The sequence below is a fragment of the Pteropus medius genome, unplaced genomic scaffold (assembly GCF_902729225.1).
Source record: "Pteropus medius unplaced genomic scaffold, Ma_sr-lr_union100, whole genome shotgun sequence".
Lineage (NCBI taxonomy): Eukaryota > Metazoa > Chordata > Mammalia > Chiroptera > Pteropodidae > Pteropus > Pteropus medius.
In genome coordinates, this window is record NW_024351729.1 from 19978770 (window position 1) to 20100665 (window position 121896).

A 121896-nucleotide genomic window follows, 5' to 3' on the forward strand; every position below is an offset into this window, starting at 1 on the left:
CCAGAAGGATCAGCTATTTCACCATCAAATAAAAATAAAACAAATAATCTTATCTCACTCATTTTGAATGAGATTCACCCTAGAATTTCCTTCTCATGAGGCAAAGCTTGACATGTAACTACTCACACATTTCATTTTCAAATGTAAATGAACATCTGCAGTGTGAGAGTTAATTCTTAGTCCAAAATAAATGGAATAATATGGGGGAAAATAACTCCTAATTTGAATACACTGAGTATCTTTAAAGTTACTTGTGGCACTATATCTGTCAAGTAGATCATTCATAGCCAAGTAGGGCTTCAGAGTCAATGTGGTATCAGGACCTTAAACATGTTAATGATCTGTGGCAACACGGATCATGCACTGGACTTCTAGAATTACCCTTAGAGAAATTCAAAAGTTTTCAGCACCAATCCTACCAATGTGTTACATTTTATTTTGTTCAGAGAAAGCTAGATTAGTGAAAAGAGCCTGGTCTCTGAGCGCAGGCAGACCTGAATTTGAATCCTAGCTTTTCCAGTCACTGACTTTGTAATCTTGCTCAGGGCCTGGCCCATAGTAAATAATCAACAAATCCTCATTTTTGTTTCCTCTGAAACAAGTCTGTATTGGTTTCATGTTATGGCTGTAACAAATTACCATAGGCTTAGTGGCTTAAAAAATACAAATTTTTTATCTTATAATTCTGGACATCAGAAGTTCTAAAATCAAGGTGTTAGCAAGCCTGTGTTTCACCTGGAGGCTCTAGAGGTGAATCTGTTCCCTGGCCAGGTCATTACCCAACTAGTATGGTATATTGAATATCAGATAATAAAAAGAAAAATCTCTGGTTCTCATGGCAAAATTGTCTCTGCATTTCATATGCATTTCAAATACAAATGGCCATATGATTCTTCGAGAGTGGCCCTTTTCAAACTTTTTGGTCTCAGAACCCTTTTATACTCTGAAATAATTACTGAAGACTCTGAACAACTATAGTTTATGGAATAAATATCTAGAGGTATTTGTCATGTTTAAAATTAAGACTTGAATTGCAAAAAATACACAGAGAACAATGATGTCATCACATATCATAGAGCTGCTGGAAACTGCTTGTGAGAAAATGAGAGTGAAAAAAGCAAATAACTTCTTAGTATTATTATGAAAAAAAAATTTGACCTGGGGCACCCCCTTAAAAAGGCTTAGGGGGTCCCTGGGCCACTTTTTAAAGACGACTGTCTTAGAACATATCACTTGATGAATGCCAAGATCAATGGCTTGATTTCAGAAGGAATAAGCAGATATAGTCAAAAGTTTGTCCCTGTCACAGCTGAAGAAGTACAGCATATTAAGTTCAAAAAAGATGAACCCAAATAGCTGACAAACTTATAGACATTTTCAGATTGAGTTCAATAACATTAAAGTAAATAAATACTTGAAAAATGAATACAATTTTCATGTAGTCATACCTTTCTGTCCTCTGGGGGATCTTTAGGCCAATGAATCATGGGAAAGAAGCAGCAATAGCTACAGAAATGTCAATTCCCCATCTCTTGAAGCAATTGCCATGCTTACTGTGCCAAGAACAGCATGGCGGCTAATGTTGCCTACCTCCAATAGAAAAGACCAAGCAAGTGGACCCCACCTGTGAAGACTGTGGGCTGCATCCATTCCTCTGGGTGTTAGAATTAACCAATGAGGAAACGAGAAGCTTTGAAATGCTGAATAAATTCTAAATCCTGAGCTGACCTTAAGAATCACTGTTTCAAATTGGAAGAAAATTAAGTGAATTAATTAGATTAAGTTGTCTATACAAGCCATAGCAAGGGACTCAGTGTCAGCAATTATATTGGGTTCTAACAAAATTTTTAAAACTTTATTGTTGTGAATGTGACTGTCATAGACAATGCAGGGACTATTAACTATTTTATCACATAGGTGCAAAACACTCAGAAATATTTTCCCCTGGTTGAGCAGAGTATACTGTTCATGAGGTCCCAACATTGGTTGGAGTGTTTACGTGAAACTACAGCCATCTGAACCTTGGGAACACGTGCCTCATAGTTTATAAATACCAGGATGATATCAAGACAGTACAAGTGATAGATCTTGGTGCCACACTGATATAATTATAGTCTGCAGTCCACAACAGGAGGTGTAGGTGAGGATAATGAAGTCAGCTTCATTCCAGTCTCTAATCGGATTCCCAGCCCAAGCCACACAGCAGCGAAGGGCTTGGAGGTGAGCAGAGGAACCCACAGCAGCACCAAGTGTGGTCCATACACCACTGCATATCTGAGAATTGTTTGTTATTGGCTCATGGCAAGATGAGTACAGAAATTGAGAGTAATTTAAAACTTTTAGATTTAAAACTTTTAGAAAAATTAGACAATAATTGTATGTCTGTTGAAACAAATATTGAAAAATATATTTCTATTTTGTATATCTTTATTGTCACTTTTGCATTGTTCTAATACTTCAATTTTATTGCCTTTTTAAAAGATACTGGTCTGAAACAAATTGGTGTTGGTGGGGAGGGGTCTGGTCCATCATCAAAGGTGATTTGTAAAGCTCATCAAGATGTCAAGTTCTATTGATTAAAATCTAATAAGCAATCTTTTTATGCAGAAGTACTGATTACATGTAGATGTGGTCATTTTTCAAGTTTTTCTCCAGTTTGATTAATTTCACTAAAGCACTAAAGTCCAAATTTAATGTCAAGATTTACATTTGACAACCTAAATAGTAAACTAGCAATCATTATGCTCATCAGATATATCTATTTAATATCATTTTTTTGCCTGGTTCAATGGTTTATGGGTTTCCATGAAGCAACGCTGTTTAATTAAATGCCAGCAGCACACTTGTTTTATGTGATGCTACATTCCATAGGCAATAATAAAAATGCTATCAAAAGTTAAAAGAAATGACTCTAGATGAATGAAACACTATTTAATAGAGAATATGTATCAGAAGACTTAATTTTACAAAAGCAATTTTCTCCTTTGGGTTTCTCCTATCTTTATAGTTCTGTGCAAAATTTTAACATCCAGTAGAAATCTCATAGTGTTATTACTAAAGCTCACAGTTGAAAATGCTTGTTTACCAGTGTTTATCTTGCCAAATAGATAAACATTAAGGTGCTCTGTAATGGGTTTTTGTTTCGAGTTTATCCATTGATTTGTAAAATTCAGAGTGAGCAGATCCCCTGTGTTAGGCTTTTAAATTTGCAAGCACTGGAGTTCAATCAATTCCAATTGTTGGAGTGGGACCAACATCCTTAGGTGAAAGAAAACATTACTTGATAACTCCTTTTATCTTTTTTAAGCTGAGAAAAGCAGCCATTTCATTCAGATGCCAACCTCCCAATGAGAAACACACATTTTCTGCTTTATCTCCAACATAAGGCAGAAGGAAGAAGAGAATACGGCAAGTAGAAGAATATTACATTGTGTCTGAACATCTGATAGTCATACACATCAGAAATAGGTCTCAAATTGAATGGTTTGCACCTTTTAATGAATACAGAAGTTATTGAATAGACTTAATCATTTAATCATAGAAACCAAGTCTTATATTTCTTCTCTAATATTGAAACTATTAAGAATTTTATTACCTTTTTCCTGATTATAAAGGTAATACACGTTCATTACAGGAATGTATAATAAGAAAGCAAAGAGACTATCATCCATAGTCTTAACACATGTAGAGATAAATGTTATTAATACTTGTTTTTGCTACTTTCCCCTTTTTTCCTATGGATATTCATATATTTTTTTAAATAGCTGATATCATTATGTGTATATCATATCAGTGTGTATTTTATTCTCTAAAATATAAACATTTTTCTAAAAGCAAAAAAAATGTATTTGGGTGCATAATTTCCAACAAAATATAAATTGAAATTATAATACACATGAGCATTCCCCTATTGCTGAACACATTTTTTTACAGAGGTTATTGGTTTCAGACTTGGTTAAGTTTCTGACTGGTTCTGTTGTTTATTAGCTATGTGACCTTAATCACATTACTTAATCTCTCCCTATCTCTCTCTCTCTCTCTCTCTCTCTCTCTCTCTCTCTCTCTCTCTCTCTCTCTCTCTCTCTCTCTCAACAGCAGTTTTCTATCTATAAAAGTTAGGATAATGACACAAGCTACTGTATAGGGTTGCAATAGTAAACAAGATAATGCATACAAAAGAGCTAACAACCACAGTGCCTAGCTTTTCTCAGTAAATGTTAATTATTTTGATACTGTGATGAACATCTTAAGTCATACAGCTTTGGTCCAGCCCTTTTATTTAATTTAGACATATGCCAAGAAGACTAGAAATAGGATAGAAGAGTATATTTTAAAGAGTGCTTTTCAACTTTGAGCACAACCAAGAGAAACTATTGGATAGTGACTAGACTTTGTCATAATATGTTAGATTACCGTAAGCCACCTGGTAAAACAACATTGAAAACTTAATGGATTAAAATACTGCAAGAACAAGAATGTTTTATGAATGCTTACTCTACTTGTAATTATTTATATATTCCTCAAGTGAGAGTTAAAAATGGAAAGATCACTATTTGGTTCACTCAGTGAAAAATATTAAAAAGAGATGATAGATTATACAGATGGATGGATCGATAGATGATAGATAGATAGATAGATAGATAGATAGATAGATAGATAGATAGATAAGCAAGCATATAACACTTGTATCATATCTTCCAAGGAATATAATGTTTAGCATGCAATAGTTCTGACCTGCCTAGGCTTGCTCTCTGCCTTAACCTTCTCTCTTCTCTTTTGTTCATCTCTTACCCCATGAATAACCTAATAGCTGCTGATTGATGATCTTCTACATGGATATTGACATTACTGCAAAATACTTTCATACATACAAACTCTGTTTGTTCCATAGATGTAAAAGAGGGGGGAAAAAAGGGAGAGAAAAGCCCAAGACATGTTCAAATATGCTAGGGACTGAATTGTGTCTCCTCCCCAAATTCATATGTTGAAGCTCCAACCGTCAATATGACTATATTTGGAGATAAGGTTTTTAGGAGGTAACTAAGATTATGAGGTCAAAATGGCAGGTCTAATCCAATATGATTGGTGGCATTATAAGAAAAGAAAGAGAGAAAGAGAGGAGGGAGAGAGATGTCACTCTCCATTTAGATGTACCAAGGAAAAGCCATGTGAAGACAAGCAAAAGGCTACTGTCTACAAGTCAGGAAGAGAGCCCCTTCCTAGAACCCAATCATGTTGGCACCCTCACTCGGACTCCAATCTCCAGATTTCACAAATTTATTTGTGAAAAAATAAATTTCTGATGTTTAAGCCAGCCAATGTCCTGTATTTTGTTATGGCGATCTGAACAGACTAATACAATGTGTACAATCATTTTCTTTAAATTTATGACTTTTGAAGCTTTAATAGGTATTCTTATAAGTATATGCAAGAAAGGTACCTTTTATACTGAAAGGAGTAAAACCCATTTACCCCCATAATCTCTAAAACCTATAAAACAAATAGAAATTAGTTACCCTGATATAAATTTATTATATTTATCATAAAAATATACTTGTATGAAGTAAGCACATTTTTCCCTCTACTTTATTTACATTTTAAAAAGCTCGGGCAATTGAGTTTGTAAGAACAACTGCAGCAGCCAACCTCCAAGATGGTCCTTGTGTAGCGACATCAAATAAGGCTACCCTGTGCGGCCAATAGGATACTGAGGAAAGGATGATGTGTGACTCCCAAAGCCAGGTCATTGAATACATTGCAGCTTCTGTCTTTCTCTCTCTTGGATCATTCACTCTAGTGGAAGCCAACCATCACATTGTGAAGAAACTCAAGCAGCCTGATGAAAAGAGCCATGTTGTAAGGATCTGAGGCCTCCTGCCACCACCTAGCATCTACTCACAAGCCACGTGATTGAGCCAACTTGAAGTAAGACCTCCAGCTGATATTTTGACTATAACCTCACAAGAGACTCTGAGCCAGAACTGCCTAACTAACCCGTGTTGGTTACCCCTGATTCTTGACCTATAGATATAATAAACATTTAGTGTTACAGTACTAAGTTTTGGAATAATTTATTGACATATGTGCAGTGATAAATAGATAATACAATAATTATAGGTAGTGCACTTATAGCATTATTGTTATAAGAGTACTCATTTAGTTCATATTGACCTAGTAAAATTTTACTTTATGATGTGTAAGAAAAATTTACCATAACAGCTATAAAAGTTAATTTTGGGGTCAGGTAGAGAAATTTAAAATCTAGCACTTCATGGGCACATGCAAAAAGATATTCAAGTGGTCTGTAGGTGTATAAAAGGGTACTCAACCACACGAGTCACCAGGATAACTCAAATTAAGACCACAGTGAGATACAACTACTCACCTGCCAGAGGACTATTATTAAACGAACCAACTGGAACTCTCATACATTGCTTAAGACTATACAGTCACTTTGGTAAACTATTTGGCAGTGCAGTATGTACCAAAACTGAACTTTTGCATGCTCTATGAACTAACTGTTCCATTTCCAATAACAAACCAAACAGAAAGGTATACACATGTGCACCAAAATATGTGTACAAAAGTGTTCATTGCCAACACCAGGAACAATCCACATGTCCAATTGCAGTAGAATGGGTAAACTGGGATGTACTCGTACAGCTAAATACTATACAGTAATAAGAAATAAACAAATTACAATGTACCCAACAACAAGAATCACATGTATAATATTTGGTGAAAGAAGCCAGTTATTTAAAGCAAAAACAAAAGAGTGTGGCTATGTAGTTTCGTTTACATAAAGTTCAAAAACATGCAAAACTAATATATGGTGATAAAAGTCAAGATAATGGTTAGCTTTGGAGAGTATGTAGTGACTGGGAAAAAATAGATGGTGGGGAGTTTGGGATGCTGATAATGATCTAGTCCCTGGTATGTCTGGTGGTTAAATGGGCGTGCCTTCTTAGTAGAATTCATGAAGCTGTATATCTATGATTAGGGCACTTTTTTGTATGTATGCTATTCCTAGATAAAAAGTTTACTAAATAAATATCCAACGTGGTAATGTATCAACACTAATTTTCTACTTCCATGGTTTAATTAAACAGAATATGACATGTGTCTGTCATTCTCAAGTGGCTTAGAGGAAAAAAACAAAACCATATAATTCATATATAGTCTCTGTAGCGTCGCGTGTGTGTGTGTGTGTGTGTGTGTGTGTGTGAATCAATGTGAGGCAAATACAGTTTTAAAAAGTTAACAGTTGGGGAGTCTGAGTGAAAGGTATGTGAGTGTTATTTGTGTTATTGTAATTTTTTGTGAATTTGGAATTATTTCAAGATAATAAATTTAAAAATATATTTAAAACTTATCTAACAGTTCTAGTTACATGTGTAAATGGTGAATTTCTCTAAGTCTCAGAAGGTTCTATTGTTATGTGAGGATATTAATATCTACTTTTCAAAGCTGTTATAATGATTTGAGAAAATAGTAGAAATAATAAGTAACCGTTATACTTCTTACACTAAGAAACACACCTAGAGTGAGCCAGAATTTTACTCTAGAACTTAGTCTCATCTGGCACACAAATCAATTGAACAAATAACACAGTGACTGTCATATAGCAGATGCCATTAATGGTTCCTATAATGATAATGACAATGATGCTTGTATTGGTTTGCTATAGCTGCCATGACAAAGTACCACACATTGAGAGGCTTTAAACCTCAGAAATGTGTTACCCGATAGTTCTAGAGGCTAGAAGTCCAAAATCAAGGTGTTGGAAAGGCCAGAAGAAGATCCTTCCTTGTTTTTTCTACTTCATAGTAGTCCTAGGCATTCCTTGGCTTGTGATAGCAAACCCATTCTATCTCCATCTTCATACGGCCGTCTTCCCTCCATGTGTGTCTGTCTCTTGTCTCTTATTATAAGGATGCCAGCCATACTGGATTAAGGTCTTCTTTGATTCAGTATGACCTCATTTTAACTTGATTACATCTATAAAGATTTTATTTCAAAATTAGTTCATATTCACAGGTACTGAGGGTTAGGACTTCGGTGTGTATTTTGAGGGAACATAATTTAGCCCATAACAATACTTAAGAACTTTCTGCTATGTTCTTGCCAAGCAGTACATTTAACTAGAAGTCCCTTGCTGATTACTGGAAAGAGGAGATGATACCTGTGCATGAGGAAAAGAAACCCTATCATGGCTCTTCTTCTGCTTATAGAAATGTTCCATTTTGCTCTCGGAAATGTGGTAATTTCAAAGGTTACCCAGTTCCTTCTGTATTAAAGGGTACAGAACAAAAGCAGATGGTCAAGAGTACTTGAATGAATAAGGCATAGTTTCAAAGAAACTGTGCTAAAGGGTATTGATTATTATTCACGGTAATAAATGTTAAGTTTTTCATGTGTATATTAGCAGGGGCCCTGGCAAATTGTCATATTTAGCTAAAGGTTTCTCTTCTTTTTTAAAAAGTACTTTTCTTTGTCTTTGAGAAATATGTGTATCTGCGTGTATATTAAATTTGATAATTAGAGGCTTACAAGAGAGTATATCTTTATTTAACATTGGAGGAGGGCTGGGAAAGAGGGACTGGAGAAGGAGGTTTGACTTGGAGAACCATGCCCACCTTAGACTGTCATGCTGAAACTCCCAGGGATGATGTTCTAGCTTGAATAACTCAGATATTCAGAAATGGCGTGGATTATTGATGGCTAGAGATTATGTGGGAGAGGAAGCTCAGATACATTCTTGTGAAGAGAGAAGTGGGTTTCTCAACAGAGAATTAGAGGTTCATATAGTGTAGTTATGAATAAGAGAGCAACCTCTGAGAAATGTGGAATCAAGGGCAGGAGATGGAGTTGTGTCCACAAAGGAAATCCTTTACAAAAGTTCTAGCCTTTGGGAGCTTTTTCTTGGGCAATGGGAATAATGACATGCAGCATACAGTTTAAGATTTTTCTCTATGTCACTATTCTCTTTACTCCCAAGAAAATAAGTGAGTCAGATGCATCTGTACAGCCTAGTGTGGAAAGGTATAAAATTAAGAGATGAAGTAATAAAGAGAAGCATAGCCAGTTTCTCATTTATCCTTCTGCATCCAATCATGGGAGGCCTATTGTCTAGAATATGTAAGCATTGCTAGTATCAAAATGAATAGTGATCAGTCCCAGAGCAGAACGACATGAGATGAAGGAGGACAGAAAGCCAAGAAAGGCAGCAGTCAAGAGGATTACTCAAGAGATGGCATAAGATAAACAAAATTTCTTAAATATTCTAGAGAAAAGTGATCTTGGCAGACCCATGGATAGGGAAAGGTAATATGATATTACATAATCATTGTGAAAGCATGCCTCCAAGTCCCCACTACTTCATCATTTACTATTTGTATCATATGCTCACATTTTTATAAGTTGTATTAAGAAAAATTACCAGAAATTTGGAGAAAAGATGATTCTGTTATCTTTTAATATCTCTACTCATTATGATCTTAGGTCTGTGAGGTTAGATGTTTAACTTATAAAAACTGATCAACTGCAAATGATTTCTGTCCTAAAAAAAAGCTAACCCTGAATGTTATGGTTTATTGCCATATAGGACATTAGCCAGATTTACATATTATCTAGTAATCTAAAATCAGAATTTCTTTTTATTTTTTTACTTATTATTTCTATTAGTCTCATATTCTTGTTTGCTCTGGTTTTTTTAACCTACTGGTTAAATAAAAGTTTGAACCACACTATCTATTTGTGTACAAATTATATTTATATTCTGAAATTATACATTAATACCTGCATATATTTGTAAAAAATCATATCAAAAGACATATGCTTTCAATTTTGAGCCCAGCTGGTTAGAGATAAAATGAGCAGGAGGGGAAGAACAAGAAAAGACATATCAGACATTTTAGGAAGTACATTTGTAGTTTGTAAAAGCAATAATATTATAATATTTTACATTTGACTACAGTGAATAAAGCTTCATAACTTTATTTTGGCTGGTAAGAAAATGTAGATGATAGCAATGATTTTCAGTTGGAGCATTTTCAATTTCAATTAGAAAATTTTATGTTCATTAAAAAGGGGGTTATGGATTCAAAAAGATTGCAAAACATTCCTTTAGGAAATGGTTCAGTACTGTAAAACGCATGCCTAGAAGTATGGTGCGCCACTGTTTATTATTCCCCTTATTTTTAAATGTTATAAATAAACCAAATGTTGTGCTTGTCGCAAATATACTTTAAGACTTTATCTTTGGTGTATCATAAATAATCATTTTGTAAGTTAATGTAATGTGTGACCAATTAGCTCAGCTTGTTAGTTACTATGCTAATGAGGCCAAGGCTTCAGATCTGATCCCTAAACGATGAAGCTAATCTTACAAACTCAAGCTGTATCATTAGTCACAAGAGAGATCTAATGATTAGTAAAAATCTAAATGGAGCAGTACAAATTCATCAGCCCCAAAATAACTCCAATTATACCCCCCAAATTTCACAGGTTGATAGCATTCTTTATCATTGTGCATGAGCTACAGAAACATGTCAGGCCTGGAGCTGACTATAGCCAATGATGTTTTTTAAAAAATAATGAAAGATAAGAACAATGTTGATCATAAAATGTCACAGAATGCTTTAGTTTTAATCATCCATTCACCAAAATATTAATAACTGACTTCTCTTGTATAGAAATACTGATTTTGCCCTATTAGTTATTATAAATTATAATTTTATCTGATGCTGAGCTACCCATGGCTTATATTTAACTCACTCTGACTTACTTGGCTTGTCCAGGGACTGTCGATTCCCTGTTATCAAAATAGTTTTATGGGTGTTAAAACCCCTGCAGTCCTTCTTCCTTTTCCACAGCCTTTTCATGGCTTTAAAAAAACAGACTGCCCTGGCAGTACCTAAGGACTCAGTCTTCCTTTTCCATTTGACAAAAACTGAGAGAGGGAGAGAGAGAGAGAGAGGGAGACAGAGAGAGAGAGAGAGAGAGAAATTCTTTCTTGAATAAATTCTTTCTTGAATATCATAAAATATTCTTACCTCCTTTCAGATATTTTTATTGATTGATTTCCTATACCAAATCCAACAGGATTCCATATCAAAAGCAGCAGGGTTCCCTAAAGGCTATTTGGTACTTGGTTTTTGCCAAAGTCTATTCTCTCTTAAAGAGAACTGTTTTTTTTCCAAGGACCATTTTACGTTCATTCAAATGAGAAAGGCTTCTCTCAGAGGCATCTCAGAGGTTAATTTTATTCCATTATTTTATTATGGAAGATGAAATAAGTTAATGAAATCATTTTCTCATTTATATATAAATTTTACAGTATATTAGATGGTATAAAGCTAAATAAAAAGAAAATTGTGCAAGAAAGGGATAGAAAGTATGGGAAGATATGAAGGGGATTTGCAAGGTGCTTGACTTAGGCAAGTGGTTGGATATGGATCCCATTGGCTGAGATATAAAGACTATGGGAGGTGTTCTTGGGAGATGGAAAAAACATGTTGATTCCCATTTGATTTTGATGGTCAAAACAGTTCAAATTTCTTGTCTTTGTTTATTTTCTCAAATCCTCCAGCAGTTTATGCTGCACAATTACCTTGAGGCTTTATGAGTCTCCTATGGCACACTCCCAATATAACCATCTGAGAACCTTTTTAGGATCCAACAGCCTTTCTGGAAACTATATACATACATTAAAAATAAAGTTTGTTTGTATCATAGAGCTGCATGCATGAGAGCAGACCTTAAATCCTAGAGTGACTTACCCACAGCCTTGATAACCAGAGAAGAAGAGTGAACTCAAAGTGCCCAGCCAGCAACATGCCTGTAAGTCTCTTTGTCCTCTTGGCCAATAGCAGTTTCAAATCCCCTTCCTTGTCACCCAAAACAGTTAAAAAATGACTTAAAAAGATAATTTAGGTGACACAAAGAAACTTTAACCCTTCATGAAGCAAATGGTCTTCCTTTGGAGAACTGCAAAATGGAGTGGAAGGCAAGGAGATTTTATAAGGTGAAGAATGAAGAACAAGGAAAAGACAAGTGGAAAATATCTTACTAGCTGGGGTTTCAGAGTCAACCCTGCTTGGTGGGGAGAAAGAACAAAGTAGTCCTCAAACATTATCAAAAGGTTCTTGGAAACTGTGACTTTAGACAAAATCTCAGATAATGAAACCAAGTTTACCAGAGGTTAATTGATGTAAATAAAAGTTAAGTTCCTATGGCATATTTCTGGTTCCAAAAACAGCACCAAACTTCTAAATAAAGACCCAAAATACTTCTAATACTCAACACTAAAATAAATGTGAGCCACACATACATTCTTGAAAGACTAATAAAAGCAAGTAAGATAATTTTTTTACAACACTCTTATTCTAGTTCAGGGTTGGGGTGTCAGGAGCCTCTCCTCGTAGCTCGGGGCGCAGGGTGGGACCACTTTCCCAGGATGCCTGTTCTGGGCCACTCACACCCTCTCAGACTGGGACAATGTAGATGCACTATTCACCTCACAGACACCTCTTTGGGATGTAAGAGGAAACTGGTGTCCCCGGAGAAAACACTTCTAGACAAAGGGGGAACATGCAAACTCCACACAGAGAGAGACCCTGCCGGAAATAAATTTTTTTTTCTCATCAACATTATAAATGACTGTGAAAAAAAAAACAATGTTATGGGAGGATCCCAGAGTTGGCTTGGCGTTGAAGGAATGGCTGACTGGATAGACTGCGTTTCCAGTCAAGTGGAGCCTTTACGGGGACACGAACATTACTTAAGTTTCGGTTTGCTGATGAGGCAACTCTGGCAGAAGCAGCTCCATTTAGGGCCTAGAAAGTTATTTCAACACAGTGTAACAAATTACTCCCCAAAATAGCAGCTTAACACAACAAACATGTATTACCTCACAGTTTCTGTGGATCCCAAATCCAGCAGTGGCTGACCTGGGTGCTTCTGGCTCAGGGTCTCATGAAGTTGTAGTCAGACTGTCGGCCAAGGCTGCAGCCTCTGAAGGCTGGACTGCTTCCGGAGAAGGAGACACTGCTTCAGTTCCCTGACACTTGGGCCTTTCCCAACATGGCCACTGACCTCTCTTGAGCTAGTAGTGATCCAAGACGCAGGAAAAGCAAGAGGGGCCAAGATGGAAGCTGTCCTATGACTTCTGCATAATTTATTTGTCACAGAGACCAACCCTGCTAGAGTGTGAAATGGGACCACACAAAGGTGAGAAGACCAAAAGGTGAGCATCATTATTAAGCAGAGTTTCACTATTATTTCCTTAAATAAAGATACCAGGAGAAAGGATTTTCTGCCCAGGTACGAACACCCATTTTGCATTTAATGTTGGCACTATCTTGGTCTTACTATGTGTCATTGGAAAGTTTTTCTTTTTGTCTGAAAACTACTTTCTTATTTTAATGTTCTTAGTGCCAGTCTAGTACAAGATACATAGTAGGTATTCTATAAATGTTAGTTGAATAAATAAACCTTTCAAATGACCTAATCCAAGTCCTTCATTTCAATATTAGCCCGTGGTTTCTCAGCCCTTCAAAAACCCTGGTTCCAAAGCAATCATATTTCCTTCACGTGGAAAATTATCTGGTCATCATTGGCAGGAAATACATGTAGGGCAAGAAAGAAGTGGTCCTTCATAAGGATACAGCATAAGGGTGGAGAATGCATCCACCTCCTTAGTGTTATTGAGTAATGTTGCAAAATATTTCCTCTTTTGACACTAGCCACCATTATTACCTGACCTGAAATTGGTCATTGCCTTCTTAAAAGGGAAAAATGCTTTTGAGAAGAGTAGGAGACCATAGGTTCTTCCTTAACTTTGTTAATGAATCAAGAATCTAGTGAACATCACTTTGAGATTTCAAGTGAGAACTGACCCTAAGGCAATGAGGTACAAGATAAATGCACTTTTGTATGAAAGAAGAAGAGGAAGAATTAGGAAGGCAAGACTAAGAATAAAAAACATGTCTTCAGCCATGCCACCCTGAACAAGCCCAATCCCATCTGATCTCAGAAGCTAAGCAGAATCAGGCCTGGTTAGTACTTGGATGGGAGACCATCTAGGAAGACCAGGTGCTGTAGGCATAAAAAAATATAAACAAACAAACAAACAAGCAAATAAATAAATAAATAATAAATAAGGGATTGTAAGCTGACAAGGTCCTTGCAATCTGTGAGGTCAACCAAGGGTTGTCTCGCCTAAAAATAAATAAATAAAAGTACTGATCACTGTACCATTTTCTTTAAAGGGTTATCAACACACACACACAAACATGAATATACACAAATGTATAAACTTGAATTATTTATGTAAGCTATTTCTTAAGTTTACAGCACACTTCCTTTTTTATATTTTAACTTTCTAAAATTGGAATACAACTTAAAGTTAATGTGGAGTGTTATATCTCTCCTCCTACTCAACAATAAATGACCTGATAGAAAATGAATGGTACACCCTAGAATTGAAACATTTAGTGGTTGCTCCTTTTAGGCTGAAACTCATACACCCAGGAGAGTGTCTTTGATCATTAGCTCTCTCAATATTTATTAAGCTGAGCACTGACTTTAGAGTGGAAAAACACAATTTCAACTCTACCACTTCCTACCACTGTGATCTTGAGCTTCTACAGGTCTTCACTTCTGCATCTGAAAAATGAGGGTATGAATAGAATATCCCTCATTATGTTATAATGCAAATGAGTGATAAGAGCAATTTATTCACTGGAAAGCATTGTGCAAATGTAGCTGATTGTCTTTGAAATTGATGTTGCTGCTGAGTACCCAAGAAATAACCTATGCTGCTCCCTAGTGGTAGTATGTCCTCCTGGGAACACTGTCCAGAAATAAATCATCTTTGCTTTCATTACTCTTTGAGGAGGTGTTTTTCTTTTGGTATATTTAATATTTTGTGCGGAACAACTGCATGAACTCATTGCATGAAGAAGATATAGAGAGAATAATCTAAGTAGAAAATGGTTTAAGTATTAGTCTGTGATTGAACTTCCTTGAACTTCTCTATTTCTCTGCCCTTATTAAACTTAAAAATCCTGAACGCACTCCTTTTATCTATTCCTATGCCCTTGCCCTTAACATCTTAGCAAGCATGAATTTGGGGTGGAAAAAGCGAGCACATAAATGAATTTGTGCCATGAGCACTTTGTTCATTCACATATATGTTCTATTACACATTTGTAATTGCAAATAATTCCTGAAATTCACAATTTATATCTGAATCTTGCTATATAAATAGTATTTGAAAAGTGTCAAATATAAAGCATGTCAAGGAATTCTGTGACTTACCTCAATTGACAAATGATGTAACGATTCTTGAATTCTCTCTAGATCAATCCTGTCTAGTATAATGAGAACCATATACGTAATTTTAAATTTTCTAGTATTCACATTAAAAACAGTAAAAAAAGTAAGATTAATTTCAATAATATATTTTATTAAATTCTATGTCTTAAATATTGTTATTTCAACACGTAATCTGTTAAAATTATTAGTTGTTTGTTTACTTTTGTTTTTTTTTTTGTTGTAAGTCTTCAGAATATGACATTTATTTTACATTTCAAGTGTTCAACAGTCACATGTAGCTAGTAGCTACCATATTGGACATGTGAAAATTAATAATCAGAAACATCCTTTAAAATGGAGGCAAGAAGCTAGAAGAGAGAACTCTCATGCACATGTCACTTAGTACACTATTGACTCCAAACGGAAGAGATGAACCTTAAATCTCTGACAGGAAATGATGCTACTTTACCACCTCTTCAGGAGGAAGACAAGATTCTTCCTTATTTTTTTAACAGCTCAGCCGATTGGAAGCTGCCATTACTCAGCCAATGAAAAGTCACTGTACTTCAAACTTTCAGTTTCCTCCAGTGGACTCTTCATTTACAATGGCTCCTCCCAAGTTCATAAAAGAGTGTTCCTCTCCTTTATTTCTCAGGACTCGTGAGTGATTTGTCATTTAACCACATGTCCGGAATTTGTTGTTCCCGAATAAACCTATTTTGCTGTAGACGTATCTGGCTGTCTTTTTGTTTAAAGTCAACAGCACAGGATGAAATAGTTCATTAACACTATATTAAGTGCAGATTAGTCTTGTCCTTTGATAATCAATTTCTGAAACAATTATTTATTTTTATTTTTAAAAATCTGTTAGGATGTTTTAAACTACTTGTATAGAAGACTCAAAGTCAACTGGCTTAAACAAAAAAAAGACATTGATTACTCACATAACAGGAAGTTTGAATGTGTGGTGGCTCAAGATTCGGGTAATTCAGAGCCTTCATGATGGCATCAAAACCCCAAATTCCTCTACTCTTTCTTTAATTTTGAAGTAAATTTTGTTATAGAAATAGTTAAAAGATAATTGCCACAGAATCATCTCCAACAGGAAAAAAAAAAAAAAAAAGGTGACTTCTTCATTGATTCTCTTTTTAAGAGATAAGAAGTTTCCCAGAAGTCCTCCAATAGACCTTCTGCCATGATTCATTATCCAAAAAGAATGGTCATATGTACATTCATAAGCCTATCACTGCCAAAGGAAATGAGATTATAACAAAATAACAAATCGCCCTTCTCACAACTACATGATCTTTTTAAAGGGGTGAATAGGAAAAAAATTGCAGATCTGCCATCAAGAAGTAGGGGGAAAATGAAATTTTAAATAGACAATCAAGTGTCTGCCATACATAATATTTGTAAACTAACTTTCTAAATTTTAGCTTTTAGGATTTTTTCCAATATAAAGTATCAAGGTATTTACCTATATCAAGTCAAGTTCATCAACGTATGTATTATTTTCTAAAGAAAGAATTTATATTTCTCAGAAATGCATCATTTCTGAACATAGAAATTCAGAAAGAAATATGGAAATCTCAATTTATTACATTTTCAGGTGTCATATTGCATTCTGACAAATGTAACCATGCATCCCAGTTTTATCAGGATCATGAGAGGTTATGCATTTGTCTCAAAAAGTAATTATTAAATAACAATGACTTTCAATCTCAAAGTGTCCTAGTTAAAAGGAAGAAAGGAAGACAAGAAAGAAAGAAAGAAAGAAAGAAAGAAAGAAAGAAAGAAAGAAAGAAAGAAAGAAAGAAAGAAAGAAAGGGTAATAGAAATTGTGTTAGAGGGAGCCCAAGTTTTGAATCTTGCAGACAAAACTTCAAAGTAGTTATTGTAAATATGTTCAAAGAACAAAAGTAAATCATGTTTAAAGAACTAAAAGAAAATACAATAATAATAATTCATTAAATTAAGAATACTAATAAAGAGAAATCATAAAAATAATCAAATAGAAATTCTAGAGTTGAAAAACTAAATAATGAAAATGAAATATTCACTAAATGAGCTCAACAGCAGATTCGAGATGGCAGATAAAAAATTAGTAAACTTGCAGATAGATCCATAAAGACTACACGATCTGAAGAACAGGAAGAAAAGAGAATAAAGAAAAAATGAACAGAACCTCATAAAATATGGGACACCTTTAAGTACACTGAAATATGCAGAATGGGAATACTAGAAAGAGAGGAGTGGCAGGGGACAAAAACAAATATTGGAAGAAATAATGTCTGAAACGTCCCAAATTTAATGAAAAACATTAATTTATACATCTAAGAAGCTCAATAAACTCTAAGTAGGATAAAACCAAAGATATCCACAACTAGGCATATCATAGTTAAAATGTTAAAATCTAAACACAAAGAGAAAATCTTAAAAGCAGCAAAAGAAAATGATTTATCATGTACAAGGGAATTCCAATAAGATTAAAGGCTAACTTCTCATCAAGGACAATGGAGACCAGGGGTGGTGTGATGACATATTCAAAGTGCTTAAAGAAAAAAATAAATAAAAAGCTGTCAAACAAGAATCTTACACGTAGCAAAACTACCTTCTGAAAGTAAAGGCAAAAAGAAAAGTATCCCTAGATAAACAAAGAATAAAAAATTTGTTGCTAGTAGACTTGCTTGCAAGAAATACTAAATGAAATTCTTCAGATAGAAAGGAAGTGACATCAGATTCTAATTTGAACGCACATGAAAAAAACAAAGAGTACCAGTAAAGGCAATTCTGTAGCAACTACAAAATATATGACTATATATGTCTTCTCCTTTCTTCTCAATTGATTTTTTAAAAACAATAGCATAAAATAATACCTATACAGTTTAATTTAGAGGCTTACAGCAAATAGAGATATAATATATTTAACAGCAACAGTGCAAAGAAGTAGGGAAGGAAGAAGCTATAGTGGAGCAGGAAAGTTACGTCGGATAGTGATTCACATCCACAAAAAGAAATGAAAAGTACTGGAAATGGTCAATAAAAATGTTAATATTAGAACTTTATAATTATATTTTTCTTCTATTAATTTCTTTAAAAGACACGAGATTATATAAAGAGAGAATTATAATATTGCATTGTTGAATTTGTAACAAGAGGGAATGAGACTATAGCAAATTCTCTATACCTCATTGGAATTAAGTTAATATCAAATTGAAGTAGATTCTGATAAATTAGGAGTACATTTCAATTCCTAGAGCAACCACTAAGGAAAAAAAATAACTAAAAAATATAGTTTAAAATCAATAAAGGAGTTAAAATGCTATATTAAAAATATTCATTTCATCCAAAAGAAAACAGTAAAGAAAAAACAAAACAACACATGAGATACAGAAAACAAATAGCAAAATGGCAGACATATATTCAAATATATCAATAATAACATTAAATATAAGTGGACTAAACTTGAAAGGCAGAAATTGTCAGGTCTGTTCTGATTTGGACAATAAATCAAGATCCACCAAAATAGAATATGGTTTTACTTGGTTTCAATGTCATTAGTGAGTAAAATTCATACTGAAATGCCAGTTCTAATATATTAATAGCAGTTTCTCTAGGACAATTTTAAGGAATTTTGGCCATAAATCCGATATCGATTTATAGTTATTGAGATCTCTATTTTTATATTTGGAGTCAAGTAACTGAAAGACCAGGGTATTGAATGGGTCATTGATGGGGATGTTAATGTCACAAAGATAATTGTAGAAGTTGAGGGAGAAAGACTGTGACCCTGATGCCAAAACATCTGTGAACGAGTATAGTATCTATGAATTTGAGGTGACAAGACTAGAAATAGAGAACAGTAGAGCCAGTAGATTTTTTTAAACTTCTATGGTTAACATCTGTTATTTACTAGTTATTGTATTAGGCATTCAGGTAAAGACAGACAAGTAAAACATAGTCCCTGCCCATAAATTATAATGGGGTAGACAGCTTTATGAACAAGTTAGTGCAATACAATGTTAAAGGTATTATAATTAAAGTAAGCTTCAAGATCAAAGGAGGGGAAAGATCATCTACCTGGGAGATGAAGTGTTCAGGAAAGACTTTAGAAGGAAAGATAACATAAGAACTATATTTGTTCTATCTTGGGGTTAATTCATTATGATATTTTATTTTTAGAAACATAGGATAGCAGGAAGCTAGGTACTAAAAAAGCTGTAAAAGCTAAAAAAAAAAAAACTGATGGTGATTATTTAATCAAGGGTAAAATATAATGGGGGCTGTGGTTAAGAAGTAATCTCCAGTTCTGACAAATTGGGGACACAAGTGATCTAAAATAAATGGCAGAGGAATTCAACATTTGGGTAGGGATGGTCGGAAAGACCCAGGTATTAGCAGATATTTGAAAATTTAAGCAGTTATGTCTGGGAAGAATAAGGTAGGGGGACTGACAAAGAAAAGGCAGAATCCCAATTCTAGCTGTGGACTGGCCTACTTAGCAGATGATTGGAAAAAGAAATGCAAAACATTTGGCCTTTTTGTAAATCTTGACCTAGAATAGAATGCTCATTATTTAAACTGGCACTGCACAGTACCTTGAGCTCCGTTTCCAGGTTTAACATCCATTGTTGATTCTTGTCTGAATCAATTCTTATTAATATTTTAAAATAGTGATAATTTGACTTGAATTTTAATTTTTTTAAATATTTAGGAGAGCAAAAGTGACTGCTCAAATGAAAAAGATACCTGAAAATGTAAAATGTGACAGGCATTTGTGAACATAATCCATTATAATCACTTTTCAAAAACGTCTATCTAATATATTATTGGAATTGGTATATCATGCTGAGTTGCATATTATTTAGTTATTATCAAGTTGATAAAAACTTCATTTGGACCATATAATGTATTGTTTTCTAAAGTAAATTTGGTGGTATTAACAAGTACCCCAGAGACATACGCTGGCAGAATCCTGGGCACCACAGTGAACTTCCCCACACTCCACCTTCATTTCCCACTCCCATGATTACATCTTGAATATTGTCAACATCCAAAACTGTTCCACACCTGAAAACCCACTCTCTAAAACAGTGCTCCCACCCTTCCAGCTCGCCATGACTCATAACTATTCTTCATCCTCACAGCTGACCTGCTGTAGCCTCCCTCTTCCAGCTTGGATTTCATGGTTTAGCACGTCAATCATGCTTGGAAAATACCACAGTCCCTTGCCTCTTGTTTTTTCCTCACCCTCCTAGCAAAATCTCAATCCTGGATGAACTGAATCACCTGCCTTCTTTGTGTCTGTATGAGGACTTCCAAGCTGCTGGGGGAAAATCACCAACTTTAGCAGTCTCTGTAAATCCACGATCATCAACGTCAGATGGGTTTTAGCACTGCCTGGCTGTCTTCCACCAGCCTGGCTTCTAACACCGCCACTGTGCCAAAGCCGATCTTACTGGACTTCAATGGTATGACAACATCGCTAACATAATGGTCACTTTTAGTCTTCTTATAGCCTTTCAACAATATTTAAAATAGTTAACAGATTTTTTCACTCTTTGCCCTTGGCTTTCATGATATCTTAAGCTACTTCTTCCTTAAGACTTTATCCAAAGCCTTCTTTTCACTCTGCAACCCCTTTCCCCAACTCATCTCATTCAAGAAGATGCTATTAACATTGATATGCTGATGGGACAGATTTAAGTCCTTGCCCCCCCCCCCCCATAATTACACCTAGATTAGACTTCTCTCTGTCTCATTTCCATTAACAAAATTCTAGGAAAGCTTCAGTGTAGCATGCCCCAATCAGAGCTCCCTATCTCCCTATAATCCACTGATCCTATTGATTCTATTTCCTAACGTTATTTGAGTCCATTCACTCTTCTCCACCACTATGTAACCGCTCTAATCTAAACTACTGTGAATTTCTCTTTTAATCATTTCCTACATCCTTTCCAGCTTCCTTTCAAACTATTCTCCACACAGCAAACAGAAAGTTGCTTTAACGCAAATCTGATAAGTTAATCACTTATATTACTGTGGACTCAAAAGGGTCCGCTTGTCTGCGCACACTCAAGCCAAAATAAGATATGAGCAGGTGCATTTTCAGCAAAGAAAATAGAGGATTATTGAAGGAATTGGTTCTAAATCCGAGGCACAGTGTTCTCAAAAACCTGGCTCCCCAGTGGACTCTGGTGGCTAGGTTATACAAGGGAAAAGTCATTAATTGTGGTTACTATAGGAGTTGGAGGGGCGGGGACTCTACTGTTGGTCAAGGATAGGGCAGGAAGGAATTGAACATGGCTTCAGGTCCTGATGTCAGTCACGGCATTGTTCTCGCCAGTTTCCAGAGGATGAGGTCCGCTTTCAGGAGTCTGAAGTTGAAACATAACTGTGGCCAAGGGGTTATCTTTGTTTTATTAAAGCCTTATTTTAGTGTGAGGTTTAGTTACTATATTCTGGTCATGGTTGATAAACCTGAAGCTTTATTCCTAGATATATTTGATGCTGACCTAATGTCCTAAGGGCTTAATGATTAAAAGGAGTGGACATACAGTATATGTACAGGTAGGAGAATCTGAGGAAAAGTATGAGAGGGAGCCATAGTCCTAACAGGCTAACCAAAGCTAGCTTGAATTACAGCAAAACTCATATTAAAGAAATGAAGGTCATGGGCGGTTATACTTACAACTCTTCTATTGCTTATTATTGCCCTTAGAAATAAGACTAAAATCCAGAGGACCATGTTTGAATAGACTCATTTAATACCCCAGCTATACTCCTGCCCACACTTTCTACACTGAGATATTCGAGGCTTCTCCTAGTTCTTCCACAGACTCTTCCTCTTGGCCTTTGCACGTCCTGGTTTCTCTTTCTGAACCAGTCTCTGCTTCTACCTCTTCCTCTAGAAAATACTTAAACATTTTTTATTTTGTTATTAGATTCAAATATACAGCACATTGGTTAGACATTTATATAGTTTATAAAATGATCCCTCTGATTACTCTTTCTCTCCTCTAGCTCTACATCTAGCCATTACATTAATGCTAACTGCATTCCCTATGCCATGCTCCCTATTCCCATGACCATCTATCAACTACCAATTTGTACTTCTTTAACCCTTCACCACATTCTCTCCATCCCCAAAACCCCCTCCCCTCTGGCCATCACCAGATTGTCCTCTGAGTCTGTTTTTGATTAGTTTGGTCTTTTTGTTCCTCAGATTCTGTATAGAAGTGAAATCATACAGTATTTACTTTTCTCTGTCTGACTTAAAATAATACTTTTTAAAAAATGTATCTGTTATTTTCATCAAGAATCCATCCCCACCCTACCCACACACCCCAGGTAGATTCCTCTTTCATAAGATTTTATTCTCTGTTGCATTGCCAGGCCCTCCCTTCCTTTCTCTACTGTATCAATTTCATGACATACAAATGTGGTTATTTCTTCTAATTCATTATTTAAAAAAAGACGCATTAATAATGTCTCTGGGCCCACTTCTACTACCAGCTACCATTCAAATTCTCTACTCCCTTTTTAGAGCAGTGGTTCTCAGCTGTGGGTGCATGTCCCTCCCCACTTCCTAGTAGACAGTTGGCAATGTCTGTAGACATTTCTGGTTGTCAAAACTAGGGGATAGAGGTATTACTGGTGTCTAGCAGGTGGAAGCCAAGAATGCTATAAACATCCTCCAATGCATAGGACGATCAGCCACAAAGGAGAATTATCTGGTCCAAAATGTTAGTAGTGCTGAGGTTGAGAAATCCTGTTTTAGAGTAAAACTCTTCCAAAGAATGAGCTTTATTCCACAGGTCCAATTTCTTCCCTCATTCTCTCTTGAATCTACTCTCACCAGACCTTTGTTCTCACTCCGCCACCAAATCTGTCCTTGTAAAGGTTATCTAAGATCTGATGGTCAACTCTTAGTCCTCATCATATTTGACTTATCAGTGGTATTGGCCACAGAGTTAACCGTTCCCTCTTCTTGAAATACTCCCTCCACTTAACTTCCAGCACATTCCAGTCTCTTCATCACTCCATTTTCCTCCAAAATTACAGATTGTTCCTTTTCATCACATTGACTTCAATATTGGAATGTCCTGGGACTCTTTTCTTCTCCAATTATTCTGCTTCCTTGTTGGTGTCTTCTATTGTCATGCCTTGAATATAATCTACGCATTAATGACTCCCGAATTTATATCTCCAGCCTGCAGCTCCCTGCTGTGCTCCTCCAACGACCCATTAGACATCTCCATTCAAATGTCTCAAATAGACATTTCATGTCCTAATTTAACTTCTGTTCTTCCTCCCAGGGCTACTCTACTTGCAGCTTTCCCAATGTTGGCTGATGTCAACTTCAGTTTTCCAGTCGTACAGGCCAATTAATTTCTTAGTCATCCTTGCTTCCTTTCTTCCTCTTGTATCTTGCAATAAACTATCATCAAATCTTGTTGCTGTCCCTTCAGAATATATCTGGAATTGGATTCATTCTCACAATACCCACTGATGTCATCATGCCACTATAGGGAAGGAAGAAACTTTCCCCCACTAGGTTCTTCTGGTTGGTCTAACAATCAAATAGATATGAGATGGACTAATAAGATAAAAATGACTATATTTAATTACATATATATGTATGGGAACCCCATATACATGAGAGAGTCAGAAACCCCACATACATGAGATGTTTAGAGACGGAAAGTTAAAATGAAATATGTGTGTCATTCTGAGCTAAGGATTAGGTAAGACACATTGGGGCTTCAGAGAGAAAGAAGGTCATTTGCAGGAAGATAAGAAAAGCAAAGTTTCAATAATTAGATGTTTGCCCTGCTCTACAGGTAGGTCATAAAATGTTATCTCTGGCAATAACTCTTATTTTGCACAAAGCCCCAAATTTAAATTCTTTCGGGGAGAGATAAATTTCTCATGAGCCTGTAAAGTCCTGATCACATCATCTTCAAATAATCCTTATGCCGAGGAGGCCTGTTCTGAACTCCTTTGCCATTTTCATCTTTCACTCAATATCTAGGTCCTTGATTCCCATACAACCAGAATGAGCATGTTAAAACATAAGCTAGAGGCCACTCCTGCTCAAAACTCTCCAAGGACTTCCTTTCCCACTCAGCGTAAAAGCTAAAGTCTTTACAATGGTCCCGAAAGCCCTGTGCAACCTGACTGCTGATCTCCCTTTCTCTTTCTCTGAGTCTTGCTCCCTTTATTGCAGCCGTATCCCGCTCCATGCTGTTCTTTAAACAGGACGGGTGTACTCCCTGTGCAGGGCCTTTGCACTGACTAGTCTCTCAGCCAGAAATATTCTCCTTCAAACACCCTCCAAAATTGGGAAAGGCTTTCTACCCTTTCCCAATTTTGGTCCTTTACTCAAATGTGCCTTCTCGGTATGAAGTTCTCTGACAAACCTACTTAAAATTGTAGCTCCCTTCTGCCCTGCCCTCTTCCCTGTTTTATTTTTCCCATAAGGATAAAGTATCGACTTATCTAGCACACCATAAATTTTATTCATTTCTTGTGTATATTGACTGTCTCGTCCTCTGAGAATGAAAACTCCATGAGGGCAGAGATATTTTTTTTGTCTTTTTGATCCACCTTTGTATGCCCATTGATTTCAGGTCTGCTGCATAGCGGCTCTTCAGTAAATATTTTTTTGAATGAATCTATGAATCCATAAATATCCACAAGATGACACTTGACATAATATCATTTTTTATTTTTATTTTTTACTACTCTATTAATTATACGAAGGCTAAATGGTTAAAATCTACATGCACTCTTAGGGCATTAAATGTTTGCATGAATAAATTTCCCTTTTTTGGCCTTTCGATTTAGGCTACTTGCTGAACCAAATTAAGCAAGCTTATCTTCTTTCAGGCTTCAACTACCACCTCAGTGTCGTAACTTTCCAAATTTATTTACTTTTAGCCTCCCATCCATTCCTGATTCATATTTGCATTTCCAAAAACTTATTTTCATTCAGTTATTTATACTTTGAAATTAACATTAATTTACTCAAAAGTCTCATTCTGACCTCAAAAATAGACACATACCAAAACTGTTCTTTCTCGTACTTTTTTTTTATGTTGGTTATTTGCTTTACCAGCTATTCAGATGATCGAGCTAGAAATGATGGAATCATTTCATATTTTCCTTATGTAATTGATTTGTGTGCTATCGGTTTTGCCCCTGATTCTGTCTTACATAAATCTCTCCTCTTCCATGCTTTCGTGTATCTGGTTAGGTGTTTGTGTGGGTTCATGCAAAACCCTCATAACTGGTTTCCCTCCTTCCAGTTATTCTAATTCATTCTTTGTATTATTGCCAACTTTACATTTCCAAACAGCCCCGAACCTTTGAGAAAAGCATTCAAATATCTTAATGCGTTATAAGACAGTTTAACTACTCTAGGTTACAGTAGAGAGGGATTTTGTAGATAATACTTAATATATCCATCCAATTATCCAAGCTCCTAGGAGTCACTTCATGTAGCAGACTTCATCCGCATGAGTTGGAACAAGTTGGAACAAGCTTTTGGAACAAGTTGGCCCAAAATGGAGCAGTGTTACTAATCTTTAGAGTCCAGTGGAAGATCCCAGATTTGGGTATGAGGTGGAGGCTTTTTGGAGAAAGTGAAAAGTTTACACAAGGAGCAAACATAGAGGGAAAACAGATTATAGCACACTTGAGGAACTAAAATCACTTATAAATATCTTGAATAGTTTTAGATCTATAAAGATGATTTCAAGGTCTTCAAATTTCTTTTGCGAAAGGGTATGAAGTAAGAGAAGAAATGAAAATGTAATCAGTATAGTGCATGCAGGTCCTTTGGAATGCTATCATATGTACTAAAAAAGGAAACAGTAATGTTAGTGATAGACCCTTGGAAGATGACCTCATGTCTTCGTGGGGACGTCTTCCATTTAAAATACTCTAGCTTGCTTGCTACTAGCATCTTTAAAAAGATCATACTGTAAAACCAGAGAGGTACACACTTAGCAACTACATCAAGGGAATAACCAAGAAGAAAATTATGCTTATTTATTACTCTTATTAGTCACTTTGCAGTTTATACTTTCCATGGATTAATTTGTTTTTTATAATCTGATGAAGCCTACAGAACAAATGTTATCTCCACTCTATAGACAAGGCACCTAAGATTCCCAAAGATGAAACGATGCGGCCAGGATCACAAAGCTAGCAAAAAAATTTATTTACTCTTCTTGCTATTAACATATCAAGTCTGAAATTTAGAACTATAAAGAGATTAGTTAGAATTAATCTTAGTAAACATTTTTAAGTGAATAAAGTTGTGTCTTGGTCTGGAACCTACAGTTCATTCTATTTTAGAATGTATGGCAGAATTCCAAAGGGCTTCTACAAAAATCAATTTAATCTCATGTTTTCTCTATTAAAATTTTCTAGTTATACCTAATTATGTTTCTGTACTTATATTCATCATGAGCTCCTTAAGGACAGTGATTAGATGACATTTGTCTCTGCCTTTCCATCACTGTGTTTCTGCTATTTAGGTAGAAAGTGCTCAATAAATATTAAACTGACTATTTGAAATTCACATGAAGGTAAAGTGCTGAATGCCTAAGTACTATTTATTTTCCTCTTATCACTAATTCTCAGCATTATTTTCTCCTTTTTCTGCTTCCTATTTCCTCTAAAAACCTTGTTGCCATAAGAAACGTACAAACCTGTAGGGAATTTTTATGAGAGTTTATTTGAGCCACACTGACAACATGTGCTAGATGGCAAGATCGCAAATGCTTCTGAGAATAACAGTTTTGTAGTTTCTTTTATGCATTTGAAATTAAGGAGGGAATGTAAGGAAAATTGGAGAAAGCAAGACACAGATTGGATTGCAGGATAGTTAACAATATTATGTGCTCTCTTGAGAGTTAACACCCCCTTCCAGGGCTACTACTTCTGTTATTTCAAGGGTGTGTTAACCTAGATGCACAAGAACAATGGGCTGGGCGGGCTTAAAACTTTTCACCAGTTACAGGTCTTAGGCATGGCTACCCACCATGACCTGCCCAGTTAGGAATTTATGATCATATCACTCTGTGAGCTTACTTTCCATAGAATCCCCTTTTCCATCTACATGTGGAATCAAAAATTTCAAACGAATATCAACTTCACTTTGTTTTACCTTTACTATGTGATCTGCAGAGTCAATCACTTAATCTTTAGGTCTGCATTTGATTTTTTTAAAATCTGCTAAATCAGGAGGTGATGAGTGATTGCCAAGATGCTGTCAACCTGTGAACTTTTGTTTCTCTGCTTTTCTGTAATGCTTTTAACACTTTCAGTTACATTCCAGTCTCTGGGGACAGGCTGCCTTGGACAACAAACATTTGCTCTTGAGGCCCAAGGGCGGCCACATTTTGAGGAACAGGGACAAATCAGGCCTGCAGTGTGAGATTCCAGGCGGTGTTCCTTGAAATTTAAGTTTCAGGTCTAGAAAAGGCCCCATCCCACCTTCCCTTTCAGCTTCAAGGCCCCAATTTCAGGCTTAAAATTGAGAAGGGCGGAGCGCCGGGTGGGCCAGGGCGGAGCGCGGGTGGGGCGGGGCAGGCCGGGTCATGTGACCCATCAGGTGCCCTCCGGGGCCGCTCACTCAGCTTCCGGGAGCGAGATCCTCTGGTCCCGAGCACCTCCCTCTGCACGTGGCGTGGCCGCTGCTGACCCAGCTCAGACTCGCCGCTAGCAGCCATGGCACCCGGCCAGCTCGGTGAGCCCCTCGCGCATCGTCGCAAAGCTGCGCTATCGCGCCGTGCCCCGCGGCGCCCTCCTCCCCCGCCCCTAGCGGTGGCGGCCGTGGGGCGGGAGCTCGGTGGCCCTGGCTGCGCTGCAGGCCTGGAGGCCCAGGCCCGCGGTGAGGCGGACGGCAGCTGTCAGATCCCGCCGCGGGTTTGGGCTTGGGTAGTGTTGGCAGAGGTGATGGTGGCCTTGAGATTCGTGACTTCCTTCCCTAAACCGCCCCCTGGTCCCCTCCCCTAAGGTCTTGAAGGACAAACATCTTAATGTACTGTGAGTGATGAGGGAAAATGTCTTGTGTTTCAGCTTTGTTTAGTGTCTCTGACAAAACCGGCCTTGTGGAATTTGCCAAAAACTTGACTTCCTTTGGTTTGAATCTGATAGCTTCTGGAGGGACTGCAAAAGCTCTCAGGGATGCTGGTCTGGCAGTCAGGTAAGGCACAACTTAGTTTTTAAGTTAAGTCCAATCAACGTTATATGATCATGTTAGTAATGTATTCCAGGCACTATGAGTAAAATACCTTATTTACTCCTTCCAGCAATGCCATGAGGTTGGTATACTACTTATATAGTGAGGCTCAGAGAGAGTTACTAACTTCTGCTTGAGTTTACAGACTTAAGGGGTAGTAGAGGCATCCTCATTTCAGAGTCTCCCTTGTAAACTACACCCTATGACAAATTAGGTGGGCTGTTTGTTTTGCAGGACAAACTCAATTTATGATTCTCATGATCTGTTTGGACTGACTTTAATAAACTCTTGACATCTGTAAGATTCAAGTCTCCTTCTCTTAGCATCTCTGGTAACCATACGAAGGCACAAATCTATCATTCCCTTGTCCACAAGCTATTCATTAACTGGCATAAATGATGGGAAGAAGGAATGAGCAAAAGATAAATCAGGCTGCAAAGGAGCTGGCATTCTGCTAGTGGGAGAGGGAGTAACGATTGGAAGGTAGAAAATGAAAAAGGCCACAGGACAGCCGTAATAAACTGCAGTGAGAGTTCATACACACCCCTGAAATATATTATAGAAAAGGAGTGAAGTGTTGGGTCTGTTTTCGTTGCCATTTGGAAAAGTTTGCTGCTTGCTGTCTAGATCTAGGTAGAAGCAGATTATTACCTTTTTCCTCTTGTAATCCTGCCCTGTGTGGGCAGGACGCAGCTTCCCTAAATTGGACAAGTTCATATGACAAGAATGCCTTAATATGTGTCAAAGTTTTTGCAGCATCTCTCTGGTGGGGTTCTCATAAGAGCCCTGTAAGAATCATGGAAGGCAGGGCGGCTCTGTCTGAACAGCAACGGGGTAAGAGCGCTTAGATAAACTGTTCTTCCATCGTCCCATATTGAGTCTTTTTGCGGTTGGACCCTTCAAATTAAGCAGGGTCCTCTTCTGTAGCCCCATTTCTTCCCTCACCAAGTTGTATTGTGGAACCATTTCAGACAGTTATGGGGAGAGAAAAGTATAATGAATATGTTGCATATCCATGCCCTGTTTAAATACTTAAAATTCTAGTCTTGTTTGCTCAGTACCTCTACCCACTCTTCACTTAACCCCATTAGGCCTTTTTTTAATTGTGGATATGTATATGTGTTTCTCTCCAATTAAAGAGACTATTCACACTTTTATATATAGATTCATGTAATCCTTACAGCAACTTTTTGGTGTATTATTTTTATTACCATTTAATAAATAAATTTTTATTTATTACCATTTAATAAATAAGGTAATTGAGGCACAAAGAAGTCATGTAACTTGTCCAAGATCATATAACTAACATAGCTAGTAAGAGGCGGAGCCAAGATTTTATCTGAGGAAGTTAACCTTGAGGTGTGAGATAAACTGATGAGATTTTAATTGGTGAGTATATAGCACTGAGCATACAGAGGGTTATTCCAAAGAGGGCAGGTGACATAAATTCTTAAATATAAAGGAGAAGCAAGTTTTTAATCCTCTCAAATGGTGGTTAATTCTGCCTTCTCTGTTTTAGCAGTTATCCTCTGTTAGAGAAATAGGATTTTATTCTGAATTCTGGGAAAGGGAATTTTGAATTGGAAACCATAATGTCACCAGTTTGTCGGTTTATGTCGGAATTGTGCGAGTCCTTGGTCAAACACCAGTGATTTGCAAATGGCCCTCCTTAATAGGGAGAATGTACCCAGGAAATTCTGTACCGTATTGTAGAAATTCCTGTTTTAAAATGTTTACTTTTTTGCTATGGAGACAATATGTGTTGATTGTAGATAATTTGAAAAATTTAGAAATTGTAAAGAAGGTAGTGAAAATGGCTTATAACTCACTCTCTTTACCACATACTTTATTTCATAATGTTATGAAATAGATATTTCATTAAATTATTTCTTAGTTCTATTTGGCATATACATTATTTTATAGCTCATAGAAAATAGTTTTTCTTTTTGCTTTTGTTTGTGGGCATTTTTTCATGTCATTGAATTTACTTATAAGTTCTTCCAGAGAGAGGGTTCATGTCAGCTTGGTGATATAGATCAGTAGTCAAATATTTTCTTTCATTTCTCCCTATGTCATATTTTGCAATTAATTTTCCAGCGTTTTTTCAGTAAAAGTTTTTAATGTTTACACATACACATCTATTAACCTTTTGTTTAATGCTTTGAAAATAGTTTTCTTGTATTTAATTTTGCTACTAATATGATTTTTTTCTGAAATGTTCAAATCTTTGATACATTGGGAATTAATTTTTGTGTGGGATTAACCAGTTATTCCAATACCAACACTATTTTTATTAAACAATCTTATTTCCCCACTCAGTTGATTTGCCATCTTTGTGCTTGTTTAATCATAAAACAAAATTCTTGCTTTTACTTTTGTAGAGTTTCTGAGATAAGAATTTTTTTAATGCTTTTTGTTCTGTATCGCCAAATTTTCTCAGTTGAAATTATTTTAATGATATGCATTAGTATGGCTTATGATTCGATATCTGAATTCTGAAAATCCAGGCTCTGAAAAATCTCTCAAAATGAGAACAGTAGACTTCATGTTAGAAGATGCTTCGGAATTGTATAAAATGTAAAATGACAATTCAGCAGAAAGAGTAGCAACATTCTGTTTATTTTCAGAGATGTCTCTGAGCTGACAGGATTTCCTGAAATGTTAGGGGGACGTGTGAAAACTCTGCATCCTGCAGTCCACGCTGGTAAGTGATTGATACCTTCAGTTTAAAGCTGATTTTCAGGATTATTTTAGTTGATTACTTTGTAGAATAAGCAAGGAAAAAGTCAGATCATAAGCTCAAAAATAATTATCTGTGACAGTATGTTGGCTTTGTCACATTCGCCACTACACATTATAAGTTAGAACCTGCTTAAAATCTAGTTTGCTTTATATGCGATTGATTGATTGTTTTCGTCTGGTTACTATTAGTCTTGACCTGATAATTAACTTAGAGTGATAGTTCCTGCTGAATTTAATGAAAATATTTAGAGTTATGTGTGAAAACATTTTATCATGATTCAAACTTAGAATAAAACATCACAATGTAACTTTCAAAAGAATTCTTTTTCAAAGCGCTTTACCTTGTTCATTCATCTGGGAAAACGAATTGTGTATGAACCAAAATGGTGAGAAATAAGTATATTGCTAACTTACCAGTTACAGTAAAATTTGGCAGAATAAAAGGCTGTAATGATAAGAATCAGACAAGCCATTTACTTATAAAATCGCTTAGATTGATGGAACTGGCAACAGTTATGTGAAAATTCCTTTTACGTTTCTTAAGAGGAATCGAGAATTGATAAAAAAAGATTTTTAAATATACCCACTAATCTTAATTTTTACCTATCTTTGATATTCTTAATTAGGCAACGTTAGAAGCTTTAACTTGATTAATTGGACTATGTTGGAAAGAAGTACCTTATTCTGACTTGTTTTTTGAACTAATGCTTTATCTTTGTTAAATCAGGTATCTTGGCTCGTAATATCCCAGAAGATAATGCTGACATGGCCAGACTTGATTTCAATCTTATAAGGTAGAAATTCGAAGTTGAATTTTTAATACATTAAGGATTAAAAATAAAGAGCGTGCTAAACTGAGTGCCCCTTTTTAAAGATCCAGATGAGTGTTAGGTTTAGTTTCCTGATTGTTCACTGTGATTATCTTACGTGTGACATTGTACATGTGTTAGCATTTTGGTTTTGCCAAGTTTATATCACCAAAATGGGTACTTGAACTAAAAACAAGCTTTGCTTTTTTTAGGAAGTTCTTTTCTAAATTTTAGTACATATAAGCAACTTAGTTATTTGCATAAAGATATTCATTTTTTAAAAACATATGTAACAGCTTTATTCAGACATAATTCACATACCATATAATTCCCCAATTTAAAATATATAATTCAGAGGGTTTTTTTTAGTATATTCAGAGTTGTGTGGCCATTACCACAGTTAATATTAGAATATATTCATCATCTCCCTCAAAAAACAACAAAAAAATTCCCATTAGCGTTCATTCTTCATTTTCCCTAACACCGTCTAACCCTAGGCAACTACCAGTCTATTTTCTGTCTCTATGGATTTATCTATACTAAATATTTCATATTGGTGACATATTCCTACAAAATGTCCTTTGCAACTAGCTTCATAGCACGTTTTTAAGGTTCATCCATGTTAGAGTGTATATCAGTACTTTATTTGCTTATTGCTATAAAATAATCTATTGGGTGGATATACCCCACTTTAATTATTGGTTCATAAGTTGATGGACATTTGGATTGGTTCTACTTTTTGCATGTTATGAGTAAAGCAGCCATGAACATTCACATATAAGATTTTTTTTGTAGACAAATATTTTCATTTTGGGTATATACCTAGGAATGGAATATTTGTGCACAAATATTTTCATTTTGGGTATATACCTAGGAATGGTCAGATAACTATCTTTGACCTTTTGAGGATCTGCCACACTGTTTTCCAGTGTTATATCATTTTACATTCCCTGAAGCAGTGTATGACTCTAAATGTCCTAGGTAATAGTGGTCACATTCCAAAATGATGAAGTTCTCTGTAGCCTTGTATTTTTACCTTGCTGTTAAAATTTTGAAAAGATCTTCGATGGCTTGTTAGTATAATGGGTAGCTAAGACTACCCAGGCAGCAACATAACAATATGATTTAGAGGGAGTAATGTGCACTGAGCACACCACCTGTTGACTAAAGCCACTTCCGTTCACCTATGCTCTGCAACAGTGGGAGATTCTGACTTCTCAACATAATTTTTTAAGAGTTCTAAAGTGTCAGGCTCACAGTTCTACATTTTAGATCTTTAGATCTTTTAGATTTTAGCTACTGACTAATTTTTCCTATGTAGCTGTAAACCACATAAGTTGAGTTTTTGATGACTCAATTAACTACATTCTTCTTTTAGAGTTGTTGTTTGTAATCTGTATCCCTTTGTGAAGACAGTGGCTTTTCCAGATGTAACTGTTGAAGAGGCTGTTGAGCAAATTGATATTGGTGAGTAGAAAAGCCAGTTTTGAAGACTTAATAGAGGAGAGGATTATTTAAAATTTACATTAGATTTTTGTTTTGAAATTGACTATTGAGGGAGTAGAAAATAGTTAATGCTTCCAGGTTGTATTCTGGGATGACTATAACTCATCTATATTTTTGAAGCTATTTCGTTGTATACAGATCCATCTGGCTTATTTTCCCTTATTTTTTAAGTCAAAAATTGAAGTATGTGTACATTGACTATATTTGAAAGAGGTTAAACTGATATGAAAATGCAAATTGTCTTTTGTTCTTCAAAGGTGGAGTAACCTTGCTGAGAGCAGCAGCCAAAAACCACGCTCGAGTGACAGTAGTGTGTGAACCAGAGGACTATGCAGCCGTGTCCACAGAGATGCAGAGCTCAGACAGTAAAGACACCTCCCTGGAGACTAGACGCCAGTTAGCCTTGAAGGTAGGGGCGCACTTTTACCTAGTTCAGTGTTTGCAAAACAAAACAATACTCATTCTCGCTTGATTATCTCATCTACCAAGGCCCTGCTTGGAACTGCTGTCCTTTTGTTATAAATGAGGAGACCAAATACTAGAGAGGTAATCTCTTTAAAAGATTGAAAGAGAATTGGAAAGGGAATAATTGACTCTGTTATTGAGTCTTATTTGGTGTCTTAACCTGCACACAGGCGTGTGTGTGCGGTGAGGGGGTGTCGTCCGTGTGCTACCTAAGATCACTTCGGACCCCCTTTGGGAAATGCCGCTAGTGTTTCACAAAATGTACACCTTTTGTAGGCTTTCACTCACACGGCACAGTATGATGAAGCAATTTCAGATTACTTCAGGAAACAGTATAGTAAAGGAATATCTCAGATGCCCTTGAGGTATGGAATGAACCCACATCAAACTCCTGCCCAGTTATACACACTGAAGCCCAAGCTTCCCATTACAGGTAAAGACTGAGTGTTCTATGGCATGGTTTGCTGTGTCTGGGTGTGTGTGTGTATTTTTGTCTGTCTGTCTTTCTGTCTTTGTGTTATATCTGACATGGTTCCCGTTTAGAAGATAAAGTAAGTTACAAAATACCTCTTATAGCCACCTGAAGTTTAAGATGCCAGGTGAACTTGTGAGCAAAAAATATTGAGATAATCTCGGGTTCTGGAGAGAGGTCAAGCAGAGAAACAGATTGGAATGTGTTTGTCGTATAGATAACTTTGAAGACATAGGATAGGGTGGGATGGCCTGGACTTCATGGAAGCAGGTCAAGATCGAGCCTTGGGGTAGCAAGAACCAGCCAAAGAAAAACCAGGTTGGAAGTCTTGTAGAGTTTCATCTGATTGGAATGGTGCCCAGAACAGAAAAGTGACTGTTTGATTTGGGAACGTTACCAGAGCCTTTTCCTTGGAATGATGGATCTGGAAGCCCAGTTGACATGGGCTGAAATAGGAGCGTGAGGTTAGGAAATAACAGAAATAAAGATAATTCTTTGACAAAGAAATTAGGACTTCATGCGTTTGTAAACTTACAAGAGGATTTTTCGATTTGTGTTGTGTTTTGTTCTGAAGAAGGGCTGTTGGAACGTGTCCTACTGGTAGAAGTGAGGGTGGGTGCAGGGGACAGAGGAGAGTATTGTGGGTGTCGAAGGGCGTGAAGGCCCAAGCATTGGTGGAGGGTTGGTGTTGGGTGAGAGCAAGGCCAGCATCCTTCGTAGCCTGAGAAGACAGGCGCAGAGCACTCGGGGTGGTACACGGCAGTGGAAAGACGCAGGAGCCCCTGTCTGCTCCTCTTTGGCCCCTGTCACCAGCTGAGGGAGAGGAGGAGTGAGCAGGAAGCAGTGTGGGAGGTCTGAGGAGAAATGGAAATATTCTTTTCTTTACCTTCACACTCAGCGGATCGATAAGTTCTATTATCTACTCTACCTCAAATATATTTTGAATCCCTTCTAACACTGCCCAAGCCCCTAGTCACCCTGAAAGTCTCCCAGACCACAGTGATCTTAACAGGCCTCTGCTTTTTCTTCTTTTATTCTTCCCAGCTAGTCATCTTTTAAAAATGTAAATCAGATGCTGTCACACCCTACTTAAAACCGTGTATTGGCTTTCCTTCCTATTGAAGGGCTGGTCCTGTCCTACAAACCCTGTCATCTCTGGTCTTACTCCCCCACAGTCCTTCCCAGACCCGTTTCCCCTCAGCAGCTTTTGTTTGTTGAGCAGGCAGAGCTTCCACCCCAGGGCCTTTGCGCTGGTTGCTCCTTTCATGCAGAATTCTCTCTGGTCCTGGTTTCTTGTCATTCAGATCTCACCTGAACTCTCACCACCTCAGAGAATCCTCCCTTGACCACTCAGACCAAAGGAGCGGCCCATCACACTTTTGTCGCATCGCTCTATTTTGCCGCATATGTTTTAATTGTCTTCTCCCATGAGGATGTCAGCTCCCTAGAACAGTGACCTTGTCTGTCTTTGTTCATTGCTTCTTGTTTGTTCATTGCTGTATCCCCAGGGCTTAGAATATTGCTTGTCATGTTTCCTAAGTATTTACTGAATGAATAATTAGAAACCTGACATTTTGCACGACTTTCTACTTCTAGAATTTCTTAAAACATTTATCTACAGTTAGATCTCAGGTATTTCCTCCTTATAGTTATATGTTCCCCATTTTGATTCTGAGACAAAAAAATACTTCATGTACTTTCAGTGTCCCATACTTTCCATTCTCAAAACCTTTTGCGTTTGTAGTCAGCCGGGGCAACTATTTCTTTTTTTCAGGTACTACTTTTTAGAGCAGTTTTAGATTTAAAGCAAAATTTCTCAGAAAGTGCAGAGTTCCTGGACCCAGACGTATCCCTCCTTCCATCCTTTCCCCTGTTAGCGTCTGGCGTTGGCGTGGTGCCAAGTGGTTACAACTGATGAACTGATATCGATTCATTAACTAAGGTCCATAGTTTACGTTAGGGTTTACTCTTTGTCATGTGTTCTATGGGTTCTGGCAAATGCATAATGTCATGTATCTACCTCGATAGTATCATGCAGAATAATTTCACCCCTGAAAATTCCCTGCATTGTACCCTGTAACCCCAGCAACCACTGATCTTTCTGCCGTCTCCATTGTTTTGCTGTTTCCAGAATGTCATAACATTAGAATCATACTATGTATATAGCCTTTTCATCACTCTGTCTTCTTTTATTCAGTAATGTGCATTTAAAGTTCTCCCATGGCTTTTGTTGGCTTGAGATCTCATTTCTTATCACTGAATAATATTCCACTGTATATGGATTTACCATAGATGGTTTCTCCATTCACCTATTGAATGGAAAGACAATTTTTGACAGTTAAGAATAAAGCTGCTAAAAACATTCAAGTCCAAGTTTGTGTGGACTTGTTTCCAACTCATTTGTATAAATATCTAATATTTTCTCTCATTAACTATTTATTGCCTATTTTGTTTCTTCTGTGCCTCTTCCATAAGCTCCAGGAGGACAGTGATTTTCGGGGTGGAAGGAGGGACTGTTTTATTCACTGATAATATCCCAAGTACCTGAAACAGTGCCTAACATTGCAGTAAGCTGTCAGGAAATAATTGGTAAAGTTCTTTAAAAGTATCTAGTGTCTAGATAACATAAAGGAAATGCAGTTATTGCAGTTATTTTTAATTAGTGGTCTACTATTTTTTTGTATGCGCTGAACTTACAAATGTATATTCACAAGAGATTAACTTCTAATATTGTAAATAGGCCATGGCAGAACTCTGAAGTTGGAGTCTTTCTAACTACTTTTCAAATTTGAGCTGGACCTAATGAATCTGGTGTAAAAGAAGAAAAATCCAACACATTTTCCTCCTCCTCTCCTCCCACTCACAGCTCTTGCACTGTAGTTGGTAATATTATTTCTTAAATCGACAAGGTTTATAACTTAAGTTTTATACTGTCTCTTAATTGCCATAATTGATTTATCTTATTTCTGAACTGACATGGATCCCTGATCATCATTTGTCATTCTCTCTTCCTAAATTTCTGTTGGTTTACTTCTAGATTGACTGGATTTGGTCTTCCAGTAGAGAGGGTGCAGGGGGCTGGACAGAGAGGGAGAGAATGAATGAGAAGGTTTGGTAAGACGGGCTCAGGTTCTAGAGTTCTGTTCACTTTTCTCACCAAGTTCTTAGTTGTTTCTGTAGATCTGTTTGCCTCTTTATTATACATCATTTAAAACATTTGTACATCTTCATATGTTTTTATGTTTTAAGAAATGTACGTATATCTGACTTTATTGACCCTACTTGGTAATGTGTATATATTTTTATATGTAGTTCTAAATGGAGCCCCTGGATTTATAAACTTGTGTGATGCTTTGAATGCCTGGCAGCTGGTGAAGGAACTCAAAGAAGCTTTAGGCATCCCAGCTGCTGCCTCTTTCAAGCACGTCAGCCCAGCAGGTAAAGCACTGTACTCTGGAACACTGGAACTGTTCAAAATGCACCCTTTAATTTTGAAAAGAATTGTCAAGTTCTAATGTGAATGTAGACATTCTATGAAGTCTGAAACCACTTTTGTCAAGTCTGTTAACACTTTCAATATGGTAACATGATAAGACCTGATAAAATAACACACATAACCTATTTATATATATAATTGTGTAACATTGGAAAATCAAGAAGTAGTTTTTTTGTAGTGGAAACATGAAGTTTTAGAAAATAAAGAAATGAAGTAGCTTGATGCAGTATGACTAAATATTTTTCTACATGGTTGAAGATGGAACTGAATAGACCTAAAGAAGGTATTCTTAGGACACTTTATAGATACCTTTTTACTTTTTGTATTTAAATCAACTCCACAACTTTGTTATTTATATCACCAGATCTACTGACAGACAGTCCAACACATAATTAGTTCTCAGGTGTTTATTCGATGTTAAAATGACATGAGCAGGAAAGAAATAAATGGCATGTGGTATCAAGCAGGATGGAGAGAGTGAGTAATGAGGTAAAACCGGCTTCACAGACATGCCTGGTGCTGGCAGGCCTCATACGTGTGGCTATTTTCAGAGGCCAGAGAAGACATTTCCCTCTGCTCACCCTCCCCTGCAACTGTATTTTTGGTGTTTAATTATCTGGACAAACAGATTTTTATTTAATTTGGTACAGGTGCTAGAAATTATGCTGCATAGACTAGATCTTAAGAAAAATGTTCTGATTTAGGAGTTGACAAGTGGCAACTTGAGATTTTTGGTTGCTTCATGATTTTCTGTACCAGGTGCTGCTGTTGGAATCCCACTTAGTGAAGACGAGGCCAAAGTCTGCATGGTCCATGACATGTACAGGACCCTGACACCCGTATCGACTGCATACGCAAGAGCGAGAGGTCAGAAGAATAACAGCATTTTTTGTTTTTTAATAGAAAAAGCAATGTTTTACCTAAAGTAGAATAAAATGGTAATATCTTTGTTTCATGGTAAGATTTCAAATTATCTTTTAATTTGTTTTTAATACTTTGAAATGATTTATGGGCACCATGGAATAAATTTGTTTATGAATGTGTATTGTTGGTATTTGAATGTAATAAATGGAAGCATAATTGGAATCTGGTGCATTTAATTTCAGATTAGGCTACTAAATGCATTTGTATTACTTAATATATGACTAAAATTATATGGTTATTCTGACTGTACTGAATTTGGTTAGAATTGCGTGTTTCACAAATATCTAATTTGTGAGTTTAATAACCCGTGAATGTTATTATACCATTTATGGAAAATATGGAAGATTATTGAGAAACCAGATATCGTAGTTTACCTTCTGCAACAGGGGTTAGCAAATTATGGGCAGAATTCAGCCTGCCACCTGTTTTTTGTAAATAGTGTGACAGGAGCAGGGCCACGTCCCTTTGTCGATGTGTAGTCAATGGCTGACTTCAAACTACAACCAGAGAGTTCAGTGGTTGCACCAGAGATCATGTGGCCACAAAGCTTAAAAAACATTTTACTCTCAGGTTGGTCACAAAAAGAGCTGCTCTAATAGGTAAAATTAAAGAATACTTTCTTACCACTTATTTTGGTTAAATGACTTATTAATTTGTTATTTAAATCTTATGTAAACAATAACATTAAGTTTAGAGAAATGGATTTCATATGATGACATTGGGTTTTTTTAAACACTATTTTCTAATTTGTGATAAACATCTCGTTTTAATTTTTCTTTACAGGGGCCGATAGGATGTCTTCATTTGGTGACTTTGTTGCATTATCTGATATATGCGACGTCCCTACTGCCAAAATTATCTCCAGAGAGGTTGGTGGACATTTATGTGTCCTGATCCATGCAGAACTGAGGAAAGCTTTATTTGTTCATAGAAACCATAACCTGTGATGTTTATATTTGTACTCTCTGTAAACTAGTTAAGTTTATCATTTACAATGTTTATATTTTATGTAGAATATGAATCCTTGACTGAATTGTAATTTTGAGATTTAGTGAATGTTTCAAATGGATATTTGGCTGTCATAATTTTTAATTTATATTTCCTTTAAATTTTCTAGTAGTTGTTATCTGAAAGCCAAGGTTAGTGTTTTCCAAAGAGCAGAGGATGCCATTTTGGATGGTGATATAATAATTAACTTTAAACTTTCATAGGTTTGTAATGAAAGAGACTGTTTAAAAGGAAAAATTACAAATTCCGAAAAACTAGCCTCCATCAACTGAGTACCAAACAAACATTCTAGAAAAATCAGGGTTTTGCTAATGGTGGAGAGACCAACAGAATAAAAAAAGCAGGCACATTGGAGAGAGACTAGTAGGTAGAAGTAAAGCCTGAGGGGACATGTGGCTTGACAGTGTTTAGTTGCTTTAGGGCTTCTTCCCATGACCACGACCATCTCCAACTGCAACAGAGCTGGCCTGAGTACCATCAGTTATAGCAAGGCTTTGGAGTAGACGAGCCATGTGTGATTTTTGTATCTTTAGTTATAGGATATTTAGTCTTTGATTTAGTGTGAACCACTTATGTTGCTCAAGCCAGGTCCTGGCCAAGCTGGCACCAGAACATGCTCTTCCTACTGCAAAACACCAGCCATAAACAGAATAGTAAAACATTTTTCTTCCTAAGGCATATGTATTAGAGCGAATCACTGTTAAAACTAAAATGAATAACCAAAAATTTCGAAAGGACAGCACACAACACAAGATGAAGTGAGCTGTAGAAAGTTGTATTCTAACATAGGCATATCTTTTTCAACTATAGTATAGTAAGCTGTCACTTATTATCATTGATGGGTTCTGTGACTGTAAAGAAAACAACCTATAATGAAACCAATTAATTGATATAAACAAGTTTAAGTTCCTATATCGCCGCATCAATGAAATCATGTTATTCAAGAACCTGCTGCATTAGCATATAGTGGAGGTAGAAACCGGAAAATACTGCTACATTTATTTAAAATAGATAATTGTCTCTAAATTTTTTAAGGAGGTAGTCTCTGACTTTTTAAAATAGAAAAAATATATATTTACAGGTATCTGATGGTATTGTTGCCCCAGGATATGAAGAAGAAGCTTTGAAAATTCTTTCTAAAAAGAAAAATGGGAACTACTGTGTTCTTCAGGTTAGTGAAATTCATGTTCAAAACATAATTCACTCTTTCATTTTGTGTCTCTTTCCCCCCATATTTAATCTTTCCCTTGTACTGACATTCTTCTCATTTATCCCTCTTTATTCTAGTTTCTTTATCCTTAATCCCACAAGTGTTTTTTATTACTATTTTTTGGTTTAAGATGAGGGTAGCTTCTTTACTCTTAATATTAAATTTTTAAATTTCTTGAATAATTAATATATTTATATGATTTTCTATTCAAAAGATATTAGGCCATTTGAAGAAAATTTTCCCCATCTTTCCCTATTAGAAGTAGCTAATATTTTAAATTTCATATCTTTTCTGAAATAGGCTATACATGATTAGTGAATATTTGCATTTTTCTTTCCCCCTCGCTGCCACAAATATACAATGCTTCACCATCTTGGAGGTTTGTCCCGTGTCTGTGAATCTCATCTAGACAGTCACCAGTCTAGCTGCTGCACAATCCCTGCACAAATTAAATGGAGTTACAGGCTATATGTATTGGTAATTTGGATAGATACTGCTCCTCTTAGAGGTTGTGCAACAAATTTTGTCTTAATGGAAATGCGTAAGGGTACCTGTTTTCTAACACCATTGCCAGAATTGTGTTCTTAAACTTTTTCATCTGAGTAGTAAGATTGATGAAAATGGCATCTCATTGCAGTTTTAATTTTCCATTATGTGTAAGGTGAACATCTTTTCATATTTAAGGGAATTTTTACTTCTTTTTATTGAACTGTATGCCCGTACTCTGCCTGTTTTTCTAATAGATTGTTGAGGGTTTATTTTCTTACTGATTTTTACAAGCTTTTATGCATTAGGGAAACTAGCCCATAGTCTAAGATTTTACAGTGATAAAGCAGAGTTATTTACATTGAAAGTAAAAATTGATAATGCTTTCTTTTCAGAAAGTATCCATGTCACAAAATCCATAGAATCTCAACTCCACGTAATGGAAGTTATTAAGTATCCTTCATTGTAAGATACCAATAATTGTATAGTTCATTATATATTCCATGTGAGCTTTTTAAAGGAAAAATACCACTTTAAATACACATAGTTTTTTTTAAAGCTACTCGATAGCATGTTTAACTGTTCAGTTAGCTGCCACTATATTCTTCAGTTTCTTAATTGTGTTTTTTTGTTAAGAGTGTTAAGTACTAATGGCTGTTAGCAGTTACGTGTAGCATCCTGGAGAATGTTTTCCAAACCCTGAGCTCATCATCATGACCTCTTCAGCACCTGACAGCATTGTATTCAAAGGTGTGAAAAGGCAACTTAACTTCCTCAGTAATTTATTTGAGACTTGGCTAAGTTTGCACGTGGACACATAATTACAACTATGGAACAACTTAAATTCCTCCCCCTGTCTAATGACAAGTTTCTTTTGACATCAGCTAATTGGAGGGCACATCCTAGTTTTAGAAATTTTATAATACAAAGGAAAAATGGACATTTTAGAATTCAGGAATGTACAAATTAAGCAGAATTAACATGAGGATTTGCTTGTAAGTTATAGATACTACTATTTTCTATGTCAAAGATCATCCAAAGGTTAAATGAAGAAATATACTATCAATTATAGAAAAATACCTAGGAGGAGAGCAGTCTTACGCAAATTATTCCCACGTCTTAATATCTTTTCAAAATCTGGGAGAGGAAGACATCAATAAATGACATATTCCCTTTCAGATAGCAAAGACAACAGACTACAAGTCCCATTTTCCCCCTTTTAACTTCTTTTTAACTTGTAATTCAATCGTTAGGTATTTTATGAGATTTTTAGAAAGGGAAATTAAAATTTAATTTTTGCGCCGCTGCCTGTTACCAAATATGTTTTATCCACCAACCTTTCAAAAGAATTATATAAATAGTGCTTTTAATTAATGCGACCAAAAACTGGAATCATTGGTTTTAATGTTGTATAGAAATTGTAAAACCTGTAATACCCTATAGGGTTGTAAAAATTTTTGGAGCAAAATGTTGATGCTTGGCCATTCTTTTATACCTGTACTAAAATAATCTTACATATTCTTACATTAGAAAAAAATGTGTATAGCTTTGTTTCAAAAAAATCTTTTGTATGTAACTTAAATGAAAAATTTTGAGGGATGTAGATATATCACTTTTAACTCTTTATATTTGTACTTTAGATGGACCAGTCTTACAACCCCGATGAGAATGAAGTTCGAACTCTCTTTGGTCTTCGTTTAAGCCAGAAGAGAAATACTGGTGTCGTAGACAAGTCATTATTTAGCAATGTTGTTACCAAGAATAAAGATGTAAGTTTGAAAATATGTGAACTGAATGTTAGTTATCATGTAGGTATGTTTTTAGTATTTATAAGCTTATGCATTTATTAAGGCCTATTTAAAACTGGTTGATATGCAGATATTAGTGCATCTTCGAGTCATCATCAAGTAAGCTTGAGAACTTCAAAAATGGATAAAAGACTGTATTGGGAGCTTCTGTACATATGTATATGCATAGAGAGATTTATGTTTATTTATATATAAATGAGATCATGTGTTTCATAATTATGTTCTATAACTTGCCTTAGTGAATGAACACTAAGCTGAAAGTTTGTTTCTGTATCAGTAAGTATATATCTACATCTTCATCTGAAAGGCCATATGGTAATTCATGTATAATGCACTGTGATTGATATTTAGTTTGTTTTCATTTTCAGTGTTTTTGTGTAGACAAGCTTTTACTCTTGTGCTTTTTGTCATCTTTTAGGAAGGACATATTTCTAGGACAATGTGATTTTTTTTGTATAGCTGTATTATGTCATTTAATGCACATAGCAATTTATGGAAGGGGGCAGGGTAAGCTATTATCCTCTCTATTGTAAATGTCACAAAATTGTGATATAGGAGACAGTTAAGTTTGCCCAAGGTTATGCAATAAAAGAAATGGATGATTTGGTAAATGTTTTCTGAAATCTCTTAATTGGGCCTTCAGTTTTGAAGGATATTTTAGCTGGGTCAAATGTTCACTATACTTTTTTCTCAGTATGTCAGATGAGTCACTTCATTGTTTTCTGGTCTTGTCTGCTGGTATGCCTGGTATTTTTAATTGACGGCTGAATATTGGTTATGGTTAAACTATAGAGATATTTTGGACAGTATTTTTATTTTTTTTTCACTCCAAAGAGAGTGACTTATGCTTCTGGCAGGTACATCAGGTGGAGGCAGATTGTCTTTCTCCTGGCAGGAATTGAGCTGATTCGAATTTGGGCTTCAGTCTTTGTGAGGTTTGTTTATGGTTCTTCCCAATTCTGCTGAAAGCGAAGTGTCTACTAGTACCCCTCTTCTCTGGAGTATACGGAAGTGTATTTTTGCCTCTTAGTCCTGTAAGACTCCAAAGCCACGCTCAGCTTATTCAACTCTTAGTTTATTACTCTCATCTTGGGAAATGCCTTCGGGGCAAAAAGCATAGACCGTCACACTCATTTCTCCCTTTATATTTGAGATCTTTGCCTCTTGGTACTTGGTATTTGATTAACTCTCTGTTCAGCTCTTCCATTTGTTCTTAGAAGAAGATTAGTCTCTTAACAAGTCATTCACTGTAAGAGAAGTGGAAAACGAGGAGCTGCAATCTGTTCCAGGCCTGACTCCTGAGGCTTCAAGTAGAATTGTTGAAAATAAGCTTTAAAAATCTTTATTGGGATAGTTCTATCTATGAGTAAGCATATGGTGAAGTAGACATGATCTTTGTGTGTTGATTTGTTGGATATTCTCTATTTTTAACTTTGAAAATCGATGGTGCCCCTCAGTAAAGGAACCTGTGGGCATCATATGGAGAAATATCTTTCAGCCCTTTGGATTCCACTTCTTGGCCAAGATGACGACAAACTGGGATTTCCACATGGAAACTGTTTTGCAGCAATGTTACTTTAAGCAGCTCACAGTGAAATGAGGTGCTTATTACTTCATTAACCTGGTTGCTTAATGTATCTTTATAAAAACTGACCTAGATTCCATGGTACCCATGTTGACGATTGTACCTAAGTATTAAGACCCTTACCTTTTAAAATTTTCCTTGCAGATTTATAGGTATTGATCTGATTAATGATTTAGCAATATTTGATTGGTTTCGTGCCTCTGGTTATGCCCGCTTAGATACTTTTTACATGGATTGAGGCTGTGGTTTTAATTACTCTTTTATGTAAATTCTTCTCTATTTGTTTCATATCTTTTTAATAGAAATCTGGGAATTTTAAGGATGAAAATAATGATTTTATCCTCCTTTATATTTCCCTCCCTTCTTTTAAAGTAGATTTTTAAATTAACGTTCCAGCCTCAAAATCATCAGATGGTAATGCTAAGTTTAGAATGGTTTTAGTCTTGAGAGAATAGAAGTATAAGGAGTCTATATTACGTATTAATGAACATGCCTGAATTATTTCCTTTTCTCCCATTTTTTTCAAATAATGTTCTATTTTAACTGTTTGTGACATGTTTATAAGACTAAATTTCCTCACTCCTACCCTTCCCCTTCCTTGACATGTCTCATATTCCTTCATTCTAACTCGGAATACCAGGCTATATTTGAAGGTAGACGTCGAAGAGGCTGGCATTGGTTTTTAGAACCAGCAGAATAAAGTGTATACTTGTTGACTCAAACAGCAGATATAGATAGGAAAGGATATTACATTACATTAATAGCACCTTAGAGTTACAAATTCTTAAGAAGTTCTGACAATGTTTTTTAATTAAGCTTTTAATTTTGAGATTAAAAAAGTAAAAATTGTAGATTCTTGTGCAGTTTTAAGAATTCCAATGTACCTTTTACCCCATGTCCCCTAATAGTAATATCTTACAAAACTATAGCACAATATCACAATTCTGGCATTTTCTTTGCTACAATCAAGACACAGAACGTTGCTATCACCACAACGAACCCTCTTGGTGCCCTTTTTAGCCACTCTTCCCTCCTGCCTCTGCCCCCTCCTCAACTTGGAGCAACAATCAATCTGTTCTCCCTTTCTATAATTTTTGTTTGTTATACATTCATGAACAGGTTTTTGGATGAACTTCAGTTTTTATTTCTGTTATAAATGCTCTGGAGTAATTGCTCAGTGCTGGGCGATATTGTAGTTGCATGTTTAGTTTTATAAGAAACTACCAAACTGCTTTCCAGAGTCTGTACCATTTTACATCTTATACCTGCAGTGTATGAGTGGTCCAGTTTCTCTGCATCCTTACCAGCTTTTTTGAAAGATAGGCATGTATCAGTGTCTCATCATTTTAATTAGCATTTCCTAATAGCTAATGATGGACTTTCTTTTTTATGTATTTATTTGCCATCTGTATATAACCTTTTTGGTGAAATGTCTCTTCATATCTTTTGTTCATTTTCTAATTAATTTTTTTGTTGTTGGTGAGTTTTGAGAGGTCTTTGTATATTTTAGGTACTAATTCTTTATTGATTATGTGGTTTGCAAATATTTTCTCCCAGGCTTTAGCTTAATACAGGGTCTTTTGTGGAGCAGAAAATTTTAATTTCTATGAAGTCCGATTTATCAGTTTTTCAGTTAGCTGATTTACCAACTAGCTGCTGCTTATATCCTTTGTCCACTCAGCATGCTGACATAGGTCATTGTCCTTTTTAATTTGTATTTGCTTTTTATATCAAAGATAGTGAGTTTGGGGCTAAAATATTTGTTGTTTTATTCTATTTGGACTAGTAGTTCACAATGCATTTCTGAATAGTTTCTACTTAGAACATTCTAGACAAAGCAGAAAATGATTCTAATTTGATTTTCCCTCAACAGCCTTAGTTGTGTGTGGGCATCACATTTGTTACGTCTGTGAAAATTATTCTCGGTGTTTTTTTTCTGAACATAAATGTTATCACGTCTCGATATTTTTGGTACCGTGGTAGAGAAAATACTTGTCACTTTTGGAGTGGATGTGGTATTTCCTATCTTGTGTGGTATGTAGACAGGCTTAAGCCAAAGTTGGCGCAAAATGGCATAAGTGTGAGTCTGTTGTACATCAGGCAGTGTCCCGAGTTCCACAATAAATATGTTAAATGGTAATCTTTTCAGTAAAACACAGTAGTGTTTAACATGAATAGTTAATTTCACCTCATTTGAAAGAGCTAACTATAAGTCTATTGCAGTAAATGGCGTATAACAGGGGTCCACAACCCCCGGGCCATGGACCAGTCTGTGACCTGTTAGGAACTGGGCTGCACAGCAGGAGGTGAGTGGCTGGTGAGCGAGCAAAGCTTCAGCTTCATCTGTATTTGCAGCCGCTCCCCAGCGCTAACATCACCGCCTCAGCTCCACCTCAGATCCTCAGGCATTAGACTCACATAGGAACACCAGTCCCTGGTGCCAAAAAACGTTGGGGACCACTGAAAGATGCTTAAAGTGAAATGAAGTTTAAAGAGCCCAGTGCCATTTACCATTCTGTGTTTTTTCAGTTGCCGGAATCTGCGCTCAGAGATCTCATTGTGGCCACCATTGCTGTCAAGTACACTCAGTCTAACTCAGTGTGCTATGCCAAGAACGGTCAGGTAACCAAGCCGTGAAACTCAGCTGGGGTGGAGGGGCTGTTGTTTTACAAAACGATGTTCAAAAATGTATCTTCTCCAGTAGTAGATCACTTAAAAGGGAAAATTTGCCAATTTTTTCTCTCCTGGGTTTGTCAGTATTTCCTGAGTAACTCAGTGGACTGTTAAAGCTAATGATGATTACGAAGTATCTTTGGAGCTAAGTATTAAAATTTGTCATATTGTTTCTTGCCTAGCAGCTATTTGAGTCCCACTAATCCAAAATGAGTCCCACATTTTGGATTAGTGGGACTCAAATAGCTGCTACAAAATCTGGTTTATTCACACGCACACATACCCCACCATTTCCAACGAAGGAGTAAAGAACGATGCTGCCACCCACCAGCCCATGGTTTTGCAGCTCCTAGGGTATTTTCACATAGATTTCTTAGGTTATTTTTCCAAGAATTCATAGATGAGGAGTTAACGTGATTTTTTAAAATCGGGTTTACTGAGGCATAATTTGTATACTGAAGTTCACCTTTTGTAAGAGTCATTTGACCAGTTTTCAGAAGTCACACAGTGGTATGACCACTACTGTTCTCAGGGTATTGAGCATTTCGTACTGTTTGATGTTAGCAAGATGTGTAACTTCTCTCCTAGCGCACCTGGCTGTGGATACAGGGCCAAGTTAGCGTATCGCTCAGGCATCTGACTCCAGGGTGAACCTGCTTCTGTCATAGTTTCAGTAGCATTGGGATCCCTTAAATCCCATGGTGTCTTGAACTCTTGGCATTTGTTGAATTATTTGACCCATCAGTGGGAGGGTGAGAGTAGATGTTAATTAGTGTGTGACCTGGAAGACCCTTTCAGATTCAGAATTTTCCTGACTGCCAACTGTTAAAAGATTGCTAGCCTCTAATAGAAACCTGGGAGATTGTGGCTATCGGTCACCCTTATGCTCAGGTTCTAATAAGTTCCAGTAAGACCGTGTTTCAGTACTGATGTCCAAGAGTTCTAGAAACTTCCAGAATATTAAGAGGTAAAACATATAAATAGTAGTCATAAATCTCTTAATCTTCACCTTTTAGTGACTTAAAAAGTACTTACATTGCTCTTACTTTGGCCCGGTACTTTCTTCCACAGAATTAATAGTTAGATTTTGGGAAATAAGCACAAAAGATCCCTTCAGACACATGTGTCGTTGGAAGAGGTGTTCATTTTAATGTCCACGTCCTTCAGGTCATTGGCATTGGAGCAGGACAGCAGTCTCGGATACACTGCACACGCCTTGCAGGAGATAAGGCAAACTTTTGGTGGCTTAGACATCACCCACGAGTACTCTCAATGAAGTTTAAAACCGGAGTGAAGAGAGCAGAAATCTCCAATGCCATCGATCAGTATGTTACTGGGACCATTGGCGAGGTAAAGGCCTGTCATTGGCTTGTGGATGGTGTGTTTACCCTTTTCTGTGTAACAGACGTTGCCTTCATCACTACAAAGATAAAATGCTATTTTCTTGAATTTCTTTATTGTCTAAAAACTGTTACTCTAAACTTTTTACCAGTTTCTTATTGTCTTTTGTCTCATGTAACTTTCTTCATCCAGTTCTGACACCACAAATCTTCTCTGCCTTTTTAAATTATAACCATTGGTTTAGTTTTGCATACTTGTACTTCCCCTGTTGTTTATAAGCTTTTGATGGCAGGGACTGTTTTTCACCCATCTCGAGGTATCTGTCACAGTGCCACGTGTGCCATTACACATTAGGTGACATTCAGCATTACATGCAAATTACCTATAGCAGGAATCAGTGTCTTTCTTCTCCACCCACGTTTTCTTTAAGTGCCATTGAGAACTCAGTATATTTTTGTTATATCTCATGTTCTTTAGTGTCTTCTGTTTTGAAGAGGGTATATGGGAACATTAAAATGGAAAGTGTCAGGTAGCTCTCCAAAATAATAGGGTTTAGCTCAGTTTCTGGATGTAGCCAGTGCTGAAGAAATACTGGTTGAAAAATAAGAGAAAGGTCTGATAATCAAAATCTCAGTGGTTTTTTGAAGAACGAGTCTTCTATACTAAGTTGTCCCCTCGGGGCCTCGAATCCGTGCCGTAGCATCATTGAGGAGTGAGGCTGCAGAGTGAGCCTTGTAATGTGAAGTACTTGAAGCAGCTTTTCCTTTTTACTTTAATCTTGTATTTTTCTGCTTGATATTACCCAGCAAAGCCCTGCTAATTGTTCTGGAAGAGTCATTATGCGTGTACAGGAATGAACGTATGTTGTTTAAGCCAAAAAAATCACCCAAAGCCAAAATTGGAAGCACCTTCTAAAAATCTGAATGTTATGCATCATGTTTTGGTTTGTCTATAAGACTATTCTCGAGAGTGATTTTATAAATGTACTTAGGATTTCTATCTGTTTCCAATTTCTTGCTTTGATACAGGGATATAAAGTAATAGATTTAACTTGGGCAGAGATTAAAAAACAATATATTTGTAATAAAGTAAATGGTATAGTCTTATACTTTGTAGAAAGTAAATGGTATGGTCTTTACTTGGTACACTTAGAATCACTTTTCTTCCTTAAGGAAATGTTAAAAGCATTAAAGAAAAAAGAGAGAGAGAGATTCTAAAAATAATGACTTTGACTGTAAATAAGCATCATTATTTACAATTAAGAAGTCCTAGAAAAAATGTTTAAGTGCTTGTCAGTCAGCATTCTGACTTGCATCAAGTAGCACTAAAGATGGTGTCAAACCTTTCTCTCCCTTCTTTCTTTCCCTCACTCCTAGGATGAAGATTTAGTAAAGTGGAAGGCGCTGTTTGAGGAAGTTCCTGAATTACTAACTGAGGCAGAGAAGAAGGAATGGATTGGCAAACTCAGTGAAGTTTCTGTCAGCTCCGATGCCTTCTTTCCTTTCAGGGATAACGTAGACAGAGCTAAAAGGGTAAGTGTGGGATTGGCGTGCACTTGCTGAGAATAGATCATTATATAGAAACCGCTTCAGAAATCCTGCTTCTGATTTTTGAGTTCTGTGAGTTTATATATCCAGGCTATGAAGGTGACGTATCATTGGTATTTAGAGAATTGTTTTGACTTCTCTCCATTTGGTACATGGATAACTCAGATCTTCTCATTTTGCCTTTTTGTCTGAGTGCATCAGTCCACAGTGCGATTGACTCTTCGTTTATGCTTTATAGATGAGGATTTTGATGTTTGTGCATTTTAACATAAAATTGTGTTTTGAAATCCAGTCTCTCTTTCCCTCCTCAGAGTGGCGTGGCGTATATTGCTGCTCCTTCCGGTTCTGCTGCTGATGCCATTGTGACCGAGGCTTGCGATGAACTGGGAATAATCCTCGCTCATACGAATCTTCGTCTCTTTCATCACTGACTTCATCACATTATTTTAAGGTTTGCTTATGTGTAGGTGAAAACTCATGTAGGAAATTTTGAAAATACTTCTTAAAAAATAAAATATGAAGTCTTAATCTTGGATCCGTGGTAGTTGTATTTACTGTGTCTTAAAGATACAGGCTCTCTAGCGTGGTAAACATTACACACAGATATTTGTAAGAAATACAGGGGTATCCCTACCTCCTGGAGCTCAAGTCATCCCAGAATCATTACCTGTTAGACGCATCTAAAAATCATCACATAATAAGCCAGAGGAACTGAGCAGCCGCCGAGTGAAGGCACAACTAGTATCTTACAGCCCCATTAGTTTCCTCGTGGGGGATTCTGCTCATGCAGAGTTTGTTAATCACAGTTCTAAAAAGCTTAGTTGGCTCCTTTCTAAACAGACAGCAGATTGTATCCTGGGAACTAGAAATTTAGAAGGGATTAAACAGAATAAATCTTCTGTTGACCCCATATACAGATAATGCAAGTACATACTTTCCCCTCAGTGTTAAGTGAAATGTTACCCATAATTTCAGCAAGTCCTTGATGTTCCCTCTAGAGCTACATAAAAAATGTAATTACTGTTCAGTGCTCAGAAACGGCCCCAGTATTCCACTTAATGGACTTACCACAGAAAGTAGGGCACAGTGGGAGGACAGTGCCTCCCTGCATCAGGACATAATTGTGCACTTATGTCCTTGCACGTGTGGTCCTGACCGTTCACCTCTATTATACCTGAGACCAGCTAAAATCTTTTGTCATCTTTCGCCTTAATAGCTGAGTCCCACCCTCTTCCCATGTCTTTAACTCAACCTCCTTCCTAAATTAAAATTTCCGAAGTTTGTTTTTTTTTTTAAAGGTCATCCTTTTCGTCATTAATATATTGACTAATCTTACAGTCCTTCTTTAGTATCCTTCCTCATTGAAACACAGCTGACTTACGTGGTGTGACCAATAAAATAACTAAATATGTGATCTCTGACGGTAGGTAATAAAAAGGCATTCAGTTCATTTACATTCATTTCAATTACTGATATATTTGGATTTGAAATTTGAATTGATAGCTGTGTTTTACCTCTAATAAATTAAGAACTTCTGCCCACTTTCACAACTTCTTCCCTCCCCTACCTCCAAAATTCTCATAATGATTCCTAGACTTTCAATTCTGGGTTAGGGAGATAAATTTTCTCTGAGCCTTTTTTTTTTTTTTTTTTTTGACAAGCTTTTCAAGGTCTTCTGAGTTTATCTCTCCTCCTGTAGAAACTATCCAGTGTGGTCCGCGAGGCGCAAACTTATCTTAAAAAATAATTTGTAATATATCATGCCTATGGGAAGCACCTAAAATACCTACAGCTTAGGGAATAATTTTTAAACAAACACCTATGTCAGGACCAACCAGATGAAGAAGAAGAATTTTGCCAGCAGTCTCTTCCTTTCCTCCGTGCCTGTTCTTGATTCTGGCCCCATCTTTCCCTCTTGGAAACGTGCCTTGTACCTTTGTGATAATCACTACCCATTTCGTCACTCACCAGTTGAGTGATCTGGGGTTTATTCCTTAACTTCCTGAAATTCGTTTCTCATCTACAAAGTGGGATGTATTTGCTCCTGGAGAGGTCGAATCGCCCCCGGTGAAAAGTAAATGCCGTGGAGCTAGTGTGTCAGGTGTAAGTCTCAGCTCTGCTACTAATGGGCTGATTCCCTTATTGGTTTGCCTGTTCTGGACATTTCATATTAATAATAGTCATATGATATACAGTCTTTTGTGCTTGACATCTTTCCTTAGCATAATGTTTCCAAGGTCCATGTTGTATGTGTATGAGTACTTCATTCCTTTTTATGGTCAAATAATATTCCATCGTTTATCCATTCATCAGTTGATGGACATCTGGGTTATTTCCACTTTCTGTCTGTTAGGATTAATGATGCTATGAACATTTGTATACAAATTTTTACGTGAACATCTATTTTCAGTTCTGGGTATATACCTCGGAGTGGAATCGATGGCTCCTATGGTAATTCTATGCTTAACTTTTTGAAGAACCACCAGAATTTTCCACAGCAGATGCACTATTTTACATGTCCACCAGTAATGTACATGAGTTCCAGTTTCTCCACCAAAGCAGTATGTTTTTTGAGTCAAATACTATATAACTTTTCAGCGCTTGGCTTAGCACCTACAACTAATGCTGAATTATGCATACAGATGTAAAGCCCTGTCCAGCAGTCTCCTGGCAGAGGCAATGTTTCCTTCTGGAATGAAATGGCCATTTCCAGAGCACCATGATGCAAAAAGAGAAGGCCAGGGAAGAACCCTTGGCCTTCAGTGTATGTAACATAAGGGGAGCCTGCGGAGGTGGTCGGCCTGCAGGATGGGTGATTCCAGCTCCAGGAGCACAGGATGCTGATCATCACGTCATTGGCATTCCACAGCTTCCAAACAATGCTAAGTTCAAGTCCTTGGGGGCTCCACATAAAAGCTCTTTTAGAGATAAATATGCCTCCTAAGATTGTTAAAACCCACACGTCTCTAAAGAGGAAATATAAGACATGCCTTAACATCTCCTCTCTGACTCTACTGAGGAATGTTAAAAAAGGGCTTTCGGTAGAGGCACCATATCTTTTGCACTTTTATTACTTACAGTCTTCTCTTCTTTTGTAATTTATATAGATTTTCGTTTGCATTTCAGATAGAATCTCTTAATAAGGCTATGAACTAGGACAATGTGGCAATGATAATAACTTGAATCTCAAATATGAACTCCGCATACATTTTAAAAAAACTTGCTTAGTCTGAAAAATGCGTGGCAGAGTGAGGTCATCTGCTGCTGCTTCTGCTTTATTAGTCTTTATGGTAATCTTTAAATGTTCCCACACATAAGTCCCAAGAATTATCTTTTTTTTTTTTTTTCTTAAATGGTCAAAATGTATCTCCTGAAAATGGGACTTTTTAATTGTAGCCTACCACTTTCCCTACCACGGTAATGGGAATTTACTGAATAGGAAGCAATTTCAGCACTTAAATGTGCTGAGGTGATGTTTCTTAATCATTTTAATGAGTTACATATAACTAGAAATGGAATCGAATTTTTAGTGGAAATATAATTAAATAAAAAAGTCATTTCCTATACTTGTAATTTCCACCTGATCATTTCTTTATTCACTTTCACAGGCAGTGTGGCTTATAAGCTTGTAATGATATTATATAGGCTAATTTGCATAATTCACTTAGGTCATTAGAGCTGAAAACAATATACACAACAATAAATTTCATTACAAATCATGTGCAGCAAGGCAAGGTAGAGCTTCCAAATTATGATTTTTCTTTTTCATGTTTGATGTATTTACTGGTTTTACCTGAATTTTCTTTGTCTATTTCTTACATAAATCCTGATTGGTCTTCTAATTATACCTTTTCAGTCTGGCCTGCTTATGACAGTTCTCAGAGGAAGCAGTAACATGAGTCAGTAAAAACTAAAAGATCTTTGGAAATCCTCTCTGTTCTTGTGTTTGAATGATTTTGCTGAGGAATAGTAAAAAGGAAATTCGTTTTATGTTCCTGCTCTGTGGTGCCAAAACAAAAGGTTATTTAAATTTGTTTAATTTGTTCTCATTATTTAAATGTAGTTAGTGACTCACTATTGTAATAGTTTGTAAATTTAATATATTGCTTTTGAGAATCTAGCAGACATTCTGGAAAAAAATGGTTCATTTTTATCTTTAATGTGGAGCCTCTGGTTTTTACATTTCATTGTATAAGTTGTCAAAAGTGTTTGATATCCATTTAATACAACCCAACTGGATATACTTAAACACACTTTGGAGGAAATATTTTAGGTTTGTAGCTAGCTAAGTGGTTTGAAGCACAGACAGTCTCAGCACAATGCTGCTCTTTCCTTGTGTTTTTTAAAGACCTTTAAACAAGATCGGTCTTCACGTATGAAGCTGGGAGGGACCAGCCTGCTCTCCCTTGGCCCTGCGTCTTCAGTGGGACTCCCTGTTGCACAGCGTGTGGGTTTGTGTTGAGTCACATTCTCCAGTGAGAGACGATACTCACATATGTGAAATAGTCATTTAATATCACCATGATCTGTACTTTGTGATTTTTTTTGTTCACATATACAGGGCAGCTATCTTGATAAGTACTGGCCTGATAACGCTGAAAGATTGATGATATTAAACATGTTAAAAAGATTGGTCTGTGTCCTGTTAAGGAAAACTCATCAGAGCTGTGTGTGTGTAATCTCTAAAATTGGACTAGAAAACCTCCCCCAAATGAGATACTAACTGTCAAAGTATTTTATAAGCTAAATCAAGTGTAAATTTGTTTTTTAAACAAATAAACCCTGAGGAAATCCCTTTCTGTATTTAGTCTTAATATTCATTGCCAGGTATTGAAATATTTTCCTACTGCACAATAGTATATAAAGAGTATTTTCCATGTCTTTTATGAGTTATTATTGATCTTTTACTAATTAATAATCAACTACTTCTAGTGCCGCTCTTCATTATTCTGAATGCCAGATTTAGTCCCCAATTTTTCTTGTGTCCCCCAAGTTAAACTGAAAAGGAAATGGCATTTGCAGACAGAGTAAGCAAACTTTGTTCAGCTGGGGCACTCTAAAAGTTCAGGTGACACGAATTTAGACAAGTTGGATTGAGGTTATTGTAACACAGTTTCCTTAAGACAAAATTCCTCCATGCTAAACTATTCAAGTAGTTTTAACATCTCAGTCACCTTTTTGTTTTCCTTGCAGGTAATCTCTTGGCACAGATGAAGGAAGAAAAGGAGGCGGGAGGGAGGGAAGAATTATAAAAGGAGCAACTAAAAGTCGTTTGGATTTTACTTCTGAAGAACTAGCAGGTCAAATAAATATTTGAGTCCACCTAAATTTGGTAAAGAGAAAATATAAAACTGTCCATTACCAAAGAGATGAAATGACGAGAATGAATGTTTTTAGAGTGATAAACTCAGAAATTCTTCTACTGAAATTGCCAAGAATTAGCCGTACAGATCATAAGTTTTTAACTGTAAGCTGAAGTGAAAAGAAAAAAACATGCATAAAGTTTATTATTTCCCCCCTACGTCTTAAAAAAAAAGTCATGACGTTCAAGTTGTGGAATGTAAATCTTTTATTAAACAGTTGTCTTTCCACAGTAGTAAAGCTTTGGCATGTACAGTATAAAAAATAATCACCAACCATAATTAAACCAAATTCCTCTTATCAACTGCAGACTAAGTGTCTTCGATGCATTTTTTTCCATATAAAAATACTGGGAAATATTGATAAATAATAGATAAGAGATATTTCTAGGCAATTAATAGAATCATTTGGAAAAAGTGAGTACTATGGATATTTTAAATACCACAGTAACAAGGACATGCCGTTCCTACAATATTGCGGGCCAGACAGTTAAATGGAAGCAGAAGTGTTCGGGTAACTTTCCTACTTAAAATTTTGGTAATATCATTTCAGTACATTTTGCATCTGGGTTGGTACATATGCTTCCCTACTGATCCCAAACCAAATCACAAGAATCATTTCATTTAAAATACTGAGCGGTATTGAATACTTTGGAGCATAGCAGGCAATGCACTGCCTCCTTTTATGAGAAAAGTCTCAAAACACTCCCAGGGTGATATTTGGAGAAGCTATGAGTTGAGCTGAAGCTGGAGAAGTTACTCTCCAGAGCAAAGGGCTTCAGAAAGAAACAAACACTCTAAGACGGGTCTGCTAATGTCACTTTAGTTTGGATGGGCCTTGGCAGAGATCCATGCTTGTTCTGGGTTGGAAATCTTACTCCCGGGAATCTTCTTTGTCAGCCTGCACATCTAAAGGCATGAAGCACTCAATTGGGCAGTTGACATTCTGTTAAAATGGAAGAAGAAAAATTAGCAGCAAATACTGCAAAGTGTACAGAAAAAAACCAGGCGCGGGTGGGGGGCTTCTATGACGATTACTTCTAAATAGGAGAATAGCTTTAAGAACCTAGTAGCAATATGTGGGGTATTCGAAAGTGTTCAAGAGTTTAATATATTAGAATCTAAATTACATTACAGGATACAGTATTCTTAAGTCATATAAAAGATTTTTTTAATTGGTTCATTTAAAAGAAAAGTACCCACGGAAAGAGCCCCTGCTATGTAACTAATGGCACTTAGGGGAGAAATGCTTATGGTGCAAATGCACTTACAGCGTTTGAGCTCTGATGGTATCTCTGAGAATACTGGTTGTAGGAGTGGCCAGTGGAGCCTTCGTGACCAGGTTCAGCCCCTGGTCTGCGGCAGTTGTCACAGCGCCAGCCCTGAGAGCAGAGGCATGAAGTCAGATGGGGTTTAGGTAATGAGAACATCACAATTTAGTGCTTATGTGAAAGAATTTCAGCTCTTCATTGGCAAATAAAAGTAGTTACAAAGGATATTTTGATAACGATGTCATGTCTTTACAACATGTAGAACAGCTTTCGGCTGATCATTCCTTTCTTATAGCTGCCTCAGTCTATTTCTGCTTTTCCTTTCTCCTGAAATGTCCTCTCTTCCTATTCAAACCACACCCATCTGCTAAGGTTCATTCCATCCTCAGCTTCCTTCATAAGCTTTCCATACTAGATGAGAGGTTTTCGTAGAATCTTAAAGCTTTTAAAAGGGACTTGAGATCACGTGGACAAACACCCTCATTTTACAGGTAAGGAAAATGAGACCCAGAGTGGTGACTCATTCAGAGCAGAAAAGTCGCACAGTGAACTGCTGGTGAAGTGGCCGCCACCCAGCTGGGTAACTCCTGGCCATGCTCTTTCTACTAACACCACACTGCCACTCCCTAAACTTCCATAGCCAGTAACGTGGCAGCCTTTCATCTGGCTAGAGATGGCGTGAGAGAGAAAACGGGACCAAGATGAGCCAGTGAGGCTGCCGAGATTTTTGCTAGAAACATGAGGAAACGTTCTCTTTTCACTGTTGCTCCTAAGCTGGCGGGAGATAAACCTGGAGCTGATGGAGGTCACCTTTGTCACCATCAGCAGGGAGCCTTCTGGAGAATGAAGCCAGTAAAAAGGAATAGAGCATGTGACCAGGTGAGAGACTCTGGATGCCACTGATGGGGAGGCACGGAAGCTGGCAGATCCTGGGACTTTTCAGTTATGCGAACGCTCTTTTGCCTAAAATGAGCTGGGCTTTTCTCGTTAGAACCCTAAATAATACAATCACTCACTTTCTTATAGTCAATTAAATATTTCAGACATATTTCTCCATTTAAAAGCATTTTCCCCATAATGCTTAATACAATTATGGGTAAATGCCTACTTAGAGAATCAATGAATCTTGCTTTCATATAAAAATGTAACAGTTCTCACTCCTGCCTTAAGTGTTTCATTTAGCACTTTGCTTTAGAACAGAATAGGTATCACATATGAAAGGTTTCATGTGCGTAAATAATGAGATACTGAAGTGAGAACAAAACCTACTTCCCGACAAATTCACCTTCCATCACCTTCTTCTTTATCAAGCACATTACCAGAGATGAGTGAGTTCTATGATCACAGTCTTTATAGGTGTTAATGAGAGATACAGAGGGAAAGAGAGAAAACTCCGCAGTTTCTCTGTCAGAATGGGTGGCATCTCCCTCCCCATCTAATCACCAGGGGTGGATGGAGATTAATTTCCACAGGCTGCCTTGGGTCCTCAGGTGGGGGCAGAGGCATGCCCCTGAAAACCCTTCCCAGCCACCAGATTAATTTTTCCGAAGATAATTTTCCATCACGCTCCTTTTCTTCTTGGGCCCTACAACTGGCTAATGCCAAAGGCATCAACCAGTGGGTCTTACCTTGGACTAGGGAGCATGCTCCTCTTGTATCAGAATTTGAGGGCTGTGGGGGAAGGTCTGTTTTCATGGAAAACAAAGGACTATTATGTCCTTTTGCTTTTGAGTCATTTTATTTTGAAATTTCAAATATTAGAGGAAGGTACTGCATTTTTTATTATATTGAAGTAGGACACAGATTAAATGGCTAAGAACTACTGGCTTAAATAATGGACTCTTAGGCCCTGAATAAGCGGCCCCCTACTTCTCCCCATTTAATTTCTCACCACAAGATACCAGGCAGAGGGTTGGCTCAGTGGAGCCCACACGTGCCAGTTCCTTCCCATCTCAGGGGCTATGATTACTCTGGTTTCTCTGCTTCCTCCCCTCCCGCAACCAAATTTTACCCATCCTAAAGCCCAACCAGTTTATGCTTCTCTTTTCCATGAAATGTTTCTTGCTGATTCTAGCCTACAATTCCTACCTGGGAACAGTATTACTTGTCAGACCCACTCAGAACCTTATTTAATTAGCTTGACTTTCAATGTATGCTATTTTAATGTCTCCAACTACTATATCGTTAAGAGCCAGGACCATTCTTCATTCCCTCTGTTCATCCCATATTCCTTAGCACAGTGCTAGCCTTACAGCAGGAATCTATTTTGGGATTGAGAGAGGGTATGAAGAAGTAGCAGCTTCTTATAGCTGAGGTGTTGTTCAAACTATTTAACAACAATGCCACAGAGGCACCTGTTCAGCAGATTGGAGCTGGAGGCCCAGTGCTACCCAGCATTTAACACTTTAGTTGCTGAAGAAGAGAGACGGCCTGAGAATCGTGGGTGTGGGAGGGGCTGAGGCTGCCAAAAAGGGGCAGAACCGGAAAGGATATTCAGGAGCCTTATGTTGGCAGCTATGTGCTGACAGGAAATAAGGTGACTCAACGTCTCATTAGGGACACTGCCAACACCTATATGTAACGCACACACACAAGAACCTTAACCTTAGTCATCAGTTTATCTTATCTAACTTGTGGGGTGCCTGGCACATCTGGTCTTACCCGCTGGCCTCCAAAGCATGTGCAGGAGCAGATAGCACCTAAATATTCCTTCTGCCACTGTTCTCCTACGTGGTACGTCTTCCCGTCATCGTAACACGTTGTTTCATCTACACAGAGACACAAGACAGAAGTGCATGTAAGACTGAGAACAATAATGCAGACTTGCCCTCTGTATAAAGGTGGGTTCTATTTCTCTCTTAAATCACCACGTTTATGGAAATCATTCGTAAGAAAAGTATCGCTGTATCGATCACAAGGCGGCATTTCCAAACACTAGAGCTAACAAACTGAAAAAGTTTTAATGGGAAGATGGAGACCATATTTTAAAAGTTGACTCTAAAGACCTGTAAAGCTTTCTTATAACATTTCACTGCAGTTTATGGTCAAAATACTCAGGATGGAAAAGTGCTAAAGTGCCCTGTAATAACATTAAATCGTGGCTCATTTTTGAAGCTTGTCTTCACTTTTCCAAATCAAAAGATTAACAAACCCATTGTTCACTCCTCAAGGAGACCTAAAATCTCCTCCAATCATTTCTGTGACCGAGAGTTACAGCTCAATAATGATGAGTATGGGAGTGCTTAATAAGGCACGAAAAATGATGTGTGGCAACGTACGAGGATCACACTTGAATTCTCCTTTCCCGTTTCCAAGACACGTGCAACTCATCATCTGGCCGTTTTCTCCCTGACGATCCCACTTCTCTCCAATCTTGTAGTTTACGCCATTGTCATGGCACCATTCTGTGGGGTGGGGAAAATCAGACAGAGGCTTATCGGTGTGTTCTGATTCACAAGACAGTGAACACTTGGGATGTGTCAGGATCTCAATAGCCCGGTATCTGGAAGGAGTGGTAAGGAAAGTTAAAGGTCATGATCCTGATGACAAACCATTTCTTTTGGTCGGATTTAAAAATATTATCCTTACCATTTAACATTTTCTAGGCTACTTTAAGATTCAGTTTATTCCACCATAATGATGTCACAAGAATAGTCAATGACCTTTGTCCGAATTCTCACTATTAAGGTTTAAAATTGTGGAAAACTGAACTAGGATTTGAGTATTCTTTGATGAATAGACCATAGATGAAAAATCACTTTGGATGTGCAGAGATCCTGGATACAAAGTAGTTCAATTAACCGAAAAACAAAGATCAGCGGGGTTTCTACATGTCACAACCTGCTTATAAATGGGAAGAGTAAAAGAATAAACTTGTGTGTCAGAACAAAACAAAAACAAACAAAATGATAAATCAATGGTTATTATCTCTAAGAATAAGACTGATTTTGAGGAATATCTAATACAATTATATATCTTTACAACTGCCCATAAAAGATGATTTTATAATCTCCAAGTTTTATTATATTGAAAACAGAACACACTTCAGAAGCTGTAAAACAATATGCCACATTTTTCTATTTTATCGACGTCACCCATTCCTTAAACTTTAAGTTAATCGACAATTATGACATCTAAGCAAAAAATATGTAATCTGAGCCAAAGAATCGCTCCTGCAATTGCACCTAAGTATTTATATAATAAATATACAAACTTAAAAGTAGTTCAGTTTCACAAATTAAAAACCACTTAATTGATGCCAAATGTTAAAAATTCCAACTCCTAAACAATACATAACATTTCTGCTATTTTTCCTTTTTCAGACGGTCAAGCACAGTAGTCTGCATTGAAAAATTAGTTGTTTTTATATTTCAGTCTGAATTAAACTACTTAATGTATACAAGTTAGGTAAAATACTTTGAAAGTATTTTAAAAATCCATTATGTTTTATTTCTCCAAATATGATTTCTGGATATGTCTATAGGAGGTTTGGTTATAAGGCGTAATAGTTAACACCTAAAAAAATGAACCAATCGTCCATAATACGGTCCCCTAAAAAACAAAGCACAAATGAAAGGTTTATAAACTGTAATACTTAATCTCAAAGCATAAGTAAATCCTCAGATCATTTTAGCTAAACAATACTTGAAAATCAAATATATTTCAATTGAAGTTGATTCTTAATTACCTAGAAATATATTATTCGTACTTCCTGCATTACTTGGAAAGATTGAAGCTACCTGATGTGTATATATGTGTGTGTGATATGAGTGTGTGTATGTGTATAGACTATCATATGTGTACGTTTGGTCTATACTGAGAGAGATAGAGTTTGTGAGTACAAATGTTCATGCCCAAACTCACTCAACACCGAAAATTAAAAGAGATTTGGAATTTCTTTGTGTCTCTCATTAGATCTGGCTCCAAAGAGTTTGACTTTGTTAATTTATTGTAACAGAAAAAAATTTTAAATCATGTTACCATCACAAATGTAATTATTAGTTATATTGACATACTGCCCTTGAAATGAAGCAATATTCCACAAGTAAAATTTCCCATCATTTTTCTATGATGCAAAATGTTACTTTGAGTCAAGCAGCCCCTCCTCTGTTTGCCTCATGTTTGGAAGAGCACGTGTCAGCCAAACATGATTCCTTGCCACTTGGTGCAAATGCACAGAACGAGAAAAGATGGATGAACAAGTGGGTGGACAAAGCAAGCTACTCACTAGATGAATCACATCTGAAATGACCACTGCCAAAGCCTAAGCACTGGCAGGAGAGTTTAAAGCCAGTTTCAGACAGTCGCTCCCACTCCTCTCCAATGGCATAATGAGAAACCGTGTAGGGGTCAAAGCACGAGTCATCCGTAGGTTGATTTGGGCCTTGGTCAACTACATGAAGAAAAGGAGGGGAAAAAAAAAAAAAAGACATCTTATTGATGGTTTTAGACCATAAAAAGCAAACTGAATTATTCTATATAATGACTTAATTTAAAACAAAATTCCCAGTAGCATTAAGAAGCATTCGTCTGTCCTATCAACGCAACAGCTGTTCTAATAAACAACACTTAGATGTTGCCAACGGACACTTGCCACAAGCATATTAAAAGGGATCCATCTTTCGTTTTTGCCATCAGTTCTAAAAAATCATTTCTGATAAATCTTGTCTATAGAATGTGGATCCTCACCCAATTTAATCCAGTTAAAAACTTCAGTGAGATGCGAAGACTGGAAAAATCTCTCCATGAGTATCTGAGTGACCTTAAACCTATTATAGTCATCCATAATATGAGGATAAAAATAAAAATATCTCTACCTGCTCAGGATCTTGTGACGATTACACGAGATCATTAATTCAAAGAACTGGTCCATCGCCAACACTTAGAAAGTGCTCACCAAATAAAGAATAATTACTAGAGAGCATCTTTTGCTTTTAATGCAAAAGTCTTAGCATTTTTATATTCTATTATAATGTGATCTTCACTTTCATTATTGCATGTTTTGCATGATAGTGCAAAAATCCTAGATTTTATACACTATTATCAATTGTAGGACTGCTTCACTTTATCAATAAAATCAATTGTTCCAAATAAGAAGAAGGAATTGGATATAAACGACTTAGCAATAAGTAATGAAGTCTCTTTATGTTGTCTAAGATCTTGGTCTTCATGTTTTGGGAAAGTTTATTTTAAAATAATTCATACAAACAAAGCATGCTTCAAATTATTCTCTAAAAATTAAATAAACTAACTTTTATGACTTTGAATCCCATTGCGTATATTTCTTTTTCACAGTGAAAAAATCAAAAGCTCAAAAGCCATAGATATTTAAAGTGTCTAATATTTTAAAAGGTATCACCCTGGAAGACAATAGCATTTTGGAGAAATTAAGAAGTCTGAAATGTCTCAAAGCCAGGAGAACCTGGCTAGAATACAGAATATTGCTGCTGGGAATAAGGAATCAGAAAGAAAAATGGAAGGAACTTAAACTTCTACTAGGGGTTTCAATAACCTTCCCCCAAATAGCCAGGAGTTATAATAACACCTGACTAAAGGTATAGAGACAGAAACCTTTTTTAAAAAAAAATGATGTGGAAATTCCTTTCATATGGCATTCCACTAGTAAAGCCACACGGAGGAAAAAGTATGTGTTACCGCAGATATGCACTGCAACAAGCGCAAAATGATCCTCCCCCTCGCCCCAGATATTCAACTGATTACACATATAAAAAAACGTAGTCACCTATCAAATACAGAAGGAGGCTGAGATTAAGCAAACTGGCCCTAGGAATAAAGCCTGTCACTTGGCAGAGAAAGAATTTAGCATTTCCCGATGATAGAGAACCCTCTGGTTGGGAGATTCGAGATTCACGATTTTGATTATTCCCTATCTCGTGTTCCTTGGTGAATCTTCAGCTGCTGCAGATTGAAAAGTCAAGTGGATTTAAAGGACCTTTCAGGCTCTACCAAGAGTCGATGGCCATTCAACCTCGATAGAGGCTGTGGATCTATATAATCAGAAAAAAAATTGGAATAACATTGGAATAAGGGAGCTCTTTGGATAGAAATGGGCTGTGTTGGTAGCATTTTATATCAGGAACCAACACCAGCTGTCCCTTATGTCGGCTGATGAGAAATTTCCTTTACGGTCATCAGTTATAGTACCTAAAAATCATTCAAGAGGACAGCAACATGGTAAGATAGAGAGGGTCTGGGAACAAAGATCAGGAGACTTATGCCCTGTACTAACTCAGATATCACTAGCAGGGACTCAGAGTGTTGGACTAAATATTTGAAGCCCGTTCCAGGTCTACCGCCATGTCGCTGTTTGAGACTTCATCAAATATGTATGCGTTTCATAAAGATACTAGGATATGATTAGGGGAAAATAATTGAATTTAAAGTTGCTCCTTTACTTCATGATGATGTGTAACATTATTTCCCAAAGTTAAAAGGCAACAGCAACAGAGGAACAGTCAGTCGGATAAGCATCCCAGAGGGGGAGCTTGGGCCTAAATAACAGGCGTTCACATACCCGAGTTGCCCACAGTGACAACTTCCTCCCGAACCTTGTGCCTCTTCTGGTCTTTCAGCGCCTCCACTATGATATTGTAGGTGGCCCCTCTCGTTAGGCCCGTCAGGGTAGCACTAGCGGAAGTTCCAGGAACTCGGAACTATAATTATTGGCACATCCAAAGTAGGGGAGAAAGCATTAGAGCGAGGAATCCACATGACTTTCCCTATTCTCTCATTAATAACCCTCACTGTGTAAATGAAATAAAGGGAGACAAATAAAGAGGGAGGGGTAAAGGTTCCAACCAGCCGAAGAAAGAAATGGAACTTGGGTGAGGGGGTTTTCACATCTATGTGCCAGATCTATCCTATGTGCTCCGTAGTCAGCAGGAGCCCTCAATATTTCTGGATATAGCTTCGCCCACATCCTGCTGCAGTCAGAGGTCTGTGCAAGGCCTCTGGAAACCCTGGCCATGCCCGCTTTACATAAAACGTGGGCACTGCTATGTAGGGGAATTTATTTATCCTATGCAAGGTGGCACTTGACCCCAACGCTGGGGTCCTTAAAACACTTTGTCAAATCCTCAAACTTGAGTTTCTAAGCCCATAAGTCTTCCACAGTCATAGTGAGTTTTTTAAATTCTGTCACTTTCTAAAAATAAGAATACAATAAAACCGATAACAGTACAAGACAAGTTAAAGAACAGAAGTTTTGGTTAGAGAATGAATCACTTGTAACAGCTGATTCGCACAGCTTCACCTAAGTTATTTCTCTTTAGACATATTGTAGATAATGGGATTCTTCAAGGACAAACCATAAATGTAAATTCAGGCAGAATATTTCTCTCTTTTTTCTAGGATTTTTTTTTTTTTTTGTCTACATTACTAAGGAGCCTCAAATGTGTGAGAATGATAGAAATGATTTCGTTCTCTTCACTAAATAAAAGCTCTGGTACATTCCCCCAAAGTATAACCACATCGAGATTTTTAAAAAAGGTGGCTTAAATATGCCACTTTTCTAAGAGGTCCTAGAAATGTAGCCACTTTACCTCAGAGCTTTGGTCACTTTAGTTATCTAGCTTATTTCTTTCTAAGCTTCCTAGTCAGAAGTAAAGAAAAAATTAATTACCTGTAATGGTTCTTCATCAATGCCAATTGGATGGCATGAAATTATGTACTCAGAGCTTTCCTGGAATGGGGTCCAAGAGATGGTGGTCTGAGAGACAGCTTCTTGTCCTGTAGAAGCATTTGGATTGAGTCCCAGAACGTGAGGGTAGAGATGGTGGTCTACGTCTCCCCTGGGGACATGACCAATTTGGATATCCTCATTTACATTTGGCGAATATTGTCCTGGCCTATGCCTTACAGGGGTGGCCGCTGTGGGCGGTGTGGTCCGCCTGAAACCATGTTCCTCAAAGATCATTTGTTGCCCAACACTGGGCTGCTGACCAGAAGTGCCAGGAAGCTGAATACCGTTTCCAGTGTCATACTCAGGGTTGGTGATGAAAGGGGTCTTTTGAGCTGTGGAAGGAACATCCAAGATCTCTGGTCCTTGAAGGTTGGGGTGTGGAAGGGTTACCAGTTGGGGAAGCTCATCTAGCCAAAAGAGGTTAGAGCCAAAAAAGCAAAGCGTGTTAAGCTCCCACAAGTAGCAGCAGTAGTCATATCAATTCAGGCAACAACGACTGTTCATCGGTCTAATCAAAGACCCCGGAAAACAAGCAGTTCTTACACACAAAACACTTTTTCCAGAAAGGAATCTTTATGATTTTTTTCTTAAAGATTTCTTTAGAGTTTAGAATGAAAAAAGTGTTGGTACGAAGTTAGCATACACACCAAGCTTTGGACTGCTGAGCTCCATAGAAGCTGTCTCTGCTTGAATTAAGCCTAAAGAAACTGAAATATGCAGTTTTTTCTCTTTTTTTTCATTTCAGAATCGTGTTCTAAGGACTAGAATCCACATGAATTATATCAGAGTCTGAAGTATGAGAATTCCAAAAGTTCAGCTCAACTTTTTTTTATGGTTTAAAATGGTAAAAATAGATAAAAATAAATATTTTTATTTTAAATTCTCCTATCGGCATATATATAGCATTTTCTTCAAATTCAACTGAAACTGGATAAAAAAAAAGTTAGAGAGCCTTTAGCTTCAAGTTTCAGAAACCAAATAATAAAGACCAACGGGGATTTTTCCCCAACTTTTAAAAAATTTTTAAATTCAACAAATGGTATAAAAAAATAGCAATTTCACTTTTTACATTTTAATATTTTGAAAAAATTTTTGAAAATTCTAAAGGCGAATAATATTTTGAAAAAAATTTTGAAAATTTTAAAGGCGACTAAGAAAAAAATAAAACTAAACTCAAGAGGAATATAAAACTGGACTAACAGATTGTGTGAGTTTATCAAAGAGCACAACACATATCCTATGCTGTTAAGGAAAAAAGTTCCACGAGAAATGCATTCACACCTGTGGAACATTTTCACTGCAAAATCAATCATTCTTAATTAGTTTTGTTCTTGACCATGTCACTATTATCCAGAAGGTGCTCTTTCTTTACCTGTCTTTTTCCTCCCGATCAGAGGCTCACTCTTCTGGTTGTTCTTAAGGGCAATCACTTGGATTGTGTACTCAGTTCCTGGTTCCAGACCTGATGGAAGGACAGATCACCACGTTATGTCTGTGGGCTCAGCTAGTCAAGTGGAAGTTGATCTCACCAGGTGACACTCGTAAGAAGCAAGCATCCTCTCTCCTTCTGGCTATTGGCCTCTTGAAAGATAAAATAGACTTCACTTTTTTCCCATAAACACCCAAATACTCTGCATACCATGGTCACTTAGCAAATTAGTGATCTGACCAAAAATCTGACACCCGAATAAACACTTATATGCTAGCTTTTCCTGGGTATTCTTTTAACATGTGGTCTTATTTGCCTTTTCGAATTCCAGAAAATCTATCAGCATTGTGCATTGCCAGTGGAATATACATTTGGGAGAGATCACTGCAGATTGTATACTTGAATCTGCTTAGCCCTAATAACCAGATAGCCCTTAGTGACAAGATCAGTGAAAAGTTAGACTACAGGTTAAGTGAGCTCTGCAGGAGAGAGGGACCAATCTTTGTGAGGTCCTTGTAAGAAGTATCTAATTCAACTCCTTCCATATCTGATTCTATTTTCCTGTCCCCAAAGTTCTAAAAAAAAAAAAAAAATAGCAGTGTCTCCTTCTGGTACCTGTGTGTTCTACAGGATTTTTAAGTCTTGATGATACCCTATACACAGTTTGAAAATTTAATCTCTTGGACAAAAATAATACCAGAGGCCTGTGATCTTTCCCACTGAAATAGGCAACTCTTAATCCCCATTCCCGGCATTCTCTCCAATATGCATAATTGGGCATCACTTTGCCTCAAGACCTATTCTGTGAAAGTAGATAATGAGGGGCAATAGCAGGTGGTACTCTGGGCAAGTCCTGCAAGATCATCAGATCTTCAGGGTGTTGAGTAAGAAGAGAGAACCACAATTAGCTAGTTTGCTTTGAACAATGTATTTTTCTAGGACCAGATGGACAGGTATCTGGCAAACATACAGCAAATAAAAAGACTGTAGTATGTCCTTATGACAGCACTGAAATTATTGCATTTTTATTAATTCATGCTTTTTGAGGTGGATTGAGCTTTACAGCTCCTACACAGAGAATGTTTTTTTGAAGTTATCAGAAATGGGCTTCTTGTTCTATGGTAAAGCATCAAAGACACAGTTGGAATCTGCTAAGCACTTTGTGTGTCTTAGAGAGTAAGGAGAAAAATGGCAACATGGAAGCAGCAATACCAGTAATAGTAGCCTCTGTGACACCAGGGCGAGGCCGAGGGACCACTTCTCTGGGAGGGGATCCAGGCTTCTCATACTTGATGATGTAACCAGTAATCCTAGCACGTGGTGGCTGCCACGATACCAGCAAGGAGTTAGGTGTGGTGGCCAGGAAACGCAGGTTGGATGGTGCATCAATGGCTAAAAGAAAACAAAATTAAGTCTCTAAGAAAATGAACAACCAAGAAAATTACTTTCACACTCTTTTCTCAGTCCTTAAAAATGAACTTGAGAGAATCTGAGTGTTCTATGAACTATAAAAATACGCTGTGATCTATAATACAAAACTATCAGCTTCCTATTTGTTTCTTAAGTTCACATGACTGATTACAAAGTAGTTGGAGTTTCTTCAGTAGAAAGTGTAGTTACCAGTGGAGGCATCGATGACAACAGGGGAGCTCCGGGCATTGTCATTCAAGGTGTACAAGTGGATCTTGTAGTCAGTGCCGGGTTGTAAACCTGGGATTTGTGAAGAGATTATTTTTATCTGATTTTGATTTACTAAGAAATGCTTCAAACTCATCTGCAATTTTCATGGTTACGCTACCATCCCTTATTTATACAAGCCAGAGAAAAGTGGTTCACATTTGAACAATAAATTAGAGCACGGTATGGGTGTTAACGGTTAATGAGAAACATTATCTCAAAAGAAAATCACTGATGCATACAAAGACTAAAATAAATTTGAAAATACAAAATGCTATGTTAGAAGTGGCCCTCCTGGAGAATGAGGGACGAGCACCTACTGGAGGTGTTTTCTCTTTATCATAATCTGATAGTCATTGGTTGATAACTGGAATCAGAATTTTAAATCTCAGAAAGACCTAGTTGACTCAGATAGTGAACATTCTCTGATCACAATTTTGATCTTTATGAAGTGATGTTGTTTGCTTTTGAAAATTTAATTATGCTTCATAATCTATATTAATGTTAAGAACACTATACCACCATTTCAGTGCCTTTTAATTTTAAGCATCATGTTATAATTTTTTTATATAAGAAAGGGTACATTGATTAAAAATCAAAATGATGAATGGAACTCATGCCATTTCTCTGTCAAATAAAATCAGGCATTCACAGGACAAAACTATTCCTGATCATGGTTTGAAAATAAGTTTTTAAGAAATACAGCTGGGCTATCATAAAACACTGAAAATAAAGAGAATCAGTCGAAGTGGTAGAATAACTAATAAGCTAATTTATGTTGCGAACAGCAATGTACAAATGTGGTCAGAACAGTGAGTTCCCTGACCTGTGATGGTGTAGCTTCTGACATCTGGATTGATGGTTCTCTGAACTGGACTCTGGCCATTTGCTGGCAAGGCATCAACTTGGAAGCCGGTGATCGTCTCAGTCTTGGTTCTCCAACTAATGGTGATGGTGGTCTCAGTAGCATCTGTCACCCGGGCTCTTCTTGGAGGGCTGACATCTGCACAGGATCATAGCTAGAGATTAGTGCCTGGCCAGCTCAAGCAGATAAGGTTTTGACATTTAAAAATGTTTCTTTATTATGTACCAAATATGTTTACTTCTATACTTGAAAAATAATGTGTAAATTTTCTCCAGCGGCATCCAGAAAGAAAGGCTGATAGTAATTAGAAATTTGAAAGTATTCACCTCGTATACCTTTTTTCCTGAAGAACTGAAAAGCTTTACAGATACTACCAGTGGTTCCCAAGGCTGGTTTTATAGTCTCTGTAAATATTTAATTAAGTGCTAAAATTATTAATTTATTAATATGTAAAATATGTGTAATAAGAATTGCAATATTATGGCCAGCCAGCAATTATACATACATGTATTGTTAGTATTTTGTCATTTTTACAGGGCTTCATATTTTTTTCTCTCAACAGGTGCTATGCCATCCCTGTTTGATAGATGATGAAACTTTTGACATTTTCTGAAAGATTTCTGAAAGAGCGAATCATGAGAGCGTATATGGCAGAAAACTACAATCTGGGCCCACTTTTGTCCAATAGTTATTGCACTGTTAAGATACAGTAGAAAGCAGCATGTCCTCCCCAAACTTAACTCTATGAAAATAAATCCTAACAAGTAAAGCATAAAACAGGTGTTAGTCTTCATTCATAACACCAGTGTTTAAACATTATGAAGTGATTTCATTTCTGTGCCAATTGATCACTTTCTGGAGGAGCACAAAAGGTGCCAGTATTAAGTCAAAAAGATGGGCTAGCAAATCACCTTCCAAATTGAGAGCCATTCCGTTGTTAACTTAATCATCTAGAAAATAATTTACCTTTCATTAATTTCTGTACCATTTATACAGAATGTTTGTACACACTAAAAAGTTTGATTACTCACTTTCCAGAGTAGTGACAACTCCCTGAGCTGGTCTGCTTGTCAGAGTGTCCTTAAGAGCATAGACGCTCACTTCGTATTTAGTGGCCACCTAGAAAGAAGGACACAGTAAGCTTTAGCAATGTGATCTTCTGAAGCCCAAGGATTTTCACTACAGCATTAGAAAAACACCATAGTTGTCTATGGCCATGCTACCCTGAACAAGCCCAATCCTGTCTGATCTCAGAAGCTAAGCAGGGTTGAGCCTGGTTAGTACTTGGATGGGAGACCACCTAGGAAGACCAGGTGCTGTAGGTATAAAAAATAAAAAAAATAAGAGATTGTAAATTGACAAGGTCCTTGCAACCTGTGAGGTCAACCAAGGGTGGCCTCATCTAAAAAATTAAAAAGAAAACAAACATAGTTATAAAAAAATTTAAGTAAATAAACTAACAAAACCCATAGCTCTATAAATTCCTATATTAATTTCATTCCTACATTGAAAATGTTCAACAACGTATTTAAATTACATGAATTTATTAACGTGCTTAAGGGTTAAGCCCAACTAAGACACAACTTACATACTTAAACTAAGTTGATATAAAATGAGAAAAATGGGTATTTGCCTATTTTTCTCCTTTATGAACTGACAGGTGTAAACCGTGAAATTTTTTCATTTTAGAGAGACAAAGAGAATCCTCTATTCTATCTCTAAACCTTCTTACTGTTGTTTCTCCCGGAATTAAGCTTATGTTAAAATGTACATAAATTTCCTAGGTTCCTAGCTAGTTTTCTCTATGTATGGCTAGGAAACACTAAAAATGTTTTAATGAAGGTAAGGTCAGGCTGGGTTGGTACAAACTGGACAATATCTTTGCCAGGATAACACTGCTCAGAAAATGCATAACCAAAGTAGATTTATGCATGTGTTCAGTCTGTAGATATATAAATACCCCCGATATACAACCTTTTAAAATAAACAATACATTTAAAGAACTGTGCAACATCCAAGGCTATTTATAAAATTGTCCCCAATAGTCATCTGAAAAAGCTTAGGTCAGCATAAAGGAATTCTACTTGATACAAAATTACAATAAAATTATTTGATGGCAAGGACAAACAACAGATTTATTATATTTCTACAACCTTAAACTGTAAGAGATGACCTAGTTCTTTATACCAATGTAAAAGGGTAATTCTCACCATGAGTCCCGATACAACTACAGATGAGCTATCAGGAGCAAGATTGATTTCTTTCATCGGTCCTGTCTTCTCCTTAGGGGTCACCCGCACTCGATACCCAGTGAGCTGAACACCGGGTGCTGTCCACTGGGCGGTCAGGCTCGTTGGTGTAACCTGAGTGAACTTCAGGTTGGTTGGTGCAGGAATGGCTGTTGGGATGGTCATTGGTTAGAGGTTATCTTATAGGAAATGGGTAAAATGGAAAATAAAGTGAAATCCGAGAAGAATCGATTGTGCTGCTTTGGTTAGGTGGGTTCCCTGGTCGAGCAAAGACTCAGTACGAGAGAGTACGAGAAGGGATGCAAAGTGAAGAAAATATCCCCTGAAAAAATGTTTTATATCCACCCATGTTCAGAATCGCTGGAAACATGGGTAAATGCCAGAATTCTAAGAGACTTTAGGTTTTAGAAGATATTTATTGCTTTCCCTTAAAAAATAAAATAAGTCAAATTAACTTATTGTCCATTAGGATTGATTTTCCATTTGTATGGAAAGATGAGCAATAGCCTTTTTCCTATATAAATTATCTTTGCATGGAAAACCTTTTCAGAGTATTCCATCCTCCTAATGTTAAAATATTCTTTTTATTTGGACCCCATGGCTGATATCACTGCTAAATTTGAAGTAGTCTCTGTGGTGCAGCATAAGAAAATTGGCTCACAACAGAAGCAGAAAAGAAAAGCAAAGAGCAATAACACAGATTGTCACCTACAGGGTTTATGCTGTCACATCTTTAGCATTCCACTCTGCTTCAGAAACAAAGCACAAGAAGGTAAAGTATTGTGGACAGCATTTGCTCTACCAACTGTTCCCTATGAGTCTGATTCTCAATCCTTTAAGCAAATTATATGCCCAGCACACGCTAACTAACCAGAAAAGGAATGTCTTACCCACGTGTTCTCAGAATCATGATGCTATGAAATGGCGCAGTTTGGGTTCCTTTTTTAGAGTAAGCTCTAAGATGCCAAACTTCTTTCCTTTATACACAGTGAGCATAACCACAGGGAGTCATAGCTTAGGAAACAATCCACAGTTTTAGTATTATCTTCTATTGTCTTGCTTTATGGCCTTGCTTATAAGCCAAGCTACTCCAAAATTTCCTTTTATTAGACTTTAAATAAACATCACCAAAATGTCACTGTTTAGTACTATTCCTCTTAAAGAGGGTCTTTGCTAATACAGAGGCTGCTTTTTTCACCCCCTAACACGGGAATCAATAGCCCGATAAAGTATAATTCATTCAGCAGAGCATAAAGCCGCTGCTCCCATGAGCACCCAGTGGTACAATTAACGATATACCTGTGGACTGGGTTCCAATCAGGGGCTGGCTCTCCATATCATCGTGCAAGGCAACCACACTGACTGTGTACTCAGAACCAGGCCTGAGGCCTTTCAGCTCTGCAGTGTCTTCTTCACCATCAGGTGCAGGGAATAGCTCATGGATTCCATCCTCAGGGCTCGAGTAGGTCACCCTGTACCTGGAAACTTGCCCCTGTGGGCTTTCCCAAGCAATTTTGATGGAATCGACATCCACATCAGTGAATGCCAGTCCTTTAGGGCGATCAATGTCTGTTAGGCAAATTAATGGTAAGAGGTTATGTGAAAAGCAAGTTGTGAAATAAGCATTTTTATAACATGCAAAGCAGTTTTGCAGATATCATTTTCTTTGATGAATTAAATTCCAATTAACCCACTATTACATGGAAAATGTCTTGATACTTGCTTAAATATTTTTGGTTTAGAAAATATTTAATGTTGCATCACTTATTAAAACATAGGTGTCCAAGAGGTGCATAGATGCCCTGCAAAATGTCCTCACAATGAGGATTTATTTATGTCAATTTTAAGATATTCCACCAAAATTTGTTTTGCAATGTGATGTTAGTCTCATAGACCTGGATTTTCTATACCTTGGAAGTGGTAAAGTTGATTTTCAATGTTAAATTTAAATTATTAAAATCCTTCTGTAACTCCTCTCCACTTCCCTCCCACATACCAGTATTTACATTAAATGCTGGTCCAGCCACAGTCCTCCGAATGCTCCAGATATAACAGCTGCATGAAGCACACTTCAATCAACTTTACCATCCAATCATAGAAAAACAGGTCCTAGCAATATAATTTGTAGATGTGATATAGGCAAATAAGATTTTGCTGAGGCCATTTGAGCAAAAGAAATTTAAAGCACAGCAACTAACTATGGTAAATCCCAGAACTTCTTTCCCTATATGTTCACTGCTTGGCACTGAGAAGGGAAAAAATGTTTATAAGGGACTCAGCTCAACATACAAACAAATCAAATTGACTTTCCCTGTATCTAATCGCAAAAGACACGCAGAGGGCATTTGGATGCCTAAGAACAAAATCTGACTTTGAAAATGGAAAATGAGCACTGGTTACATACTGGTTACTGCAGTCTGGACCAGAGGCTGACTCTCTCCATTTTTGATTCTGAGCGTAGACACTAATCACATACTCCACTGTGGGCTGCAAGCCTTCGATAGTCATTTCTGTTTGATCTGCAAAGGGAGAGAAAAGCAAATGCAGCATCTATATCATGCACTGTGAGGTCATCCAAGTGACTTTCAGAGTTCAGTAGTAAATGTGTGGTGGCCTGGATTTTCATTTGCAGAATTATCACGAAAATATGAAGGAGTCAGGCATGGATTTCCTCTTGGACAAACATGTTCACTGCTAACACAAATTACCATATTGAAATAAAGTCTTACCAAACAAGAAGCTTCAGAATTTAATAGGAAGCCCCCAATAATGAATAATACTAATCTGAAAAAAAATAAAAATTACTTATTGCCTTAGGATCCTAATTTCACAAGTACTTTGTATAAAACCAAAAATGAGAGCTAAAAATATCTTTAAAAGTCAGTCAGGCTACCTCTCTCTTCCTGGCGTTCATGACGAACACCATCACAAAGATGCATCTAATAATTTAAGATGTCCACACCATAAAACAGGACTATGCATATAAAAACAGATCCTAAAAATTATCCAAAAATTCTACTGTGGAGGGAGTAGGAAACAATCTTGAGCACAGAATTCACAAACGAAGAAACTGACATAATGATAAATGAGTTAGGTGGCCATTTATTTAAAAAAGCATTCTAGTCTGTTTATTCTTATACATGTGAGATGCTGGCAATTCTCACCTGGACTTGCAGTTTTAGTTTTTGATGGTCCCATGCCATTCTTGGGAGTAGCAGTCACTCTGTAACCTGTAACAGGGGATGTGGAAGGCAGCCACCTGACACTGATACTGTTCTCCTGGACGTCAGTCACTTGCATCTGGGATGGTTTGTCAATTTCTGTAAATGACAACAAGGAGAAATGAGTGAAGCCACAGTCTACAGGAAGAAGACTGGACACGTCCCTGTCATTAGTTACGATACATACAGGATGATCTCTTACAATTAATGACTCCCAGGTGTTTCTTTTGCAGAAACAGAGATAGCTTTTGGGGGTGGGGCAAGCATTTAGATGCCATCACCTATTTTCAAGATGGCTGCTTCATTCACAAAGAAACTACATTCCAGGTAGGTGTTTATCTTCTTACTTTATCAGCTCATTCATTCATTCATTAACAAATATTTATTGAACACCCTCTATGTCTGCCTCTATTGTAAGCGCATGGAAAATATTGATAACAAAATCAGACAACAATCTCTGCCCTTGAGGGTGCTTCCTTGTATATCCGGCTCAAAGTCGGCTTGCTGTACGTGTTGCTTGGTCTTATTAAAAAAGAAAAGCAACTTACAATGAGAAAAATGAGTGAATATTGTAAAAACTATCAAAGTAAATATGCGTGTGTCATCCCAGAGGAGTTGGTACCTGTTCGATAATCAATAGAAACTGGCTTGCTGCTTGCTGGGCTGTCCCCACGGCCAGTGACAGCATAAACGGTGATGGTGTAGTCCACTCCAGGTTTAAGGCCACTGATGGTAGCTGTAGACTTGCTCCCAGGCACAGTGAACTCCTGCACAGGGCTATTTCCTCCTGTTTGAAAAGAGGGCAGTTCAAACTATGAGGGGCTGAGCGATGATACCAGGGGATTATTGAGTAACTGAATTAACATATTGAGAGCAGCACGTAAGTCACACCTTTGCTTATTCCCTTTAAAAGAGTGCAATTAACAGGGCTTGAACAGAAAGGTATATTTATTTATGCAAGTGTGTAAAAATTGGGAGAAAACTGCACTTAATGCTATTTTAACATCCAAGCTTTAAAAAGTCACTGAGTTGTTGGTTAACATGAAAAGAGAGAAGAAAGTAAATCCTCAACCCAGGATTGCAAAAATTGTTTCCTTTTTCAAAATTTTAATGGCGCATATTCATGTTAAATAAAATTTTGAAAATACAGAAAAGTGAAAAGAAGAAAAACACAAAGCACTTATTATTTCACCACTGATAATACGTTTGTGAATTTACAATCCTTTCTTCCTCAATTCTACTGTTCCCCCCTCTAGTATTATACAAACAACTTTTTATCTTGATTTTGCCACCAATTATATCATACGTATATTCCACATATTTGTTGGAAAAGACAAGGCTCCACTGAATGGACTTGCCAAACCTCCTTTAATGAGGTGTTTACTCTTGGGCTTTCAGATTACCCACAGCAGAATCTGGCTTCATCAGAATGTGAAACAGTATTTTAGTAACGCACCTGTTTCTCCATAGGTGATCCTGTAATATCTCACTGTGACAGCAGGAGCATCCCAACTGATCAGTAGGCTGTTGGGGGTCGTGGCAATAACTTCCAGGTCCCTTGGAACATCAGAAACTAGAAAGAGGAGCGGGGTGAGGAGTGGGAGGGAGTTTTCATATTTGTAATTTTCGATGATGCCCAGATTTACTCTTTGTTCATTTTCCTGATAATTGCTTTATAATTCTTTCATATAATAATGTAAGTACTATACAAAATTAGCAGAATTAAAAAATATAAACAATTTAAGGTAAGGGGTTAAGGAGTCAATTCAAATTGTGATAAAATGATGATTTTAAATTTATTGAAGGGTTTTTTTCCCTCAATTTATAATTTTGAAAAAATTTAAAATGACATAAAAGTTGCAAAAATAATACAAACATGCATATTCCCGTCCTTTAAGTATTTGCTAACTAGTAATGTTCCTCTCTCTCTCTTTCTCTCTCTCTGTTAATCCATGTGCGACTAGATATCATAATGATACTTCTCTCCTAAGTACTTCAGCATCTATTTCCTAATTACATTAAAATAATTATGTCTTTAAGGGAACTCTGAAATAGAGTGTTTTCTATATTTTGAATATATCTGTAGTTATTAAAATGCATAAATACCTAAATAAGGAGAGAAATTTCTTGGGATAATAAAAAGCATGTTCTTTAATATAGTCTGAGAAGGAGATTTTTCTGTATAAATTCTCTCACTTTCCTCTTCACGTCTCATAGCCATGATCTACTTTTTTGAGATGATGACTCAGACAACACAAAGCTATTTCACAGAAGACATCACCTGCATTGGAAAGTCCTTTGAGTTTCTTTGAAGACCAGAAAACAAGTTACCTGTTGATTGCTGGCCAACCAAGGGGACACTTTCCTCTCTGCCATTAAGCGCAACGATGCTGACCACATATTCCGTCCCTGGATTGAGGTTGGTGAGGGTGATGGAATTCCGAGATGGGGGCACTCGATCTTCTCGAGGTCTTCCACCATTGTGTTCAGGATGATGGCGAATCCTGTAGCCAGTGATGGTGGCTCGAGGAGCAATCCAGTGGACGGTGAAAGAGTTGGCAGTGATATCAGAAAAGTCAATGCCAGTTGGAGAATCAAGACCTGTTTTTTCCACCCCAGGGGAAGCAAGAGAGAGTGAGAGAAAGAGAGAGAGAGAGAAAGACACCAACAGCTTAGAGAGTGAGAAAAAGCATAGGGGAAAGTAACATACATCCCATGTTTCTATTTTTCTCATTAACACAGCGAACTGCCATAAACCTCAGGTTATGATGCACTGATTCTAAGCCACATATAAATTTCAAACTCATAAACTGACTCAGTTCAAAATGGCCAACTCAAGCATTCTCTTCATTTTTCTTTTGCTGTGATCCAAGTGTCATTACAGTAGGTTACGTGTATCATTAAAGTCGGTTTCTACATCATATTTGAAGACTAAGTGTTTAAGAAATTCTGGGAATTGATATTTTCAAATGCTTCAGTGTTCAAGTATTCTATGTTTCTATCCTATAAGTGGATCTCTCAAAGCAAGACAAGATCTGCCCTCTGTCAAGTTAAGTGTTTGGCTCTCAAAGAAGCTTCCTATGCTTGAGGGAATTGATATGTCAACATGGTGATAATGATGCCAAACATAAAACTTTCTAAAACTAAAATAAGACATTATTCTGGACAAATTACGATGTAAGTAATTCCTCATGAATTGAGAATTTAGTGCAGTACAGAAAACTAGCAAAAAGTTAAAGTTTATCTCCAATTCAAATCACTTAACCTCTCTGAGACTTCCAACAATTTCTGTTTCAGTTATAACATTTACTTATTCTATTCAATAGTATATTCAAACCAAATCGAGATATCGGAACTCCTTTTTGGAAGCAAGTGGATTATAACAAATATATTAATAGATATACTAAACCACACTTTGTTAAAGGGAAAAATAGCACTCCTATTTAAGAAAGGACATCATATTATGGGATTCGATTCAAATTCTTTTTTATAGTAAATGAATATTTCCTTAAGTAGAAAAAAGAGATAAACTTGTTGGCTTAGTAAAAAAAAGAAAATACTTATATGACAATGACAGCATTGGGTCCATCATTAGACAGAGCTGCCTAATGAGAAGGAATGTTTGCCATCTCTAAGTAATAGACATTATGAGACACTCTTCTTGGGAAATGTTTTAAAAAGATAGACAACAAAGTTTCTGGACTAAGTTCCATTCTCTCTGGAAGCAGAGAGTAAAATCTTGGTGACAAAGTCAGGGTAATAGCTGAACAGGTGTCTTTTAATTTTTAAGACCAGTGATCAAAAAGTAATGACAAGGCTACAAGCACCACTATCACCACCACAAAAGATGGGGACGCATTTTTAGAAGAAACATCCCATTTTGTCATTTCAAATCGGTAGGTGAAAGCTACTTGATAAGCATATTGCCAACATGACTCACCTGTTTTCTGTCTTCCTCTAAGAGGCGTACTCTCATGTTGTTCATAAACACTGGAGACACTGACTAAATATTCTGTACCAGGCAGGAGATCTGAAGAGGCAAATGAGACTTATTTTAAAATTGTTCCTGAAAGCATGAAAAACCAAAGCAGCCCTGGGACTATGTGAACTTATAAAATGTCCAAGAGTCCAATTCTATAACCTGCTTTTACCTGAGTGAACAACACTACTTGGAGATGGGCTGTCACTAGGTGATAAGGAAGGGTCATCTTGCCCCATAGCATCTCTAAGTCTTGCCCTCGGTTCCACCTCTGTAAATAACTCACTTCCATGAGTGTGACTCAGAGGGCTCTGCAATAATGTGGAGTTGCTGTAACATAGTAATATTTCTATCACCCATTTAATGGTATATCTGTTGAAGGCATGGGATAATGGTGACCTTAGTGCTATAGATTATCATTTATTCCTCAGAATAATCCAGTGAAGTAGCTTGCTACTTTTTTAAAGCAGCTTTACTGCCATACAATAAACTGTATGTATTTAAAGCAAACAGTTTGGCAGGTTTTGACAAATGTATACATTTGTGAAACCATCACCACATTATAGATAATGAGCATATCCATTACCTCCGAAAGTCTGGTTTACAATTACTCCCATTTTGTAAATGAGAAAACTGAGGCATAATGAAGTTATCTTCTTTGATGTATTTGCCCAAGATCACACAGGAGTTACCCAGGCCATGACCAATGGTCTTGATAATTAACTTTTACTGGAAAAGTAATACTTCAAAGGGTAAGTGATCAGTTCTGCCATAGTAAGATGAGAACAGAACACAAAAAAAATTACTTACACATTCCTATATATCCTCTTCTCTCATTTTTAGGTACCAAAAAAATGCACAGTATAAGGTTATTAACCATTGAACTACTCACTAAACCCCATTCCCCTCCACATCATCTCCCCTTCGGGCTTTCTAAAGAGGCTCCTGCTGGGGGCTTGAAGTCCACTTTCCTCCTTAGCTTTGGCTAAGGGCAATTTACTTAACCACTTGGGACCTCAGTTGCTTCATTTGTAAAATAGGGTCATAATGGCTTCTTTGGGGGGGAATATGGTTACCCTGGGATCTAGAGTAGGATCTAGAATAAGTTCTTAGAACACATAATGAACATGTGACAGGTCTGTGGCTACGGTGGGGCAGACACTGGTCCTGAGGCAGGGGCTCCTGTGTAGTGATTGACAGTGCTCGGAACAGAAACAACAGCCCCACTGGTAGGACATGTAAGGATGCTCTTGCCCTCAGCCACAAAATGAGAAACCAAAACTATGGTCATGCAGAGATGTCTTTCACTTTTTAAAATATGTCGGAAGGACAGAGGGTGTTTTCTGCCCATCGTTTGGTGATGGACCTAAATGTGAGCTATTTTTCCCTTATGTCGAAACTGGCTGTTTGTATGTATGTACTTTATTATGATGAAAATACTGAGAGCAACATTTACTTGAAACATAACACCATGTTGCAGCCCATTTTAATTTTCTTTAATAAAAGATATCTATTTCAAAAGAGTAAGAACTAGAAAAAGACAATTTCCATAAATTGTTGTTTTTATTTTAATGTCAGTTGTTTTCTAAGTCCTCAGTCTTCAGAGAAATCCTGCTAACAGATTCCTTTTGAAATACAAATTAAACGGGTTCTTTCTTCAAAAGAGTATCTTGATCTATCTTGAGTAACCAATTTCTACGTTTTCAAATGCTAAATAGATTCCCTGCTGACACTTTTTTAAAGAATGATAATAAAACAGATATGGTGACACTATTTTCAATCTTCACTTTCTCTCTAAACATTCAGATTTACTCATATAATTTCTCTTGACATATATTTATTTTTATGTGCTTATGTGGAAGCAGAACTTGTTCACTGCTGTTTTTCCACTGATTTTTAAAAAGTTGTAGCTATCAAAATTATGTTAAAATAACGATAACCATGATGACATCTTTCAAAGTCTACAGAGCTGCATGTCAGAGTTGGAGTTTAGTTTCTAGCTCTGTCGTAGCTGTCTTGAGTGTAGTTGCTTCTACCTGATAACTCAGAATTCTTTCTTTCCTTCTGCTCTAGCTTAGTATTTATTGAACAGATTAATTTGACCACTTACTTGTTAAAACCACTGCGTTGTCTGAAGGAGAAATTGACAATTCTGCAACATCTTCTTCATTTTTCACAGGCGAGTAGCGCACCAAGAAGTTGGTCAATTCAATGGATGGAGGAGGGGCCCAGGTGACACGAATCGTGTCTGGACCAATGTTAGTGAATCGCAGGTCAGTCGGAGGAGGGACAGCTGGTTTCAAATAAGAAGGAAGACTAAGTTAATGTGATTTAAAACCAAAAGCTAATAAAAAATAGCTGGAAAAGTAAAACCAATACTTCATGCATAAAGGAAACGAGTCATGATCATGCAAATAGTCTAAGTCTAATCTAAATCATAGTAAATTATAGTTGACCCTTGAACAACACAGGTTGGAACTGCATGGGTCCACTTATATGTGGGCTTTTTAGTAAATACTGTAAACGTATTTTCTCTTCTTTCTTAACATTTTCTTTTCTCTAGTTTGCTTTATTGAAAGAAAACAGTATATATCCATATAACACAAAATATGTGTTAATTTGACTGTTTGTGTCATTGGTGAGGCTTCTAGTCGACAGTAGCCTATCAGTAGTTAAATTTGGGGGGGACTTAAAAGTTATACGTGGATTTCTGACTGCGAAGAGGTCGGCATCCCTAACCCCCACATTGTTCAAGAGTCACTTATACTGTTAAAAATAAAATACTACACATAGTACTGTTAGGCCCCTTTAACCTTTCTGCCATGAATATATCTTAAACAATAATTTCAATCTACTTTCAAATACATTGATTTTAAGTACATATTAACATCATTTATCCCAGGCTGAAGAGGCTTAAGTTGCCACACAGCAAAGAGAAACATAGCAGTACTTTCCAAGGAAACACATGCACACAGACAAAAAGACAAGAAGGTCCTAAATTTCTCCCGGACATGAGATGACTACAGCTACAATTCCATTCAGTGAATTCTACTTACAAGTGAAGAGGGTTCATGCAAATTGGTTCTCAGCATGTTTCTTACCATGCAGGGCAGAGAACCTTTATAATGTTGCATGCTTGTCCCCAGACTCAGGTTAAAGAGGAGTTTCTTTACCTCTCCACGGCAATGAAACCTAGAATGTTCCAAAGTTACTTTTTCTTCTACCTCAAAACAACCTCCTTCCCCTTCCACTCTACCCTAAATTTCAATGGGTTTTTAGTCAGCTACAAAAAAGGAACGTGGTAGAGTTTATCAAAGAGTAGAAGGAAGAGCAAAATGGTACATTTTGGAAGTATATTTCTTATTAACTGGTGCTCATTATATGATTTTGTATTAATGTTAGATAATTTTAACAAACTACAGGTCTGAAAATTCAATTAACCCTCATCATTTTGTATTTAGTAAATCAGATATCTACATTTCTAGCTTTATCCATATTTGTGGTTAAAGTGAAAGTATACTTAAGACTACTTGAATGTCTTCCTCCAGTAAGTTTAGCATCTGCATTTGACTGCTTGCCACCCCCAATCCACCCGCTCTTAATCTTAGGCAAATTGCTGGCTTTTCCCTTGAAACATCCATATTTAACCAGAGTGACTGGTGGCAGCATGCAACACCATCCATGTCTCAAACACAGAAGTTTTCAAAATTCACCCGTTTGTTGTGTCAGTGTAGTAGGGGCACTCTCTCCGCCATTAATAAGAGTGGTAACGCTGATGTCATAGTCAATGCCGGGCTCCAGCCCTGTAACTGTGTAGTATCCTACTGAGGAGTCCACAAAATCTTCAAAAATAGGGATACCTTCTCCTGCCGCAACTACAGTGATGCGGTACCCAATAATGGTGGAAGAGTTTAGCGGGGTCCACCTCAGGCCGATGCTTGAATCGGTTATGTCAACAAAGCTTAGATCAGTGAGTTGGGGCACCTCTATTGAGTTACGAAGCAAAAAGGGGGGCAAAAGGAAAATAGAGGCAAAAAAAGAGGAAAAAATAAAGCAGTGTACATCAGGTCACTAGTAGTAAAATTGATGGAATGTTAAAGCAATGATGGTAGTATGCGATCTGTTCCAAATTATATGAAAAGACTTCCTGAGCATCGTGAATAGTTTGCTTCCCTGGGAGAATCAAACAGCTTACGATATTCTTTTAGGGATTTTCTTGCATTTCGAAAATGTCTTTAAACAGTACAGTTTGAACCTCTCAGGTTCCTAAAAATTATAGGCCGGTTTAGGATGTCGAAACCATTCCCAGGACCTAGACATAATATCTGCAGTAAGTATCAGCAATGTTTAAAAAAAAATCCAAAAGTTTTTTAGTAGGAAAATAAAGCTTGTATGAAGAAGATTTTTTGTAAAGAAATTGATTGATGAGTTTTTCTTTTTTCTCCCCCCCATATAAAAACTCATGACAACCTTATGGCCATAATGCTAAAGCATTATGAATATATGATGAGAAATGTGCCATTTAAAAGCAAATTTAGGTAAAAGATAGATAGGCCTGAGTCCAAGGCCGTTGCCAATATTTTAATTCATAATCAAAGTTATTTAATTAGTATTACTAAAAGCATTCTACCAAAAAGTGCAAAGCGGAGCACAGTTTGTTTTCATTCTGTTACAATCCAATTTCGGACAAACAACAAACCTATCCCTAAATAAGTCTTTTCAGTGCTGTCTTTCGACCCTTATGAAAGACCATCCCGAAGGTTTAGTTTTTCTTTTTTTCCCTTTTTCTTTTCTTTTTCAACTTAAAAAAAGAAGGATTCGAAATGGCAAGATGAAGAACTGGATGTGTCAATCAAGTGCTATTTCAGTGTCCACATATGGAGGTAGATACTATTTTATAGGCTGCTGTTGAAAATTGATATGGACTGTGAAACGAGGCACACATGTGCCCGTGGGATGCATTCACCATATTACTTTTAGCCCGTCAGTACTGAGTACAGACACGTGACACCGTTTTAGTAATATTTCCCCTTGAGCAAACAGTACAGTTAATGCCATAGTTGCCACTCCGACACATACTCATCACAGCAGATAGTGCCCCAGTGAAGCACAGACAGGAAAGCAGTGTTAACAGCAAGCAGTTGTCCAAATAGTTGCTTTGCCTTCGTGGTTTTGAAGAGTGCGGTTGGGAGATCAGAACTGAATCCCAACTATATTCGACACACTCAGCCATCTGGAGATTAAGATGTTAAGCCCCACTCTTATTGAAACTGCTATTCTGAGGATAACAGCTTATTTTTCCATTACCTGGAATGATGGTATCAGAGATAGGGGCACTTTCCTTGTCATCTTTGACAGTGTACACACTGACATTGTACTCCAGACCAGGACTCAGGTTTTCAAAAGTGCAGGAACTCTGATCTGCATGGACCACTTCTTCCAGAGAATATCCTTGCTGGCCATTTGTTGGGGTGGTGGTAATTCTATAACCACTGATGTCTGGAGAAAACAGAAAGCAGGGAGTGACTGCATGGAGGATTTGTGACCCAGAGCACATTAAACTGTGGGGAATGATGGACCCATGAAGGGAAATGGGGAAAAGACCTGGCATTTGTTGAGGACTCTATTGTCACTCAGTGCTTACAATAACCCTTCGAGGCAGGTATTAAGATGCTCAGTTTAAAGAAAATCTTGGAAGGGGGAAGTGATTACCAAAGGCTTTCCTGGCTCGAAATTCCACGCTCCTGCTACCACTCTATCCCGATTTTCCTTAATGGATCATCTGCAGGACAGCTGAGGAATATTCCATTTTACCTGCTTGATATGGAATGGCTCTCAACCTTAGGCACATTCCCCAAAGTGGGCCCTCCTAATTTACAAGGTCTGAACCTATGGGATTTACAGGAAAGGACTAAGGAAAGGAGAACAAGTGAAAAACGAAAGTGGCTCTACTTATTCTGGATAAATGATATTAGTTGCTAAAGACTTCAGGAATCATAAAAATAGGCACTAAGAGGATTGAGGAGAGAAAGAGATTCAAATTAGAACAGTGATGAACAGAGATCTTAATGAACAGATTAAAAGTAAAATGAAAAAATATATTTAAGTTAAACTTACCAAGGGCAAGGAAATAATGCTATATTTTGTCATAGGAACAGGGTGAAAACTAAAGTGGTATATACAAGGAAATCCAACTGGATGAGAAATAAATGTTGAGGTTTGCTAGTGACCATGCAGATGACCATCCATTAAAACTAAATATTAATGATCTAGCTTCCAACAAGCATGAAACTTGCCAACTTAAAGTTTCAAATTCCAAGTAATTTGGCTGGAAATAGTATACCTTTGGCTTAAAAAATGTTTCCACAGATAATTAAAATTTCACCAGAATCACTCTACTTTAGAGGGGGATTAAAAAGGATATTCTGAACTAGTTTTATTCTGTGTGATTGCACACATTGATCAGATAATTAGAGATAATAGTCTTAGTTGTGTGCCCAAGCAAATGTAAGAACTACTTTTAAAATTACAGGAAAATTATAATTAGTGAAATAAGCCCTTAAATTAAGAAATACAGCAGTTATGAATGCAATCAATATGAATTGGAACCTCCATTTTTGTTTAATTTCAAATTTTCTCAATTATGAGTATCCTGATATCTCAACAGTGATTCTTCCAATATTCTCTCTATTAAATAATATGATTACATTTCAGTTAATCCTTCTTATTTAAAATTTTCACATGGTTTTGGCAAAGGTCAGGAATATCTAAAATTTCTCCAGTCATTGCCATGGTACATTATACTACTTGAATATTGATATAACTATCTTTACATATTTTTGGATTTTATAAGTAATTTTCAATGTGTAAACAAAGAGTTTAGACAAAAGCTACATTTAAAGCTTTAAAAACAGTCATGGAACTCCATATAACCAAATTTCTCAGAATTGAGTATAAGTAAAATGAACAAACAAAATTGAATATAAGTAAACAAACAAAATTTCTCAGAATTGAGTATAAGTAAAATGAACAAACAAAATTGAGTATAAGTAAAATGAACAAACAATTAAGTTCCAAATATGCAATTTTGGGGGTAAGAAGGAGTCTGAAAAAGTTCTGTTACAATCCCAGTTCTGTAACATTTAAAATTTGTGACTGTGAGTAGATCGATTTTTTTTCCTGAATTTCAGTTTTATTTCATTTTGTAAAATGAAGGTCATTTATATCTATTACTACCCTTAGATTATTGTGGTACAACTCATGACAAAATATTTGTGAAACTTCATTGAATAATAAACTTAGAATCTATAATAACTAATAAAAGGGAAATTACGTGGTATGATTTCAACCATTTCTTTGACAATTTTGAATGCCACTGAGCAAAAGCTACCTTCCAGAATGCTTTTTCTCAGCCCTCATGATTCTCTACAAGCTCAATAAGGGTCTGCCTTGTTCTCTCTCGTGTGAGCTTAATGAACATGCAGTAAAACACCCTATATGTCTCTCTATGATGTATACTCATGTCCTCCTGCATTTTTTATGGAGGGATGGCTACTTAAAGTTCTGACCCTGTATTTCTCTGAAAAGAACGCAGTTTCTAAAGTCTTCATCTTGAAAAAGTATTGCATATCCTTGTGCTCTGATACACCTCAAGCTTACCTGGGGTGGTACTCCTTTCCCAGGAGACTACAAGCACTCCAGTGTCAGGGTTTGCTTCCAGGTGCAAGTTTGTTGGTGGAGACAATGCTATGCAGAAAGAAAATTGCAAATTAAAAGTTAAAGCTAACACAAAGCACTTGGCCTGTGGAATAATTGGAACATGTTCCCCTCTCCTTCCCTTTCTCCTTTCTAACTCTTTTTTTAAAAGAACCAGGAAAAATATAGAAGTTGTACTATAAAACCATGGTGGACAGAAATTCTCTGACAGAATTTTATGATTACTGATTTTTCAATATTATTAAAATTCTTTTCACCTTGGCAGTTCATTAATATTGTTGACATTGAAGAAACAGTTCTGATGCCATGGACTATGTGAGTTGAATTTGCTACTCAGAATTTAGAAATAGCTAATAATATAAGTAAGGATGGATCTTTTCCATTAATTTAAATTTTCTCATTTATGAGTATCCTGATATCTCAAGAGTGATTCTTCCAATTAGAAGAATCTAATTAGAATCAAGTTAGAATGAGTGTTGAGAGAAATTTAAGAGGTATACTGGCCATTATCATAAGTAAAAAGTGATTGATATCAGCTATCTTTTGAAAATGGAACAGTTTTAAGAGAAAAAAAAACAGAAAAGAGACAAAAAACTCTTCTTACGTGTCACAACTTTGTTTACAATTGGTTTATCTTTCTCTTGCCCATCTCTAAGGACTGAGATGGTGTAAACGTATTCCACGCCTGGAGTCAGGCCAGACACAACGATGCTTCCTGACTCCGAAGTCACTTCTCGTGGTGCTTCCCCTCCCTGGCTTGGTCGTACACCCAGCTAGAAGAAGGAAAACAAAATAAACACCAAGGACAAATATTTCCGAAGCCGGGCTACTGCCGAGAGGTTGTGGTTATCCTTCATAGAATGAGAACTCCTCAGGAACTGTACAATGTGCCTTTATTAGGGAATGAGTGGGGCCTTACTTTAGCTCAATTAGATAGTTTAGCTGGAAATTCTAAGGGGCTGGGGTGTGGGAGGTATCTTTCAAACTGAATAAAGGTGGCTGTAATGAAAAGTTCCAAAGAAATGTCATTACATACTATTTTGCTTAATAAATCATCTCGCGTACAAACCAGTACACAAGGGCTTTGGACTACAAGGCAGTTCATTACTATTTTCACTGGAAGAAATCCCCTAGCTCTCTCTTTAATGAGTTATTAATATTCGGTTCACTTTTTAGTTGCCATTTAGAAGCACCAGCTCCTGTAACACTTTATACTGCAAAAACACTCCTTTTGAAGAAGTATGTTCATAGGTTCAACTGCAGGACGATATGTTCCAAAAGGAGAATTAAAATGAATGTGCTCATAATTTTAAATCCTTTTAAACTTTTATTTCAAAAATCTAAGTAATATTGTGTCATCAGTGTTCAACTCTAGGGACATCCTTTGTATGGTGTATGGCTTCTGAAAGTTAGAATGACAGTGTTAAGGGAAATTTAACAGGTATGCTGGCAATCTTCAAAAAGGGCTTCTCTGAATTTAAGCAGCATAACCGTCAATATGGCTATCTGCATTCCTCAAAAAGGAAGTGACTTTTGGTATATTCTTTTCAAACAAACGATCATGTGGATTTAGTCTTGATTTCCAATCATAATAAATAGTTCCCCCCCCAAAAAAGCAACTTTTTTAAACACACTCATTTGTATTCATCACTTTCCTAACATCATCACTTTAAAGAACAGGGATCTATATATCTGCAAGGAAGACCTTAATTCTAACTGCTATTAAGAGATGCGCCCACGGGGCTTTGAACAAGTTCAGATGAAACTGATTGGATGAAAATGTGATTTTTAAGTGACTCAGAGTTTATTTGGTTTTCCTAAATTGGCTTTCATGAATTTGTTGACACCCATGCAGAACAACACAGCAAACAGAGTTTCCTTTATATATTTAAATGTAGTTCCCTGGAGGAAAGAATAGAAAAAATAAGATAACAACAACTAACAGTTCCATATTAATGTCTTATCCTTCTCAAAGCACTTGTCACTGTCTCTGTCCATCCTTCCAGCCATTCAGTGAGGCAGAAGTATTATTATTCCCTAACGATGAGGTTAGAGACGTATGAATGGAAGCAGGTAACAAAACCAGGTCTCCTGACTCCTGAACATCTTGCTTCTACTTCTACCACATTCAGAAACATGAGGGCACCTCAGGGCTATATCACAAGAGATTAGGAACATCTGTGATTTACCTTAAAACCAATCCTTGGGGCAGGTGTCCATGTAATCACAATAGTGGTCTCAGTCACCTCTGTGTTGTAAGGTGGAATGGAGCCCGTGGGTTGCACTGTGAAATGGAATCAATGCACGTGTCAAAACCTTGGAGTCACAGGTGATACACGGGACATAAATAACAAGTACTTTTATTGAAAACCTCATTTTAATCAGCTTGTGGATCCGCAATGTAACCTATGTTCCTTTGCTGGGTGAGACTTTGGAGTAGGCCACAGCTTCTCCATCTTTCATGTACCACCCAAATCATCTGAGACCTGACTAATATGCAGGTTTATGTCTTTTCATCACGATTGGAATTTGCATTTGATGACAATAAATTCCCTTATAATGTCAGCATGTAAAACTGGTCATCACACACATTGATTGTTATTCTGCTTCTTAATCATTAATTTGAGAACAATGACTAAATTATAGATGATGATCTAAAAATAGCTTTATGCTGCATTATTCCATAATGATGGCCAATTATTTTTGGTTGCAGGAAGAGATGCCATATGAAAGTTAAACAAAATTGGCCACCTTGGATACACTTACAGATTCTAAAGATTCTTTCCTTAAATATGTGAGTACCCATTCAGAACTACAATACTGCAGAAATTTAATATTCTGCCACTAGAATCAGAAATTATAGAATGTTTACTCCCATATCTTAGCATCCTGACACCAGTTATTTCTCTTAGTGAAAATATTACTTTGAAAAAAAAAAAGAAAAAAAGGAAGAAAAAGACTATGTGTACAGAGAGTTAAGACTGACATTTTCAGTAATCTTACAAATGTTATTATCAATTTAGAATTTTTTAAATATAATTGGCTGAACAATTGAATCTTATAATAAGCATTTCAATAACTCGCTTCTATGAAAAAAGTTAGGTCGCAGAAGCCAAGACATTTGAGTAGGGTGAGTCAAATTCAAGGGTTTCAAGTGTGCTGATGGCTGTGGTTATATGCTTAGGGCCTTCACTATTGCTTCCTCTTTACATACCAACCAAATTCTGTACCCACTGGCGAGGGGGGGGGAACCTATTAAATGCATGTATACTAAATTATGAATGAATGGCTGGTGAGACAAAAAGTTACTCTCCAGAGTTATACGAATGAAGATTGAAAAGTCTTAAGACTCCAGTCTCTACTCAGCTTCAGTCAATTGTTTTTGCTTTGTCAGGTGGGAATTCAGTTCCAGTATTTCAATTCTTCTTCTTTATTTTTTTGTTAGTCTGAATTTTAATGTACAATTTAAAAAATATATTTTTAAAATACTGTGTAGAAAAAAATAAAATATGCACGTGAGCCACTTTGTAATGACCGTTCTACTGGCTGAAATGAAGTACTATTGGTTTAGTGAGCTGTTTCATAAGTGTTATTATTTTGATGGCATTTGAGGGGAAACTAAGATAGGTGACCTGTGATGCCTTCCCGGTGCCCTGAAATCATACACTACTTGACTGTTGCTGACTTAGCTGAAATGCCATAGCCAGCCCTGTGTGACCATGTTAATGGCCATGAGAAACAATTCAGTAAGCAGCTTCTTTCATTGAACATCTGTGAAAGCCACAAATTTTTCACAAATTACATTCTCCTGGGCTTTAAGGTTGGATATTTTCTATTGCTTGAGCCAGCCACCTAGAATCTTCTGAAGTTTAAGATGGTGCTCCCTGTCTGGGAAGACCATTGCAGGAAAAATCTCCAAACCACAAACCCACAAACTGATGTCAAACAAAGGGTGTGACTGCAAGTATGAGCTATGGGTACTGGCAGGTCTTGTTCAGTGAAGAACAACCTGGCTGTTAAAGAAATAAAATCTGCCTTATTTATAAAGGAGAAAGTTGAATTTCCCTCAGAAACAGCCCCCACCCAGAGTTGCTCTTAAGAATTTAGCAGGAGTTAACAAAATCCAGCAAAGTTATTCCCAGAATTCAGCCTAATAAAACAATAAAGAGCTACAGAAACTTAAAGTAATTTCAAAAATATGCAGGCCCTGTTGATGTTTATAGCCTCTGAGAGAACCTGAAGTTGAAATAAAGTTGTGGAACTTCTTGCTTACGTTGGTTTATTTAAATCTAAGCTTGGTTGATCTGTTTTCAATATCATTCATTCCTCAGTCAGTCATCTATTAAACAAACTTTAAAAAAATATATATATACTAAGTGGAAGGAACTATGTTAATCTTTATCTAATAAAATTAGTTTTGATTATCCTCACTTTAAATATAGTGATATTTTATTTAAATGTATTATGCAGAACATAAAATAACATGTCCAATATACCCGTCTCCAAAAGTACCTGAGATAGCCTATACTGACCCATTCCACTCCACATAATTATTGTTAGTATTATTAAAAATTCTTCTTCTTTTATAAGCACTCTTTCCAACAAAAGAAGCTATGTAAAATATATCTTATCTTTAGGGGTGAAAAAGATAACTGTAGAATTATGTGTAGTCAATAAAAGACTACATCTATTGAAATTATCATTCTAATGCAGTGAAGGCCATCCATAAGAAATAGATATTTACGAGTAACACAAAGACATTGATTTCACATTGATAGACTTAATAAGATGCAACATAAAATAGCAAAATTTTAAAATAAATTTCCAAATAAAAAGTAGATTTTACTTGCTGATGAACAGCAATTCCTTAGGAAGAAGACTTCACAAGCTAAATCTCATACACCAAATTTAAAAGGAAATAAATTTTTGGTAAAATGATTTCCCATAGGGAAAAGCTTATAGATAATTTCTTTGGGAAATAATTCCATAGTTGTTTTTGAACTAAGCTTATATTCACTTTTTTTTATATTAACTATATTTTTAAATTGGTCAAAGAGTAAGATTTGTTGAAAGCGTTTAGAAAATTTAAAACTAGTTCATAGTTACATATATATATATATCTACACATGCTAAAAAAAGTTATGTCAGGTGCTTCTGTAATTGAAAATGTTAAGTTAAAAATAATTCATGCTCGGCTAGAAATAAAGGGTCTCATAATTCTTTGTACACTAAATGAAAATGTATTTAGTAGAAATCACTTTATGAATATAAGCTCTATTGTGATATAGATGTGTAAGAAATTTAAGGCCACTTCCTGTAAAATGTTGAGCAAAAGGACAGGCATAACCAAAATTATTGTCAGTATTTTTCCCTCTGTGGAACTTCAAGAGAAATTTAAGAAAGATTAAGGTAAAAAAAAAAAAAAGTATTTCGTTCTGCAGAAGTACTTTTTATCTGCTGCAGGCAACGCTTGTAAAAAAACATTTCCTTCTCGTTCTGTTAGTGTATTCAATAGGTAGATGTTTTTATTTTACACTTACTGCTATTATTTAATACCCAGAGTGTTAGAATGTAGACATTGGTACTGTTTTTTTCTTGCCTTAACTCATATTTGGTAAATTCATTTAATACAATAGAGTTCGAGTTTCAAATAACTGGGTGCTTTAAACCGTGCTACTCAAAGTTTTGGTCCTGGAGGAAATAAGGAACTCGGCAACATATGCAATTTAAAACACTGCTTCCTTCATCAAGAAAATCTTGCCTTAAGAAGTCATCAGTCGGATTAGTGTGCTTCATTGATTTGCATTCTTGCACAAGCTCCTTATTGTCTAGTAATAAACAGTTCACCAGCAGCTGGTCCATGAACCATACTTTGAGTATCACCGCTTTAAATCTTTAAAAAAAAAATTAAATTTATTTTTTTATTGAAATCTTGTACTAACCTTTTTAAGATAACTTTTGAAAATGGATGCGTATTACTCAGCCATTAAAAAAAATAAAATCCTACCATTTGCAATGACATGGATGCACCTAGAGGTTATTATGCTGAGTGAAATAAGTCAGACAGAGAAAGATAAATACCATATGATTTCACTTACATGCGGAATCTAAGGAACAAAAAGAACTAATCAAAAACAGACTCACAAATATAGTGGACAGTTTGATGACAGACAGAGGGGAGGGATGTTGGGGGCTGGGAGAATGGGGTGAAGGGTTAAAGAAGTACATATTAGTAGCTGATGGTTGGTCACGGGGATGGGGAGCATGGCAGAGGAAATGCAGTTAGCATTAATATAATGGCTAGGCGGAGGGCCAGGGGAGGGAAGGAGCAATTGGGGGGATCATTTATGAACCATATAGGTGTCTAACCAATGTACTGTATACTTGAAACTAATTTAAATAAATTTTTTTAAGAAAAGATGAAACTCTGAAAAAAAAAATAGATGCAGAACAGAGAATGTCAAAATAGGTGAGAACCTACAACATCACTAAGAAAAGACACTGAGATTTTGGCTTACGGGTATTAAAGACTCCAGTGGCTTTGGGGCCCTGCTGGTTGCCTTTTACAGCCACAAGGCTTGCAGTGTACTCGGACCCAGGCTGCAGATTCCTCAGTGGGTACTTGGAAGCCGAAGGCCCCACGTTGTACTGCTTGGGCTGGCCTCCCCGTGTCAGGCCTACAGTCAGTCGGTACCCGGCTATCCGGGCCCGAGGTGGAGTCCAGGTCACTACGACAGTCGAGTCAGTTTCATTCACAAACTGGAGGTTAGTGGGAGCATCCAATTCTGGGAAAAAAAAGATGAAACACGTCAAGAGATATTTGAACCTCGGGAATTATCATACTGAAATTCTAAAGTTTGGCTAAATTTTCTGAAGTTTTCTCTTCTTAAGGTTGAAACTAGGTATAAGTCAAAACCTTGAAAATATTGAGCCAATAAGAGATCGAGGGCTACATAGAACGTTGCAAAACTCTGTGTCAGTCATGAGAAATTGCTGACCTTTTTTGCTTGGCTATGATTCTGTGGAAAGTCTAATTTTCCAGCATGACTTTTTCATTACCCTCCGGAATTATACTAATGTTATAGAGACGGCATTAAAAAGAAAAAAAAAAAGACACTTGTAAATGCCACAATTTACTCTGCTGAGCCAAACAAGAAAAGAATAAGCCTACTAAAATGAAGACAAGAAGAAAGCTTCACATGAAACAAAAGCAATATTTTCTGCATTTATCAAATGAACAGTCCTTTGCTAAAGAAGTAAAACTGATTTTCACATGATTCCTATGCAACAATAATTATAATATATACTCAGAACTTCAGAATCATGGTAGGACCCTAGCAAGTTTGCACTATCAGGAAGAATCACACGAATTGTGAGTTTTCTTCTTATGATAACTAGCAGTTTTCCTGTAGTAATTTAAAACACTTTTAAAAGAGAAGACATGTTTAAGAGATAGTTAAGTATCATAATTGGAAGCATGGGCTTTGGAGTCAAAAAGACCTAGGTCGGCTCCAACATTTCCTAGATCTGTGACCTTACAAGTTCCAGAATTTTTTGTAAGCCTCAGTTTCTTCATGTGCCCAATATGGAGAACAATAAGACATTCCCCATTAGGTCAAAATATGAGGATAAAGCTTATAAAGAACTGAGCAGAGGACTTGGTGCCGAACAAGCGCTACATGTTTTAGTAATTACTATTTGTAAACAATTATATACTAAAAGTGTTAAGAGCTTACATTTGAAGTTTGACCTGGTTATATTTATTTACACACAAAAGGCACTCCAATTTTTAACCCACGTCTCCAGTAGTAAAGAAACTTGGGGTCTCTTATGTTCTCTCTTGGTGCTATTCCACTGGTACAGTACGTGGGAAATGGGTTACCATTCAGCATCTATGTCTTCAGTTTTGTTTTCAAGTTTAATATGCCTTATGTCCACTATACTTGGCTGAGTATGTTTCTTTTTCTAACTGTAAACCTCGGAGCAAGTGGTGTGCTACACATTCATCACAGGCTGGCACTGAGGGTGGAGAATCTGGGGTGGAGGAAAGGTCAGGGCAGGACGTACTGGTTGTCTGTTCTGCTGTCAGAGGTTTGCTCTCCCTCCCATGGTTCACAGCATAGACTTTGAAGTGATAGGTGACCCCAGGGGACAGCCCCAGGACTTCTGCGAAGGTGTTCCTGCTGATGGGCAGCCTCTGCCCGTGCTCCCCAGGCAGGTTGACGGGGATCACGTCCACGCGGTAACCGGTCACTGCACTCTCAGGAGGTGTCCACATGATGGTGACCTTCACGTCTGTCACCTCCACGAACTGGAGGTCCCGGGGAGGAGGAACCTTATCTAACAGACAAGAGTCAACTGGTCATTCACAATTCCTGCTGAAGATAATTTTTAAAAAGCCAGTTCCCTGACATGGATAAGACAATTCATTGAGCCTCTCATTCCAAAGCAATGCTAAATTTTGTCTCTTAACCAGAGAATACGTTTTTTTGCTTATATTTTCACGCTTTAGTCATATTGCTTACATATGTCATTTGAAGGTTTTATTTAATAAAAGTAGGTAAGAAGATGAGGTTCCAATATATGAAGTATCCTATTGAGGAGTTTAAAACAAACATACAAAAAAAACCCCACAAAACACCTCATTGTGACAACAGGAAAAAAATGGTGGTTTTCATTTTACTGAATCATTTTATAGTACTTAAGAGTGAAAGAGGAACTGACCCTTAAGTTTCTAGGAAAAAATATGAAGACTTTATGGTGTTAGCTTTTAATTGGGGAGGCCAATAGCCAGCTTTGATAAGTTACTTTATAGTCAGGACATGTCAGCCAAATTTCATAAGTTTAGTGATAAACTAATCTATTAGATTACAAGCATATAGGAACTGTTGACAGAGATAAAATTAAAAAGCAGAGACAATTATTCTTTCCTCTTATACTTCCGGTCCAGCAGGCCAACAGAATGAACACAACTCAAGGATGGTTTTGTTCCTCCAACAGAAGGAAGGTTTAAGCTGTTACCTTGTTCAGCCCTAAGAGATAAGGTAGGAAGCATCTTAATTACCTGGACGTGGGACGCCAGTGGTTTCTTGTTGGATGAAAACAGGGGTACTTTCTTGATTTTCTTCCACAGCATAGATTGTGATGTTATACTGAACACCAGGTTGCAGGTCACTGAGGGTGACAGAGTTGGCCGTTTCAGGAAGGTTGAGTTCTGTGCTACTACCTTCTACTGATGGCGAATACACGATTCTGTAGCCTACAGATTCATGAGAAAAAATGAAGACACATTGTTTTACAGAGCAGAAGTGTAAAAAGTCATAAATCACCTTTTAGTCCTTAGCATCTTGCTTGACTAGTTAAGAACTAGAGATTCTTTTTTACTCTTTTTTTCAATGTTGCCACTCCTTTTAAGGACTAATCAGTACAAAGATAAAATAAGAATAGCTGTGCAAACCCTTTTAATAATAAATATCATACTTGAAGACCCAAGATCTTTAATAAATGTCTATTTGAGAAGCCATGAGGTGAAAATAAATATTCATGTTAAAGCTAGATCTTCTCTTTGAACTCTGGATGATGGAAGCAATTAACGAACCACCTTGAGCATAGAGTTGTCCAGTGCCATCTGTGTCTTTTAAGAATGTCAGAGACTGTTGAGTCACCTAATGAGCTAAGTAAGAGAGCAACTCAGCTACCTCTTTAAAAGTCTTAGAGTGAGGTTTTTAGAAAAATTATCTCTCTTCTATCACGGGAATGCCTGATTTAACAAATCAATGAGCTGGCTTTAGAAGTTTGGGGTGTGTGTGTGTGTGTGTGTATGTGTATGTGTATGTGTAGGGGATCAATAAAATGGATTTGAGGGGAAATAATCCATTAGAAAGTAGGGCATAAGACTTGAAAATCATCACATCCTTAATTAATATTACACACACACACACACAACTCTACCCTAGTCTAGCCATTATATAAGATATTCAAGTAATGCTGGTACTCAGATCAGAATCTACTTCCTCACCTCTTATGCCATCAAGACTAACATGGCAGCCAAGAAGAGGAAGCTAAGCTAACCTGTGATGGGCGCCTGCGGTCTGCTCCAGCGAACGACAATTGAGGTATCATCGACTTGGTCCACAGTAGGGTCAGGAGGGGCATCGGGCGCTAACAAAGAGAAAAAGGAAGAAACGAGGAAAATAGAGAATATTACTATAGGTCTGTTTTACAGAAAAAGATTCTTTTCATACCACGTGGTACACATGTACCTGTTGTCTGTGAAGTAGACAGGATCAAACTCTGCTCTCCTTCTTCAGATATCTGGTAGACATTTACAATGTATTTTCGGCCAGGAAGCAGGTCGGGGATATTCACAGAAGTGGCTGTGCTTGGAAGATCTTTGAAATAAAAAGGAAAGTTTACTGATCAGTGCATATGAATACCTCAAATGACTCCAAAACCTATTCGAAATACATTAAAAAGCTATATGTTCGTGAGAGGCGGGAGAAGACCAGAGAAAATGTACGCATAGATACTCAGTAATGATAAATGCACAACAGGATGATTTTTTGTAATCCACCCCCAAATCTGTAAACTTAGTCCTCTTGTAAACAACATCCTTACATTGTCCATTATAGGCACAGTAACTAGAAGTCAGCGTCGTGGTTATGGGAAGGGGATGGGGGAGTGAGGTAGGAGAGATATTCTCTTTCCTGATGTGGGTGCTGGTCTTATGGGTGTACTCACTTTATAAAAATTCATTGAGCTCTATATTTATGATCTGCGTACTTTTAGATATGTAGATTATTCTACGGCAAAGTTTCTAAAAGGCCCCTAAACATGAGAATTTGAAAAACGCAAATGAGGGTATTGTGTACCCCCAAAAGCTAACATTTTCCCCAGTAGTCCTCATACACCAAAGACCACCTGCCAGGACGCCAGCCCCTAAGCAGGGTTCACCAGAAACCACTCAAAACCTGTCACGGCAACATGTTTAGCTTACCCAGGTACTGCGGCTCATCTCCCTCCTCACTCAGCTCATATTCCACACGGAATCCTGACACAGTGTCCGAAGCAGAGACCCACGAGACCACAAAGCTGCTGGCTGTGATTTCAGTCACAGATTCAGAAGTGGCCACGACAGGAGAATAGGGTGTTGTCTCTCCTGTCACAGTGTTGCCTAGAAAGTCACAGAAGGGAAAGAGAGGCTTCAGCCATCGAAAAGATTTACTATCACTTGTAGGATGCAACTGTATTTTTTTAAATGCGGGTGTCATCCATGGAAGAAGATGAATAGAGAAGGAAAACAATTCCTGGGGAGTGCCCAACTCTGAGAAACTCAGGGACAGACATGAGGATGGCTGGGGTACGTACTGGTCACCGCTGAACTTGTGCTGGTGGTGGTGAAGTCAAAGCGGGTCACCTCTTTGTGGCCGTACTGCTGGACACTGATGAGCTGCCCCTCATATACCACATTTGGCCTCAGGCCTTTAATGGTGTATGAGTTTAAGTGGCCTGGAATGACGGCTTCCTTCCAACGGCCTGGAGAATTTTTCTAAAAATTTAAATTAAAAAAAAAAAAAATCATGCAAGTATTCTCAAGGAAGAACATTCAGAGATGATGTGGCGTAATCTTCAAAGAAGAACGAAAGACCTGTGCAGTTCCATCATGGAGGAAATTGGAATCGAAATATGGATGTGTAGCAGAGGTTGTTAATATCAATGATAATTATTTTTATGGCTAATATTTCCTGATAGTTTATTATGTGGCAAGTTCTGTGTTGTTTTACTTGCATTATTCCATTCAATCTTCATCTCCCTGCTCCTCCAAGTTAATGGTATATTGTCCTCATTTTACAGGTAGAGAAACAGTTTTATAATGTGCCCACCAAAGTTACAGTCATAGGTGCTAGACACCTTTTTTGCCAGATTATTTAATATCATCAACATAATATGATGAAACCAAGTTTTGCTTCTCCCAATTTTTTCATTTTTACAATGGACAGAGATATATTCCTCTCTGAACTAGGGAAAGCCACATATTCAATTTTTCAGGTGGCGGGATACATTTTAAGTTTCTTGCCTTGCAGAAACTGTCAAAGGCATCGTATTGCTTCATGAGTCAGTTCTTGGAGCCATCACATACGAGGTTCAACTGGTCTGATTTTATGACTCATTCTTGGATAAGAACTACCCCATTAAAAGCGGTTAGCAAACTTTGGGCAAGACTGCAGAAGAATGCAATTTCAGTTTATTTAATCTGCTTCCAGTTTACATTTTCGCATCCTGTCCAACTTCATTAATATATCATGGATCATTGCAGTAAAATGTGTGAAAAAGAAACACCATTACTTCAGACAAGATAAGATCCTTTTAAGTTATAATTTTTCTAAACTAATACGTCAAAATACATTTTAATGCCTAATAATTTTTAAAAATTATCCAATCAACCAGTTCCTCAATAATTCAAATACTTAGTTATCCATTTATATTTTGGAATAAATGAAAATGATCTTAGTACTCTTTAAATTTAAATTTTAACTCAAATACACTATGAAAAAATTGCAATTAGTCATTACAATTAGCTCAGATTTTGTGATAAGCCTTTTATTGAGTGTGAACTTTTATGGGTAGAGATCAGAAGAAAATACTGGAAAACAAACATTCAGGTGACATACATAAGGAAAACCCTTGAGGAGGGTGCTTTTTGAGAGTAGATGAGAATTTAATACTTGCAAACATTTTAAATTATAGAAATGAGTTATAAATGACACCGTGTCATTGGGGATGGGAGAAGAAATGTCTCAGCAAATCTGAAATATTTTAATTGTTAAAAATCTCAGAGAAATCCATTATTGCCACTCTTTGAAGACCTTTAAATTTAGTGTACAATTTTATACTACCTATAAATGTCTTTTATTACAGTGGTTTCCCATAACACTTCAGAGTTAAATTTAAAGTAAACAGAATTGGTGATGAGTTGAAAAGATGAGAGTCAAAAAGGTGTTAGAGGGAAAAATACATTGATTCCAATAACATCTCTAGACACAAAGTTTCGCAAATGGCAATTAAATATAATGGATATTACAAAGAAAGTAAAAGAAAAAGAGTGATTTCAATAGTTTGATTTTTTTCTGAAGAGTTTAAATACAACTGCATGAGTTGGTAAAATGTTTTGTTTTATTTTTTGTTTTATTTGCTAGAATTCAATAGTTGTGGTTTAAATCTGTATGCCAATCGATTGACCACATATTGTTTCACCATTAAACAAGTATAAAAGTTGTATGGATAGTTAATCTGATCTATTGGCTCAAAGCTAGAAATAAAATTTCAGAATTTATTAACTTCAGGATACTCAGTGTCCAAGTTTCTGGGTGCATACTCACAGGTTTCCATCTGAGAATGTACTTGGAAATGTGAGATGGTTCTGGAGCATTCCACTGTATGGGGTGAGAGTTGGGCTGACTGGGGGTCTCGGTGATAATTACTTGGACAGGACCAGTTGTGCCTGAAAACAAAAATATGTATTTGAAAAACTGAAAACATTTGTTCGTAAAGATATATGAACCCCTATGTTCGTTGCAATATCATTCATGGCAGCCAACACATGGAAACAACCGAAGTGTCCTTTAATAGATCAGTGAATAAAGATGTGACACATATATACGATGGAATACTACTCAACTATGAGAAAAAATGAAATACTGCCATGTGCGACAACATGGATGAATTTTGAGAATATATCATGCTAAGTGAGATAAGTCAGATGGAAAAAGTCCACAACCACATGATTTCTAACCCATATGTGGAATATAAAACTGAAAGCAACAAACAAACAAACAAACAAGACAAAAACTCATAGATACAGACAGCAGTACAGCGGTTATTGGAGGGAATGGGGGTAGGAGGAAGGGTAAAGGGGGTCAAATACATGGTGACAGGAGAGTTGACTTCTGGTAGTGAAGAGATAATGCAATCTACAGATTATGTATTAAAGAACTGTAGACTTGAAACCTATATAATTTTATTAGTCAATATCACCCCCAACAGGTTTAATAATTTTTTTTAAATGTGAGATTTGGTTTTATTGGATAATCACTCACTTCAACTTAAAATGTAGTACACATGGATGTCCATCATTAAAGAGGTTTTCCTTATCCATAAATGTGAATATAATAAAAATTATCTGGGATCAATGTTTCACATACTGACATTGGAAATCAATGCAACAAATCCCTTTTTAGCTGATAAACTATTGTTCTTCACATGAGAAGTGCAAATAGAACTTGTTTACAACAAATAATTTTTTTTTATAAAAGTATGCTTCTTAGCTTTCTTTCTTCCCCATTTTCAAAGTAAAAATTATAAGAAAATTGTGAAACTACCATAACAAATAACGTAATACAGACTACAAATTTTATTTACTTATTATGTTATGCTTCTTTGAAGCAAATTCTAGTTTATGGAAGCTTTAATCAAGAATGAATCTACCACCTAAGAAACAACATTCCAAAGGCCTGATGATATGATGTAAAACAAACACATTTCTAAATAGGGTACACTCTTAAGACAAACAGACAAAAACATTAATTAAAGACTTAGTTTTATTTCTCATCGGTTTAAGCAGCCTAACATTTGGGGGGAAAATGTATTTTTATTTCTATTCAGCAAACATACTCTAATATCATACTATTGTTTGATCAAATTATTAAGAAAGAAAACTTTTTTTCCTAAAGCAATTTTCAACTGAAATGAGAAAAAATTTTGTGGGCTACATTAAATTCTGCATTTCTACGTCTTAATTTAAAATACAGTTCTAGTTCTTTTTTTAAGCAAAATAAGGGAAGTGGAATTAATTTCTTAATAGTGTAGACTCAATTCAGAATAATAATGAAATAGCTGAATAATTTATGCTTACAGAACAGAACACCATCTTTTTTTCCAAAACACTGTCTTTTTATGATGTCAATCAACATTAAACTTATTAGAAATAAAGATAAAGTTCCTTGTAATAATCTTCCCAAGAATTTCTAACCACCATTCTGTCAAACAGAGCAAAATTTTGCATGTTTAATAAAATACTTCGCCAGATTAACAGATTGAAGTTTCTGAAAGGTCTTAGGAAAAAATATATTGATTTTTCATATGTACTATCTTTGCTGTTAAATTCTCTTCGAAATTAAGTCTTCTGTGGCAGAAAAATATATAACTTGCAGTTCTATGTAGATGCAAAAGTTCTAGAATAATATATTTGCTTTCACACTGGTAATAATTCAAAGTTGGTTAAAGACTAACATATATTCTTTGAATATTAGATTCATTTAATACAAATATTTCCAAGCCATGTGGATTCCAAAATTCATGTACAAAATTCTCAATTTTCCATTCTAAAGTGGTATACATTTCACAGAACACGGCAGGGTGTTTCTTTTAAACAATTGGCAGAAGTCAAGTCCATATTCCTCCTTGAATCACTGTTTCTGTTCATGAAGATTCTCACAAATGTAATTAATTTTTTAAAGATAACACTGGAGCGAAATTTTAGAGATGTGACTATTTAAAGTAACTGCAGGTAAATCAGTAAAATATAGGAATATTATATGCTTAAAATATTTACAATAATTGGTGTAAAGTTTTTTTAAATATCAATCCTTTAAAGAAATCTTGTTATATAATTTTCTCGGTTAAAGAGATACCTGATATGTGTTTTGTTTAGTTTGGCAATCACAATACTGAAGGGGAAAAGTTTGTGATACCATATAATATACATTACCAGGAATAATCCCTAAGGTAAACCATGAACTTTAAATGATAATGATGTCGGTTCATCAATTGTAACAAGATATTGATAATGGGGGAAATTATGCATGCATGGGGGCAGGGGGTGCATGGGAAGTCTTTGTATCTTCCTTTCAATTTTTCTGTAAATCTAAAACTACTAAAAAAAAGTATTCCATTTAAAAAAACGTATGATGGTTAAATATCTATTAAGATTAAATTTTAGAAAGACAACACAAATGATCCCACTTTTAAGCCTAAACATTCTCCTATGTCCACAAGGAGGATAATAAAGGAGAAGGAAGGGAAAAGAAAAAGGCAACTTACTGATTTTGACCCCGGTAATGTAGCAAAACTACAGAAGCTTCTTTTCCTTCTAAAACTTCAAGTGCCGGTTTGAAATTCTATGTTTTTAACATTAGATTTGTGACACAGCTCACCTTTAAGAGAACTGCATTGCAATGCAATGGGAATGTCATGCATTTAGCACATTTTTGCCCAGAAAGTAAAGAGACTGTGTCCATTTTCGTAAGGTCAATTAAATTCTGATGATCACTGTATCTACCTTATTCTTTATATAATTATTTTAAAATTCTACTGTTTATTAAAATTATTGAGAGGACATTGGTTAATAAAATCAAATAGGTTTCAAGTGTACAATTCAATAATACCTCATATGTATATTGCATTGTGTTCACCAGCCAAAGTTAAATTTCCTTCCGCCACCAAATATTTGACCCCCATTACCCCTATCTATCTCCACCCTTCCCCGCTTCCCCTCGGTAACCATTAATCCACTGGCCATGTCCTTGGGTCTCTGTTTGTTTGTCATGTCCTGCATATGATTTGAAAACAGAAAATCTGAAATTTCTGACATCATTTACATTATTTAGATTTAAAATAGTGATAATCCTTTTGATACTGGTTAGTTGGTAAAACTTTTCAGATTAACCTAACTAAGCAATTATCCGGCGTTGTGAAAACTTTATTCCCTCTCATATTCAATATGATCAGGCTAACAACAAAATAGTTAAGTAAAGATACGACACAAAGCCTATACTTTTAAAACCAGTTTTAAAATAAGATCAAAATGAATACTGTCCAGTAACGGTGACCCTGGAGAAGTTAAACATTTATGCATTTGCGACTCAGTTCTTTTTTCTCTATTTAGTTTGCTGAGAGCTGTGCTTTTCTGGTTGTTTATTGACAAACCAAATGCCTCTTATCTTCTGTTAGTTTGAACAACTCTACCAAGTCCTCTGTAGGACAAACAAATGGGGCAAGGCTCAGAGACAGTCTATCGTTAACCTGCTGTTCTTTTATTCTTCCTATACTCTCAGAGCCCCGCATACGAGGCATGAATCACTGAGCAAACCAGACACACAGTTAAACTGTATACTGAGGGGCACGCCAATCCCTCCTCCCCCAAATCTCCTCTATGCTCAGTGGGCTGCACTGTGACCCTTTTTAGAGAGTAGAAACAAGGTCAACATGTAAAACTCCAATAAGGAAGAATTCCTTCCCATCTAGGTTTCATCTCCGACCTGTCCACCAAAATGCTTCCAGCCAGCAGCAACGTGAACAGGCTTATTTTAAGACAGAAATAAATCATTGAGGAGGAAATCTTTCAATAGATTGCCACGCCACACCAATAACAACCAGAAACACGGAAACTAGAAAGCATTTCTCTAGAAGGTTCCATCCTTTGATTGCATAATTAAAGAAAAAAAATGTATACTTTCTGAACTTATGGTAATTCTGCAATCAGATTTTTAAAAATTATTTTTAAAAAAAATTAAGTCATTTTTGTTCCCAAATTCACCACAAAATACAAGTTAAGATCCAGGTCAATCTGTGCTACACGTCTGCCTAAAGCAAAGTCACCTTCACAGCCCTGACAAGGCCTGAGGCTGGGGGAGAGCAGAATCTTTTTAAAGCCTATAGAAAGAGTATGTCTGGGTGAATGGTATTTAGTATCGCAGATTGTTAAGACTGTTCTCTAAGGAACTTTGACGGTAATCAGCTACAATCTCCCCATTCGACAGATGAGGAAATAATGAGTGAAGCTTGATATGTATCTCTCTAGAAACAGACAGAACTGGGACCCATGTCTTGGTGGCCAAATTATTTCATATCTCGTTCTCTAGCATAATGAATTTCTTATCACATTATGAAGGGACTTAGTTAACTTAATCTTCATTTCTGTCACAGGCAGATTCTGTCACCCTGAAAATCTTTTTGTTTCTAAATGCAGGCCATGTTTTAAGCCTAAAGTTAACAGAGGTCCAGGAGGCTTTGCACCTCAGTAGTTGCACAAATAACTGATGCCTAAAAATTAGACTTTCGTAATTCAACATACTTTGTTATAATTAATCACTCAGTGGAAATTAAATTCAATTAAATTCAAAAAAAAATTTTTCTAAAGTGAATTAACAATACCTACAGCAAGGCATTATGTCCTATGACCTGAAAAAACCCAGCAATAAATATTTGAGAGTATTTGAACTGTGTGGGCAGAGAATTGACCAAGTTACTCAACTCTTGACCCAAGATACTTTGTTCCACACTCCAATTGATCAAACAAATGAAAATTTTGACTAAAAGGGACTAGAGGGAATGATGAATGAGCATGCCCTATATTTTATTTCATGTAATTTCTCTATGCAACTCCGTTTATATAAAACAATTAACATAGAACCCCAACCCTTTACTCTGAGCATTACTCATTTCATGGACTCTATTTCCGCATATGGATGTGAGATGAAATTAGCCAGTGTTTTAACCTAATGGAGTATTCTATAGTGTTAAGAAACAAATTACATACAGGTTCATTTTCAGAGCCTTCCACACCTTCTACTTGGTTGGGGAGAAAGGAAAATCATTTTAGTCAAAAATCTGATTGATTATCAGACAGGAATGTAAGAAAAGGATGGGAAAGTCAGGAGACTCCAACTTACGCATCAGGGTATTAATAAGCACTAACGCTGTCCTGTTTTCATAACCCAGCCCACAGTTCTCAATTTGTAATAATAGAGCTACTCACCTGAATAGGTCTGTAAAGGCTGGCAATGCCACTCTCCAATGCCACGGCCATAGCAGTAGCACTGGTACCTGACACTGTGCACATACTTCTCCCATGAGTCTCCAATTTGATAAAATGTCCGGGTTTCTGAATCCTGGCATTGGTCTAAAATATATACAAGTAAAAGGTAAGCAGCCTTGAAGACTTAAAGCTACAAATTTAATTTCAGTGTGATAAAGCATTCATTCTTATTTTTAATAGAAACCTGCCTTACAAATATACACAGTTAAAAAAATATTTTGTTCTTATCTTTTACCTTACAGGACAAGTAGTGGTAAAAAAAAAAAAAAGTACCCATTGGGAGGAATATTTAGTTCTCTAAAAGAACAATATTTCTAAATAAAAATATTAAGATTTAGATTTCAGTATATATTTATACTCTGAATATTAATTTGAGAAAAATAAATTAGATATTGTATTTTACCCATATTAATGCAACCGATTTACTATTTGTATAATAAGGACAAAATATCACTTAATACACTTCTTCAAAATTCGGAAGACTTAATTTTACATGTAAATAAACTAGGTTTTTACTGTGAATACTTGCTAAGCAGTTTCTAAGAAAACCTCTCAGGCAGGCTTCTCTCTCAGCTTTGGCAATCTCAGGTCAAACAAACTCAACATATCAGTTTGTTTTCTTAGTGAGTAACCTGTCTCTTAGTAAAGGAATATTAATGGATTACCTTAAAGCTGGTAACACAGCTCTTTTAAAGCTCAACCCTCACTATTTGCTTAGATATATTATAAAGGGCAGCCAAGAAAAATAAAGTATTTGGAAGGAAGTATTTACTAGCATAATTATTTGCCCGTGTTATTGCACAGTCAGCAAAGTTCTCTTTCATAGCAAGGACTATTTCTATGATTCAGAACCAAAGAATACATTTCATTTAATTAGCATATATTTGCATTTGTCACCAAATTCAGCAAAAATAAATGACTACCAATACCAAGATTATACACTGATCCATGATTAGAGGAAAGACTTTGAAAACTCTTTGAAAGCCACTGATCAAAGTCTGGATCCAACTTCAATCACGTAACATTGAATAGCTCTCCTTATGTGAAACTTGCTAACTATTCTCCATAGCCAAATCCATCTAGAGAGGCTACTTACCAATGGGATCGCACTTCCATCTGCCCCGGCCCTGCCCGAAGCAGGTACAATTCAGCATGTGTCCTTCTTCATGACGCTTGTGAAATGTGTCGTTCACATTATAAGTGATGTCGTCGACAATGCATTGATCTATTTAGGAAACAGTGGGATAGGTAGAGAACTTTTTTTGAGTTTCACTAATGAAATTTAAAAAAAGGCATGCTTTTTCAAAACACAGTTTCTTCCACTAAATTATCAATATCTCTCATGAAAATAACTTTTCTACTGGCATATTTTTTTCGAAGCTTAGTAATACAAGATTTGCACACACAAAAAAATCCTCTCTCATAAACTTGTAAATGACAAAGGTCAAAGTATATACTACTAAAGAATGTGGTAAAATACACCTTCTTGTGGAAGCCAATATTTGAACAAATACGTGTCTTACTTTTGGAAAAGTTCTCACTTAGTTGATAATGCCCTTTAGATCTCTCCTTGTTATGATAAATTGGAGGAATATTAAAAATACTTAGGTAGCACCCAGCATGGTGTGAAGATCTGATCTCTGGAATGGTAGGTGTGAGGAGGTATTTGAATTTGGGCAATAAAATGACATCGATGGCATTTGTAAAGTTAAAAAAATTATGCCAACTCTCCAAGATTACTTTCTCTCTTTGGGTCTCTGCTTCTTCATCTGTAATATGAGGAACTGGTCTGTAAGTTGGATCTTCCTAGGGTCCCTTTCAGCTCTGTAACATCTACAAAATTTTTCTTATTCCAAAATTTTTCATATTTCAGCTCTGTAACATCTACAAAATTTTTCTTATTTCAGTGGGTTATATTACCCACTGAACACACAATAATGTTCTCTACAAAAAAAGAACAAGTTCAGACCAATGTCAGTACACCAGCTACATGGACTGTTTATTAGTTCAGAGTTCTACGTAAATCTTACTTTTCAAATCCAAAAAACAGAAAACCTAAAATAGTTTTAATAAACTAATATCCTTATATTATATACATAGGTCCAAAGGGGAACTCCTGACCTGAAAAAAAAAATAAACTGGCCTTTATAGGTGTTTATCTCCTTAAATTTGGATCCGCAAGTATCTAATTTTAGAATAGCAAAGTCTCTTTTTTTTCCCAGAAATTATCCAGTCTTTTCTAGACATGAATCCAAGCCATAACTAAATGCTAAAAGGATTAAAAGATTGCGTTCTAGCCTTTGAAGTCATCTTGGCTCAGCCTAAGTACTTACATCTTGGGAATGTTTCAGAATCTTAGAATTGCTGTGCCAGCTTTTCTGAACTAGCTGTCTAAAATGCGAAACACAGTAGACTAACGGAGTGGCATCACACAATTTTTCTCCTGCTTTTGGTACAGTACGAGTTTTCACACTGAAAAGCAAGCATACCTCGGAGCTGAGAGTAGGCGACACAGGTCCATTCCCCACGACCATTCCCCACACATGTGCATCTCATCATGTGGCCCATATCATGCTGCTTATCCCACTGATCTCCGATGCGATACATGACTCCTTCATTGGTGGTACAGATTTCTTCGTGGGCTATTTGGAAACAGATGAGAAATGTATACTTGATAAATGATCATAAAGTCTAAAAAGGTATGCAATATTATGTTTGGTTATCCAAGAACTCTCACTTGGAAAGAAGTCTTTTGTGCCTCGAAGAAATTTCAATTCTGCCCTGCATGTGTAGAGTTTTGAGTAGCAGAAAGGAAAACACAGCCCAAAGGTGAGGTACGTTGTAGGGAATAATTATAGAAAGGGTTAGGGGATGTTAAAGCAGGATGACACCTGCACATTCCCACAGAGGAGTTGCATTGCTCTAGAACCCTGGATTTGACTACTGTTCCATAACTTCTTATAGTCTAGTTCATTCTAGCTCAAAGAAAAACTATGTGTATGGGTATAGAATTGTAAGCCAAACTGTGTTTTCCTACTAAGTCCAAACGCTTCTGTTGAAGTAAGAGAAATAAAAGTGTAGGTAGCTTTCTTCATTTGTTTTGTTGCCTCACAGTCACATGTGATAATGCATAATGCACAGATTCTTGGTTCTACAACTGGAAAATTAAATGTAATCTATGGGGTTCTTGAAATTTGAAAACAAAAGGCATTGGCTCCCCTGTCTCCATTCATACAAACTGGAGCCCCCACCCTATCCCTTACTTGTAAGAGTTTTGGTGGTTTGGGTATTTAAAAAATGATAGAGCTTATGCCAGTTAAACCAAAATCATGTGTAAATACTGCAGACCTGTGACTACAGCAATCAGTTACATTTGAAATGTTTTAAGCTACTCAGTTGTATGTTCTTTACAATTAAATGTCCAGGCATTTTAAAAAGTATTGTTGATTGTATTTATATATCTTTCGAATATGAAATTATATCCATGGGGACTTTTAAATTATATAAATAATTATATAATTCATCTATGTAGTATATCACATAAAGTTTCTCGCCATCTCAAAATGAGGGCTTAACAGGTAAAGTAGGAGCGAAGCGCACATCATTCCGTCTTACTTGGTAAACAATAACCTTCAAAGGCTGCATCTTACCAGCCATGGGGCAGAATCCGAACTTCTGGTCAGCGTCATAGTTCTGTGTGGTTCCACACCACTTCATGTTGTCCCTCCTGCCCTCAGAAGTACAGTCCGTGTAGTTGTGGTTGTTGTACAGGAAAGGGAAGTGGCACAGGGCGCCGTTGGAATTTCCGCCTCGCGTCTGAACCAAAACTGCCCAGAACAATACGCAAATAGGAAGGAAAAAAAATGACACCTGAGCTTTCCAGCGTACAGTCGGGAATTACTATAAAAGTGTCTTGAGAGAGCCAGGTTTTCTGCAGCTAATTTACAGAGTCTATCTCAGAATAAAATATGTCTGGTAATATAGTTCTGAGCTTCCTTAGCATATTCACTTTCACCTTCAAAATAGATTTAAATCCAATTTTCACTCTCATTTTCCCAGCCAAAAAAAAAAAAAGAAAAATCAATAGTCACATTGAATAAAACATAGTTTTAACCAGAAGAGAAGCAAAAACACTCAGGCATCCATCCTGTGTATTCTTCAGCCCTGCGGGATTGCATTCTGGTTTCAATATACAAGTATGTTTAATCACATCATAATTCCAACGTGTCAGAAATAAATGAACTGGAGGGCTTTTCCCTTGGTGTCATTTCCCAAGGATACTGGAACCATGGCAGGATCTTCCACTCCTAAATTAGCTCCATGTCTCTGGGGTCTAGACTGAAGAAAAGTGATACTTCTCGTGCAGCCTCATGATTAATGGCTAGATTGCTAGCTAATAAACACAGGGCATGAGAAATAGGTCTTTCTCACTGCTGTGTTTCTCCCTTGGGATACTCACCAGTATGGTCTGTACAGAAAGAATATTTCTGATCTTGCTCATAATTGGAAGTCGTGCTGCACCAGAGATGTCCATCCTGTCGCCCTTCTGTGGTGCAGGAGTAGAAAGTCCTGCCGTTGTAGGTGAACGGTAAGACACAGGGCTCCCCGTTTGAATTGCCACCATAAGTCTGCGTTATAGCTACAAGCATAACCAAAAGGGTCTTGGTAAATACAGCTGCATCTATCAGCCACTAGTAGGTGCTTATTTATATCTTAATTGAGAGATTGAGCTTGTGCTGCAAATACAGATGATCATCTGGTTAATTTCAGTCAAAATGCATTACACAGGAAGCCATGACTTTTGTGGCTAGTGCAACCCCTGATTCCTCTGTCAGTGGTCCTTTGTTACAACTTCTGCTATCATGCCTCAGTTTCTCCATTTGTAAAGCTCTATTAACACAAGTTAATTAAAGATGCTGCTCAAAGGATACTGGAGGGATATGCATGACTCTGTTGCTGGCATAAAAATTAACGTATGAGGCTATTCTAGGGGAGAAGTCAAGCACACCGATTATTATGGGTATAAGTACTAACTACCACTTTTGTAGCCCAGAAGAGATGCATTAGGTTGTTGAAGTTTATATCACAAAGCTCCAGAAATTTGAGCTGTGGAGTACAAAATATAGATGATTATAGTTATTCAGAAAGTGACCCCCTTATAACAACATTTTAGACAAATAAATACAGAGTAGTTTAATCCACATGACAGAAAAAAAAATAGACTAAAAAGATTGAAAGATAACATATCGAATGTCAATCCTGGCGGTTATCACAAGTGGTGAGATTATAAGTTTTTTTCATTTGTTTTTTTTGTTTACATTTCGGGGGGTAAATGAATGTATTGCCTTTCAAAAACTAAATATTAAAGAAGTTATCGGTACTATTTTTTGAAAAGATAATGCAGACCTGTCTCTTGGCAGCTGACTCCATTGCCCAGGCAAGTGCAAAGCATCTGCTTGTTTCCCTGTGTCTTCAGCCACTGCATCCCCACTGAGTAAACCACACCACTGTCTGTGACACAGTGACCATATGGAGCAGGCTGAGGGTGAGGCTGGGGCTGGTAAATGGCCATTCGGACATCTGCGACGGTACCAGATCCTAAGAACATGAAAAAGGAAACTCACAAAGTTGGACAAAAGAAAGTAACTATTTCCTGAAGTCAGGATCATTAGGGTCCTGTACAAATCACTCTGAAATCTATGTTGTTACTGACCTGAAACTGGAAAAAAATGCTCCTCCCATTTGATGGTTTTTACTTTCAGCTGACAAAATAATCCACAAAGTCTACCAAAGGGCTTTTATCTTCCAGATCATCTGGAGTTACTGGGATTATATTTCTAAATCACACACATTACTCTTCCACTTAACAGAGCAGATACCTTCACTCATTACTCACTCCAAGGAGCTCACAGTCCGTGCATTCACAATCCTTCACACCTATTTTTGTTCCAGCTCACTTCTGACCACTTTCTTCCTTGCTCTATGCCTTGTCTCATGAGCTATTCATCATTCTCTTATGTGCCCTGTGCTGTCCTCATGCTTTTCTCTTCACCTAGAATGGTCCACCTCATCCTTCCTCTCTTAGCGGCTTCCATAAGCCCAATATACCAGGGCATTTCTCTTTCTGACCTTGTTTTGAGAAGTCTCTGCCACTCTGCAGTGGACCTCTTGCCATCTGCATAACTCTGGGCTCTTCAGAAGGTACCCTGGGCAGCATATTAGAGTGTCCTTCCAAATTTTGTTTCTCCACTGGATTATTTGTGGATCTGTTGTATTTTTTTCCTAAAACCAATCGATCCTCCTAAAACACTCTTCCTTTCAAGGTAAGACAACAGATTGTATCTACCTGTTTTTTAAACGTTTAGAAATCTGTTCTCCTGAAGGCCAGACCCACAGTAGGGAAGAGTCAGAATTGACACTAGAATGACCGGTAGATGGAATTCAGCTCCTTCCCTAACTGAAGCTGGACACTAGAACCCAGAGAGACTTCACAAACAATACTTCCTAAGATCATATATACTGAGAACAAGGCCTCTGTACTCACACACCCAATCTGGGAGAATCAGAAGGCACATGAACATAAAGATTCTATAAAAGTAGATTTCATTTTATTTAACCCAGTGTTTCTCAGATTTTTTGAATAAAAATAGGTAACATTTATTAAATGCTTACACCATTTAACACTGACTACCCTTTTAAATTAAAATTATTTCAGTAAATTGATGTTTTTAATTGTTTCTTTTGGGAGTTAGCAGCAATTCTACTGATGATAATCGAACAACTAAAATATATTATCAAATCTAATCTTGCTCACCTTCAATAAGTGCTCAGAACAAGATGAAAACTCATCACAAGGAGAAAAACCCAAGAAAAGTAATTAATAGTTTTAGGTAAATGGTAGTTTGCCAAGAGGCTAAGCAACAATGCTAGCATATTACACAGTGAAAATGTAACCAAAATATATTAAGAATAACAGAAGAAGTACACACCCTTGATTGCCATATTTCTTTCTTCTGATTCTTACAAAAGAGGCTATAATACAAAGATCTTTTACTTGTACCAGAAATATTTAAAACATCCTTTTAAAAGAATACTTGGATACTGTGTCATTCATTCCCATCTCTAGGCTCTCTACGAATTTCTTAAATTTTGAATGCCAATACATGAAGAAAATGATAGTGTATTATTTTATGGAATGCAACAAAGTTTGCTGGAGCATGGAAACCACACATAAAAGATGGTTTCCACTAGAAAAAGAGCTGAATGTCAGGACAAGAAAATATGTTCCATTTTGAAAAACAACGAATGTATTTTTTTCTTCTTTCCTAGCATAAGAATCAAGCAGTCATATAACTCATCATAACTCTCATTTCCATTAACATGTGCTTTAAATATTTAAAATGCATATACATGTATGTATATGTATGTAGCTATATGTGTACATATATAGATCGATCTATATCTACATATCTATCATATATATTAGCATTTATGATATTTATGATATTAGCATTTTTTTAAACATCAATTTGACCGCTTGTGGCTAAAACTGCTTTTCCCCCTAATATCTATTTTCATTTCATTTTTATATAAATTGAAAACAACATTAAATAAAGTTTTAATAACTAACAATATGTAAATGAACTCAGCTTATTAGCCGAAACACCGCAAATCATCTTTAAATGGCATGTCAAGAGAAAATGGATTTGCAGAAACAGTTTTGAGAATGCTACCCTGTGTCCGGCCCCGCTCCTTCTGTGCCTCACCGGTGGATGTGGTCTGCAGAGACGCGTGCCTTTCACACTTCCACTCCCCTCTGCCGTTGCCCGTGCAGATGCACTGGAGCAGGTTCCCCCGATTATCCTTCTTGCTCCAGGTATCACCGATTCTATAGGATGTCTTAGTGTCTTGATCATTGCACCTGTCTGTGTTGGAAAGAAAGCATTTAAATATGTAAATCAGGTCAAGTTTGTCAAATGCTCAAGTGAAACCCAAATAATAAATATAGTAAAGCTTGGTAAGCTATTTTTCGATGATAGTTTTATATTGAGCTGTGGTGCACGTTAAACTTCCAAAAGATGGAATTACATGTGCTACAGCAGAAAGGGAGCTGTATGATTTAGTCCAGTTCCGCTTCCCTGTTTGCCAAAATGCTTTTTTTTTTTTTTTATCATCTTTCATTCACTTTTTAACATAGTTTTTGCATTGTTCCTTTAGCCAAATTCACTCTCTGGCTTTCCATTTCCCTTCTCTTTCATTCTCAGGCTCTCCCAGTAATTACTGTGTATGACCTGCCTTTCAATAGGGGACTTTCTTTAGAAAAACAAACAATAGGAAGGCAAGTAGGTTTCAAAAGTTCTCCCCATTTGCCCCAAAGAAGTTGTAAGAAGGTAGCAGCATCTCTTTTTTTCATTAGTTATGTAAAAAATTCAGGGGACTACCAACTTCTTTGACCAAAATGGTCTCTTCTTCCCCCTGTACACATGCTTATTTAAAACCACTAACAAAATGGTTTCTTTTGAATTTCTCAGTGTTAACTCTGCAGTGGGAAAGTGGGATTATTAAAGTAAAATTATAATTTATAACTAAATTGCCATTAGTGTATGCACTCAATTATCTGGCAAATAGATTGTTTCAGTTATAATATGGTTTTGTCCATATGCTACAATGTGAGTAGAGAGGATTTGATTTGTGAATCAGAAAATTACTGTGCTGAGAGAAAAATAATTAGACAGTTGATGTAAATTCACATAAATATACACCCACATTGATCTATCACCAGAATAGAGGTCTGAACGAAGATATGATGGCTGGTTACGGCTTTTCCCAAGCCCTCAGCTAAAAGTATTGTCTTCCCTTGAACTTCCATGGCACTATTTTCAATATTTGTCTCGAAGCCCTTAATATTGTGCTTTGTAGAAGATGAATATATAAGCAGTTCTCAACTTCCTGACCTACTTACTAAGTGCTCTTTGAAGACTGGGCTGATGTCCAATTCACTTTTGCATCCCTATACCATCTCGTACAAAGTAGGGACTTATAAAATTTCATACAATAAATGACTTTTCTTTGAGAAACTTTTCCCAACTTGCTATTAGAAGAGCTTTAAATAATAGATAAGAGGCTGAGTCAGTCATCTATTTTGTCTTAAGCTAAAACATTACCACCAAGGTCTTGAAAATCTGATAATTATAATATTTTAAAGGCAAAAGATTTAATGAACCAGCAAGTTTCTGGGAAAGATTTGGTCAGAATTATCACTTTCCATGAGAGATTTATTTTTTGTTAGCAATGAATTCACATTTGGGTGATAAACATTTTAAGGTGGTTATTTTAAGCAAGATAAATAGGTTTAAAATACTTAGATATGATTTAAAATATTTTTAACACCAATAGTTAATGGCTACTTTGCCTTAACGAACTCTATAGTTGCTATTATTTTGAAGTTTCAGAAAAAAGGAAACCTTAAACCCCTAAGGCAACCTTAAGAAGCCAGCTTCTTTACAGGACTAATAAGCCTATTTAAGAGCTTTGGGTGAGAGGCACTGTCCTTAACTCCGGAAGAGACACATAATTTTAACCAATGGCTATGGCCATGCCACCCTGAACACGCCCGATCTCGTCTAATCTCAGAAGCTAAGCAGGGTCGGGCCTGGTCAGTACTCGGATGGGAGACCACCTAGGAATACCAGGTGCTGTAGGCGCTAAAAAAATAAATTAAAAAAAAAATTTTAACCAATGGAATAAGGACTTTTTATTTTCACCAATTTTGCCTATGAATAGGCCTTATTTAATTTTGAAACATAAAAAGAAACCTAAAACTTTAAAGCTTTGCTCCATTCTGCCAATAGTACCCATGTGCTCAAAGATGCATACTTGCAAAATATCTCAAAGATAATTCAGATTAAACATTTGCAACTAATCTTCATGTCCACAGCACATTTGGCATTGAAGTGAATATTAAGGCTTTTTCTTTGTAGCTGATAGCCTAAGTCCTTATTAAACTAAGTTTTTTTTAGTTTTGTTCTTTAATTTAGTCTTCTTTGAATAAGAAGTTGGTTGGCTGGCATATTTGTTGTGTTCTAAGTGACATCACATTACCCTTCTCTCTAGGAATTCAGAAAACAATACCTGAACTCTTTATCTGAACATAAAGATCTAAAGCATACTTCGAGAGGTACAGGTGATACGTCCACTGCCTTCTCCCAGACAAGTACAATCCACCATCATCCAGCCTTGATAGGGCTTTTCCCAGGTTTCCCCAACAACATAGGAGGTCCCACCAGCATGATCAAAACATTTCTCAGCTGTAGGAAAATGTGGAGGAAAAAAAGGGGGAAAAAAAGTTATTTTGAATTGTGCTGTCTCCCTGTAATTTAAAGTGTATTGTGTAAGCAAAAACCTAGCCACATTTTTTAAGTGGTACTCTGTTCAAAAAAAAAAAAAATTGCCCTGTAACTAAGCACATAGTAAGTAACCAAAGCGAAAGAAAGCTCAAGTCGAGTTGGCAGGCAGAAATTTTGTTCTCCTAATAAGTACATGGACTGTGTATTTTCAGCCAGCACCTTTCTTCTTCATATCAGTATTTTAAGTGAAAAGGATTTATGAATGTATCCAGTCTGTGGGAGACTAAATATGCAAAATTCCAATCTAATTATGAATGATCAAGTAGAAATGCCTAAAAATATGACAAGTATTTAAAAGTTGTATTTCCGTAAAAACAAACATAACACAAAAGCTTCTAAAATAAAGAACAATAAAGAGTAAAATTTCCAGCCAGAAATTTTTAAATTTGTATCTATAGAGCTCAACTGAAGATTGGGACCAAATGAAACTCAACAATTTTTATTTTGAAAAAAATTACTAAGGTTTGACAGAACACATACAATTTTGTGTTTTAGTCCAGTGTGTTCCAATGAAAAAAATGTGTAGAAAGTATCATTTTCTCTTTTAAATAAGTTGATCTTGACCAAGGAAAAATCTCAGATCGGATATTAGACAAGAGAAATGACTTTTCTCTAAATCTTTTAATTCTATCTTGTGCTTCTGAAACAAAATTAAGACTTCTAAACAGGGTGAGTACTTTCTGATTTGATTCCTTAAGACTATGGATTATAAAACATTTCTTTTTTTTTTTTAAATAAACATCTATTTAAATTGTTATTTTCTGAATTGGAATTCAGACATCTTGTCCATATGGATTCTGGTTTCATTCCAACATTTGACTGCATTCCCATCCCTCATTCATCCCTACTAGTCACACACCTATGGGTTTGCAGGTCCATTCTCCTTTCCCGTTGCCGAGGCACACACACTCTAACATGTAACCACCGGTCTCATGGGGTCTCCTCCAGGTGTCACCAATCTTGTAGGACTGACCCCCTTCATGGCAGCGGTCTGGTCAAGATAAAAAGCAATTGTTAGAGTGGGACAGAAAATATTTTTTTAAAAGAATAAGACTCATGTTCTCCAGAGTAGGTACTTGGGTTAGTCCGAGTAAGGACACAGAGAACAGCTTTCCCATCAGAGACAGGGAAAAAGTTAAGTTCTGGTTGCTCGGGGTCATTCATTTAAATGTTTTGTTTAAGCACAGCAAGAAACCACAGAGAAAACTGAATGGCAAAGAAACTGGTCATAAACCTTGGTTCCCCAGAGGGATCACAGGAAATTGGGCCCTAAAGCAGAAAAGTAAGGCTGGCAAGCATGGTCTTGTCTCCACACACACACATTGCAGATTAAAACTGAGACTAATTCAAGGAAGAGGCCATATCGGGGATAGTAGTTCAGCTTTCAGGAGTGTGGAGTCTATACTTTACCCTATGTTAGAAATGTCATTTTGGCAAAAAGCAAATAGATATATACACATCAAGTGTGGAAATCTGGGTACTTTTCTAGTCTATTAAACATAATGGCACATCCAAAGGCTGAACTGTCCACTAGATTGTAAACACTATGGACCCTTGGCAATTAAGGTTTGCCAAGCAACTTGGACAAACTCTAACATTAAGTATGGGGAAAATGTATTGAGCCTATTCACAAGGAACTGACTTGTTCTTTCAGACAGAAACCTTTAAAGTGCTTAAAGGATAGATTTTTAAAAACTAAATGCTATGTTAACAGAATCTATTGGTAACACAGTGAATCACACTGGAAAAAGTACCTGAGCTAAACTAGAATTCCTGAGTCAACCTAGTTCCCAAAGTACTATGGAAATACTATTAGGCTTATGATTCCATATTATCCCTAGGAATAGAGAGATCTGCTTCTTGCACATAAACTTCTGGTCACACAGAAACCAGACTGTTTGTGGAATGCACGAGGTCTTCACATTGCAAACAAGAATTGCTGTTCACACAATGGCTAATTCACTTTCCATGACCATCTTCCCAATCACTGTGCATGATCATATGATCAGTCTGGCTTGAAGATGCTTCTAAGCATGTATGTTTTACTGGAATAGAACCCAAGAGATCTACTTGGTTACACTATGTATTCATTCTCATTCTCGCTCTCTCTCTCTCTCCCTCTCATCCATACAGACTAAACAGTGATTCTATCTGTGCTCAGAATCATCTTCCAGAAGCACAGGAACCAGTTGGGTGACCACATAAGAAAACCTGGTCACCTGGGGTAAATCTCCAAATTAGGAATATCCCGTCATGGGTAACAGAAAGTGACGGTGACAGGAATGGAGAAATTCATATTATGATATTTTAGCATCATTTTACAGAATGTCTTTCTTACTTGCAATGGTGCAGCTTATTCTCCTTCGCCCAGCCCCGATGCAGGTACAGTCCCAGATCATGGAGTCTTTAGGGCGCTCATACGTGTCACCCACCCGGTAAGTGTTCCCAGTATACTTGTCAAAGCAAGTCTCTTCAGCTGAGGGAAGAAGGAAAGTCCATGTGAGCCTCACATATGTAAAAACTTTTCTATTCCATTAATCACACCCAAAGGAAAACTCACTTTTCCATTCTATGAGTTGCTTGCACAGTACAAAAGAAAAGTTTTAAAAACTTGAAGTGGGAGATCCAAATTTGACCTTAGGCTCTAATAAAGCCTCAGCTTTTGAACTTTTACGAGTTCTCTAATTTTCTGTAATTAATTTCTATTGTAAAGGAGTCTCGGGCCTTTCAGAAAAAGCCACATAAATACTCCCTTAGGACCACCTAGATGGTAAAGGAAGGGCTTCAGATTCGGATCTATGTCTAACTCAGAAAGTCAAACCAAGGTCCACATGAAAAGCAAACAATTTAAAGAGCCCCACCCCCACCAGGCACAGTGGCTTGTTAATCCTACCATTACCATTTTAGCCTCATCTCTGCTTCTTTGTAAAGGTTGCTAAATTTACAAGAAACATGTCAACGGTCATAAAGAAATGAGAACATTTTATAATATAGTGCCCAAAGTGTTTTCTGGCCCATAATCTTACAGTTTAAGATCTGAAATAACTTTCTAATAAATTAAAATTTTACAAGCAAGTGTTTTTGGAGGGAGAACACACAAAATCTTTCATTTTTCTCATTAAAGCCTTCGGGAGAGTAAGACGACAAGAAGGAACGACTTGGGGATCCATTTGTTCTTTTTGCTTTAAGGGTGAAAGTAACACATGAAGCGCAAATATAAGCATTCACTAAATTTTTAAAGAGAAAATGACAGATCATTCTATTAAAAAATGGTGTATGTATTTTTACTACTAATGTTAAGTTTAATTAACGAGCACCACTCCTCCATCTATTACAAGGTACTAACTACCAGAGAACCCACCACTTACGTTCAGGCTTGCTCTCGCAACTAAAGCCGCGGCTCCCTCCATAACAGGTACAAACCAAGGTGTTGCCCAGGTAGGTGCGTTCCCATTGTTGGTTTATCTGATAGTGATTCCCGTTGTCGAAACAACCAGCTGTGAATAATTGACGGAAAAAGTTACCACGTCTGCATCCCCCCCTTTTTCCAAATCAGGCACGTTTTGTGCACAACTAAATTGGTGTGCCTAAGCAACAAAAATAGAAAAATAAGTTAATCATCAGGCACCAGGAGAATTAAAAGCAATATTCCACTAAAATGTAGATATAGAAACCAGCTATATAAAGAGTTAACCACAATTTGTACACGTAGATATTTAGGTATTCCTTTTTTTTTTTTTTTTTTGCTTTCTTTTAACTTAGCTAAATGTTATACAATGATGTCATTTCCATCTGGCCAGGGGTCTACATCAAAGAAGTGGAAACGTTTTGAAAAGCAGATAACTGGAATTGCATTTTAAACTGTGCAAGGAATTTCAATGCTCTTCTGAGGTAAGAAGTCAAGAGGGCAACTTTAAGCAGTTTCCTTTAGCCAAGGCAAAGGGAAGGTGTGTCTTTGAAAAACTAAGAGGAATTCCGATTTCTGTTCCTGGAGAGGCGTCCTGAGGGGCCCCAGGGCAATCTGAACTAAATTACCTCTCTTTCAAGTTGGTTAGGAACAACATAGCTATGTAGCTACCTTCTTCCTACCCCCATTCTGAAAATATTTAACCAGTTATTTAGTAACACAGAAAATAAGCAGGACCACACTAAGCCCAAACGAAAATTTAAAGGCTACGTTATTTTCTCTTTAAAGGTAAGTTTGATGCATTCACAGGAGGACGACCTGGCAGTGTTGAGTTGATAAGAGAGCAGCAGGACATTGCAGAGCCCCTGTCCTCCAATGTATTAACTTATCTTAGGCCCTCAGCCTGCTCAAACCAAGAGCCTTTTGTGTCCATAGCCGGTTTCCCTCGTTAAGGCGTGCAAACGCTCCACGCACGCAGGCGCGCTAAACTTCAGCTACAACTTTGGTTGGCTTTATGGTCCCATCCCTGCGACAGCTTGCTTCAGCTCGCGGTCAATACTCACGCTTGTTTTGGCTGACAGCCACCGGCACCTGAGGCTGAACGATTTGCTGAGCCTGCCTCTTGCTCCTCCAGGCTCGAGTGGAGGACACAGCTATCCCCAGGGACAGGACGGCCAGCAGCAGCAGCCCGGGCCCCGGACCCCTGAGCATCTTGAGACGGTGCGGGGAGAGACGCCCTCACCAAAAGGCAAGTTGCCACCAAGTTTAGTTCCTTTCGCAGCCTGCGGGAAAAGTCTCTTCCAGTGCCTCCTGAGGGGTGGACGCTTCAAAGAAGGTAAGGGTCAGGGGATGGGGAAAGGGACGGGTAGAGGGACGGAGGGGAAGGAGAGGACGAAAGAGAAGTTGTGGCTGCGGGTCCTGGCACGCGTCAGGGGTCCCCTCTCCACCCCCTGTACAGCACTGCCGGTGCGGACGGCGGAGCCCGGACAGCTGGGGTTTATATGGGACGGTCCCCTCCCGCCCCCCGCGAGGCCCAGGCGTACGGGAGGAGGGACCCGCTGGACTCCCCCCGCCTCCTCCTGCCGCCGCCGCCGCCGACCGCGCGGATTGGCTACGGCTCCGAGTGACGTCAGGGGACTGTGGGTTCACCGCGAACAAAAGAGATGCTGATCGCCCGCCAGGGTCGGGAGTAGAGAACTTTTTTTTCGGTTTCCTTTGCGGTCGTCCAACTTTTGGGGGCTGAGGGGATGGATGGGAAGCGGCTGGAAAAGGGAGACTGGGAGGAAAGGAAGGGGCTGGAGTTGTGTAAAACGAAGGGTTTGCAAGACCTCCTCCCTCCTCGTCCCTCCCCCCCAGCCACCCCGGTTCCCTTTTCTTATTGTGATGGGGTGCGGGGGTCGAGGAGTTAGAGGACATTTCATCATATCTAGAAAAAATCTCTGCTCACTGGAGTGTATTTCGGGGGGAGGAAAAAAAACCATAAAGTAGCCACCACCTTGCAGCTGTAGGAATGTAGACTCTGCAGTCCCAGGGCGCGGCTGGCTTTTCTCCTGTTCCCTTTCTTTGGTCTAATGTGCAACGACTTGGGACTCAGTT

At 37.0% G+C, this 121896-nt stretch overlaps 2 protein-coding genes, 1 long non-coding RNA gene and 3 pseudogenes across 3 annotated transcripts; 5 read left to right on the plus strand and 1 right to left on the minus strand.

The window, feature by feature from the left end:
* The first annotated feature begins 13987 nt into the window (after nucleotides 1-13987).
* On the plus strand, nucleotides 13988-14106 carry LOC120587818 (uncharacterized; annotated as a pseudogene).
* Nucleotides 14107-27926: 13820 nt separating this feature from the next.
* Nucleotides 27927-51180, plus strand: ATIC (5-aminoimidazole-4-carboxamide ribonucleotide formyltransferase/IMP cyclohydrolase). Its single transcript, XM_039844714.1, has 16 exons — nucleotides 27927-28078; nucleotides 28411-28537; nucleotides 31201-31277; nucleotides 32043-32109; nucleotides 33503-33591; nucleotides 33888-34039; nucleotides 34372-34528; nucleotides 37880-38005; nucleotides 38823-38930; nucleotides 39771-39856; nucleotides 41077-41166; nucleotides 43332-43460; nucleotides 47614-47706; nucleotides 48925-49107; nucleotides 50475-50630; nucleotides 50957-51180. The coding sequence occupies exons 1-16, from the start codon at nucleotides 28060-28062 to the stop codon at nucleotides 51074-51076; spliced, it is 1779 nt and encodes a 592-aa protein (XP_039700648.1). The 5' UTR covers nucleotides 27927-28059; the 3' UTR covers nucleotides 51077-51180.
* A 2888-nt stretch (nucleotides 51181-54068) lies between these two features.
* Nucleotides 54069-56315, plus strand: LOC120587619 (uncharacterized). Its single transcript, XR_005649041.1, has 2 exons — nucleotides 54069-54665; nucleotides 55839-56315. It is a non-coding gene; the product is annotated as an uncharacterized LOC120587619 (long non-coding RNA).
* Nucleotides 56197-121283, minus strand: FN1 (fibronectin 1). Its single transcript, XM_039844713.1, is given in 47 exon segments — nucleotides 56197-56951; nucleotides 57277-57387; nucleotides 59938-60044; nucleotides 60555-60680; nucleotides 62504-62668; nucleotides 64811-64949; nucleotides 65918-66384; nucleotides 67350-67439; nucleotides 68619-68798; nucleotides 69027-69116; nucleotides 69910-70086; nucleotides 70980-71067; nucleotides 72159-72346; nucleotides 73497-73766; nucleotides 74602-74641; nucleotides 74643-74716; nucleotides 75362-75517; nucleotides 76041-76205; nucleotides 76875-76991; nucleotides 77750-78019; nucleotides 79359-79448; nucleotides 81508-81690; nucleotides 83111-83383; nucleotides 84705-84896; nucleotides 87057-87143; nucleotides 87718-87886; nucleotides 89303-89397; nucleotides 93632-93898; nucleotides 95181-95453; nucleotides 96178-96372; nucleotides 97185-97274; nucleotides 97376-97504; nucleotides 98110-98286; nucleotides 98481-98661; nucleotides 100493-100614; nucleotides 105928-106071; nucleotides 107084-107212; nucleotides 108477-108629; nucleotides 109638-109814; nucleotides 110447-110626; nucleotides 111394-111585; nucleotides 113754-113912; nucleotides 116157-116294; nucleotides 117253-117384; nucleotides 118732-118869; nucleotides 119762-119890; nucleotides 120864-121283. Coding segments are annotated over 47 exon segments (7434 nt in total). The 5' UTR covers nucleotides 121012-121283; the 3' UTR covers nucleotides 56197-56879.
* Nucleotides 71155-71273, plus strand: LOC120587804 (uncharacterized; annotated as a pseudogene).
* LOC120587927 (uncharacterized) lies at nucleotides 115573-115691 on the plus strand (annotated as a pseudogene).
* Nucleotides 121284-121896: the final 613 nt, after the last annotated feature.

What these genes read in the sequence shown, in the direction of transcription:
- ATIC (XM_039844714.1), top strand. An exon ending in CTTGATTTCAATCTTATAAG is followed by an intron (nt 32,110 to 33,502) that starts GTAGAAATTCGA and finishes TTCTTCTTTTAG; the next exon opens with AGTTGTTGTTTGTAATCTGT. An exon ending in TGTTGAGCAAATTGATATTG is followed by an intron (nt 33,592 to 33,887) that starts GTGAGTAGAAAA and finishes TGTTCTTCAAAG; the next exon opens with GTGGAGTAACCTTGCTGAGA.